Below are 144,179 nucleotides of genomic sequence, written 5' to 3' on the forward strand. Positions count from 1 at the left end.
TCTCTTCCCAGAATTTCCTCTCTGTTTCCTTTCCTCCCTTTTCTCCTGATATGCTCTGATCGGCTCCATCTCGTTGAATGTACTTAAATATCAGCTTGCGGGTTCGGTTTGTCCACTTAGTGTTTAGACTTTTCATATATAGCTACTTGTACACTTTCACTGCCCACCGTTTCTCCTCAATTTCAGCTAGTCTTTGTTCAAATTTAACTTTACTTATCGCCTCTCTACTCGAAAGATGCCCAACCCATGTCCCCCTCTACTCCCTCATTTGTAGTATTCCCATGTGCCCCCAATGCCAACCCACCCACACTCCTCTGCTGTATCTCTAAACCTGCCTGGATTTCTGACCTCGTACACAATACCGCATTCCCAAATCACAGTCCTGGCACCATGGCTCCCTTCCTTACACCCCTAACGACTTCATATCTATTATAGTTCCATAGTGCCCTGTGTTTCATGATAGCTTAATCTCGTTTCCCCTTATTTATTACAATATCTTCATGGTCTTTTAGACACTGTCTTCCTTCACTTAACCATATTCCCCGATATTTGTACTTTTCTACATGTTCTATCAATCTGTCCTCTATCTCGAGGGGTTCCCCCTTCACGTCTTTATAACCGACTGCGATCATACCCGACTTGTCCCTACTAAATTTTAGTCTTAAATTGTCCCCTTCTCTACTGCAAGTCCTGATGAGTTCCCGTATTGTGTCACGACTTTCTGATACTAGTACAATGTCGTCTGATACATTAACCGTGGCAATATTTGATTTACTTTATGTCCTTCCTCCATGTAAGTCAGATCAAAACCTAGGTTGCACTGTTCTAACTTTTTCCCATCTCACTGAGGTATATCATGAAGAGCAGGGAAGACAATGGGCAAACCTGTCTGAGACATCTTTTTATTGCTGCTGGTCTTGTAGTTTCGGCTTCCCATGTTATAACCACCCCTATTCTCCGTATAATCCCATTCTAGAAACTTAACCATGGTTCCCTCTAGCCCATATCCCTTCAATTGGTTCCAGAGTTTTTCCTGATTCACATTGTCATATGCCTTTTTGATGTTTAAAAATGCTACCCATAATGGCCTTTGACTTGTTATTGCTATCTCTATGCACTGAGTGATTATGAATAAATTTTCACCCAGTCGTCTACCTTTCCTGAAACCATTTTGAAGCTCCCCCAGAATCTATTTTCTCTCTGCCCATTCTTCCATTCTTTTTTTTTGCAATTTGCATAGCTAGTCTGTATATTTCTGAAGTTACTGTAATTGGTCGGTATGATTTGACACTGTCTTTTTCTTCCTTGCCCTTATATAATAATCTCGTCCCGCTCAATTTCCAGTCCACTGGGTACCTCCCTCCCATAAGTATCTGGTCAATCACCTGCCTCAGTTTCAATTCGTTTGTTTTACCTAGAACTTTTATCAATCTCATTTGTATGCCGTCTGGACCTGTTTCAGTGCCAGCCAGAACCTTTCCTTCTGCTTTTTTCCCATTCCTCTGTGGTCCTTTCCTCTTCCTCACTATGATCCTCCGCGTGTGTTGTGTAGACGCTACCATTCCCTACGACCTGATCTGATCCTAACTCCAAAAATACTGCTTCGATTGTATGTCTAATGTATTCTCCTGCCTCATCCCATTCTACCTTTGTCCCTTCCTGTGTTGTTAGTGCCTGCTGGTACGCCTCGGTCATTTTTCCCTGTGCACTGATGTGTTCCCAGAATCTTTTTGCCGCATTCCTATCCTTTTGGCTTATCTCTATCATCCACTGGACCCCTGCTCTCCCAATTTTGGCCTGTATTTCTTTCCTGAAAGTCCTCCCATTTTGTCGCTACTTCGGCTAGTGTGACCCCCTTTTTCTTTGCCCATCTGTGTTCTTTAGATGCCGCTTGGCGTCTCGATATTGCTGCCTTAACCTCTTTATCCCACCAGCTTTTGGGCTTGCGTTTTAGTTTTCTTCCTCCTTGTTTGATTCAATATTTCTCTAACTCTCTTTTGAAAACACTTAGTCTTCATATGTCCATTCTCTTTCCGGTTGCTTGGATACAATGTTCTCGTCTGCTTAGATGCCTCTTGTAACTGTTTAACATTTAAGTTATTCCTACCCTCTTGTTTTCGATTTGGCATTTCTGGTTTTACTGTGCCAAATCTGATCTTGATTCTCTTATGGTTGCTCCCCAGACCTAATACCAACATACCTCCTAATCTGTTGTATATTTTACGCGACATTAAACAGTAGTCAATAGTCGAGTGCGAGTTCTTTTTTTCCCATGCTATTTTTCCTTCACATTTCACCTGAGCGTTAACCCGTACCAGATCAAGACCTTTGCAGAACGCCTCTAACATCCTCCCTGTTACATCTGTATGTCCATCAAAGTCCTCCAAATGCGTATTCATGTCCCCTAAGATAATTATTTCCTTGCTAGTATTAATTTCCCTAACGTCTCCTGATATACATGTCAAGTGTTCTGCATTTTCCTCCCCTGCATCACTCCCTGTTTTAAGATACACAAAACCCAGGGTTGTGTCTAAACCCCCAATATTGCCTTTGACCCACATGTGTCCCCTGCAGCCCTCTCGTTCCCTTTCCCATTCCTGAACCTTAACTAACACCCCTAATCCCCCTCCCTTGTGTTCCCCATTGGCACGGTTGCATCCCATCCAATGATATCCCGGTATGTATGGTGGTTGTTCCATATGCCTGAGATGTGTCTCTGCTAATCCATACACTGCAAAGTTGTCGCTTTCTAATCGCTCCTCAATCTCCTCCCACTTTATTCTGTTCCTGCCCTCCTGCATGTTTATGAAAGCTGTTTCTTTTTCCTAGTCCTGCAACGCTTCCTCTCACCCTCCCAAACCCTCCCCGCTGTGTCTACATTTTGGCCCTCATTTACACCGGCGCCCTCAGGGCTCCGGGGCTCCGCAAAAAATGTATGATGTGACATCCAATCCTATCGCCTACTGTGCTCCCAGTGGTTCCTCTGTAGTGGATGCCCATTGTAAAAGGGTCGGAGCGAGCCTCGTACACCCCCCTGTTTACTTTCATTACTCCATACTCAAATCGTCGGCTCAACCCCCTTATCACCCGGTTAGCTTTCCCCACCCGCTTCTCTATCTGCAAAGACTGTCCCCAGACCTCTGGGACGGCGCATATTTGCACATGCGCAGTCTCAGAGACCTCCCTCAGCTTACGTAACCCCAACTCTATCTGCCTGGTGAGGTTCTGGCTCCGTTCCTTTAACACATCATTTAGTCCTGCGTGTACAAACACTAGGTTCTCTCCTTCCCTGTTTTTCCACACCTTCGCTTTGGCCATAGCGTCTACCATGCACTTTCCTGGCTGAGCCATACGATTACCCTCCCATCCCCTTTCACCCTATCCAGCAGCCCCTCCTTAACCCTTGTTATGTTTGAGTCTCCTACCACCAGCACCCTCTTACCCCCCGACTGCCTGTCTTCATCCCCTCCAGCTCTCTGTGCTTTCTCTGCCTCAAGTTCTGCTGCCTTTCTCAAGCCCTGCTGTACTGCAGTACTATACAGCTGTGCAGGCTCCTTTCCTACACAGTCAATCACCTCGTCACTATTTAACTTGCCCCCTTTGTCTGCCCCCCCCCCCCCCCCCGCCGTCTTCTCTGCCACCTCACCCTTTTTCTTATTAACTACTCCTTTTAGTTGCTGCACCATCACCTCATACTTTTTATGCTCTTCCAACTCCGCCTTCCACTCTTCCCCTAAGCTCCCCTACCTGTCGCTCTACCTCGGCTCTCTGTTCCCGTTATCGTCTCAGCTCTCCCGCCACGCTCCCTACCTTACTTTCCCATTCCCTGGTCATCTCCACCACATCCGCTTCGGCCCTTTTATTCAAATCTCCGACCTGCGCCTCGAGCTGAACCCGCTTCTCCAGCTCTACCCGTATCTCCCACTTCGACTCCTGAACTGTATCCGCCCATTCCCTTCCTATTCTCCCAAAACCAAGTTCTACCTTCTCGCAACTCCGACAGGTAAAGTTGCTCTCTTCGGCTTCTGCTTCAGTTTTGAGCTCCAACTCCATCATGCAGCACCAACGGCCACACTCCTCAGATTCTACATCGGGTCCCCCTTTTACTTCAGCCTGCGCATTTTTCTTCCGTCGCATATTCACCATTGCCTACGGGCACACAGTGCGACCCCCCGATAAATATCGCACCAACACCAAAAAAGCCTGGGTACGTCTCTGTCCACAGAACCAACTAGCCCGCCAAAAGTTTCAAACGTGCAGGTGGTTCGGTCTCGTGACCCTACCTAAAAAGCCTGCTGTAACCCAACTATCGTATCGCTACTTTAAAAACTGCTTTCTGCTACCTCATAAAACCACCAGAGTTAGAGCAAAAATGCTTTACAGCAGGGTGGTAAACCTGGAGGATCAACCCCAATGGGGTGTGCCCGTGCAACACCACCAATGAAGCAGATGCAACAAGCAAGCCTATCCTATCGCTACTTTAAAAAGTGCTTTCTAGTACCCATAAACACACTCGCAACTAAACTAAATACACCAAATATTGCTTAGCTTCGCAGGAGCTCTGGAAAACACGTCCTCTTTGTCAGCTGACAAGCAGCTGACTGGTGAGACATATTGATGCCTATTTCGGAACACATAAAGGGAAGGTAGTGAGCTATGGTAATAGCACACTCATTCGTGTTTTCTTTTTCATGTCTTGTCATGAAGTGGAGCCAACGGTCTTTTTTTTTTCACATTGCTCGGCTGACCGAGGTTACAAATATTTGTACGAAACATGGGAGTGCACAGCAGTATACTTCCTTCATACTTTGCGATCTCGAATTTAAAAATTGTCAAAATGGTTCATAAAGTCTACCTAAAATATCATGTATGTGAAAAGCCAAGCTTTCATGAAACCAATTTTTTATATCATTATTAGTATTTGATGTGTACAGCAATAATGGACCTCCTTTCTTAATGCATATTCCAAAGCTGAAATTACTTGTCTTAAAGGGGCGCTCGGGAGCTTTCTAAGACGGCCTATTTATGGCCGTAACACATCCGATGTGCTCTAAGCATCCCAAATATTTAAGTTTAAATCATGTGCAGCTCAGTTCACTAATAAAAATGTGATAAAAGCGAATCTTAAACATACAAATGGCGCCACTGAACCCAGCCGAATGTAGGTGAGGAACGAACGGGGCTCATCAGACAATCACAAGCGATAGCTTCACGTCCGGACAAGCAGCCAACCAGCCCTGCTCGTCTGCACGAGAGGCTTTCGCTTGCAATTGACTGACAATTGTCTTTCGCCGGTCCACCCTATTCGCCTTGATTTGGTTCAACCGCATTCGCTATCTTTGATCACATTTTTTAATAGTGAAATAGGCCACACATGATTGTAAGTTTTGGACTTATGGGATGCTTAGAGCACATAGGTTGAGTTAGGAACATAAATAGGCCATCCTGGAATGCTAGAGAGTGCCCCTTTAATTTATTTCATTTTTTTTTTATATATCTACAGTTCAGCATTTCAGTGAAACAAAGCAGGAACATGATTGCAGACGAAAGTGGAGAGTCCATTTGTGTTGCCTGTATTTCTCCAATTTATGTGCATTTTCTTGACTGTTACTCACTGCAGATTCATCTTAGACCTGGCATCAAAATGCGAGAGGCAGCATTTACACACGCCGTGGAAAAGGCTGCCACTCCTGGCCGCTCTCTCAGAATGGTCAGCGGATCACTATGGGAGCCTGCGGAGCTCTTCGACAAGGGTGTGTCAGGGCAAGCCTGCAGGCGTCTCCTCTAGGAGGGTGTGGTGGGAAAGCAGCCCCTACCACACCAGGTGGGTATTTCTGATCAACCTGGAAGGGCACAGCATCTGTTGTGGCTGCTGTGCTTAGCTCTGAACATAATGTTTGTATAGTGTGAGTTATGATTTACTATGAGTTGAGATTTTTATGAACCTATTGTTGATTTTGCCTTGTGCAGAACACATGTACAGTGAGAGGCACTAAGAGGTCAGACAAGGTGAATGTGGACAGAGCAGGAGAAATGCCACTTGGGGTGCAGCGCTTTCTTTGCTCACTGGCAGCGAGGCCACGATGTTCGACCTACAGTCAAACCTGATATTATCCAACCCGGTTAATTTAAACTATTTGTAAATGGACTGGTAGCTGCACTAGAAATGCATAACGAAAAATGCAATTACATCGAACGAAAATTGCAGCGTCTCCCCATGGACCGATCTGCCAAGAGCGCTGTTTAGCTCTGGAAGCTGGCTTTCCCACAGCATGAGAATCTTCCTTGGGGAGAGCCAGCTTGTAGAGAAAGCTGGCTTTTTTTCTTTTGAGCAGCCGCGTCGATCGCCCAGGAGTAAAGAAAATCTTGTGCGGGGAGAGGGTGAGCCGGTAAACGAAGAAGCGGCCACTAAATAACTGCAGTCGGCGTCCCTCATGATGTACAGATGGCCCTTCGAGCGTGAACAACTTTTCTAAATGTGGCGTGCTTGTTCGTTGTCAAATTCATTAAAACTTCTATAGAGAATTGCCCGCCATATCAAAGTGGTAGACGGTTCTTTGAGAGTTTGATATAGTCAGGTTTGACTGTATTATGTTGCCCACAGGTAGGCGAAATCAGATAGAACGTGAGAGGGCGGGCCGAGTGATAAATTGACTGATTATCAGGCTCGACATGACATAACCTCTTGTTTACTGTTGTAGTTGTGATTTTATTATTTTAAGGTTTTTTTGTGAATAACTGCTCGTGTATTTCTTTTTATGCACTGCAGGTTTTATCACGCAATACCGACTTGCCGAAGCCATCATCTTAGCCATCCAGATGTGCTGGCAAAAGTGGCATGGAAGAAAAGAGCCGTGGACAGCCCAGTCTGCATGAGAATGTTTGCGAGTGGTGCATGTTGGGAAAAAAATAAAATAGTAAGTTCCATTCTCTTTGTCTTTGTAGCTTTGTTTCATGGCAGAATGGACACCTAAACCTGCAAAAAATTAGCAGTCTTTTTGCACAATTTGCTTGCTGTTGTCATCAGCAGTCCTTTCTGCATTTAAATTATATTCTGCATGCATGACTAGGTCACCTCAGAAGACACTAGGTCGGCCGGGTCACATCAGAACACGCCAAGACACTAGAACACGTCAGGACACTAGAACACGTCAGGATACTAGAACACGTCAGAACAATAGAACACACCAGGACACCAGAACACGCCAAGACCCGTGTCTGAATTTCCGCTCTGATGTAAACGTCAGAAACACACCAGACCCGGGCTGGTGGATTTTTCAATAGGGTTCCACTTTAATATTGGCTCAGGATAAGGGACCGTGCCTAAAACGAGCGCACTCTAAATGGCAACTTCTGCCTTCAGGAATACCGACTTAGCGCCCGTTTCCTCCACGCCGCGCGTATATCGGTGCCTCGCAGCCTACACGAGAGCAACCGAGGTGAACGGCAGAGCTGACGTCACTCCACCACGAAGCAGCGACCAGCGACAGAAGACCATGCCAACCCGCCGCGAAGCGAGCCGGAGCCAAAGAGTGGAGATAAATTCATCGGCGCTCTTTCCTCCTTTCCCTTCACTCGTAGAGTACCAACCGTACTAAAGCAATAGACCCATTTTCAGTAAAGAGGGCCGTCTGCGGAGTTGTCTTCGAACTACAAATGAAGGGCAAGACAGCTTGCCTGCGCCCGTCGGAATACTTTGACATCGTGCGGTTGTATTGACCTTCGTTGCCTTTTATGACCCATATGACCCACTTGGCAGCAGCGACGGTACTGAGCAGCCACTCTCACGACTCATCATCGTTACAGATTGCCCGTTGCGTTGCAGGCCGACGGAAACTTCAAAGTGGTGCTGCTTCGATCTCTGTTGCACATCAAGCCCGTCGTCGTCGTCACTATCATCGTGACTGTGCTCTTCTTCCTGCCGTCCTGCCATTCGTCGGAACTACGGGACTCCAGCGCCCCTGCGCTACAAAAGAGCGACGCGTCTGCTCCTCCTGACACTTGGCAGCAGCGACGGTACTGAGCAGCCACGCTCACGACTCATCATCGTTTCAGGTTTGCTGGCATTTTCCTTTCTCGAATCAATTTTAAGTAACGATAACCGTCGCTGCTGCCACAGCTGTTATCAGTTGACCTGCAATTATATTGCTTGTTCAGTTTCGCGCTTTCGTTTCGTTTTGTTGTTGTCAAGTGACATTCCATGGTGAAGGACATTGCCAAATTATTTTGTGACTTTAAAGAAGAATTCCGACAAGAGTGGAAGTCTTTCAGAGTATCACTAGAGCGAGACATTCGAAGTGACATCCGTGAAATGAAGGCTGACATAAATAGCTTTAAAGACAGTGTGAACTTCATGAAGCTCGAGTTCGAAGACGTTAAGGCCAAGTTTGGCACAGTTTTAAAGGAGAATGCTGAGCTTAAGAAAGAAAACGGAAACCTTTCGGAAAAAATCAGCCAAATGGAAAAGCGTCTAATCGACTTCCAGGATCGGCTCACAGAAGCTGAGCAATATTCAAGAAACGCCAACCTAGAAATCAAGGGGGTTGTAAAGCACGATCACGAAGTACTTCCCGACCTGATCAATAGGCTAGGGGAATCAATTGGCGAGCCAATCTTTAGAAGTGACATTGCAATCTGTCATCGTGTGCCAACCCAGGACGCCCACCAAATCTAACATTATTCTCCAATTTATAAGCCGCAGCAAACGTGATGCCGTCCTTGATAAGGCAAAAAAGAAGCGCATTAAGAACTCGGATCTTGGCCTTGACACGGATGCCCCTGTCTTCGTCAACAAACACCTATGCCCATCTCTGAAGCGGGTTCTCGGAAAAGCGATTGCCAGAAAGCATCAATGTAATTGGAAGTATGTCTGGGTTCGAAATGGCAAGATTTTTGCTCGTCAAGCAGAGAGGACCCCACCTGTTCAGATTAACAATGAAGCTGACGTAGGGAAAATCTATTAGTTTAGCTACGCTGTCTTGTACAGTCTCTTCCATTTGTTCATTATATATATATATATATATATATATATATATATATATATATATATATATATATATATATATATATATAAAACTGAGAAGAAAAAAACCCTTAGTGAAAAACAGCAACAACGGACGATCTAATCTTCGACGTTTCGGCCGGAGTCCGGCCTTCGTCAGGAAGAACTTTTACAGATGAACGCGGGTGGTATTTATACAATGCTACGGTCGAGTCCAAATTTCGGAGGGGTGACGGTTGAAGCTTTCGAGAGAGGGAAGCGTAAGGCAGTTCTTATCCGGGTGAAGAAGCTTGACGGTCGGTGCCAAGTTTCAAGGACGGCGGGATGACGGTTGTAGCTTCTTGAGAGGGGGCGCAGGGTGACTTTGTGTCCGGGCCGGCAGCGGTGACCTATATAGACGATAGCGTACAATAGACGAAAGTTACACGCGCAAACTAAAGGGCTGTCTCAAAAAAAGAAAAAAGGGCGGCACGGTCACTTGTGTGCATGCAGGCATGCATGAATCAAACCTGGAAGGGAACAATGTTAAACCTAGAAGTAAAAAGAAATACAATGGATATCAGAACCTAAAAATAAAAGAAAAGTTGATGGTCCAGTTCCCGCCCCAAACACAGTACCACTGTTAACAACAAAATCTACAAAAAAAAATGTTTTTGGATTGCTGTTGCTATTCGTCTGTTAGCATTTTAATCGATGCCAGAGTACCGGGGCTTTCATTTATTCCTTGTTTAATAGTGTTAAATCGGTAAATTAGGTAGGATTCACGCTGTTCACGTTCGCGATTTGATTTAAATCCAGATTCTAGGAGCGTCAGTGACAATTTATCAAAAGAATGTTTTGGGAGAGCGAGATGTTTGGATAAAGGCAGTGCCGGAAGATTTATGGCGTGAGATTTGTGATTATTAAAGCGCAGTCTAAATGCCGTTTTAGTCTGCCCTATGTATTGCATTTTGCATACCGTACACTCGAATAAGTAAATGACATTCGACGAGGCACATGTTAAGTTCCCTTTAATTTTGATCGAGAACTGCGAGTGCGTGCTGCTGGCCGTGCTTGTGTGCTGCACCTGTTTACAGATTAGACATCCTGGGTGCCTGCAAGGCCTACATTGGTAAGGTGGTGGCGATGAATTTATCCGAGAGTTTACTAGCGCGTCTTTGAGGTTACGCGATCGCCTGTGGACTACGCCCGGGGCGGATGGAAACGCGCGTTTAAGGCGCTCGCTTTGTTCGAGAATGTTATAATGTGGTCTCAAGACATTATTTACATTAGGATGGTTTATGCTATAAGTTAGACATAGATTTGTGCGTTGTGTGGCGCTTTGCGTGGGGCGCGGGCTGATGAGGTCTGCGCGGTTCAGTTGTTTGGCTTTTCTGATTGCATCGTCGATTATACGGGGTGGATACTTTTGTTTCTCTAGCACTGACTTTAAATTTTGACTGCTCGCATCAAAATCTGTCTCTTTTGAACAAATTCGTTTGAAACGATGAGCTTGGCTATAGGGAATGCTGTTCTCGCAATGGTGTGGGTGGTCGCTTTGATAATGAAGGTATTGCTGCCGATCTGTGGGCTTACGGTACAGGCTCGTGGCGAGTTTACTTTCGTCTAACTTAACGTTGACGTCTAGGAAGTTTATATATATATATATATATATATATATTTTATGGCCTACGTCGAACTTGTGTTGCCGGAAGAACTGAGTCAGTTCTTATCCTCCCAAAATTCTACCCATATCTTTCACTTGAACACGGGTTCTGCAACAAATAAACATGACTATATTATATCATTTCTGGATCAGTGCCGTGTATCATTCGATATGATAATATTCACGGAAACCTGGTATCAGCAGGATGCTGATATGCTCGTTCTGCCGGATTACACACATTTCTTTTTAAACCGCAAGCATAAACGTGGCGGTGGTGTCTCAATTCAAGTGAAATCTTCAATTAAATGTGAGCTGTTAGGTATTTTTACTGAAATTACAAGTGATTACGAGATCCTAAGATTAAAATATGGGGCTATTATAAGAGCTGTCATGTACCGCCCACCTTCGGCGGATTTTGAAATGTTTATTTCTTTTCTTTAGCGCTTTCTAGATTATGTATCGGCTAATAACTACTCCTTAGTCCTAGGGGGTGACCTCAACGTTAACTTACTAAAGAACTCTTTCCAAACTAAGGCACTCAATAATACGCTGCACTCTAACGGGTTTCGTAATGTTATCACGTCTCCCATTAGAATCACTACATCCACATCAAGTCTAATTGACTTTTGTATTACCAATATTACAACCAACGTCAAAGTAACCGGAACCATAAGCTGCGACATAAGCGATCAAATTCCAATCTTTTTGACTTTACATAATCATGACCCATACAAAGGTGCCGCTAAATCTTCTGTAACCTACCAGGAAATGATTAATGATTGCCTACTTGCATTTAGGAATGCAGTATTCAACAGTGATTGGACATCGGTTTTTTCTAAACTAGATGTGAATGATGCATATAATGAATTCCTAAATATTTTTAAATCTCTTTATGCCCTACATTTTCCATTTAAAACTGTAACCACGACCAAAAAAATAAGAAAACCTTGGGTAACCTCAGCCCACATAAAATTGATGAGGAAGAAAACTCGCTTATATGAAACGTTTTAAGACGAGGGATCAAAATAAACTGTCATGTTTTAAAAAAAGCTTAGGAACGAATTGACATCTGAGCTTAGAAAAGCAAAATCATCATATTACGAGCAAAAGTTTCATGAGGCTACTAAACAACCACCTGACGTCGTGTGGAAAATTATTAATGAAGTTTTAAATCGTAGAAAGGTTTCCCACTCTATTGGCGAATTAACTATAGACGGTCATAATACGTCAGGTGCACGTTTGGCGGAACAGTTTAACGCTAACTATTCAAATGCACAACCTAATGCACAGGCAAACGGAAATAATGAAAATGTCCTTTCTTCTGTGAAACATACTGATGATACGTTTTTTCTCAATCCAACTGGCGAAGTAGAGGCATTTAACATCTTTCTAGGACTAAAAAACAGCAAAAGTATTAATATTGATAAATTACAAATAAAGCCAGTTAAATTTGTAATGGATATAATTGCCCCACACTTAGCATGCATATACAACTTATCATTATCATCTGGACAGTTTCCCGCAAACATGAAGTTGGCTAAAGTCACTGTAGTGCATAAAGGAGGCGATAAGCATGTAATGAATAACTATAGGCCAATATCTGTGTTACCTGTCTTCTCTAAGGTACTCGAAAAGATTATTCTTACGCGCCTCGATCACTTTTTTTGTAAACATTCTATCTTAACAGACTATCAGTTCGGTTTTCGCAAAGGCAAATCTACGGAAGCCGCCTTGTTATATCAAAAAGAAATTATATTACGAAATATAGAAAAAAGGCTGATTACTTTAGGTGTGTTCATTGATATTAGTAAAGCGTTTGATGTCCTAAATCATACAGTACTACTTATGAAACTTAGTCGATATGGCGTCCGCGGTGTACCACATGCCTTGCTTCACTCGTATCTAACGAATAGGAAACAGTGTGTAGCTATTGACGGTTTTTTCTCTTCTTTCCAAAGTGTTCTTTGTGGTGTACCGCAGGGAAGTATACTTGGACCTTTTTTATTTAACGTCTACAGCAATGACCTAGTAAACATCGATAACCAAGTGCAGTTTGTTATATATGCGGACGATACGAGTATGTTTTTCTCTGCGGCTGATGCTGATACGCTGTTATGCCAAGCCAATTCTACTCTTACCAAATTTGCATTGTGGTCTGATACTAACGGCATTAAGGTAAATACAATGAAATCTAAAGCAATCTTATCCAGATAAAAAAAATAAGCCCATTTCAATAAATTACACGATCTCACTAGGTACGTCGTCAATCGAAATAGTCAACCAGCATAAAACTTTAGGTGTATTTTTTTCAGAGGTTATGACGTGGGATTGTCATGTAAATTATTTAACAGCTAAACTTTCTCGGATCGTTGGTATTGTTTCTCGTTGTCGCCACTCAACATTAAACTTAAAATTTATTATGCATTATTTCAATCCCACTTGAGTTATTGTCCCCTTGTTTCGGCTACTACAACAAAAACAAAGCTTAAAAACAAACTATTACTGCAAAAGAAAATAATACGATATATTGCTGATGTTTCCTACACAGACCACACAGAACCTTTATTTTTAAAATATCAAATAATTCCGGTTGAACGCATGTATGAGTATCGTTTGCTTTGTTCCATTCGCTTCTCCTCCACACTATTCATCGATTTCCTATTCACTATTTCTGAGCCTGTAAGGCATAGCAGTGATGTCAACATACGCCGCAGAGAAGCATGGGCCCTCCCTTGTTCCCGCACGAACTACAACTTTCAAACTTTACATTACAACCTACCACTTGTTTTAAATAAATGCCTCACAAACAACATAAACATATACACGATTAGCAAACGAGACTTGCGCTCTTATATCTTCGTTGTTCCCTAACTTAGTGTTATAATGTTTACAAAGTTACGATTTTTTTCTTAAATGTTACGCTAGGAGAGTGTTGCGCACTACCAAGCTGCTGCCATTTAATAAGGGTCCCAGACCCAGTCAAGCTGTCTCAACAGCTTTTTGTCTGGGACTCCTTTCAATGTTTCTGGAAAATAAAGATTTGATTTGATTTGATACAAGCATATACTCAAATTAGAATCGTCAAAAAGACGAAATGGACGCAAAGATAGGTGCTGAATATGTTGGTCGATTGAAACTTTGCCCTGCAGAAATGGCGACATAGGGAAGCAAGGCCAGGAGATGGGGTTTTGCGCATCCGCAGAAGCTTACTGGAAAAAGGTCCATTGTATATGCAGCCGATACACTGACTTCAAGCGGTACGAGCCAACAGCGGCATTGCAAAACCAGAGTCTACTCAACTTTTCCGGAAATTTACGGAGAAGTCATATGGGCACCCTTCCTTGACGTCACCCTGCCGATTCTCATCAAACCCATTCCTCTCGGGAACTCATACATTGCCAAACTCATGAACCCATCAAAATCATAAACTCACGCCCCTCACCGAACTCATGAACTCACCCAACTTATAAAATCACCAAAACCATTCCCCTCATCAACCTCAAACTCACACGAGTTTTCGAGGCTTACAAACTCACTCACCCACACCTCACTCCGGGTCGGTGAAGGTGAGTGAGGTGAGTGCACTCACGAGTAAGTTTTGCCGTTTATTTTTATGGTGTTTACGTGGTCATGTGTAGGTGTATCGCATGCATAAGTAGTTTCGGTCTTCCGTGGTACTGGAAATGTCTTATTTAGCAGGCGTGCGCTCGACTGGCTCGACCGGCTTGACACTTCAACCTTTACGACTTCACACACCCAGCTGCGTTGATCTGAGCTCTCGCACGTCATTTGGGCGCGCGTCTGTCTCACTTAAAATTTTGACACTACAAGGAAGAGGAGCTGGATATCTCTCTATCTTGCCAGCACGTAACAAATGTAAGTGTGCGCGCCACTTAACGCTGAGAGTTTAGTAGGCCTTTCGTGTCTCCACGCCTCCACTACCTTGCGGGTGAGTCTTCGTATGGTTACGAAGTCTCCCCTTGCATTTGGCTCCCGCTTTCTTTTTGACGGGGTTTTGTGAGTGCGTTCTTTAGCTTAGATTTTCTTTTTGGTTCGTGTATGAGTGAATTACCTAAGAGACATTCGAGATGGGAAGTAAAAGGCTCGAGGTACACCTCAGCACTTCTCATGAGTTGTGAATGCGGAAGTACGCACGCAGCTCTTCGCTCCCTTCCTTAATCTGCGGCGTACAACGCGCTGGCCTTGGGCGTGAAACGGTGGAGCCGCTACCTCGCGGACACGCAGCGCCATCGGGTGAGCGATCGTTCAAACTGTCGTGTTCCTTGCGGTGAGAGGAAGGAACAGAGAGCAACGGAGTTCCCAGCAGAACGAACCCCTTGGTTTATTTCCTGCGCCGTATATATTGCCACGCGCCGTACAACCGATACGAAGCGAGCGTACGCGGTGATCACTGATAACGCAACAGTGTGATAGCAGTCTTGATGACACCACTCAAACTGACGCGCAGCAGCCAATGGGACCCTCTTCGACGCGTGCCAGCCAACGGGACGGAAGTGTAAAAGGCGCCGTTGGCTAGCTTTGGGCGTGGTTTTTGTTAAGGTTAGTTTTGCATGGTATGAAAGGTGATGACGTCGGCTCGCTCCATGAGACATTTAATACTTTCGCATTAAATATTGTAAAAGTGAACATTGCCCTCTTGATGTTTCTGAACGGCGTGAAACAACAACAAAGGTTCTGACGCGCTGAGAAAATAATTTCATATTGCACTCTGCGCCCCAGTTGTACGAGATAGGCATTTTCCTACTGCAAATGTCCTCAAATAAACTGAAAACTTTCTGACACGGGAGTCAGCTCCTTTGTCTATATAAAACACCTGAAGTCATTAAAAGCAAAGGTGCAGGATACTGTAATATTTGGCACACCCAAGCAAACGCTACGTTCGGCATGATAGATGAGATTCTAATTTGAGAATATCTCTTTTTGCATTCCACATCACCTGAAATGTTATCAAAAGTGCAGTCCACAGGAAGACATTTTTGTTTTGGAAGATCCTTGTTTAACCTCAACGCCGCCTGCAAGCAAAGCAAGATTTTTTTTTTGACTGCCATTTTTGAAGTCTGCACTCCGAAGCTTCGAAGTACTAAGTTTGAGCTGCCAAAATATTTAAGAAAATATATTTTTGCGGAGAACGTCAGAGTGATTTGGAAAATATGTTCTCCTCTTCAGGGGAGGCGCCATGTACGTGAAAATAATACTTGAGATAATATTTAACGTGGACGTCGAAGTAGTCCCTGCCCTTTAAGGTATTTGTGTTCGGCTTCAATGATATTCCTTGTCATTTAGGTACTATGCCTGCTTAGGATGGTGCAACTGTGTAGACTTGCCGCACACACGCTATATTATCAGTGAAGTGCTAGATATACAAAGTTTGCAGTGGCGAGGTTGTTGTACTCGCGGAGTCGATTGTTGAGACACCGTCCTTTCTGCCCGAAGCGTTTTACAGTGGAAAGAGGGAAGGAGTACTCACAAGTTCTACTGTGGACTTAAAAAAGTGTCTCAAAACGTTGAAGTTCTTTCTACCGCTCCAAACAAGCTCTCCGCATATGCAAACAATTGAGCACACCTTCGCATATATCTATGAACTGTACTAAAAACACCACACCAGCTTCGGTTAGTTCACAAAAGTAGGGGTGAGCAGGCATAGTTTAACTGGGGCGATCATTAAACGACTAGGGAGATCATTGAAGCAGAACATATCGTGTGGCTTCACGATGGTTTAAACGTGTGACATATGTGAGAAAAAGGCGCGTCGCATCGCACCGCCGTGACAGCAACGGTTGTCTTGGTTACGGCGCTCAGGGGCGCGAAGCGACGCGAGTTTTGCTCACATGCATGTGTTTCACGCTTTAGTGCTCTATTTCGCACCTTTTCAGAAAACAAAAATAGCTGGTTTGAATGGTCACAAAGAGATTATGGCGGTCAAAGTTCTGCATATGGTTTACTAGACATAGAAGAAATCAAAAAAAGAAATACGAAATAGAGTTGTGAGTTATGAGCCGAACAAAGAAAGCGTGGGAACCCAGAACGGGGTTTTCGTGTGAATGGTTCTTGAAATGCTGTGATTTTTTAGATGGGGTAGATAACGCGAAGGATTTAAAATGGAGGTTTTGAGACGGGGGTTTCGCGATTGGGTTATTTTATGCATCCCAGTATTTTAGAGTTGTACAGTCGGGGACAAAAGTCTCCAGGACACGCGAGCTGCGACTGAAACGGATTGCTCTGCCATCTGCCGGTGGGTCGCCTGGTTTCGAGATCACAGAAAAGCGCATGCGCGTCCTACTGTGCCTGCCAACATGTGCGCTTTCCCGCTCTTCTGCGGCGCGGCGCCTAACTCGGAATCGGGCGCGTGGTACCGCCTCGGAGATAGCGCTTACTGACATGGCACCTATCAAGCAAGAAGTCACGGCATCTCAACTGAGCGATAAGCTCAACTGGTTATAAAGCAAGGTGCGCTGACACGGCGAAATGCGGCGAAATGCCCCAGGCGGTATCTCGAGTTTCGGAATGTGTAGCAGACGCTCGTCAGTCATCAACGCTATCTGCGAGGCGGTACCACGCGCCCGATTCCGAGTTAGGCACTGTGCCGCAGAAGAGCGGGAAAGCGCACATGTTGGCAGGCAGAGTAGGACGCGCATGCGCTTTTGTGTGATCTCGAAACCAGGCCACCCGCCGGCAGATGGCAGAGCGATGCGTTTCAGCCGCAGCTCGCACGTCCTGGAGACTTTTGTCCCCGACTGTACATTTTAGAGTTGCTCTTGTTAAATACAAATTTAACATGAGCAAATTTGAGGAATATACTTCGAAGTCATGAGCTGTAATTTCCACGGAAAGTAGCAGAAAAGTACTCTAAGCAAAGCAGAAGTTTTCGAAACCTACTTAAATTAGTGATTTAAGTACGCTGTACTTAGAGTACTTCCCAATAGTGTCTGCAATGGAACGCGGTCAAGCGCAATTTTTTTCAACCCAAAAGTGTAAAATAAGATTTGCAAGTCTGTCCTGGAAGCAAAGGGTCTACAAACATTTACTAATACAATTTTTAAATAGACCAGTATTATTAAATTTGGTAAGGAGCACACGATCAAGGGAGACATTTTTATTTCGGCTGCATAACATTTCCAGTTGCCAGGTTAACACACCACCCGCTTACGCACACCTGTTGAAAAAATAATATTCAACATTTTAGTAGAAGTAGTTTACAACAGCAAAGAAAAGATCAAAGGAAGGATTGCAATTTCATAGAGAACATTTTACCCAGAATAAGAAACGAAAGGTTTTTTCTAGGTAAATCCCAGGAAAATAAACTTTTCTGTGTTTAAAATACTATAGCGTGTCGCGTAGGATTCCCGACGGTGAGAGGGAATTTCTCCTCCCGTTTTATCACGAGTGTTTAATTTATAGCATCTGCGTTTACCGCACGCAGATTCTTCGACGTCTGTTGGCTTTGTAAATTGCAAGCTCGCACTGTTGACGTTTGATATGCCAACTGCGTTTTTCTCGCTATGCTGGGTGTTTCCACGCCAGATCGTACAATAATATACCGGATCATGTTTATTATCTTACTCTATACACAGGTTCTCGGAAGGACCATTCAGCCATCTATGAACGTCGCAGCTATTTTTCGTCTCCGAACATTTGGAATTTCGAATATCTAGGCGTGAAGATCGGAAAGGTTCCAATATGATAATTTCCACAGCCTTTAATTTTAAAACAAAGCATCAAGAATAATTTTATTAGGTGTCCAGGAACGACCATGCGGTCTTGGTGCTGGCACACCGAAACTTACACACTACAAGAAAGTAGGAAAAAAACATAAAAAAACTCAAAACATTGAGTAAAAGATATGATACATATAACGCATGCTGACACGAAGATACGATATACACAACAAGGAAAGAACGGAACACAGGGTCCGAACGCAGAGTAGGAAAACTACCACAACAACGAATATACCTTCTTAAAATAATATATAATAACATCACAATCACCGACAGGTTCAGAGAGACCCATACAAGAATCTGAGAGATCTGACAAATTCAGTCACACAAAAAATATCAAGATCACTTCCAATGCCATTATATGCCCGACACATACGAAACATCGGGTCCAAGATATTTAACGTTCGAGGAGAGTAAAAAGACGTTGTCAAACGGGTCGCTGTCCGAGGAACTCGCAAAGATATCTGTGAGAGCAGTTCTGAACAGTCGGCCATACCATGAAGGACTTTGAAAAGGAAAACCAGATCTGCCTTTTCTCGACGGTGATATAAGCTGTTCATTTGTAGGACGTCCAATACATTGTTACCCTTTGATAGAGATGTTTCATCTCGCAGATATCGATATCGATAAATAGATACAAATTTGTTTTGCACTCGCTCCAGCCTTAGGAGGGTAGTTTTACAACTGCCATTCCATACCGGAGATGCATATTCGAGTTGAGACCTTGTCAAAGAGCGGTACAGGGTTACAAACGTTGTGGGGTTTTTAAATACTCTAGTCGTTCGACAAACGATACCGAGCGCGCGCAAGGCGCAGGTACTTATACGAGCCACATGGCTATCAAATCTCAAGGAGGAGTCAAAAAGCACTCCCAAGTCCCGCACTTCACTAGAACGGCACAATACGTCTGAGCGAATACTGTTAGGGAAACACGTCGTTTGCGTTTTGCGACTATAGGACATGACCTTGGTTTTCGAGCTGTTTAGTAGGAGACCGTTCAGTGAACACCATTTGCTAAATGAGTTTATGTCCTCTTGTAGACACTTGCAATCTGATATAGTTCTAATCTCCTTAAATATCTTAATATCATCAACATATTGCAAAAAAGACGAGTTTACAATCTACTTACACACATCGTTCACAAAAATAGAAAAAAGAAGCGGGCCCAGAACTGATCCCTGAGGTACCCCAGACGTGGCCGTGTACGTAAAAGAATACGCGCCGTTCGCACGAGCAACACATGTTCTATTAGACAAATAATTCTGAAACCAGTTGTGTAGCTTTCCACAGACACCAATACCACAAAGTTTTGATAAAAGAATGTCATGGTCAACCACATCAAACGCCTTACTCAGATCAACGTAGACCACGTCGAGCTGGCCTCTTTGGCACACAACTTTGGATGCAATGGACATAAATGAAATCAAATTTGTTGTTGTCGAGCGTCCTGCTACAAATCCGTGTTGGTTGGAACTTAATACAGTTTTTAAACGAAAGGAAAATGTTTTGTGGACCACCATTTCGAAAAGTTTCGAAAATGTACACAGCAGAGACACTGGCCTGTAGTTTGATGCAGTGGTACGACTTCCAGAGTTGTAGACTGGGACTACGACTGACTTCCTCCACATATCAGGGAACACTCCTGCTCTTAAGGAGTTGTTGAAAATATCATAAAGGATGGGCGTAAAAATATTGTGAAATGCTTTTACAAGTGTTGCTGGAATACCATCGTGACCTGTGGACATGGTAGGCCTCAGTTTTTTTATGCATTCCTGAATCATTCCCTCATCCACAGGCAGGGAGGAAATGGATTCGTTCACGCTAGGGGATGGCGGCTGTTGGTACCCACTCCTATTGTGTTTATATACAGAACTGAAATGACGCGCAAATATATCGCATACACTGGACGTGGTCACATTCTCCTCATTAAGTATAATATCAGGATGTATCAATTTTCCTCCTCGAGAACGAACATGTCGGTAGAGTTTTCTTGGGTTTCTCCTCAATTCGGACTCCACTGACTCCACATATATCTTATGATCAATCCTCTGATGTTGCTTACATAGGCGTCTATAATGAACGAATTCAGCCTCCCACCTGAGACTGCCAGTCTTTTTAAATTTGCGATGAGAGAAGCTTTTTTTCTTCAGCAACTTTTTTAAATACGGAGAAAACCACGAGGGAAATTTTGAATTGGTATGCTTCTTTAGAGGAATGTAATGATCCATTCCCTCCTGCACCGCCGTGGTGCAGGAGGGAATGCACATAGTAATGATTGTTTCCACTTATTTCCAGCATGGTTAACGACATTACACAAAATATAAAAAAGGATCAATAAAAATTTTGATAAAAAAAGCTGCAAAACACGTGAAGTAAACACGTTTTAGAGTCAACTTCATAAATTATTTACCAACAAAATATTTGAATGAAAAGGCGCAAAATGGATCAAAACAAGCATATTTCAAAGCAATTTACGAATACATAAAAAAGGATTAGCCCATATTATAATTGTGTCATTATTAAAGAAACACACACAAAAAAACACGTTATCTTTTAAACCTTTGCTGTATCCAACTAACTTGTGATGACAAAACATTGAGAAACATACGGTCGCATAACTAGGCAATCCGACAGCCGTGGCCCGTTGGTCTTTTGTCACCCCCTTTCGGGGGACGTCAGAGTTCGGAGAGGAGAGCGGTGGGAGGGGGAAGAGAAGGGTGCCAGAGGTGGCTCCCCCCTCCCTGCACGGCCCTCGGCTCTCTTTACTACGCCACTGGTAACATATGACGTTCAAAAGAGAAAATCCTATAATAAACCTTGCTCAAACTGAGTTAGCCTGTTTTTGTTATAGTGGCTGCGCTGCACGACGTCGACTCCAAAGAGACATTTTCTAGAACCGACAAAGGCCGTACAGCGGTGCTGCCGTATCGCAGAGTATGGAAGCTCGCGTTATTCCTTGATTAGGTTTATATTTGTTTTCTTGCGTCGCCCTGTAACTCGCCCCCCCCCCCCCCCCTCTTTTAAAACGCGTCCAAATTAAGTGTATTTCCTTCGGAGTTCCGTCAAATGCTGATGCACAGGCCTCATATCTTTAAAATGTTGATGGATTTAATAGATTTAGATGACCTCCACCATGTTTCTAATAGGGGTGATACGTCAAAATGTATTAAGTGCGAAGTTAGTTACTAAATGTACTTAGTATCCTCATTATATCAAACACAGCTCTCTTTTCCTAAATTTGCCGTTTGGCAGGGGTAAACACTGCATCAACCCTTTTTCTTTGCAATGCGTACTTTTCTCAGGAACGATTTGGTCCGTGTTTCTCGAAACGCCTTTTATACATATAGGCATACAGATGAGTGCTTCTCCCAAGGACATGTATTTCATATAGTTGATATTTTGCAGAAATATGCACACTATGACCCGCACTATAATTTTATGAAGTGACACGGAAACACCCAATGTCAAAACCCTTGTAGTTATGAACTTCTGTATAACGTTGCATGGTACGCATCAGTACATAAAAATGCTAAATTGGATTGTTTGTCGTCACACGATGTTGAACGCCAAGGTACCGACTTTTCAGATACTGCTTCCATAGCATATGTTTCGAGGGGCGGGCTTTGCATTTCACGTTTAGTGGATGTGCATACAGTTCTCAACTGTCAGCCGCCGAGAGAACTTCGTAAGCAACAGGCACGAAGATTAGAGGGCGGGGGGGGAGGGGGGGGGGGGGGGGGGCAAGCATATTAGCGAAACTTTGTGAATCCCCACGCCTTGATCTTTCAAATTTCGTAACTCGGGCAGAAAAGTAGCCACGGCGTTCATTTCTAGCTGAATGCCCCTCCCAACAAGATGGCTTTTACATATATGCCTTACATGAATATAAAAAACTATGATCCCGACCAACATTGTACGATATGACGTAAGCACACCCTGCATTGGAGATCCTACCTAAGATGCTAACAATTACTGTTAGGCGGCCACGCAGTGCAACACAAATATAAAGCCAAGCTATGGAAAGCACAATCTTCTAAACCTAGCAATAGAGCAGCACCGATGTACCTTTGTCGGTTCTAAAAAATGTCTCTTTGGAGCCGACGTCGTGCAGCAAATCTCTAAGCTAGTTCAATTTGTGCAAAGGTTTGGTGTCGTTTTCCTCTTCTGGAGAATAAATGCTATTGAGTTTTTAGCCACCAAAACTTAGTTCAAGACACTGCAAACAATTAAAAAAAAATGACTTTTTAAAAACTTATTGACGCGCAATTTCAGCTGTGTTCCTGTATTATTACTATTAATTATAATAATAATAATGCAGGACTATAGTTTGATGTTTCATTACGCCGCTGTCGAGTTTAGTTCCACAGGCCGCTATTGGCTTTTGACGGACCGGCATAAGCATGTATTGTTTTTCAATTTGCGGCCTTTGCCGATGCGCCATCGAAATGTATAAAATGCGCAATATACACAATTGCCAACGTAGACGCACAGATGGGATCGCAAGAGTTCTGGTTAACACTGAAAGGGTGTTTATATACAGCAGTTGCAAAATATTCGGAAATAAGCAAAAACGGTTGTGCGATGCAAGCAAACAGAAAATGTAAAAAAAAAAAAAAAAATACGGGAAAACTTATTTTGACTTTTATTTTGTAAACAGAACCTCCTGGACTTGTGTTTAGCAGTTTAAAAAAAAACTTAGAACTAGAAGAACTTCTGATATGTTGCTGAACGTACAAGAAATATAAAACCTTATCAGCCTTTTCCGTAGCGTGTGTATATTTTGGATAAATAATACCTTTCTGTCTTTATGAGGAGTTCTTTACACAGCGGCTGTTATTGTTTCATCCCAGTGAAATTTAAAGTCGTTAGAACAATGTATTTAAATATTGTATGCCATGGCAATATAATGAAAGTCTCAAGTATGCGCATCAGATTTAAATTTTGAAATTTTGTACCATATCAAATATTTTGACAATCCTAAATATTAGCTTGTTTACTGTTTGCAATCTATTATTTGATCACGAGCCGTAAACCAAAATATCATATATAAGCACAGTCTCTACTAGAGCACCATACATGTTTTATTTTACAGTCGCACATGCTGCAGTACCAGTACAGTATATATATATATATATTCTCAATTTTCTTTAATGTAATCAACATTATTTTCGTTTATCTAAATGCAACCCCATATATTTTGTACTTCCTTCATAACTCATTTCGGTATTACTGCTAACTCCGTCTTTAGTGACACGTAGATATAAAAAGAACGATCCAATACTTCTAACTTGTTCAGAATCTCAAAATGCGCAAGTTGTGGTTTTTTCAACTCGTCCATAGCTATATGAAAGCGCTTGGAACTCGTCCATAGCTATATTTATGATATTTTGAAATATTTTTACTGCAACCTGATATTTTTCACGTGGGAAAATTAAGGCCGTATCATCGGCATATTGAAATATTTTTCACTGTAGGTTGAGTTTACCCAAGTCACTGATAAAAATATTAAACTGTAAAAGGGCTAAAGATGATCCTCGGGGTAATCCACAGTTTATCCTAACTGTTTAACTCATATTCTATCAATTTTAACCCGTTGATTTCTATTATAAAAATTTCAATGAAAGAACTGATCGAATAGCCCTCTAAAAACTAACGGGTATATATTTCTGAAGCAATCTTGAATGTTCTAAACCTATTGTATCGAATGCCTTGGATAAATCTAAAAACAAGGGTAAACCAATACTACTTTTATCTAAAGTTTCTTTCATAACATCAGTGAAATCTTTCAGCTGCAATGTTACACTTTTTCCGTTTCTGAAACCGTATTGCGATTTAATTATATCAAATCTCTCACAGAAAAACATTCATTGCGGTTCCCATATGCCTTTCCATTATATGAGAGACTGCCGGCATACTTTATAAATTATTACGGTCTGTAATCGCCTGCATCTCTTTGTTCCCTCCCTTAAATAATGATCTTGCTATAGAACTTTTTAGCCCTGCTGGAATAACTCCTGTATTAAATATACCGTTTAAGACTGCTAGTACCACACCTTTTAATTTATCAAAACTGTGAACAATATCCCTCAAACGAATCTGATCAATTCTTGCCGGCTTTTTGTTATCTACATAGTGTTGATAATACAACGTGTATCTGCTTCAGCCATCATATGCATTTATGCCGGTTCCAGGTTTTGTGAAAGATTTGATAGCCGGCTTGCTATTGGAAGTTTATTGTAGCCCTAAGGTCTTCAACATCTGTCGCAAATTGATTGCTGAATAATTCACATAACGAGACGAAATCATTCGACTCACGGAATAGTCTTGCGATTGTATCATCGATATTTTTTTTGTTTCTCTTCCTGTTAGCTCACTCACTAGGTTCCAAGTTTCTTTAGGCTAATAAACACAACTACAAAAAGGGCTCAGCACATAATTTTTATATATTCGTAAAATGCCTTTAAAGATGGTGGACAGGGCCAACAAAACCACATGCAGGCGGCGAGAGAAATTACGCGCACAGGGTGCTGGCCCGACTACCTCAGCGGACGCAACAAGTCAGCCCAGCCAATCCAGTTCTGTGGAGGTAGCACATGACTGCGCCTTCGGAGTGTCGATGCGCCCCTCTGGGTCATGTGACACTCAGACCACGTTCAATCGGCTCCGATAAGGATCATAGCATCCGCTGCGTTCAGTCGTAAGGCGAAACGCAGTGTATCAACTTTCGGCTATTCGACCTTGCTATGTTTTATAACGCTGTGCTTAGCTTTGCGGCTGATAAAGGCACGTTCACACACTTGCAACCATTACGACCGACCGAGGCAAGACCGGGTTTTCAAGCCTCTTGTGACGGTGTACGATAGGCCGCGTTGCTGCGCAGGCGGTCGTCCGCCGTCACAAGAGGCTTGAAAATTAGCCTTGCCTCACACTCTTAGAAAAAAGGGTATGGATAGTCCTCCCTAAGGAGGAGGAACGGTCTTGTAACCCATGTTTTTTTAGAAAGGGAGAAACCTTCGTCCCTGAAGAAGGGGAGCAACTAGTTCCTCCATCGCCTGCATCTCATCATGGCGGCCCTGAATCGAACAAATCAAGCTCAATAAGGCTGAACGAGGACACTACATCTCTTGTACGGGACGAAAGGAGCAGCAAATAAAAACGAAACACGACGTTTCTGCGAACTGTGTTTATTTACGAAGCCAAGTTCCCCCCGCAGGTACAGAAACTTGTTTCGAAAGCAGTTACTCAGTCCTCTTGTCGTCAGCACTGCGATGTTAAACGGAGACAACCGATGCCCAGTTACTTCACGTCTTACCTATGCTGTTCCTCGAGTCACAAATCTTTCGCCAACCGCACATCACGGAGAAATGGAAAACCAATCCGCGAAACCAAAACCCGCTCTCAAAAGAACAAACTCGAAGCTGCTGTTTAAGGCCTAGCCAGTGTAGCGTGAAAGAAGGTTAAATCGCTTGCCACCATGGCACGGTCAAGCAGAGTAATTGCAAGTAGCTAGGCTTGGTGGCGCTAGATACCACCCAATTTATATTCTTCAAAAATATTTTTTTTTATTGTCTGAGGCTATCTTTGCGCTTCGGGATCCTCTACTATACACACATGTACACACATTACGTATACTACAAGCATTAGGTGAGCATACATTTAGGGCATACACAAACACGTCACATAGAAACTTCAATACAACGGCACACTGACCCGACCAGTATGCAGCCAAGCTCTGCGTTTCCGTCGTTTCCGTCTTCCGTCGTTTTGAACGTACGGAACATTTCGGTGACTCCCTAAGCAATAAAAAATATTCCCAGCATGTGTATTTTTTTCCCAGCAATGTCGTACCTCTGAGGGTATTTCGAATGGCTCAGGGGATGAACCTCTTATTAAAAAGTAAACGTTCGATCATGCCATAATTATTTCAAAGCCATAGCGCCTGTCCTGTTTACTTCTTGTCCTTATTTCTGTTGCGCTATTTTATATGTTTTACCAATAAATCAAGCCGCTCCAATGCGGTTCGAAGCCATGAGTTTGTTTCCTCGCACGGCACGTCGTAACGTAGCCTGTATTTCTATTGTAGTGTTTGCTTTTCTATTTGTGCTGTTCGCGCACGGCTTCCTGTTGCAGTCTTGAATTAATCTCTGTAGAGCGGATATTCACTCAGCTGGAAGTGATGCTTCACGAGCAGAGAAAACGCTTTTCGATCAACTTGAATGCAGTCAAAGCCGCGACTTGCGGCAGGTGTTGAGTGTGCGGAGCTACGCCGTGGCGAGCTCGAAAACTTGTAGCGCTCATCCCAGCGCGCCATTTGGAGGGCAGTTTCGCCAGGAACTCTAGTATATTTAAACAGCAAAATAAAAAGCAGCTTTTTCTTTCGATTTTACCTACTGTTGTTTTTTAATAATAAATTCCACACACTAAATATACGTACTTTCCGTCATGATTTCGTACTGTTCAGTCATTTCCTGAGAGCGCAATCGCTCTCGGGAAGGAGACAACCGACAGTCACATTGGCCACAGTACGATAGGAGCTTACTGTACAGACCAGCGTTCCACCATGACTATCCGCACGTCGACCGATTGCACCTAATCCCTCAAGTGGTCTTAAACTCTTTAATGTAAAGCGGAATGTCAACCTGCGACACCCCGCCCCCCCCCCCCCCCCCCCCCCCCCCGATCACGGCCCGAGCAGTGGCATCAATGCCCAACAGTTTACGTCATCTCATCTTGTTGTTACACCACTGATACCCGAACACACGGTCACATCGGCGATAACTGCAGTCTTCTCTTCACAACGCACAACACTGCCATCATGGTGTTGCTGCTATGTTGCTGACACGCACAAATACAGAGCCACGTTGATTGCCGGTTGGTTCTCGGCATCGGAAAACAAAACCGAACTCAGCAAGGAAGGCACCCAGGCTGCCGGCAGCAAAACCTGCCGGTCTTGGATGCAGTTCCTGCGATTTCCATAACGTCGAAAACGTCGACACTGTTCCGCGTGGTTCCACTACTGTAGTTCCGCGTGGGTTCGCAATCCGGAGACAGTCATCTTACCCAGTGTACGTAGCGCTGCTGGCACTGCTCCGGAACTTCGCTGTTTCTAGCGGCTTCGTTTACTCAGCAGAGTAGATTGTTGGCCTAGTTGGTTTTGGAATTTGGAATACATTTTAGCGCTCAAAAAACAGGGACAAAGAGGCGAGAAGCGCACTGTGCTGTCTGTTTCTCGCCTCTTTGTCCCTCTTTTTTGAGCGCTAAAATGTATTCCAAATTCGTTTACTCGTTTGATAAAATTAGTGATAAAAACATCAATGCAACCAAAATGTTCTGCACGTTTGGACTAGAAGACGGAAATACAGGCGGCCTTCGCTGCCGCTGAAGCTCAATCCACTCAACAACCTTTATTAAACAACGTGCTCGACGTGCTCGAAAAACGAAACCAAAAGAAGATGAGTCGGGACGACGAAAGCTTTCCCCCGTCTGCCTGGAGAAGGAGAAAAACGTTTCGTTCCTCCCTTTTTCTCGTGTCCGCTTGGGGGCGCGTCAGTAGAAGGAAGGAAGACGCGCCGTTGCTACCTTTTTCCTCCATTTTTTCTTAGAGTGCAGTCGGTCATCATCAAACGCGAGTCGCATGGTCCTAAGGAGTCCCGAATGTGTGAATGGGCCTTAACTGGGCTGTTGATAACCGCAATCGGGAACTTGTCTGCGCTCAGTAAGATTGGTTCCTCTTACCGCCGGCACGACGTGCGCGCGTGTCCGTGGCTTTGTTGGCTTCATCCACCAATGTGCCTCGAATTTAAGAGTAATAAGAGACTGAACCTGTACAAGGATAATAGAAAAAAGTAGCAAGTACTACATAAAATACTTTGGTCTTGGAAACGAAAGTAGAATATGCACACTTCATTATTTCCTTTCATTACGAATTATTTTCTGACTGGACATAGTACTGAAATGTTAGACATCCAGAGTTTAGTTGAACGACTGAATGTAATTTGGATATCAGAGCCACGTTATTACGCTTGTGGATGATGTAGTCTGTTATGTGATGGAAAAATGTACAGCGTTAAGTACACCAAAAGCTTTGGAATTTCACATATATCGGAACTAAACGAATATGCTGCTATACCAAAATGTTATAAAAATATATGTAATGTTTCTGCGTTATTTTTATTATTTAAGGTGTGTACTGGTAACACCACACATTTCCTACATATATCTTTGTATATTGAGATATTGAGGTCTTGATGTAAACCAGTGCATAGTTGCAACAATTAGTTGTGCAAGGTACTTTGCTCTAGCAACAACTTGTGTTCGAGTATAATGTCTATGTATTTTGAATGGCGCACATCTTCAGTATAACTTTGAGCTATATATATTTGTCAGAAACGTACGTTATAATATTCACTGAAAAAAGGTGATAACATTGAAAAAATATAAAGAGCTATAGCTTACTGAAGACACACCACAGGGCCTGCCATCTGGCCAATTTACCACAATCTGACATCCTCCTTCTTTGCAGCACGTGTGTTTACACGGAGGTGCCGGTACTTGCTACAATGAAATGAAAATGCAATACCTATGTCAGAGGGACTCATAATGAAGTCAAAATATTTGAGAATACTCATTCTCGAACAGAACGCTAACGATTCGTGGGCAAGTTTGTCCACTCCGTGATGCGGACCGTTCAATGTCCTGGCACAAATCTAACCACATATGTATCCCACTGCCATGACTTATTATTTGCTTTTTTGTCATCACTATGTACGTGCTCATGGTGCGTGTGCATACGAGTAGTTTTTTTCTCATAATTTAACCTGTTTATCTGAAAACCACATAGATCTTAAAATGAAATTCCTCTTCAGATCCGCCGCGACTAAATTTGTGATAGACCAAAAGGTTCATACATTCATTTCGAGCAACATTTTTTTTGTGATATTTACGACATTATTCTTCCTTCTTCCAACTGCAGAAACAGGCTGAAAAAAGGGATGATTTAAGGTCTAGCTACTTGATTAAGCTCAATCGCATCACACACAAAACCCTTAATGTGACAAATATAATATTTAAAAAGTGCATTCGGTATTTTTCTTATACATGAGAAAAACCCCAAAATGACATTGCAAACACAGATAAGTTGTAGAAATTACTGTTCGTATAAATTTTCAATGGTTCAATTGTGAGCATCAAGGCAAAGCAATTTATATATTATGAGGGCCTCGCACTCAGGAGATATTGAACGTCACCGGGTTTAACCTCTTACTCCTGCATTTTACATACAAGGTGTCTTTTTTAAGATTTACAGATTTGTTTAAAAAAAGCACGGAAAGCTACATTTAAGCGGTTTGTGCAGGTAAGTTATACGGCCAGGGAACCATAGCATACGGGCCTAATCGTAACGATCACTGGGCTAATTAATTGTTACTTATTAATTACCTTTTTAAGTAGTGAAGTATACGCATGGTTCCAATTAGAAACTTGCATCATCGAAAACCAGACAATCACCTCTTTTTAGGAAAATATAGGACAGGGAATTTAAGGCCGTTCTGAAAAAACGCTGGAGTTGGACGCGTTTCTAAGTTTTGTTTGCTTTTCGGAGCGTATCTTTGCGGCCGCGGTCTTGCTCTCAGGTGGTCGCGGCGCGAAGCCACCCGCCTGCCTTCCTCGCAGGATGGAGGGAAGATGGACGCACGTATGTTACGCGTCTCAGCCAGCAGGGAGCTCGACCGTGGGCGCATAAATGCGCTCCGATAAGAAGCCAAAACCTAAAAACGCGTCTAACTTGACCGTTTTTCTGGAACGCCGTAACATTCTGCCCCCGTGTTATATCCTTCTAAAAAGAGTTGATTTAGTTGTTTTAGAGCGCAGCTCTTAGGCGCCCGTTTCCGGCTTGAGCGGCGTCGGCGTCGCCGTCGCCGTCGCCGTCGGCGTAACCAAGGTCACCCCAAAGTCACGTGACCCCTCTCAAGGTCACCCCAAGGTCCCGTGACCCCCTAGGTCACGTGACCCCCAAGTCACGTGACCTCCCAGCTCACGTGATCCCTCCCGAAGTCACGTGACCCCCCGAGGTCGCGTCACCCCCCGAGATCACGTGGCCCCCAGGTCACGTGGCCCCCCAGGTCACGTGGCCCCCCTCCCCGAGGTCACGTGACCCCCCTCCCCCCGGAGGTCACGTGACCCCCCTCCCCCCGAGGTCAGGTGACCCCCCCGGAGCATATTAAAAAATGAGGGGAGGAGGAGGAGAAGGAGGAGGAGGGGTCTACCCTCCCCTCAGTACCCTTCCCTCCTCCTCCTCAAGAGCTGCGCTCCAATTCGGTGTTACAGGGAGTTGTAAACGGCTTTCACTTTTTTTCGATGAGGCTCAGCAGGTTTCTAATTGAAACCACGCGTTCATTTTCAGTAATTGAAAAGTTAATTAACACATTTATTTATTAGCCGACTGATCGCTGCGATTAGCTCCTTATACGCTGTCCCCTTTGCCGTATAAGTCACCTGCACAAACCGCATAAGTGTAGCTTTAACATTTTTTTCTTTTAAACAAATTTGTAAATTAAAAAAAACAAAAAAAAACCTTATGCTCTACGTACTGCGGATTTGGTGATATATTATGTGAACTTGATTTTCAGCGAAGCTCTATATGAATGGTAGGTTGGGCTCTTTCGTGTCCGTCGACATTAAATCATCACACTCGCCTTATCACCATTCGTGCACGCCTATCTCTTATCGTGTAGTTTTACCCCTGTTTCAATAAGAAAGCCACAAAACAAGTCCCAAAACCACGTGATAGATGATAAGCACGCAGCGCCCCCCACATGCGTTTGCCAGTAAAGATTGCTGTTGCGTAAGCTGCCGCGGCAACGGCAAAGTACGAGGTGTGGAGTGACGTCACTAGCCGCACTAACAATGCGAAGCGCCTAACGCTCCCGCCTGTGTTTCGCGGTAAAGATTGCGGTTGCCTAAGCTGCCGCGGCAAGGTACGAAGTCTTTCATGTATATATAAAAAAACCCTTGTTGTACAGTCAATTAGCTTTTCTTTCATGAACGATTTCGAATATACCCTTTTGCTGTTTACAAACAGGAACTGCCGCTTGCGTTCCAAGCGACTTCCGGTCGCACCGACTTTGCAAGCATGTTGAGCTTGCTTATGTAACCAGTGCTCGAAAGCATAAATGCTACACGCACAACGAAGTTACAGATTTAACGAGTGCCTTCGACTTTACAATATTACATATTGCAGTAGGCAAGTTGGTTTTCAAGAACACTCGAAACATATTAACAAATCTCGCACTCCTTCCTTCTTTTGGCGTTCATCTGGAGAATCTGTGGTTAAACGTTTCATCTTCATTTCAAGCAGCGTTGTTACGGTTACATTTGTTTATTCTTTTTAGTAAACCGGAAGTTCACTGGGGACGTCAAAGACTGAAGCACCACCTGGTTGCGTTTGCCATAAAAAGGGTCTATAATTCAGTGGGGAGAAAGCAAACAGCGCACAGTATACGGGGACTAACGGAAGTGCAAACAGGACAAGCGCTGACGCTCAACTAAACTGTAATCACATGAAAACAAAACAAAAAAAAACAGCAACCACGCCCACGTCATATGATACATTGACCAATTGCCCAAAAAACATTCTCTGCACTACTCAAGCCCTGTGACGTTTGGCTTACGGAGTTCGCGCCTGCTTTGATAATCGCCTGCGCCTCTAAAATTTCTCTATTCACTCTGTCCCTTCGATTGTCAATGATACCAGTCCTACAGAAGGTAGGTTTGCACCCACATTCATGACAATGCAATGGCAGGTGCCACCCTACAGCTCCCACCACTGATGCAACGACAGGTCATGCTCCCGCAGTCTGTGATTAACACATCTGCCCGTCTGACCGACGTACGCTTTTCCACAGGTTAGTGGAATCGGGTACACAACTCGCACCTTGCAAACAACATATTGATTCTCATGCTTCACCTAGCAAGCGAGGCCTTTGTTCTTCCTACTTTTAACTCTCGCGCACAGTTGCGCCTGCTTACACAGAGCGGAAAACACCAGTGGCACATCGTACCTCAAGGCAACTTTTTTCAAGTTGTGTGAAAATTTATGGAGATACGGTCTTTGCAAGTCTTTCAAAATAAACTGATTTATTTGCAAAGCAATTCTCACGAAGTTCAATATAAATGAAGAGGTGGCTTGCATTCGTCAATGTTATAAATATCAAAGAGGGCGTGGTTATGTTAATATGTTCATTAAATTAACTTGCCTGGCCGTCTATCCGAAGTCCTTGCTTTGGATCCTGAAATGAGAAGTGGATTACTAAGTTGAGGCTTGCATTTAATATTCCATTACTTGTCAGAGATAGCGCGTGCCACACACAAAAAACAGGGGAATTTACCAAATGAGCGGAAACATTATGAAGTAGGTTCAGAAAAAAGTTCAAGGGAAAAACATCAGCACAGTATTCATTGCAGGAAACAGCTTGCGATGGTAAAATATTAGTGTGTATTCATTAATGCTTCAGTCGCTTTCTTCGTCTCTTACACATATCACGCGTCTGTTTTCTTTTTTAAACTATGTAGTTTTATATTTGTCGGTACATATATATATATATATATATATATATATATATATATATATATATATATATATATATATGTTATGTCCGGCATAATATAAAAAAAAGAAGAAGACGCGCCTCGTCTTCTTCTGCGACAATCAGACAGTGTACGTGCCTGCGCATGCAGGGACATTCGGTCACGCCGCCATCACGATCGGCAGAGTAAAGCTACTCGTTGTGCTTTCCGTAAGCGACTCCTGATTACTTGCCACGTAACATTGGCGACGAAGGCGGACCAGAACCGCACAAGGGAAGACTTGCATCGTTTGAACGATGTCAGCGCTGCAAGGCAAGGTCGAAGAGTTCGACGGTACTGCGTGGTCGGCCTGGGTGGAGCGCTTGGACTTCTACTTCCAGGCGAACGATGTGCAAGACGCCGGAAAGAAGAGGGCGCTACTGCTGACTTTATGCGGCGCAGAGACCTACAACACAGTTCGAGCGCTAGTTGCACCCCACAAGCCAGGAGAAGTTTCCTTCAACGAAATTATGTCCTTGTTATGGGACCATTACGATCCAAGACCATCCGAACTCTTCTGTCGAAGCAAATTTCAGAGGCGTGATCAACATCCAGGGGAGTCAATTGCTTGCTACGTGGCAGCACTTAAGAAATTGGCAACTGACTGTAACTTTGGCGTGTTGACGACAGCTACATCGCCAACGACGACAGCGGGTTCGTCGAGTGCCGGCGGCACAGTGTCAGTGGGGTCGTCGAGCTCCGGAGGCATATTAGCTTCCAATCCAACGATGCTGCCGCTGGACGTGATGCTTCGTGAGCGCTTCGTCTGCGGAGTTCAAGATGAGCGTATTCAACAACGTATTTTTGCAGAACAAAAACTCACATTCAAGCAAGCTTACGATATTACCATCAGACTTGAGAGTGCCGTGCAACAACAACAGGAGCTGAAACTCCCCAAACCAGACCTCAACAAAATGTGTAGAACTACGAACCGGGCACCCACCACTTCCAGTGGTCATCCGGAGACGCCGTGTTACCGCTTCAATGAGCAACACAGCACAGAAACTTGTCGATTTCGCAAAACATCGTGCCGATTTTGCAGAAAGACGGGTCACATTGAAAAGGCTTGCCGAATGAAGGCTCGATCCGGAGCTGCACAACGCTCGACCAACCTGTGAGCGATGACCAAAACGAGACTGATCAGTCAGTAAGTGATTTTGACATGCAGGAACTTAATGCTGTTCGTCCCAGCGTCGTGGTTCCCAAGTACCTCATAACGCTTAAAGTAGAAGGAAGAGAACTAGAATTTGAAGTTGACTCTGGTGCTGCAGTCACGGTCATCAGTCAAGAGACCTACAGGCGAACATGGACAAACAAGCCACCTCCCTTACAGAAAGAGGAAATGACGCTGCAGACGTGGACCGGTGAAGGACTCCGAGTTCTCGGTTCAGCGCAGGTACACGTAAAGCATAAGTCTAAGGACTATATCCTGCCACTCGTAGTCACAACCGGAACAGGATGCAACCTGATGGGACGCAACTGGTTCTCAGCACTGAAGATTCGACTCAGTGGTATTCACCACATTGAGCAAGACCGTACTATCACAACGGTGCTCAGCGCGCACAGTGTCTGAGATCACAGGGTAAATCGGACCAACGGTACACTTGGAGATGAAAGAAACAGCAACACCCAAGTTCCTTAAAGCCCGACAAGTACCATTTGCACTATGGCCAGTAGTTGAATGCGAATTGCTAGCATTGCAGAAGCAAGGCATTATAGAGCCGGTTCAACACTCCGCGTGGGCAACGCCTGTCGTGGTTGTCAGGAAGAAAGATGGATCCGTGAGACTCTGCGGGGATTACCGCAGTACCGTGAACGACGCAGCAAAGCCGGCATCCTACCCGCTCCCGACACCGACGGAGGCTCTGTCAAACCTTCAAGGAGGAACTGTCTTTTCGACGCTTGATCTCGCGCAAGCGTATCAGCAGCTGCGAGTAACGGATACGACCGCCGAAATACTGACGATCAACACGATCAAGGGGCTCTACAGAGTGATGCGGCTACCTTTCGGAATCGGGGCCGCCCCGGCGATATTTCAACGAGTCATGGGAACCACACTCGCGGCCATTCCGGGAGTTAGCGTTTACCTTGACGATATAATCATCAGCGGAACAACTCCAAGTGAGCACGCGCGTCGGCTGGATGAGGTACTCTCACGACTAGAAAAGGCAGGACTGAAGCTCAAGCAAAGCAAGTGCTTCTTCGGCGTGAAGGAGGTCAAATTCTTAGGTCACCGCATAAACGCCGAGGGAATTCATCCAACCCAGGACATGATCCTAGCAGTAGTCAAAGCCCCAGAACCAGAGAACAAGACGCAGTTACAGTCCTTTTAGGCCTCCTGGCGTTTTACGACAGGTTCTTAAAGGATTGCGCGACAATCGCGAAGGAATTGTACGAACTACTTGAACAGAACAAAGAGTGGAAGTGGGAAGAAACACACCGAAGGGCTTTTAAAAAGCTCAAAGATCTAGTGGCGAACTAAACTGTGCTCGCACACTATGATGGAAAACGACCTCTAGTGTTGTCTTGCGACGCCTCACCATATGGAGTGCGAGCCGTACTTGCACACCAAGATGCTGATGGGCGGGAGGCTCCGATCGCTTTTGCATCCAGAACGGTAGGCAGTGCCGAGCGGAACTATTCGCAACTGGATCGTGAAGGCCTCGCTATCGTGTACGGAGTTCACCACTTCCATCAATACATAGCTGGGAGGTCCGTGACCATATTCACAGACCATCAGCCTCTGCTAGGTATCATCGGCTCCAACAAGCCTGTTCCACAAGTATTGTCACCAAGGATGACTAGATGGTGCGTGAAACTGGCAGCCTACCACTACGACCTGAAATACAGGCCAGGAAATCGTCACCAGAATGCAGACGCTCTCAGTCGGCTTCCGTTACCACACACAGAAGACGAACTGAGTCTACCTGGCGATATCTTGATGTTTGAAGGACTGTCACGGCCTCCTCTGTCAGCGCAACAGGTAGCAGAAGCGACAGCAAAGGACACTGTGCTGATTGAAGTGTTAGAAGCAATACAGAAGGGCACTCTTCATCGGCTCAAATCACCAGAGTTCGCACCTTACACAAAAAAGGCGGCAGAACTGTCGACACACCGAAATTGTGTTACCTGAGGGGCACGCATTGTGATCCCCACGCGGCTGAGGACGGACGCGTTGACGTTGATTCACGCGATGCACCGTGGAATTATCGCAATGAAGACATGCGCACGGAGCTACCTCTGGTGGCCCGGTATCGACGCAGACATAGAGTCATTCGTCGCAGAATGCACTGCCTGCCAGACCCACCGCAAGACACCACCGAAGGAGCCCATGCCAGTCTGGCACAGACCCTCCCACCCTTGGGATACTATTCACGTGGACTTTGCGGGTCCTGTTGAAGGCCAAGTTTTTCTGGTGGTCGTGGACGCATACACTAAATGGGTGGAAGTCCGAGTGATGCGAAACATGACGTCGGCTGCCGTCATTAGAGAATTGAGGGCTATCTTCGCAACTTTCGGCGTTCCCCGGAAGGTGGTTTCGGACAACGGCACAGCGTTTGTGTCCGACGACATCAAGACTTTCTACCGGAATAACGGTGTAATATCCATCACAAGCGCGCCATACCATCCAGCAACTAACGGCCAGGCTGAACGCATGGTTCAAGAGCTGAAAATGGCACTAGCTAAAAGAGGAAGAGAAGATCTGAATTGTGTGGTTGCCAGATTTTTATTCAAACAACATACAACAATCCATGTGGCAACAGGAAAGACAACTGCTTGGATGCTTTTTGGAAGAGAACTTCCGTCTGCTCTCGAGCGACTAAAGACGTTCAGCCCCGAGACACCTGAAAGCACCGCCACCTTTACAAACCCACGCAAGCTGAATGTAGGCCAAGCAGTGTGGGTTAAAACATTTCCAGACGGTAAAAAGTGGATACCGGGAGTGATCAAACGTCAGCTGGGACATCGCTCTTGGATGATTCGGGTAGAGCAAGGATCAATTCGCCGGCACACCAACCACATACGGCCGCGAAGAGTGGCATCGCATAATCAACCTACACAGACAGCTGTGGCACCCGCATGGGACATTAACAGCCGTGATGACCTGGCTCCGCAACCCGCGACAACCATCAGGGACAACAGCACAACTGCTATTCCCGAGGAATCGCTTCCTGTTGTGCCGCCGGCAGAGCCTGACACTTCAGGCACTCGAAGAAGTTCCCGAGACCGGCGACCACCTCAAAGATATGGACATGACGTCTAGTGGGGGGAGGTGTTATGTCCGGCATAATATAAAAAAAGAAGACGCGCCTCGTCTTCTTCTGCGACAATCAGACAGTGTACGTGCCTGCGCATACAGGGACATTCGGTCACGCCGCCATCACGATCGGCAGGGTAAAGCTACTCGTTGTGCTTTCCGTAAGCGACTCCTGACTACTCGCCACGTAACAATATATATATATATATATATATATATATATATATATATATATATATATATATATATATATATATATATAAAAATATATATATATATATATATATATATATATACCGACAAATATAAAACTACATAGTTTAAGCCCCATAAGCACGTCCTTCTGCGACACCGCTCGGCCATGGGAAGGGTTTACTGCTGCCCATGAAAACGATAACTAATATGTGGATTTCGAAGCACACTTGACTCACAGGCAACTGGTAGCCTGTTTGATTTCTTTGGGTGCGCCCGATAGCATACAGTGGGCGTCAGGTTGCGAGCCTCCGTTTCACCTTAGGGCGGACCACAGAGGACGGTACCACCGTAGAAACCAGTTTCTACGGGGTATCCACGGCATTTAAAGCCCTAACAAATTAACGGATCGGGGGTGGCAGTCGTCTACTCCGACTGGGATACTTGCTGGAGCCTTCATCGAAGTCAGTGGCCGCGCCACTGGACTGCTAGGTCGTTACCATTCGAATCCTTCCTAGAACAGCTGCAAGGTCACAACGGCTCACTGGCTGACTCGCCTCAACGGCCTCCAAACTTCCAAAGCTCGGGCAGCGGATTTTGGGACGATCAGAAGGCGTCGTTTTCATCTTGTGTATTAGCCAGATCACCACATAATCAGCATCACTAGACGTGGCACCGCGGGTCTTCATAGTATATAGGCTGTTGCATTTCTGCGCTGAAGCGGCTCTCTTTACGATATAAAGATTATTATTTTTATTATTATTTGTATTGTTATCATCATCATAATCATAATCATAATCATCATTATTACCACCACCATCATCATCGACATCAAGAAGATATCTACGCGTGCAGACATTCTTATTTTTCGCAGTTGGATATTTCCATCCGTTTAGTGGTTTCATTCAGTGGAGGTCTCTTGGCGTCGTCGCTCCTTCTGCTCAAGTCGAAGAGGTCATCAGAGGAGATCGCTCAGTCATATATCTCTCTTGACGTCCGAAGTGATCCCAGCAAGGCTGCTTCAGTGGTGAGCAACAGCGTCTCTTACCGAGGGAAGAAAGGTTTGGGCCATCCTCAAACCCGCACTTCATAATGTATCTCACGACCCTTCCTTTTCACAATTTGCGTTCAGCTCTACTACATCGATTTATTGCACCATCTTAGCGTTGGCGCTTCTGTCCACTTCAACAGACCCGAATTCTACCCATCACAACTAACGCGATATCCAGGTTACTTCGGAACACATCTGAAACGAGGAATCTTGGAGGCTGGTCATATGCTCAAAGCTAACTGTGATTTTACCTTCACGGGTGAGCCTGGATTTGTTTTATTGTTAGCTATTGTTCTCAAATTCTATTTGGTTATAATTTTTCATTTTTATCGTCAACTTCTTCGTTGTGGATTAGGTGCAATGGCAGCGCCGGAAATCTGTGCCGTTTCGTCCGATTCCACGCCAAATGTGTGTTGATTGCATGAAAGCGTACTATTTATGAAAGTAGTGCTCTGAAGTGGCTGAAAGCAGGTTTAAAGGGGTAAGAACATGAAAACATAAGAAATGGCGCTGCCTTACCTGTCGTGGAGGGACAACGAAGTTTAGCACTGAAGGCGAACATACGCCATCTAAAGCCGAGTCTAGCTCGTTCGTGTCGCAACTATCGGCTGGCAATAAAAAAACTCGACGTTCTACTTTCGGGGAAAGATACTGTTGGTGCTCTGCACCAACTACGTTCCAAGATTAATGCGTTGTTGTCAATGAAGAAGATAGTTGACACTATGCGAACAACCACGAATGAGATGTAGACTTCCGTGAATGTTATTCATCTCAATGTGATTAGCTACTCTTGTCAGCAAAGTCCGAAGACATAAATATCAAAGCTCTTTAAAGCAAAACAGGAACATTGCAATCTATCGCAGCAGAGTAGAGAAATAAAAAATCCGACAGCTCAAGTCAGACCGCCATAAATGAGATCAAGCAAACCGAACCTCTAACTATGATATACATAGAATACCAGTTTCGCCCAGGGTAAATGTCATGAATATAATTACAAACTTAGCTGGACAACTGGATCTGGAGGGCTTTGAACCCGCGCAGATTGTGGCGGCTTATAGACTGCAGGCAAAAACTATTGCAGTTCCTACCATCCTAATTCGATTTTTTCGGTGGACGCTTTGACTCCATGCGTCAGAACGAATCTCAGCCTAGGATATATTTTAATTACATAACAGAATAACAGCAGTTAACAGGAAGCTCTTTTGGAAGTGTTGAACAAGAGGAAGGCAAAAGGGTTACACGTTTGTATAGGTCCGCCATGGACAATGTTTCGCAAAACAAAACCAGAATTCTTCACTCTTTCGCATTATGAACACTGATGCACTGGAGCAAATTACTCAGCCATCTGTGAACACTTCGCTTTGGCTAAAATATATACTTGTAAAGACACTTTCATGCCAGCGACATGAATTGTTTACTTTATTTCATGTAAATATCCAAAGCATTCGAAATCACCGGGGTACATTTTAGCTAGGTATTGACTCTGTGCGTCCTAGCGCGGATGTGTTCGTTCTGAGTGAAATTCATATTCATGATGAGGGTCTAGGCCAATTTCCTTTGCCGGTGTTTAATAGCACTTTCTATGCGCGTGACAAAAAGAACGGTGGCGGTATTGCGGTACATTTAAAGGATGATCTGTTTTTTTTTGGGGGGGTTACGGAGTCGTTCCGCTCATCTGAGTCTGTATCTACGCGTATACTTACTTCAGTCTATGACTAGTATTTGCTATACTTCCTTTCAACTTAGCTCCGAGCAAGGCCAAAGCTTCGGGTGGTCTGGGCCAATGAAACGCCGGTGATAGGACGCGACGTCGTCTGCACTTCGTATATCACTCCGCGCGCAATCTGACCAGAGGTGCAGAGGAGTTGAAAGGAGACATTTCGTCTGCTACAGGAGTATCGACGGCATCGTCTGCTACCTAACTAAAGATGCCCATTTCGCGTCATGCAATAAAACTCCGGTTGAGTGCGGTGACTGCTGGGCTTCGTGAAGATCCGTCGCGCTGCCGGCAGAGGAAGGCCGGGGCTGGAACACGGAAGTTTGCAACGTTCCATGCCCAGACAGGTCTTTCTCTCTGCCGCGGTGCCATGTGGAGCCCAGGGAAAAAGCGGGTTGAGCGAGCTCTCTGAGTAGACTGTCTCCGATTTCGAACAAAGCCAGCACGCTTTCTCCGCAAACGCATAATAGTAACAAAAACATACCGCGTACCTCCCTCCGGTCGCTCTGTAGTATGCGTTTTCTCGGCACTCCACCGACACAGCACGGTTTTGCCTCTGACCGCCGCCTTGACAGCCGTTTTTGACTAATGTTTTAACGAAAGCGTTTCCCGCCGTCGGCGGATAAGCGTTTCGTCGATTGTCGATTTTGCAACGGCTGTTAGCACGAATGTTCGTTAAACAACTTCGCGGTACGACGCGGTTTGAGACTTTTGACAAAGTAGAGTACGCATTCATAACAATCTTGAACCTGACGCCCAAGCATGCCTTTTTTCATATCTTGCGTTGTCTGTGACAATTCATACAAGAAAAAAACAAAGAATGACTCGCAACTCGGTGAGGAAAGCGTTGAACTTGAAGCCCAAGATTTGGCCGTTGAAGACACAAAATGGCACGAAACAAATGGAAAACAAATGCGTAGTCGTCGCATCAGTGCTCCAGTTAAGAGAGCTTGTACTATCGTGTAGGTCATCGCTAGCAGGCAAAATGGCGCTACACCGTGATAGGTCAACACCTCCTAGAAGACAAGGCCGTAGCGCTCTACTCGTGACGTCGCGAGGGAAGGCCATCGGGAGCGCACGGCGAAGCGAAGGCAACGCGCGTGGATCGATCGTCGTAACGTGCTTTTAGTCACATACGCGTTTCTTATTAGCTAAATTGAAAGCTGCACATAGCAACGGGTCTCGAAAACATTTCATTACACGTGGAAAATATTACACCGCTAAGTGATCGGGATGAAATGGTACGAGGAAGGCGAATAAGAGAAAACATTGATTCACGCAATTATTGCTGCAGGAATGCATATTTTACACAGAAATACTTCGACAGAATGGCAAGGCACGCAGTGATTGGACACAGCAAAACAGGTCACATTGAAAAAGCAAGTAGACATAGTCAACGCGGACACGGCTAAAGGAAGGTCACTTACGATCATGTAAGCGATGTTATCGCATGCAGTCACTGAATTCTTGCATCATACCCCGGCCACATGGCAAAAAGTAATGTAATTTCAATCGAATGAAAATATGGGGCCAACAAATCAGCTTGCGACGCTCATATAATCACTCAAAACAGCGAGCTGATTAAATCCAGTAGTATTTAATAAAAAATATATTAACGTTTCCGTGTGACAGGGGTACTAAACTTACTATTTACAGTCAACTAATTTAATTCTCCCTATGGGCTCGAGGGGCCTAAGAACAAAATATAACCTATTCTGTATACAATAATACTATTACCTTAATACAGTTAAGATACTAGTATAAACGCGGTAAAGGCAACAAAATAACTTTAGTATAAATAAACACATAAGCACAAACAACGCACTTTCAATAATCACACAAACTTGTTATTTACCTTCCAGTAAAAACTAGAATATTACCACGCATAATTATAAATGTCGACGCAATAGCAAACGGATAATGACGAAGAACAAAGCTCCATTCTATCACGATATTTAAAAAAAATCGACTGCAGCACTTCACTTACGTCTCACATGACCAAGAAAGCCCGTAAATAAGTTGTTCCTCACCTGTCGATCGTATCCATACGTCCCACACGATCCATCACAAAAAAAATTTTAACACGAACATCAAGAAGTCTCTCTCTGTCGAGAGAGGTCAACGGCCAGTGTCATCGTTGACTAGTTGCCACACACGTCAGTCAAACCGTAGCAGGACTTGTTTCGCGAATCCACGTAAATGCCGTAGTATCAAGCGAACACACACAAAAAAAAAAATCTACCCGAGACTGCGGTGACGACAAAAAAAAAAAAAAAGATGGGTTGGACAAAACCACACACACACACGCGCGCGAGAGCAGCGCCAGCAGTGTGGGACGAGAGGCTTAACATTGTCGACCCATCTCTTCCTCGTGTGCGCTCCATCCCAGCGGCGATGAATAGATTTATTTTCGGTTCCTTTCCCTTCTAATATGTCTCAGCGTACCTTTGCATGCAATCAGCAGCTCACACGCAACGTTAATTTATCAAAATCAGAGCCCGTACGGGGGAAGATGTCACATCGGAAATTCGGAGCCGGTTCTTTTGAAAGTGTGGGGAGCTGCGGGACTGCGCTTAGTCCCGCGGTTACGGGGATAATCAAAATATAAATTTGGTACTTTCAACCTTGGTAACGCGTTGTATATTACGTTTATATTATATATATAATAAATTGTACAAAACTGCGCTTTTAAAACGTGTATTAATGTCGGATAAACGCGCACGAACATTAATGCGCCGATACGCGTCGACATCGGCATTTTCTCACGTAGTTGCGCCATGGCCCTCCTTCCTCCGCCATTGTGACGCGCCCGCTCGGAGCGCTATGGCCTTGTGTTCTAGGAGGTGTTGGATAGGTGCGGCTGCAAACCCGTTCTTGGTAAAACGAGTATTTTAGGACGACACAGTCAACAGATGACTAGAGAACTTTGAGAGGCTTTTTACATTTCAAAGCAAGAAGATAAGTTTTTGAGTTCGCCTTCTACCCCATTGTTTGAAAATAGTTGACATTCATGAGCCAGCTTGACACGTGCGGAAGAGCGGTGACTTGATGCTTATTGATGATTGTGACACTTGTTCATTTGTGTGTTTTTCTTCCAATAAAACAGTTCACAGTCACCGCTCTGTTTGTACACTTCGTCGTCTTGTCCTCCGTTTCTTTGGCGCTGTTTTGCGTTTTCTTCAAACATGTACCACCAACTCGGCAAGCTTTCTATCATACATTTTTAAATATTATTTTTTTCCTAACACTCCTCGTGATTGGAATGATTTCCCTCAAAGTGTGACAAGTCTTGCTTCATGTGATTGTTTTGTTAGAGCTTTAGACGATTCTGCAGATATGTAAACATCCACGACTTAATCGATATGTTTGTGTAATTTGAAATGAGAAATTCGGTATTGCGTATTTTGACAGTGTCTGCCCAGCAACTCTACAGGCAGCCATGTCTTGGCCTACAAATGTGGGCTGGCAGTATTCCTTAAATAAATAAATAAATTAAATAAATATCTAAATAGAAATTTGGCTGGAGAAGGAGCAGGTTCGGCGATACGTAGTTTATTGTTGCGGGTGAAAAAATCCGTGTAATTCTTTTTTGGGACAGCCTGTACATAAAAATATGTTATGGGTGACGTACTGTGAAGGTCAGGTACACATCCATCTTGTCAAGTAGATTACTGCATCCGCATCGCGAACAACTAAGCGACCTGCGCGAAAAAGTGAGTCATTTGCGCCACAACTAAACGGCGTTCATCGCTTCATCTCGTGGGAAGCCACTAAGCAACCGGCGACCAAGCCGGAGCCGGCCGCAGGGTGAGAGCAAGGCGAAGACGCCTACCTCTTGACTGATCCTCGGCGACGTCGATATAACGATGGACTACCAGCCGTCCACGGAGCCCGGAATATCCGCAACCGTGAGCGAGGAAGCTCTTACCCCGTCGAGAGTGAAAAAACCCCGCGCAAGCGCCTCCGAACAGAGGGATCTTCGAATGATCCTGAAATGGACACCACCGAGGAAAGCTCTTCGGCGTCGATGAAGGACACTTCAGCTGAAGACGAGGATAACACCGACCACAGTCTGAACCCGTGAATCGACGTGGGTAGAAAAGGGCCGCCTTCAGGGTGACGAACTGCGCCTCTTTTCCGCCTAAACGCTTCACGCTTCGACCGTGAACGAGACGTAATAACGACAGCATTCCAAGAAGAGTGATCGCTGCTCAACAGCCCAGATCTCCAGGCCCCGTTTTCAGAGCATCCCAGTACGGATACACGACATCTGTGGGAGCGAAACCGCTGCTGGTGTCCGTCTACGAGCCAAGACACCTTAAACGTTTCCTCGCTAGAACATCGTTCACACGGTTGAGGCACAAGCGCACCAAACACCCAAACGCGGCAGTAAGTGGGGTCAACTACAAATTCGATCCCGACGAATCGGCCGAAACGGTGACATAAAGCATTTACTCCGAAACTCACGAGGTGCTTCATGCAAGGCTCATGGCCAGAAGCGGTGCTTGCCTAATCACCTTCGAGGGGTGCGAAATTCCTCATCACGTGAAATATCACGGGGTCATATTGGGAGCCGCCACATACCGTCCAACAGCGGTTGTTTGTAACAAATGTCGCGGCCTGGACCACAAAGCCAACGCCTCTACACAACAGGAGCGATGCGAGCTCTGCGGAAACATTACATGCACCAAACACATTTGCCGCAACTGTCACTCCGATGAACACGTCGCCACAGGCTCCGATTGTCCGGTGAAAGCGGAGGTGGATCGCCGACTGCAGTCGCAAATCAAACCGAAGAAACAGCGCTGACGTCGTCTTCGGACTCGGGACAACCACCGCCCAAAGGATAGAAAAATGGTTGTCGAGCTCGACGCACACGAAGTCTTGAACCCCTTCGCATCACTGTGCTCACGATACCGTAGTCGTTCCAAGACGCGGAGTTACGAATAAGAGGTTGATGATGATGATGTTCGGTCACTTGCAACAAGGGGCCTGATGGCGAACACGTTGCGAAGTGAACTTCACTCAGGTGGTATTAAAATTTAACTTAGATAAATTTATTTACTATAGTGCGTTCACTGTGGTGGGCGCGACCAGACGTCCCCGCCCGGCACTTTCCGTCCTCAAAAACCCCAACAAGGAACCCAACCGTAGCCCAGCTCGATCCGTCTCAAAAAGCCTCGTCTCATCCCTGGCCCCTCCTTTTTAGTGTCAAAGTTAGGTTCTCTCTCCCAATCGTCGGAACCAATCGCCCAAATTGCCACGCTATTTTCTTTCTGGTAGAGGTTCGGTCCTTAAAGCACACAAGCAGAACAACATGCTGTCGTCTCAAACGGATAACCAAAATAAAACACACAAAGACCCCACGACGGTCATTACAAGAAGGCGCTGTGAAGATGGGCGCACCCGCGAACCCGGCCCGCTCACACATGAAAGCAAAGCCGACATGTTCGACACTGTTTACTACCCCAAAAGCCTCATCCGGCAGCCACCCGTGGGTGTGCGTTCTATTGTCCCGGCTCCCCAATTAGGCAGACGCCCGCTCGAGGCGCCCCTGAGGGCGACATCTTCCCCATTAACGCGGTCAGCCCGCCGTCTCCCCCGCCGCCTTGGCTATCTTTCCGACGACACAGCTGCGCTTCGACACAAACCTACAAAAAAAGAAAGAATAATATGTATGAACCTAACTCCCGGCATGAGTCGAGATCCCGGTCAAGAGCGCGGGCTCTCCGCGCGCAGGAGGTCCCGATCCGGCAGCGTCAAGCGTGAAGCGTCGCAAACCCGGTGGCGCCAATCGCCCGCCTTGAGACTACCTTCAGTACCGCTGCAGGAGATCCTGAAAAACCCAGGAAAGCCGCCCTACGCACAAGCCGTTAGTGAGGGCACGGTCACCACATCGACCCGTTCAATGAGAAGCCTGGGGGAAGAGCCCAAGCAACTCAGGGATAAGGATCAACGCCGAACGGCTGAAGCCCTCGCAAGCATGCAGAATGTCGCTGAACTCGAGAGGAGGCTGAAGGAGCACGAACCAGTATGGTTTAACCAGGTGCCTCGCTCCCGCGCGCCTCCCACTTATAAACCGGAATCAACTCCCGCACCAGTCACAGCTGCGAGTGCAATGCCGAGACCCAATTCCCAACCCCCGCCATGGTGCAGAAAGAAGCTGCGCCGACACTGCGATCGCTACCGATTCCACAGTCGCCACCTAGGATTGACGTGGCCACACTCGCAGAGGTGGCATGCTTAATGCAAGCTACTAAGGACATGCAAGCTCAACACGCCAGTCGCATGGCACAGTTTCCGCAACTAACTCAGGCTGAAACCGAAGTCTCAACTTGCCCGGCCGTAATGGCGATCCAACCTTAACATGCCGCTTGCTCGTAGGGCAAAACCGACGACCCTCGCTATCCTCCATGAAACTGTCAGCGGCTGCTGTCGTGCCGCGACGTGCTTCTTGTCCGACTCTGCGAGCGGCTCTTTGACGTGATCCTGCTGCAGGAAACCAGAGGGGGCCACTTTGAGCTGAGGGTGTACACTCAGTAGACCCAGGAAGGGAGAAAGTTCAATCGAGGCCCAAGTGGGGCGCCTATGTCCGGAAGTCGTTCCCGCACTTGTAGATAGATACAAGCAAGTGGTACGACGCCGAACAAGAGGTAGTGGTAGTTCGCATCGAGGCTGGCGGCAAGCGCCTTGTGGTAGCGTCGGCCTATTACTGACCCGAGTCGGGCCGACACACCTAGGGGGACTTTACGTTGATGGAGTCACGTAGCAAAGATTATCTTCGTGACATAGTGATCTGAGGTGGCGACTTTAAAGCCCAACACATGGCGTGGAGATTCCCTAACACCTCGACCAAACGTTCTCCGCTCTACGACGCGCAGGAGGCGGTCAACTCATCACTTGCCCGCGACCTAAACAAGAACACACGATACGGCATTCACCGCAGGCAGGCCGACACAGCACCCGATCTTACGCTCACGCGGACGTTGCTGTACCGGGCGGTTGAGTGATCGGTACTCGAAGATGCCTGGGGAAGCGATCATTACCCCATCGTAATCGAGCTACCGGTAGAGAATCGGAAACCACTAAAAAGGATCACCAAAAAGTTATTTGGAAAGATTTTAGGCGAGAGGTCCTCGAAAAAATATCGGATACGCTGACAGCGTTATCTCGACACTACTTCCAAAAGAGACGAATGACGAATTCGCTAGTCGTTTGGAAGCACACCCGGATCAGTAGACCGGATCTGAAATGTAGCACGCGATCCGAACGGAGTCGCTCCGCCTCCGGATCTCCAGTGGAACATGGCCACCCCTCCCGTATCGACGGATGCCTTCCCGTCACTCAGCTTCCCCAGAATTCCCTTCCCGTGGTCTCGAATCTCGAAGCACATGCTTTCGAAATCGCGGCGCCAAAACACATGTTCAATGCACGAGCGAAGTTAATCATTACGTGAAAGATGCGTGTCGATAAGCGATGGGCATCAGCGTAGCTGCGTAGACCATTTTCCCCTTCATCAAAATACTTGTGAACGGTGTCGAAGGACGTCTCGATTTTCGGCCTCTTCTGCGGAAGTCCGAAAAGGCAGTCGAATTCATGCGGGACATACAAGCAATCCTCGTTGTTGCTGCTGCTCGAGCCTCTGCTGCTGGGGTTGCTCTAGCAAACTGTCATCAAGCCGCAGCAGCAGTAAAGCTGGCGGCACTTCGCGAATGACCATTGCGAATTCTTCCGAGGCGAGAAGCCCGGCGAGAAAGGAAGTCACGTGTGCGCGCCGAGAGCTGACCAAGCTGGCTTCAAGACGAATCCGCCAAAATCGGCGGAGCGACTTTCCTTGTATCAGGATCGAGCTCTTGATTGGGAGCTGATTCAAACGGACGCGTGGAACAAGTTTGTCTCGATCCCCATCGCCCATGAAATAGGGTGCTCCATAAATGTCGATCCTGGTGCGCTCCAAAACGACCAGTGGACTTTGCCATACGAGAGCCAAGGATGAACGTCAAGTTAAGGCCGGGACGCGGACTCTAGACGCGAGAGTTTTCGCCCTCTGGGACGAGAGGACAGCCATGCTAGTGGAGTTCTGGAGGACCAGTAACCCCCCGGCCTCCCAGGTCGTCAACCGGCTGGCGGATGAGGCCCGTGCGTACGCCAAACCCATTAACCAGTCCAAGTGGCTCACATATTTCGAATCAGTCAACGAGAGAACCCATTTAGGAACGTTCTGGAGAACATTCAACGCAATATGCGCAGATGATCGAGCTTGGTATGTTTTGGCAGGCCGGCAATGGCCCGTCCAGCTTCGTTAAGCAACGAGTCCAGCTTGTCCCAGTGGCGTCTAGTGAGGCAATGAAATTGTAGTCCGTACTTTCGAGATCAGAACCAACTCTACTAGGAGCTTTGCCACTCGCGGGTCCCTACCGCCCATGCGCTGCGGAATGCGTCGGACGAGTTGAAGGCGCTTATTCAACAACTTGGTGCCGATTTGGAGCCATTGATTGGGGTTGTTGCTTCTCTGAAGGTGGGCGCCAAGCACCCCGAGCTTTTTGGCCCTATAGATTGATGATTCTTCGAAAGGAGTCGTAGGGCCTGAATTGGTTTCCTTTGCCAAAGATAATATACTTGGCTTTTTCAGGTGACGGGCGAAGCCCTACATCCCCGAGGTGGTTCTCGATGACTTTGAGGCCCTTCTGTGGGACGATCTGTTATTTTGAGAGGGTTTTTTTCTCCTGTCCACACAGTGGTGTCGTCGGAGTACCCAGTGAAGTGCAGGCCTTCTACTTTACGTAGTTTCCACAGAAGTGGCGCCATCGCCAGATTAAACACGACCGGCAACAGGACCGAGCCCAGTGTGACGCCAGCGCCATTAAGATGCCTAGAGCTGGTGTTACAGCTAACCTTGATGTCCTAGCACCTCTCCTTGAGAAACGACTTAACTAAGTCAAGCAGTCTGCCGCCAATTCCTTGGTTCCAGAAAGATTGGATCACGGCTTCGCGGAGAATGGAGTCAAACTTCGCATCTTGCGGCGTGTTTAGGAGCATGCTCGCGTTAATACCGTGAGGGCAGGGGGCACTTTTGACATTGCTCTGCTCCATATCGGCCTCGAGTTCCAGGGTTGTAAAGTACCTAGGTACAAGTAACTGGAAATCGGTATCTAGGTACTTTTGTTGTACCTGAGGAACAAACCTAGGAACTTTAATTTCTCGGTATCTGTATTTGTATCTTAGGTACATTTTCCAGTAACTTGTAACTAAGTGAAGCTACTTTTTACAGGTACTTCTCTATTCACTTCATCAAAATGGGAGAAACTGTAAATCTTGAAGTATTAACCCACTACCATGTGCCGTGATTAGCATTGAGTTGGGTACGGCATTGGAGGCACTGACTTGATCGAAAGACGTTTTGCAAACGAAGCCCCGCCTATGATGTTTCATCGAACGACACACTTTAGTGAATGTAGGTGTTTATTTGAGCGAACGGTGAATTAGCGATGCCGTTCTAGCGACACCAATTTATTTATGCGCTTCGGAACTCCGTTTAGGAAAAATAGCGACCTGCTTCCTTCATCTCAAACTAAAATCGACTTCATTGCAAGTTTGAAGTTCCTCTGACAGCTATACAAGGAAGGAGATAACTTAAACGATGTGCGCAGTTTCTGTTGCCCGTATCTTGTCCTGATGGTGGCACTGTTCTGCCATAAATACAGTATAAAATATAATTACAAATAAATTATAATTACAATTATAAAGCAATGTAACATTGCATATATAATACAGTTTCCACTCAATAAATTGGACTTAAATTTTGCAGCTATCAAAACGGAGAAAGTTCCGAAAGAAGAAAGAAAAAACAAAACAAAACCCCCCCCAAAAAAAACTCATTTTTCAACTGACTAACGAAAGAAAAATAAAACAAGGAAGCTTGAAGCCTTTCGCTCGTCGTCGCGAAAGTTAGGTGCATATGCACTCGACTCATGCGTTTCTTCATGCGGCCGACGTCTTCTGGGCCCGTTGGCGTCAGCACCGGCGCGAGGACAAGAACGTCAATAAGCGAGTTTCGGCGGTTTCGGTGTGACATGGTAAACAGTGGAAGCTGTGGCCTCGGTGAACCAATTGGAGCGTGGGGACAAGGCACGTGAGGACTCAACACTGATGTGGACATCGCATTGGCACCAATAAAGCACAGTTATCGAACTCGTTTTTTAGTGTATCCTTAGTATAAAAAGCTCTACTCCCAATATATTTTTACAAATTTGGGGAGGATAAATAAAGACAGTATCTTTAGAGTAACTGTACCTGTACCTAGGTACATCTTTAAGCAAGTACCTAGGTGCATACCTAAGTACCTTTTCATAGGAGTAACTGTAACTGTATCTTAGGTACATTTTTTAAGTAACTTTTACAACCCTGTCGAGTTCCCACGAGATAAACAGGGTGTCGCTCTTCGGTCTCCAACCGTTCGGGACCTTACATGCCTTGCCTTGGTGTCTCTTAATTATGTGGGAAGAACACGGGGCCCTTCGAAAAATTCCTCGATCACCTTGTCCAAGTCCATGGCAATGTGGGGAACGGTGTTCTTCGACCTTCCCGAACATATATGAGTTACATTTTCGGAATTTCGCGACAACATCGCCAAACAACTGGATATACACCAGGCGAGACTGGTACATACGCCACAGGGTAGGGCCCTTGTGAAACTCATGGTCCAAACTACGGAACACCTTCCCAATATCCCGAACCCGCAGCCGCCGTATGAACTGATTGATGTCGCGCAGTGGACTGCTATTCCCTATAAATGTAGGACCCAAGCACAAGGAACGGAGATGCAAATTCGCCAACAGGCACTCCAAGTGGATACTTTTCTCAAAGACCCGGAAGCCCCCATCGTCTACACTGACGCGTCGACAGAGCTCGTCGGTTCTGCCATCGCCTTCCACGATATAGGTGGCGAAACAGAAACGATCACGTCCAGAGCCCGCTCAAAAAAAAACAGGCCCGATGTCAAGCCGTTCGAGCGGCGCTGATGCACGTTCTGGAGATCGGCAACCTACGCATAAAGGTGTACTTCTTCACAGACCCGTAAGACACGATCCACTCTTCTCAGGAGAACCACACCACGTGTCCCGCCGACAGCGGAATCTTCGACGCGGCCCTTGAACTTCATCGCCGCCACGGCGCGCCAGTTAGCGTCCGCGGGATCCCGGGTCGCGCGGGGATCTGGGCCAACGAGACCGCCCACCTTGCTGCAGAGTAGCTCTCTCACTTCCTCCATTCGTGCAACAGGAACTATCCCGATCGCGCGCTCGCAGGCCTTAGTAACGACTAAAGCTTCGATGAAGACAGGAAAGAGCACCACCCCGAAGCCTCACCTCGACATATTTGAAAGACACGGGCCAAGCAGCTCGAGTCCTGCCTCAGAACAGGAACCCAACCCCTTTCCAAAAGGTTTCAAAAGATACCAGGCGGTTCTGCTAAGACACATGCTAGACGGCGGCGCGATGACAACTCATCTCTCGCAACTGTGGGAGACCGTAAAGAAAGCAAAACAGGATCCCCACTACGTACCCCCCGAACCAAGATGCCAATGCTGCGACGAGCCTGTCTTATATAAACTTAGTCACATCCTGTAAGCATTTAAGACTCACTATACTCCCTTGGACAAGTTGCGAAGACCTGGCCCCCGAAGACCGGCCCGGAGACCTAGAATCCTGAACCAAGCTGACGGGAGACTCCGATAGTACGGTAAAAGTGGGCACTGGGCACTGGGCTCAACTGGGCACATTAATTGGAGTGAATAGAAAGCGAATGATTCGTTCTCATTCACACAAGTAGAGTATCTAAAACTTACGTTGCATTTCCCTAACTTGTACAAACTGCATGGGGAGCTCATAGTTCCTAAATAGTCGTGTGGCAGTGGATATAACAGGGAATAAGGTACATCTCTCCAACATCCGAAGTTGCTTCCGGGCACTTCTCTGGAACATACAGAAGTTATTGCGGAACGTTACCACAAAGTTATGTAAACGAGTCACAACAAAACAAAATCATATTTGTGCGCTATTTTAGATGCGATCACATTTATGAGTGATTTGTATGGGGTCATTACTCCCTGCCAAAGGAGATGCGGCATTTCTCGCATGTCTGGGATACGTACGAAAATATTAATTATTATAAAGAAGCGTCGGAACTATATATATATATATATACCGGGTGCTTTTGCGAAGACTTTCAGAAATCCTAAAAATTAGGGCGTTTGAAAAAAGAAGAAACTGTCTTCGGGAACAAACTACCAGCCACGGCGGACGTCAGGGATTGCCAAAAACATACTAATTAGCCAGCTAATTAATTAAAATTTGTTAATCAACTTTTTAATTAGGGGAAATAGACATATGGTTCCAATTAGAAAGTTGCTGAGCGTTATTGAAAACCACTAAATCAGTCGTTTTCAGAAAGACTTTGAGCGCGTGAGAAGCGTAGTAGTGCACTAAAGTTACCGCTCTTTGAGCAGGTACAAAGCTAGTGGTTGCGATAAGGCGCCCGCGCGATTTTTCCGTCTCTTATCTAGCCCTAGCCTTGTACCTGCTCCACGAGTGGTAACTTTAGTACAATACTACGATTCACACGCGCCGAAAGTCTTTTTCAAAATGACTGATTTGGTGGTTTTCGATAACGCTCAGCAACTTTCTAATTAGAATCATATCTCTATTTCCACTAATTAAAAAGTTAATTAACAAATTTTAATTAATTAGTTGGCTAATTACTATGTTTTTGGCAATTCCTGACGTCCGCCGTGACTGGTAGTTTGTTCCCGAAGAAAGTTTTTTTCTTTTTTTGACGCTTTAATTTTTAGGATTTTTGAAAGTCTTCGCAGAAACACCCGGTATATATATAGAAGAAGAAAAGAACCTTTAGTGAAAACAGCAACAACGGACGATTTATTTTTCGACGTTTCGGCCGGAGTCCGGCCTTCGTCAGGAAGTCTTCCTGACGAACGCCGGACTCCGGCCGAAACGTCGAAGATTAAATTGTCCGTTGTTGCTGTTTTCACTAAGGGTTCTTTTCTTCTTCTGTACCCACGCCTTCGGCCCCAGCCACCATGCCCCGTTGTATATATATATATATATATATATAATGACATCTTGGGGCTAAGTAGGCTGTAGGCGTATTTTTTATAAAAGTAGAAGCCACCGAGGGTCAAACAAACTTGGAAGGTTTAATTCAACATGTATAAGTCATACGAAAACCGCGACGTTTTCGAAGGGGGACCTTTCTCCCCAAATTTCTGGATTTGCATAAACCTAATGCAGTTAAAAAAAAAAAAAAAAACATTGTAAAAAACGGTTGCTTACCACGTAAATTTAGGAGGGCGCCCAAATAAGAGTATGGGCTATCTTAGACTAAAATACAAAACACTGAAGGATATCATTATGAGACAGCCTTGTCTGGTTGTGTCTTAATTAAATGACGAAATCTTCAGTTTATGCAGAAATGGAGCAAGAAAAAAACAGCGTAGGCAATGGTGCCCGCAACTCTCGAAATAGCCAAAACTTTAATCCACCTGATATGTTCAACTTATAAAGATATTGAATATGTGCTTTTTTTGCTGCTGAGAAGTTAATTTTTTAGAAATGAGCCCCTCCGACCACGCCTCCAGGTGCTCGCCAAGCTGACGACACACGCCGGTGTTCGTGACCGAGGTGTCAACGGTGTGGGACGGCGCTGCAAGGTCTTTAACGTTCTCCCGAAAGCACTCTTTATTCAGTTAAAGTAGATGTTATCCTCACTTCCGTGCAACCGTATCCTCTTTACGTTACTTAAAGATGCTCGCGTCTTAATTTTACTCTACTCCTGCCCAGGTAACTGCCAACGATCGCAGGTCCGCATCGTCTGCTTCTCGACTCGTAAGACTAGATGGATGAATTCATACGTTTATCGCACTGAGGAAAGATCGACTATGATGCTATCTGGCAGGCTGTTCGACGCAGCGTTTCGTCAAAGACGAGATACACGGGCCTCTCTAGTATGTTTTCCACTTGTTTCAACTTTCTAACAATATACATATAATAAAGTAGAGCGGTGATTTCAGACAAGATTGACCAAAGGGTGGCTGGTCAACATTTTTAAATCAACTGACGTTCTTATATGCCATTTTCTAGGGCCTGGTATAAACGAATCTACACTTAGTTTTTACCGAAAAAAAAAAGGGGGAGAGGAGTCGTGCGGCGTGATGAGGTGAACAGTTCCATTAACGCGCACTTGAAAGTGAATAACTAAAACGATAAAATTAGGAGAATTTTAATACTGTTTAGGAACAAACTATGGGCACAGCTTCCTTGTAATATACAGCAATATTATTTATTTATTTCGTATATATTTTTTCAAAAAATTACCGATCCTGCCTGCTCGAACGACCATTGGCAACAATAGTGACAGATGGGCCAGTTGGTACATGACTTATTTTGACAAAATGCGACGCAATACAGGGACAGAGTGGGTAAGACAACACTGAAAAGCAAAATTTCGAGAGATATGTTCGAGTCATTTAACATTAGAATGCAGGGAGAGGACAGATGCATAAGTGCCCCGTCAGCGCATATAACAGACTAGTAATTCGAATTCTTACTCGAGAAGCCCGATCGGGTATATAGTGTGTTGTTTCAATAAACATTCAGTTGAAATAGCGCTTCGTGCTGTCTTATCTACCCTGTCCCTGTCTTGCGGCGCATTTTGTCAAAATAAGACAAATGGAAAAATGTGGAGGCATTTATCTCAGGAAATAATTTAATCACCATCATATACGCTTTAAATAGTATTCTACTTATATATCGCTATTATGTATTATGTATATTAGGTACCTGAGTTATACGATAGCCTTGATATATTTAGGCAAACATGGGGAAAAATAAATCAACGAAATATTTTTCAATAAAAATTAAAAAAAGAACTGTTTCGATTTTTTCTTTAATTTGGGTACCCTCTTATACTTTATTCCGGCATTCATTCCTATTAAAACATGTTGCATTATGTGATTGAGAAAGAAGACATAACTCCCCAAAGTACGGTCCTTTTTCAAAGCCTACACTTAGCAGTGCCCTATACGAGAAGTGACTCCAAGTTCCAGTTTCAGGAAACTAAATCACATATTTTATATATTTTTATTCATATGAGGTTATTGACAACTAGAGAAATGGGTCAAACAGTAAAAGTGAGGAGAAACTATTTACAGCATTTTACATGCAGCGTACAAAGAGGAATCAATTAGAGACTAGTGACTTGAGAAAAGATGATGCAGTGCGAAGCTTTACATTCTGGTATATTTTATATGTAGAATAAAATAAATAACTTTACTTCCACAGACATAAATAAAGATAGAATGATAAAATTGTTTAGGTTAGCTATGTATTTCCGGGGACAAACCATTCCAGGTGAGGTGTGCCACCGCGCCGGACTGTAGCAGCTTCGATACTCTCGGCGTACGAATGGATCGTGGCAAAACAATATATTTTATCCTGCGCGAGGATTACGTTTCCTGATTCTCGTATGGTGACGAGATAAAGAATATAAGCAATCACCAAGTAAAACAGTAGGTTAAATACCCTGCGAAGAAAAGTGTAATAAATTAGATGTCCCGGCATTCAAAATGGGCAGCCCTTGGGGAATCAAGTTCGGCACTTTACGCTAAGGCCTTCATCAATGTACCCATTTAATCAAGTTTCTTCTAACCAGATCCGACTGTCCGTGCTACATATATGTCACAGGTTCCTTCTGTTGATGACTTGCACAGTCGCTACGTGTGAGACTGAATGCCAGGTAATTGCGCACCGCCAGCCACTATTTTTTTTTTTACGATACCGAATAATTTTCTTTTTCTCCAGATACACAATATGCGCGACTTTCGGTTTCTCGGATAGAACGCTCACCATCGTCCTGACTTCTGAAGTGCGTTTATTGAACATTCTCTCAGGATGTTCAGCGTGGCTTGGTGCTTCACGAGTCCGCCCACTCCATCGCATGCATTTTCCCTTGTCCAGATGCAGAAAATAACCACTGGGCTTCTGGGCAATCGTTCTTTGTAAACTGGTGAAGCTGGTAGCAATTCTTAAAATGACTGGCAGCCCCGTCACTTACGTACGTCACGTGCGCGTATACCGCAACGTTGTCTTCAACCAACTCTCACTTTTCCTAGAGCCAAGCACGTGCGAGCGTCGTCGTCAAACATGTCCTCACTGATGATAGTGAGGCTGTCGGTTGCTTTTCTTGTCGTCACTACAGATGTAGATTTCGTAACTTTTTTTTCCCAGTGATATGCTTGAACTTTGTCAGGAAGCTCGATGGTCTAGTTTTTAGCAAAGTCAAAATGAAAGACAATGCTCCCGCTTTTCAGGCACTGCTTTTCATCGTAGATCGCTTTATCTTGCGTTTGTCGTATATGGTTGTGAAATATTAAACTTTCAACCGCTACTTGTTCCACTTTGAGGAAAGCCTCAGGATGTAATGTTTGTTTTTCACAAGGTCGTCGGATGTTGTAAGCACAATATCTTCATCCTCTGGGGTATGAAGCTCCTCTAGTGTAAGAGACTGGCGTTCTGGGCAGGGATCACAGTCTACCTAAAGACACAGACCTGTTAGTGGGTCGCACAGAAATGCTGAGTTCGTTTCACCGCTGTTCAATGTTGAGCCTGTAACGTTCTGTAGAGCGGCAATATAAATGTAATAATTGGAGCAGCGCACACAAACGCACACTTCCATTTCCTGGTGTGGAATACATTTGACCCATCTAGGGTGCGAGAAATACAATTTCGTTAGCCCAATGCCGGAATCAGGGCGCTTATATTTGTATACACGAAAGGCCACTCGAATTGAGCGTGTCGGGAAGCGCTTTGGCACGAACGGTTTCTCCCCGTCGAGCATGACAGAGATCACGCCCTTCTGGTTGGGACCTTGGCACGAACATTTTAGCTTGTATTTCATAAAGTACTCTAGGGCGGCAGACACGTCCTCAGGGCTCACCTTGCACCTCCTGTAAGGATCCGGCTCATACCACACGGCGTGCTTTTCCTTACCTAGAGCGTAAACACTGATGCCATGTTATCCTTTCCTAGGTTAACACGGCTACAGTGTTTATGCTCTATTGCAGTGGTTCTCAAATGGGGGTCCACGAACCCAGCATCATCACTCAAGCCTGGCAATAAAAGCTGTATTTTCTCAGATTGAGAGGAAATGTTCCAATTTTCTGATACGTTTTTTTCGTGTATATGTCAATAAAGCGAGTCTACTTCACACAAGCCCTTAGTTACATCCGTTTATTAAATCCCTTTCATAATTGCCCTACACATTTTTATTCCCCTTCCCCAGACTGGTGTCCTGCATCATCTCCGCCGATTCACGAGGGGTCAGCAAACTATCAAAGGTTGAGATCCACTGCTCTATTGTGTTGAGTTGGGGCTCGAGTATTTGGGGATTCTGCTGTCTGTCGGTGGGCCCCTTTGTGCCTGATATTATCGCCCGTGACGCCAATGAGTGGGGTGGCGACAGGCACGACTGCTCTGTAACCATGCATCGGCAGTCATATTCTGCTGTTTGAAGCGAACCCCCTTATCCTTGACAGCAAGCGGGGAGATGCGAAAAAAGATTTTAGTGGCCGTTTTGCCAGACCTAGCGACGAATGTCGTCTGCTACTTCCGTCAGCTATTGAGCCATAATCGTGATCTTCGCTAGGAAAAGATTGTTGCTAGCCACATAACAGTATCACGCAGAAAGGGAATGCTTGAATATATTTTTATTCTAGGTATAAGTAAGGGAGATATATAAGAAAGAGAGAGATAGAGGTAGAGGAGAAGAGAGAGGAGCATATGGTGTTGTAGGCTATCATAAAGAGCTATCGTAATATGATATCTCTTAGTACACTATAGTTTCTTCTCATTTTTGATGTATGAACAGTTATCAAGAGCCTCATCTGAATAAATATATATAAAAGATGTCTGTTAGTTTCATGAAAATGGAACTTAGTCACTTCTTGTATAGAGCACTTCTACGTTTAGGCTTTGAAAAAGAACCGTACTTTAGGGAGTTATGCCCTCTTTCTCAATAAAAAAATGTAACATGTTTTTTTAATAAATAGAATGCCGAAATAGAGTGGTGTTTTTTTTCCGCCTCTAACGTTTTGATTGTTTGCTTTTTCCCCATTTTTGCCTAAATATATCACAACTATGGTGTCACTCAGATACCTACTATGTATTTTAAATAATAGGCATTATAATGGAAATAATATTTGAAATAATATCATGGTGATTAAATAATTTCATGAGATACAGGCCTCCAAATTTTGACAATTGTCGTTCGAGCAGGCTAGTTTGGTAATTCTTAGAAAACAAATATAGTATAAATACATATAGTTACTATAGATTACAAGCAAGTAGTACCCACAGTTTGTTTCTAAAAAATATTATGATTATCATAAATTTATCGTTTTAGTTATTCACTTTCAAACGTGCCCACTCCGTCAGTGCGCGTTAATGCAACTGTCCACCTCTTCATCACTTACGATTTTTCCTGACCCCAAATATTTTTTGGTAAAAACTAAGTTTAGATTTGTTTATACCAGACACTAGACACTAGGCATATAAAAAATCAGTTGATTTAAAAATGTAGACCGCTACCCTTTGGTCGATCCTCTCTGAAATCACCCAGAAACATTTCAATTGCACTAAAGGCAAAGGTCTATGGATTGAATTATGCTACAAATAGCTGACGAAATTCACCCGCCGTCATGTTTGCTTTGCGCACGATGTAGGAACCACTGTGCTGATGCCACGCGCAGAGCAAAAGTTGACACACAAAGTTGGACTATATTTCGCAGCATATTCGCACCATGGAGTCCAGGCTTAACGCTGCAACAAAACTCGTTCGCAGGTAGTGGGAGGCCGATCCGCGTGTAGTAAACAGATAGATCATGAAATTATGTGAATTCATTTTAAATGTGATAATATATTCCATAGACGTCAAGGAAATATTTTTAACGATCTCACAACATCTTCTACGCAGTTCAATAAAGAAACGTTCACTGAGCACAAGAATGTGCGATATGCTTTGCAGTTGAACGAAAATCTGCGCAACGATCTTGACGACATTTGTTTAAATCAAAAGATACATTTTTTCTACAAAATGTGTTCTTCAAATATTTAAGAAGGCCTTTTATTGTTCACAAATATCGATCAACTGTGATTTCTCAAAAAAGATTACGGGACTTTATGTATTTAGATAATCTATCACCAATTGTTTTGATACTTTTCGAATGAAGAATTTTCAACAGACTTACGTTTTCTTTTCAAGTAGCGTTCTAATGGCCAATCTCCCTTTAAGATGGACGCCATATAGAAAGCCTACACCCGGGGGGCTCATAAGAGATTTATAATATCCAGAAGAAGTTTGTAGTGGGGCGTCCAGCCTGCAGGCAAGTGATAAAAAAGGTACCAAAATACACATGATGTTAGTAAACCACGGATGTTTGTAACAAGTATATTTATAACAATAAACTACTGAATAAAACCCAAGATTTTTATAAGGAAGATAATTGTATGCCAAACTGGAGAGACAACGTACTCATGATATGTTTTTTAGGATCATCGCCAAAAAGGCATTCGTCACCTAAAAACTAGTGTTCACATTGTCGGCCTGATTTACTTTAGAAAGGTACGCTCAATATATCAGGAATTTTCAATGCAAGAATTGTTAAGCAGAGCTACCACGGTAAAATAATAATAACATAGATTGGGGTAAGGAGGCGTAAAGCGGGGCTAATATAACGATAAGTTCAATACTATATGTTAAATATGAAATAAAAAAAACAAAAGCTGACTTATCGCCATTTGCTTCATTCATTCACATACAGCGATGATTTTGGATGCAGGTCCCAGGCAGCAGAAAGTTCTGGACCAAACTTTGGCTTTTGTCTGGGAGTTTAGGGCCTTGAAAAGCCCGAAGTAGTCAAAGAAGAGCCAAACCTGACCTTCCTTTTCAAAAGTGGGTATTTTGGCCCTAATTCGCCAAACAAGTGCCAAACTTAGGCTTCACTGCCTGATACTTCGGCTATCTGGCATTTTTGGACCTAAATCGCCTAACAAATGACAAAGTTAGGCTTCACTTTTTATTAGGGGTCGGCGAATATTCGAAATTCCTAATACGATTCGAATATTAGATGTTTAATATTCGTATTTGATTTGTAAACTAAGTCTTTCGAATTTTTCGAAAATTCGTCGTAACACGAATATTCGATTAGAACGTGTTCGCAAGCGTAAGTTTTGCTTTTGGCTTCGGTTTCGGTAGTCCGGGCCCATTGACAGCGACATAGCTGCATGGAGGCTTCAACATAAGCTGGTGGCGCCGGTGACGGTAGCGGTCATCTGCAATTTTTTGTTCCCTTGAGACTCCTCACTTTTTAAACTGCTCACATTTGCGTTCGCCCACCCGTGTTCTGGCAGATGGAGGTGTTTGCGGGGAACCGTACGCGAAGCGGAGAAACAAAAGGGAAACGGCGCCAAAAAGAAGAGAGAGAGAGAGTGCTTTTTGGAAATATATAATATAAATCTGAAAGTTCATCCTGCGTTGTTGAAAGAGTATCGTGGGATGACCGCTGGTACGCCAGGAAAAGATCAACCGACGCTGACGGACTTAGTGCGCCGCTCGGAGCCCCTGCCAGAAAAGAGTGTGCGAGCGCTAAATAACAAGGTGGCCGCCATGGTGGCCCTTGATTTATAGCCTTAGAGCCTTGTGGAAGACCGCGGCTTCAAAGAACTTCTGACAGAAGCCATTTCCAACTATCGTTGACCGTCCCACTCTACACTCTCGCGCGTGCTTGTGCCACGCATGTATGACGACACCCGAAAGAAGGTTTAAGCAGAGCTCAACAGTGCTTTTGAAGGCCGCAATACCGCTGTTGCCTTCACAAGCGGCATGCGGACATCGCGCGCTAACGAAAGTTACGTGAGCTTCCCCTGCCATCTTCTTACTCCAAAATTCATGAGGAAGTGGTTCGCGTTGAACACTCAACACATGGTTGCCAATCACAGCGCTGTGAACATTGCAACCGTGCTGGACGAACTGTACCGTGACTGGGTGATACCCAATGAACGTGCGAAGTTCTTCGTAACGGATAACGGGCGCAACATCAGTGCTGCGGTGAGGAGACTTCCGTAGACTGAAAGAGCGTGCTCCGCGCATACGCTTCTGGCGATTAATGGAGCGAGATCCCGTTCGCCGGCCATTGATCGCCTGTGCAAGAAAGCGAGGCATGTTGTAGGATTACAAGCACAGTTCATCAGCTCAGAAAAGGCTTGAGGAGTGCCAAAAGAAGACGGAAAAGGATACACTACGTCTGTAGCAAAACGTGGAGACGAGATGGAATAGCCAGTATCTAATGTTGTCTCGCCTTCTGGAACTCAAAGAAGCAGTCACCCTGGAGCATGCTACCTCGGACATTGACATCGATGAATTTGGTTCATCAGAGTGGAAACATGCTTCTGAATATGTACAAGCATTGGCCACTGTTTGATGCCACTGTTTTTGCCACTGCTGAGAAGTATCCGTCTTCGTCCTGCCAAGTTCTTGTGATTTTTGGTATGCTCCACTGTCTAGGTAACTGTTCTGGGGCATCAGAATTTCCCACAAAACTGATACGATTCACCGAGGCAAAGTTCGCTCTGTACAAGGAGGACGAGGAAGCATGTCTTGCTATGTTCTTGGACCCACGCTTCAAGTCCACTACTTTTAAAGCTGAAAATAAAAACAATAAATAAAAATATTATGGCTAAAAGTTCTGGTGCTGCAAGAGCTAGCCTCATGTGATGCTATGCGGAGGGCAAGTTCGTCTGCTTCTTGCGCAGGGGGTAGCGGTGACGTCAGAACGCCGAGCCCTGATCGGCTGATCGCGGCCCCCTCTCTGAGCGTCGTCTGCTCCTTTGCAACGTCGTCTGCTCGCAACGTCGTCTGCGTCTGTCTTACCTTTCCTGCGACTTGTCTTATAAGACAATTTCGTTGCGTGAATACGAATTTGTTCTTAAGTTTTGTCTTGCGCACATTTTTGGCGTATACGCCAAAAATGTGCGCAAGACAAAACTTAAGAACAAATTCGTATTCACGCAACGAAATTTTCGTAAGTTTTGCGCAGGTTACGACCAAATTCTACGACAGCTCCGAAGCTGTCTTACGCACTTCTTACGATCAAATCAGCATGGCCGACAGCGTCGCGGTCGCGACGACCCACGGACGTTTATTTTTCTACGTGCGCTTCTCACGCGTCCCGACTTCAAGCAGCAAGAAAAAAGTAAAACGTACTTGAAACAGACCACGACGAACAAGAACGATGGATCCACAAACACCCGGTAAAAGCTCCGACGGCCACGATTCCACCGAACGCGACCAAGCGAGCACGGCAGTTAGGCCTAGCAGGCACTCCGCGACTCGGCGACCGTCTGCCCACGACCGGCTGGCGTGCTGAATGGAATATGCCCGCGCGAGCCTTGTGAACCCTTCCCGTATTATACTTTGATCGCCGACCTCAATTTTAGATTAAGAGGTCAATATCTTCCTCTTGTTATCTCCTTGTTTCCCGAGGTTGCGGTGACTCTCGTCGGTGAAAAAGCGGTGAATCTCCGACAGACGCAGGAAAGCTAAAGCAGCCATCGCTTTGACTAGCAGACGTAAAGCAGACGGCGTTATAACTGCGCCAACCCGCCGACGCCGTTAAAGAATCAGGGGTCTCGCCGCACACGAAAGGAAGGAAAATGTATTTGAGAGGGAACTTGCGGACACTAACACGCTCACCTCTCGGTTCTTAGCAAACAAACCTTGGCGGCTCGGGACACCTCGCGAGTGAGTCCTTTGACTTCCCTCCTTGATGCGCGTCTGCTAGTTGTTAAACAAAAACAACAAACCACTCGAGTTATTTCGTCTGCCCTCTCTGAAAGACGAAGTCGAGCTCGCTCGTAAAGACCTGCACTTCCGAAAGTCGCATGAAAGGTAAGACAGACGCAGATGACGTTGCGAGCAGACGACGTTGCAAAGGAGCAGACGACGCTGAGATAGGGGGTCGCGATCAGCCAATCAGGGCTCGGCGTTCTGACGTCACCGCTACTTCCTTTCTCATGCGCAGAAGACGAAAATGAGCCCACTTGCGAGGCGTATACTGATGAAACCCAGCCGGAAGCTGGAACAGAGTTACAAGAGCAAGGCTCAACGCCGTCAGTAATGTTTGGCAAGCATTTGACCACTTAGCCAAAAGGGCAATTGAAAGCAAAGTGGTTTAGCTTTAGAATGGGAAGTTGTAGCGTATGAGGAGGAGGCACTGCTAAATAGAGAGTGATCCGTGTGAGTGGTGGCGAACTGTCGGGTGTTAAAGATATCCGAGTCTGGTGAAACTTTGCATCAAAATACCTGGCAATACCGGCTACTTCAGTACCGAGTGAGAGAGTTTTTTCTGTGGCCAGAGGTGTAGTTTCCGCTCGAAGGGAGTGCCTCCTACCTAACCATGTGCAGCAGTTGATTTTTCCGCATGACAACTTGTGACCTTCCCTACAACTGGAACTTTCGTTTTCGTGTTTTTATTTTCGTTAACACTAGTGCCTCACTTGTGTTACGAGAATAATTACACAAAAACAAAATTTTAGTTCTAAGGAAGATCACAAGTTGTCATACAGAACAAAAAAAAATCATCTACAGTTCTGCAGTTCGAAAATAAAAAAAAAATGAAAAGAAAAATTAAATGCAGTTCCGACATGTGAAAATAAAAATGCAGTGAAGAAACGCACCTGGCTTCGCCTATTCGATATTCGATTCGATATTTGAAGCTAACTATTTCTATTCGATTTGTATTCGAAATTATTATTATTCGCACACCCCTACTTTTTATAGTTCGGCTGTCATCTGGCACCTTCGGTCCAAAATCGCCACAGATATGCCAGAGTTAAGCTTACAGCCTTGTAGTTCGACTGACATCAATTATCTTTGGGCCCAAGTCGCCAAACAAGTGCCAAAGTTAGGCTTCGCTTCCTGATAGTTCGGCTGCCATCTGGCAGATGCGGTCCAAAATCCCTAGACAGGTGTCAGAACTAGGCTTACTGTCTTGCAGTTCGGCTGATGAGGTAATAGATGTACGCGGGTGGTCTGCAAGTTAATTAAATAGAAATCAAGTTTTATTCTGCTCGCATCTTTTGATTTTATTTAGTGTGTTTCTTGATTTCTCCATGACAAAGGTGGGCTGAATGTTTTGCCGCGGCTGAAGCAGGCTTTGCAAACGCAGATTTCGCCAAATTGTTGTGTTCGCGCGTAGGTACGCATTCCAATATCGGGGCGTGCAGTGAGAATAGTACGACGTTGCAGAAACTGCTGCCGTCGAGCAATTGCTGCGCGAGACTGATATTCGGATGTCTCTTCGGCAGATACCTATATTAGGCAGCGCATTGCAAAAGCGAGCGTAGCTCTGTGCGTCTGTTGCCTTGCGATTGAGCACAGCTAAATCCTAGCGATAAGAAAAAGCGAGAGCGGCAGCGCCTCTGTGGTATTGCGCCCGCTTCCCACTGGGGGAACTAAGATATAATCCTGGCGGGGTCGATTTTTTTTAAAAGCTAATTTGAAGCATTTGACAGCGTCAACCCAGACACTCCTTTCTCTCACTGTCTTTCACATCCCTCCCCCCCCCCCCCCCACCTCCTCACCTTACTAAAGGTGACATTCCAAGCCCCGGGTACAAGGCATGGAATGTCTTCACTTTCAGTCAAAAATCCAGAGGGAGCTCGGCAACATTCTTCGTGCCCCTTCGGCCTCGCCTTTTCTTAAGCCTCCACACCTGCTTTTGTGTCTTCGTGTGGCTGTCAGCGAGCGCGACGGCCGCGTTAAGCGAATGACAAGGGTGTAGCGAAACGCGTGACCTCACTTCGTGGGATGCGTAGTACAAAAACGCTTGGACGAAAATTTGTCACGTAACACTCTCGGCCGCGCTGAAGGGACCCCTGGGGATGTTGTTTGCGCCGTTTGCCAAGTTATAGAAATAGGCGGGCTACGTAGATTCGGTTTTCGAAATGCACTCTTCAGTGTTCTGTTTCTTTCGCGCGTTGCAGACGCGGCCGTGCTTTTTGGTTGTAGACGGTCGGAATACGTCCATGTCAATATTTCCGTAATGTCCATTTTTTTCGCGGAGTCCTTGGACTTCTCTTGCTGTGTTTGTTGGACGCGCTTCGACAAAAATTGCTCCTCGCCGACGATAAGACCTCAGTTGAATTTGCGCAACCTTCTTTCTCATCCTTCTTTTTGGGCTGCCCGAGTCGGATTACGCATCTATCAAGGATTACATGTTTTCGATTTTATTAGTGAGTACAATACAAGCATGCTTCTGATAGTAGTTCTGATTTCCTCTCAAACTACGTGATGTTTTGTGTTTTAATTTATGAGGTTTGCTTGGCACGAAATTAGTGTTGATTATATTTTACAATTTGGTTTTCATTTCCAGAGAAATATGATTTTTGTAAATTTGTCGAGTATTAGCTGTGTGTAATGATGGTGATTGAATAAACTTCTGGGGGTGTTCAAAACACTTCGTTCGTCCGTGTTTGCTATTGAAATGCCAGAAATAATATGCAGCGTCCTGTACAACACAGGCTTGCTAGACGTCCGTCCAATACGGACCACAGGCATCGTGAGTATTCGCACGATATCGCGCGAACACTAGGCCGGGGCGAAACGACTGTACGGGAATACTTGCCGAACATCAAAGGGTGGTGCAAAACTAGATATTTGAGCGATATTGGAATTGACTTTCAGCCGGTACTGGCACTACACTGCCAAGTATCGCCGTGCTGCTTGGGAACGCAGATAGTGAGGTCTGACCATCGTGTTTCCAACGCTTATTTAATTAAAATTTTCTTCTGGAGTGCGTGAAAGAGAACTTTTGTGTCACACCAGAGAAATTCCAGACTTCGGCAGATCTTTGGGCTTTCTTTGGCACTTTTGGCACTTCTTTGGCACTTCAGTGGCTAGCCAGAGAAGAGCCAAACTTCGGCATGCCCCGAATTCCAAAATTAGGAATTACTTCGGCAGTTATGGCTCAAGTCTGGAACTTAATTTGGCACAACTGTGGCGGACCAGAGAAAAGCCAAACTTTGGCTTATCCCAAAAATGCCCAAATTTGGCGTTGCCTTGGCAGGTGTGGCTCCAGTATGGCACTTACTTCGGCACTCTTGTGGTAGACTAGAAAAAGGCCGAACTTTGGCGTGTCCGAAATACCCAAATTAGGCGTTGCTTTGGCAGTTATAGCTCCAGTATGGCACTTAATTCGGCACTCCTGTGGCCGACCAGAGAAAGGCCAAATTTTGGCATGTCCGAAATACCCAAATTAGGCGTTGCCCCGGCCGTTATGGCTCAAGTATGGCACTACTCCGGTACTCCTGTGGCGGACCAGAGAACAGTCGAAGTTTAGCATGTCCGAAATACCGAAATTAGGTGGTGCTCTGGCAGTTATGGCTCAAGTATGGCACTACTCCTGCACTCCTGTAGCGGACTAGAGAAGAGTCAATCTTTGGCATGCCCTAGTATCGCCCAACTTGGGCTATAGTCAGGCAGCGTACATTGGCAGTGATCAACTCCATGGTGCAAAACCTAACTGGGCCAAAGTTCGGCCCTTACATTTGCCAGACCTCTGCCCAAGTTGTGCATTTCGCTGACGTGCTACCTGGGATAAAGAAAAACAAAAAGTAAGCACACACGGTTAGGGTGTTGAGCCGTCTGCACGCCAAGTTGTTTAGCGAAGAATTACCACGCATCATTAAACGTGCTTCACAGAAAAGTCACTACGGGGATGAGCTGAGCTAGTTGTTTATTATACATTGCGGGTGGAACCAGCAGACCAAGGAAGGATGGAGGATCAGAAAAGACAACCAAGTACACGTGAATATGTAGCCAACCTGAAAAACCTCGTGGGACCAGGACACCTTGCTTTTCATTGTCGAACTTGCAATTGCAAAGCAAAGTTCGCATGATAAGGCACCATAACATCCAGCTGGCAAGGAAAATGCTGGAGGCATTGGCAATAGAAGAAAAAGAAAACTGTGTGAGCACCGCCTCAATAACCCTGCAACCCCAAGAAAAGCTCTTTCTACAAAGCGCCCTTCCCCCTGAGTAGATATAGAAGGAAGGGTGTCGGTAACATGATTCAGTGTAAAGAAAGAAAGAAAAAAGCCGAAGCAAAAGGATACGCCAAGAACCTGTAGACGAGGGGGACGATTTATAAAAATAGTTGGTACTGCAGCGGTCGATTGTCTTTTCTCGTTCTCCTCCCTTCCTTGTGCAGCTGGTTCCACCCGTGATTTAGAGAAGTGGTACATGAAATCACAATGTGCTGAGAGCACATTTGCTATTAGAAGTACTTTCTGACTTATTTTTGTGCTTTCGTACTGGGACGTACAAAATTCGTACATCCCAGTATGGGTTTCGTAAAAATGAGACCACTAAACCTTTGCTGCAGGATTTTACAGGTTATGTCAGCTGCAGTCTAGACAATAATGTTTTTTTCCGTTAGCATTTTTTTCTGGATTTGCCAAAAGCTTCTGAAACAATTATTCATAAAAAGCCCAAGTCGTGTGGGTTTTAGGGGGTCTTTCAATACATTTCTGCAGGACTACATTGCAGACAAATATCAGTTCGTTAAAATAGGAGGCTGTAGAAGTAACGTAATACTTATTAAATCGGAAGTACTACAGGGATCAACAATACGACCATTACTGTTTAATATTTACGTAAATCAAATTGGAGCACTGCCTTTTGAATCTCGAGTATATCAATATGAAGGTGATACAGCCCTAGTACTGGAAAGTAGTGACGAAACGAGCGCACATTAAAATATAGCACTCAGTCTGAAATACATCCGAAATGATGAATTCAAGTTTTAATATTGCTTACAAAAAAGCGAGTTGCTGAGCGAAGTTATGGACGCCACTGAAGGTTTTTCCGTTGTCGTGAATAAACGCCACGCTTTCATGTTCGCAAAATCTGCCTTTCAGGGGCAGACCTATAAGGTAAACGAAAGTTTAAAATGCTGCGAGTAGTTGAATACGCTATTTCACATAGCTTCTCGTCATGAAAGTAAAATCATGAGCAGCACAATTATAAGCTCTTATTAAATCCTGACTTCCTATACCGGGTGTTTCAGCGAAGTCTTTTAAACATCACTTAAAATACGGTGGTTGTGAAAAAAATAAACTTTTTATGGGAACGAATTGCCAGCCACGGGACGGCGGGCGTTAGAAATTAAAAAAACGTAGTAAATTAAATCTTACTTTTTTATAGTAAATGGTTCTAACGTAATTGGAACCACAATATAGTACCATTTAAAAACCTGCTGAACATCGTCCAACACCTATAAGTCCAACACAATTTAAATATATCTGTAAAACAAACCCACCAATTTGCGCCATCAAAAAAACAAACAAAAAAACACGCTCAATTTGAACGCGTGTTTAGGTTTAGGTTTCCTTTCGGAGCACAGTTTAGCCCAGCGGTCCCCCCTGTGCTTAAAAAGCTTTTATATATCGGATATTTGACAATACAGCGGTAAAGTGCTACAGACCCGGAGAATATAAACTGAATCACATGGTCTGGACGTTTGCTATGCCCGCAGTTTCCACAACCTCCATTATCTCTGAATTTGAGAAAAAGTTTAAAGATTCATCTTGAGAATTGGAAACAGCGCAAAAGAGGAGGAGTAAAAGAAGTGCACGGACACAGGGCTGACTATCAACTGAAACTTTAATTTTCAAGCGAACCAGAAAATAAACACCGAAAGCAGAGAGGAAAGGACGAAACAAGACACAAAAATGCAACCCGATAGACGAGACGTCGACTACGTCATATCGCTTTCACATATGCCTGCCACTGTTCTTGATAACAACTACTTCGTCATCACCGAAGTGCGCCGGCGGTGCGCTAACACATTCCCCTCCCCCTTTCGATGAAATGAAGAAAAGGCCTCTTGAGTTTCTCTGGCGGTATTGTTTTTGTTACGCGCCTTGATCGTCAAGTCATTGGATAAACGCACGCAGCCGCAGCCACTGCCATGTATCGCTGTGTGGCCAGCGGGGGAGGAACGGGGAGCAAGGAAATGCTCCCTTACCCTTCCGTTCACGCACGTCCCTGTTTGTCCAATGTGTACCCTACCACATGTGAAGGGGATCCGGTACACAACCCGGGACAAAAGGAGTGCGCTGGTTAACATCAGAATGGGAATCACCGCTACTCCCTCGGGCAACAGCAGAGCACAGCCGTGACAACTTCTAGGGTGCTGAAAGCACCACTGGCACGTTGTACTTGTAAGCCACTCGCTTAGCCTGATGGGAGGAGCGTGGACATAAGTCACTGCCACCGGTCTGGCTTTCGTTCTTTTTTAATTTAAGGACTCGTCTCGACCCTTAAGACTTGGCGTGCTTTAAGGAGTGCTCCCCCGGGTTATCCTTTAAGTTCGAGACACCCACAGTTTTTGGACGTGAGGCTTACTATTCAGCCGTCACAACATACTAGTTGGTACTATGAGCCACGTTCATTGAAGGGGGTTCTGCTATACGGTTCAGCGCATTCTAAGCTGGTGAAGTGGGCGATTACTACGTCATGTACGCGATCTTCTCTGTTGAATTAAGTCATGCCACCATAGGTGTGAGGACAGTCTATATTGTTTCAGGTGTCTAGGCTGACATGGCGGGATGCCCTATGACGTTGATAGTGGGTGTAACAGAGTCCCTCGTAAAGGTGCTTAGGGGTCGACCTAGTCACAGGGTTAGACAAAAACCGAAAACCAGACCGTTGGTGGAGCCTTATGCCCACGCCCTCTCCCAGCAGGTTAAGCTAATGGCTTGTAAGAATGACGTGCCAGTGGTGTTTTTGAGCACCCCGGAATTTGTCGCGACTGTGCTCTGCTGTTAACTGAGGGGGTACCATTGATTTCCATTATGATGTTAACAACCGCACTCCTTTTTCCCCACGCGCACCGGGGGTTGTGTATCAGATCCCCTTTACATGCGGTAGGGTATACATCGGACAAACGGGGAGGTGCGTGAACGTGAGAGCAGGCTGCATTCTCTTGCTCTCCATTCGTCCCCCACTGGCCACTTAGCGGAACATCGCAGTAGGCTCGGCTTCGTGCCTTTATTCAATGACTTGGCAATCTTGGCGTGTAACAAAATAAAGACCGGCAGAGAGAATGTAGAGGCCTTTTTATTTTATCAAAAGGGAGGGGGAATGTGTTAGCGCAGTGTCGGTGCCCTTAGAGGATGACGATGTCCTTTTTACCGAGAACAGTGGCAGGCACGTGTGAAAGAGATATGACGTAGTCGAAGTCTTCTATATCGGGTTTTAATTTTGTGTCTTTATTGGTTCTTTCCTCTCTGCTTTTGGTGTTTATTTTTTGGTTCCCTTGAAAATAAAACTTTCAGTTGACAGCCAGCGCTGTGTCCGTGCACTTCTTTTACTCTTCCTTTTTGTGTATTTTGCGATGTTTCAATCTTTGAAGATGTTCAACCAACTGGCTCAACTTACCGCCTATTCAAAGATTCAGTCCTAAGCTCCGCGTTCATAGTCAAGTTTGAAGAAAATCTTCTTTAAAAGCTGACAGCAGAGCCAAAGAAGCATGGAGCGCTGTTTCAGGTCATATTGCGGGCTGTAGTACTTCATTATATCTTTCTAAAATTACTTGATTAGGTGGTTTTCTAGGATGGTCTAGGAGATTTCAATTAAGACCATTTGTTAAGTTTCACTAATGAGAAATTATTGAGTAAATTTTAATTAACTGTTTATACAAGTAGTAAATTTTTGCAATCCTTGATGTCGGCTGTGGCTGGCAATTCCTTCCCAGAAAGAGTGTTTTTTTTTTTTTTTTTTTTTATGCGAAAGCATGAGTTGACTCACGTAGTGAACTGGCGTTATCCGCTTTTGAAATCGCGCCAAACGGCACCAAAACTTCCTTGTCCCTATGGAGCAAAGCCTGTCGTTTCTAGCAGTGATTTGATTAATAGGTTCCCATTGACTGGCGCGCGTCCTAGTCTCAAGGAACGATTCTCCCATGGGCTCTCGCATGGCGTAGTTCCAAGGAACGCCACCAGTGAAGCCAGGGCGGCGCAGCGGCCCGGCCTTTAATAAGAGGGAGTGGCTGGTCGCAGATCCAGCGGAGTGCAGACTCCGGAGAGGCTGCACGACCAAGCTTAGCCCGGCGCGGCCACCTCATGAGGGCGCTCACTCGGCCGTCGGCCGCAACCTCGGCAGTACCGAAACGTGACCGTCCACGCCAGCACGCCGCAGACCAACTAAGGGAGAGGATGAACGTCATTCATGCATTCGCATTTAAAACTCATCAGTGCTTAGGTGTCCTCGGAATTTGTTTCTTGTAATACACCAAATTTTTAGCGATTCTTGAAAGTCTTCGCTCGAACACGCGGTATATAGTGTCTGCGGCACGATCTTGTATATTGTGAACTATGTTAGCATCGTGAACAGTACAGCTCACAAAAAGACAACGACAAGGAAAATGAACCCGCAGGACACTCGGCGCTCGGCTGTTGTGCATGCTCTTTTTCTTTGTTCTTGTCTTTTTGTGTGTTGAACTGTTCACCATGTCATCATACCAACTCGTCCAGCTTACCACGCTTCTGCATATTAGCGCTCTCGACAGCAATTTTCAGTAGCTATATATCTTTTGCTATCCGTAGGACGTATATTGTGCCACATATAGGACAACCGGACATCGAGAGTAATTCTCAATCTAAATATAGCTAGTTGTGGAATTTCCTAAATCAATAATACGTCATCATTGATTATAAACTATTCCATTGTACCTTTAATTTGGTAAAGAGACAGATTTTTCACGTTCTTGTAAATGCATCTTACAATTTAATAGGTTGAAGTATTTTAGCTTGCATGTTTTTTCGTTGGCTTACACGCTTTTACTATAGGTTTGGATAAATAACTTCACATGGCGAAATTTCCTTCATATTTTCGTGCGGAGTTCAAATTGCTTTGTGTCGTTCGCCAATTATGCGGTTCATTCATTCAGAACTTTGTACTATTTGCGACTTCAAGAATATCACAAAGGCATTGATAATAAATGAACGTGTACTTGCCGTGCCATGTCCCATCGTGATTTATGAGGTGGGTGTCTACAGAATTCCTGATAGAAAGACCAACGTTTTGTGTATATTATTAAGAAAAAGTTCAAGAGCAGTCCTGCGTTATTCTACAATACAGTCAACGTGATAGCTGTGACACGCCACGGCGAAGTCGTCGGGCATCGGCGCCGCGTTCACGCACCGTAAGGCAACCGTGGGGCGTGTGGTCATCTGACCAGTTTATTTTGAAATCTTTTTCTTTCTTTTTGTTCAGGAGCATGTGAAAGCGCGTCTTCTGGCACGAGCTCTTGGCATTGGCAGTGCTATGAGGGCTATAACAGTGTTACGGCGGCATTTTGTTAACGGCTGTTTCTTTGTATTTCTTCAAAAAATTGCGTTTAGTGGGCATCGGGTACTACAAAAACCCTATATATACAATGGGCGTTTAACACTGTAGCGTAGCTCTACAATAAATATAAGAAAGAGCTGTGCCGTAGCTCTTTGGTCGCGCCTCCGCTTCGTACGCAGCGGACCCAGTTTCGAATTCCGCGGTAGGAGGGCGGTCTTTTTTCAAGGAATTGTCCGCATCGACGACGGACACGCTACCCGACCTACTACGAAGACAACATCAACAATTACAACGGACTTCATTTCCAGTGGTGGTGAACCCATATATCGCGGTAAGATGAATAACAGCACTTTAGCGCACATGCACAAAGTTGCAACCAGTAATTACAAATAAACGTTGATAAGGCACCGTTTCTAGGCAAATATATAAAGTAAATAAACTGTTCCTTTATCGTGCGATTCCTGGAGTTAAAGAGAGTCGGTTGCATTCATATAGTAGATCAGCTTGACTAAGTTTAAAATCAATTTCCTTTTTCTTTTTTTTTGAAAAAAAAAAAAAAAAAAAAGCTGAAATTTTTTTTAGAATTGGAGTGCGACGCGAACGCCATCGCGTTAAACTCCGACACTGCCTTAACGGCATGAGCACAGTCCACCGAAAACGAATATGAAAATCCCCCGCGTTATCTAGAGTTACTGAGCTTTCTGCTGTGGCCTTTTGGAGCACTGCTTACATCTTCTATTTTAATATGTGTCCTGCAGTTTCAACCCATCTTTTGGGTTATATCAGTTCAGAACAAAAATTGGCTGCACAAAGGGGTAGGGGGGGGGGGGCAGAGCCTTTCCCCCCCTACCCCGGGTCATAATCCTTACCAAGACGCGTTTACGTGCCATGTAACGAGCTTCTGGTAGTGGCATGTAAACAGAATAACGCCCACGTTGCCTTTATTGACAAAATACATGAGAAATGGAATCCCAAGGTGCTTTCGTTAGCTTCAATCTACAGTTCTGGCGAGGAGGTAACGCGGCATCGATCACTTTTACGTTTCCTTGGTCTGCTTCCACAGCAACCTGGCATTTTCCGATGTCCCACCAGAAAAAAAAAAAGAAGATATATAAAGTAATCGGAAGTTCATATAGAGGGCGCCATACTGCGTCCAGAACTGTTCCAAAAGTCCGTTTAGTAACGACTCCGACGCAGTTACCCGAACCGGAGTCGTGGAGTCACAACTTAACGCCCCCAATGAAGCGATGGATGATGCAGTCGTCCGCGAAGAGCCGCATGCGTGAGAAAAGCGTAGCCGGGTGACACGACTACGCTTGCGCGGGGATTGCCATTGACACACAACGGCGGACACATGGCTATATACAAACGCTGTAAAATGTTCCCCCTAAAATAAACTGCTCATAATTGCCGGTGTAAAAAAAATTGCGCGCAAAGCACCCCCCCCCCCCCCCCCCGGAAGACTTCTCAGCCTGCCCCCCCCCGCCTCCCCGCCCCCCGGCCCCCTGGGAAAATGGAAAGTCTACGCCGCTGGTGACGATAGATTTTTATTGCTCCTGCCTTTCCCACAAAGAGCACGGAACTTTCTTCTGTATATGAAAGTGTTTGTTTTAAGCTTGTTAACTCTACCGGGCAATGTCGAGGAAAACCCTAGCCCTGACACTTATATGGCTATCATTCTACAGCAACTACAGAATGGCCAAATTGCTAGGTTGAGTAAGCTAGATGACATGGAAAAAGACAAACGAGGTTGGACAGCATGATTAGTGACTTTGTAACTAGAATAACATCATTAGAATCTAGAATGCAAACTTGTGAGCATGCAGATCATGACATGGCACGAGTATCTAACAAGGTCCAGATCTTGTCAGAAACTACAGATGATATGGTTAAGAAACTAAATGACTTGGAAAAGCGTGGTAGGTGAAACCTTGTGTTTTATGGAATTGAAGATCGGGAACAACGCGAGTGTTGGAGAATCGTCTGAGAACCTGATTAGGAGCCTCTGCCAGGAAAGATTGCAGATAACTGTCAGTGAAATTCAGAGGGCCCACAAGATCGCGAAGTATCGACCTAACCACACCCGTCCGATGATAGAAAATTTTGCGTCTTACAAGGACACTGAAAAAAATCTTAGTGATGGTAGGAAACTGAAAGGCAGTAATTACGGAGTCTCCAGATATTTTTCACCTCGTGTCAGGAAAATACGACGTCGGCCATAGACGGTTGGCAAAGAACGAAAACAAAACGGCCAGGACAGTGTATCGCTGGTACATGATAGGCTATTCATAAATGGGGACGCCTATGGACGGGATGACATCACACAATCTGTAAAAAAAACTGAATAAGCAATGACGACCTGTGTCCGCTTTGAAAACCGTGACAGAATGCAGCGTCCTCCTGATCAACTGTCAAAGCATAAAAAATAAAATTGATGACTTCAATGGGCTGCTGCAGATTTTTAATCCCGATCTCGTGTTTACAACAGAGTCATGGTTGGTCTCTTCAATTCAAAATACCAAAATATTTCTGTGTGATTATCGCGTCTACGGAAACGATCGAAATTCGCGTGGGGGAGGGGTATTTATTATGGTCAAAGAATCGTTGCATAGTACAGAAATCGATATTCAATGCAACGACGCAGAATCTGTACAGTGTCCACTAAGTACTCCAAAAATGGGTACCATGGCAATATGTTCTTTTTATCGTCGTCCTGGAGCCAGTGTTGGGGCTGTCAGTTCATTAGTGTCTATATTGTCCACTCTTCTTGACGATTGAGTTATTTTATCTGTCGATTTTAATTTGTTGTATTGAAGATGGGACGGAAGTAGACAATCTAGTGGTGTTTCGTCAGCATTCCTAGATGTAACCAGTACGTTTGGCCTTAAGCAGTACGTTTTGTCCGCCACTAGAGGATCCAATATTTTCGATTTAATGCTATGTAATGACACAAATGTGGTTCAATTTGTGAGTGTTCTACCGGGAATGAGCGATCATAAGATAGTTACCGCCAGGTTCATCCTGGCCCAATTAATCCCTGGCAACCACGGTATTAAAAAAGCGTACGTGTACAGTAAGGTCAATTACAATGAAAGTATAAATAGACTAGAGGTCGAACTGTACAATTTTATGGCTAAGTCATCGACTTATGATGCCGACTCACTGTGGACTGATTTTGGAATTATGCTCTCAAAGCTTGTTGATAAACACATGTCTTGTAAACTTCTGAAGGACAAGACAAAACCCGATAAGCCCTGGATGAATTATAAAGTAAAAACAAAATAGCTAAACAACGCTAACGTTTGCATACCAAGTTAAAAAAAATCCTTCTGAAAACCTTGAGAGGCGTCTTAAAGAGCTAGATTTAGTTTATAAGAGTACCATAACTACGGTAAAGGAAGAGTATTTTTCTGGTTTGGCAAAGGTTATCAGCACCAACTCCAAAGCATTCTGGAGTTACCTTAAGAAAACACGGAAAGAAAAAACACGAGTCCCGAGCATTACAAAATAGTGGTACAGTGATAACCGACAATGCTATTAAAGCTAACTGTTTTAATTACTATTTTCAGTCGGTATTTCTTAAAAACTGTAGCTATCAAAATTCGCCGATTCTTACAGATACGGTAGAAAATGCCATGACTCCCGTCATAACCCCACCAGAGGGAATAAGAAATTGTTTAAACTCCTTAAAAGAAGACACGGCAATCGGTCCAGACGGGATGTGATTAAGGTAATAAGCGCTGCTCGCGTATAGTGTCTAAATACTTTTATGTAATTGTATACCATGTAAAATGTTTGAACATATTGTATATAGCAGCGTAATTAGGCACTTAGAAGATAATTTTTTTTTTTGTCCTAACCAATACGGCTTTTGTAGAGGAGTCTCTGCAACACCCAATGAATTGAACTTTTTCATGATTTGGTCAGCAACGCCGAAAATAGGCAGCAAACTGCTGAAATTTTTATAGACTTTTGTAAAACATTTGATTCTGTTTCACACCAATTGTTGCAAAAAATGAGTGCTCTAAACAAGGACAGTAATGTGTTTTTTTTATTGACAAGGACAGCAATGTACTTCGGTGGGTGGAAAACTATCTGAGCGAAAGGAAGCAGTGCGTTGTACTGGGGGGTAAGAAATCCAAATTTGTAGACGTAACTTCTGAGGTACCTCACATCAGTGATTTAGCGTCTTTCATATCTTCTAACATCAGATTATTCGCGGACGATTGCGTAACTTACAGTGCAAAAATAATGTTAATGACCTGTCGTTTTTGCAGGAGGATTTGAAACGGGTTAGTTCGAGGTTCAAAACCTTTTGAATTGGGATTAAACACAAGTAAACGCTTTCACATCACATTTTGTAAAAAGAAACAGAATATTGATTCCGCATACGCTATTGGAAGAGACTCGTAGCGAGAAGTATCCGAAATAAAATATCTCGGTGTCATTCTTTGAGAAGACCTGTCATTCAATCAACACATAGATATGATATTGAAAAAAGCTGGAACGGTCCTTAGCCTAGTCATCTGCAACTTTCGTAATGCTCCTCAAATCCTAAAAGAACCTGCGTATCGTTCACTAGTTAGACCACACCTCGAATATACAAGTGCAGTATAGGATCCGCATCAAAAATATCTCATAAATAATTTAGAGGGCACTCAAAATCATGATCTTAGATTTATTGTAAATAACTCTTCTCGAGCAGAAAGTGAGACAGTGATGAAAGCTTGTATGGGTATTCAACCTCTTGCAAAAGGCCTAAGAAAAATAGACTTAAACTTATCTACGCTAATGATAATGATTTAAATGGAATCACCTAATCAAATTACCTTCAAATGTCACATTATATATCGAGCAGGACGGACAATGAAGAGAAAATACGTGAAATAAAATGTCCAGCCAACTAAATGATTTTTTTTTTCCGAGAACCATATCGGAATGAAAAGAGCTGCCTCCGGATACCGTACTAGCTTAGAGTAAATCTTTTATTAACATGATCAATGCAATGTGGATTTCTTTGTAAGTGTTTTTGGCGTCAGTGATTTTTAAGTTTGATTATTGCGTTTTGTTTTGAATTATGTTTTTTTTTAAATATATATTGTTGTTTCCTGGCTTGTGCAGTAAGTGTGAATATTCAATGTATAAATGTGATCTGTACTCACACCTCTCTGCTGTAATGCTTCGGCACTACAGACTGAAAAAAAATATATATATACATATATATATATATATATATATATATATATATATATATATATATATATATATATAGGAAGACGTAGAGGATAACGTCCTGGAGAACAACGTGAAAGACAACGTCGAGGACGACGTCCGCATGCGCCTGTGTCTTCTCACGTGCCCTACCGACCTTCTCAATTCGACAAGCTGTACTCTACAAAAAGAACTTTGGGGACAACTCGCCGTGGCTGCTGGTAATCCCGACCGACCTTCGAGAGAAGATCTTTCAAGAATCTCACGACGAACCGACGTCCAGGCACCTTAGCTACAGCCGGACACTGGCCTGTACTCGTGAAAAGTATTACAAGTCCAAGCTCCCCGAAACCGTCCACCTCTAAACCCGACCCTGCCACGAGTGCCAGCGACGCAAGAAACCGCCGACGAAGCCGGCAGGTCTCCTGCAGCATTTTCTGCACCAACTGCACTTTTCCAGCAGATCGGAATGGATCTACTCGGTCCTTTTCCGCCGTCGGCCTTGTGAAACCTTTAGATAATCGTCGCCACAGATTATCTCACGTTGTACGCAGAAGTGAAAGCCCTTCCTTCAGAGACTGCTGTTGAAGTCGCCTAGTTTTTCATTGAGTCCATCGTCCTCTCGCACGGCGCTCCCGAAGTTCTGATTACAGATCGCGGATCATCGTCCATAGCAGAGCTGACCCAAGAAATCCTCCGGCTAAATCACACCAGCCATCGTCGTACCACTGCGTACCACCCGCAGACCAAGGGGTTGACGGGCCGACTCAACGAGACAATCGCCGACATAATCTCTATGTACATCGACGCAGAGCACAAGACGTGGGACGAGGTGCTGACCTACGTCACGTTCGCCTGCAATGCGGCGGTTCAAGAGACCACTGGATTCACACCTTTCCAGCTGGTACATGATCAGAAGGTAACGACCATGCTGTACGCGATGCTGCCCCATGAGCCCGCTGACAATGAGAGCGACGGAACCCAGGTGGTTCCTCAACGGGCCGAAGAAGTCCGCCAGCTCGCCCGACTCCTGATTTCAGACCAGCAACGCGTCGAAGCGGGCCGCTACAACCTTCGTCGCAGGGACGTCCACTTCCAGCACGGAGACACGTTGTGGGTGTGGACGCCCATGCGTCGCCGCGGCCTCAGTGAGAAACTGCTTAAACGGTACTTTGGACCATACAAGGTACTTCGTCGCCTCGGGGAGCTGAACTACGCGGTGATGCCCGATGAAACAAGAACATCATCATGCCGCCCACCACTACCTGATGTCGTCCACGCCGTGCGCCTGAAGCTGAACTATGCTTAATAGGATTGTGGACCCTATGTGTTTCAAATGACGCCTTAGCTGGCCGTTCTTTTTATTTCCTTTGTTTTGTTTTGTGTTGCATCGTGGCGATGCACTTTTTATAGGGGGGAATAACGCCGCGCGCGCAACTGGTCAAGTAGGCAGCGCGGCCCTGGCCTGACGGTTATCGTGCTTGCCTCCCACGCGAAGCGCAAGGGTTCGATTCCCGTGTGTTACGCATTCTTTATTTATTCTTGCAGTTTAATGTTCTGGTAAATTCGAGAACTCTGTTGCTTGTTCGAGGTACGAATGTTCTAGTCGCCGAACCTTCTAGGTCGATTGTTCCAGAAGGAGACGCTTGTACATAAGGGGCTCCGCGTGGCGATCTGCAGTCAGTCTCGCCCCATCGTTCGATCCTGCTGTTACGCCGCCATCGACGCCCGCGATGCTCTATTGTTATGTTATGTTGTCTATTTGTTTTGGGCACAAGTTCGCCCCATTAAACGTGTATTTCTTCCTGTTTTTTTATTGTTGTTTTGGTCACTGCGGCCGCAAAAGCGGCGGCAGCCATGGTCCCTGGGAGCTGCCATTTTTTTTTAACTCTTTAGCCGACTTCTCATACAAATCAACCTTGGAGGAGCGCAAAGACTCCTTGCGTACGCACGCAATTTCCGAAAAATAGCCTACACTAAAATAGCGCGCGCAAAGCGCAAAACGTGGCTAGCGTTCGGCGCGTGCAAAGTGGCGACGACACTATTCTTTGCGTGCGCAAAGCTTTAGCGTGCGCTATTCTAAAGTTTCCTATTGACAGACGACGACAAGGATGACAGACGACTGCAACGCCCTTATGTTCTGCTGAAAACAGGGTATATCTGACTGTGGCGAAAGCACGCTGGCCTAGAGACTAAAAAAGTATTCTTTTTGCGCGCACGTGTTTGTGTGTGTTCTTGCTGCTAAGCGATATTCATGAAGGAAGAAAAAAACGAAAATAAACGTGAAGATGAAACAAAAAGTTCACGGCTATCGGCGCAATTCTTCGGTGGTGGAGAATTCTGTCGGCGCGAAGATGCGGAGCGTCCACGAGCGCGACACTGCTTCGCCGGTCACCGGGACGCCAGGCACCCAGAGCCCTGGACGCTGCTCGAAGTATTTTTTTTGTGTGTGTGTGTCTGTGTTTTCGCGCGCGCGTGTGTGCGTGTGCGTGTGCATGCGCGTGCGTGCGTGCGTGCGTGCGTGCGTGCGTGCGTGCGTGCGTGTGCGCGTGCGTGCGTGCGCGCGTGCGCGCGCGCGTTTCCTAGGAACAGCAAGTCGCCCGTTGTATTCTTTGTACTGTTTCTAAATTATTTTTCCGATAAACTTTCACTGTATTTCTCCTCTTCAACATCGATCGTTTGAACAAGTCGTTCGGACGTGCGGTGTTGGTGGTTTGCCGTTTCGATCTGGATGAGCATCGTACCGGCGTGCGATCGTGTACCACTGCTGCGTAATGCACCTTAAACACCCCAGGCACGCGGTTGTACTGCACTGCGTAAATTTCTCACCTATAGTGGGTAACAACGTCACCAAACTATTGCAGACGAAACTCCTGCTGTCTAAACCACTAAGGAATAATTTTTTTTTGCTAGTTTGGGACTACGGTACGTACTACCGTAACGCTATCACTGCGCGTGCTCGCTGATTGACTTAACGTGCGAGTACTGTGGTTTGTTACTGTTTACAAGCGCCTGTGTAACCACGTATTTTTCATTGAACGGTGTTCGCGTTAAATATTCAAGATAAGAAAACGAAAATAAGCACGTATTTGTTTTGCTGTCCTTGTTTACGCAGCACTGCTTCGAATGGCCTAATTTGCTTTAAACGCAGATAAGATTACGTAACTCTTAGTTTTAATAACTGTCAATTTCGTTTTTTAAACTGGTTTAAACTGGTTGGCGCTTGATGAAACCGGTAACCGAACCGCTATTTTAAACAGATCACTGAACCAGAACCGAACCGGAACAAAACTCAAAACTACTGAACCGGAACCGAACCGGATAAACGACCAGTTCGGCTCCCTGCTTTTAACCCTTTACGGTCACGTTTTAAGGCAGGTCTCCGTAATATGCTGTTTCACTCCCTTGTGCTGGCGCCGTATACCGATTGCATCCGAGGCGGAGAGTAAGGTGGCTTCCTGCGCCACGCACGAAATAGAAATTTTTTAAGGTCTTATCAATCACAACATGCCAACCGTGTATCTGTTGTTGCGAACAAAATGGTGGTTTGAATTGTTGGCCTCTGGCGTGACGCGTAATCCTTTTACGCTTGATAGCGCAATCGATGTCTGCAGTGAAACCTAGTCACACGAAGCGCTTAGGGCAACCACCCTTTGGTTTAGTAAAATGAATGTTTTCAGGAAGCTTTTGCATACTTTTTCAATCTCCTCCGCGTGTGATACCGTCAGCAGCTTTATGCTTTTTTTCTCCAGCAACACTGTGTTGCACTTAAATGTCATTTTTGTTTACGCTTAGTAATTAAAGAAGTGGAATGGTGGAGTTCAACCATTCCAGCAGTGGGAATGGGCCCAATGTTTTCATTTCGAGGAGTTTAAAGGAATGAAAATGTTGGAAGCTTTTATTCCCCGGATTGAAAATGGAAATTAAACCAAAGCCCTAAATTAAAAAAAAAAAAAAATGGCTAAAAGTACGACAGTTTTTTTTGGTCGTCTTCGTCCTCTTCTGGGCACCGGCTGGCAGGGTAGCCGCTACAGTACTCCCCATCTAGTCGGCGAGACGGTTCAGGGCAAAAAAATTGACGTTTCGAGGTGCAGGTTTGTCCACTTAAGTTATCGGTGAGTTGGGATCAGGTGATTCGAGGTGCGCTTGCTATTCTCTCAGGCGTGCCGTTCCAAAGCATCAAGAATATTTTGGTGTTCTTTTGAGAACTGGGAACGGACCGTCATATGGCGCTTGCAAGCAGAGGCGCACAACGCTCATCCGCACAGAAACATGGGGGTTACGGAATGTGAAAGATCGCTGCTGACAAAAACAATGCATGTTGATGAGTGTCTTGTAGTTGTGGGTCGTAATGGAGACATAGCATCTTTGAGACGGTGAACGTGGTTGGGTAGGTCGGGGGTGATCACTGTCGCAGGGGGGGGGGGGGGGGGGGGGAATTAAATATTCCTGCGGTATGCGAAGTGTCTTTCCATCAACCATTTCGGCGGCTGAGCATAAAAGTGTAGCTCTGAAGACTGTTAGAAGACCCAAAAGCACAAGAGGCAACAATCTTGTCCTGTAGGATGGAGCCTGTCGGGCGATGAGTGCGGTCTTGAGAAGATAATAAAACATTTCAACTAATTCATTTGCTTCTGGGTGATAACATGCGGTTTTCATTCTGCTGATACCGAGGAGGGGTGCGAATCGATTGAAGAGTGCAGTTTCAATTAACGGGCCTCTATCCGTGGTGACAGCTGCTGGCACTCCGAATCGCGAAATTTACATGTGTAGAAATGCTTGTGCCACTGTCTAAACCGTGATGTCTGGAATGGGAAGAGCATCGGGTCATCGCATGTAACGATAAATAGCCGTGAGTATATATTTGTGGCATTACGATTCCAGCAAAGGCCCTACGATATCCAGATGTACCTTTTCAAAACAAGATTCGGGAAGTTCAAAATTGCCTGCCGGCCTGTAGGTGTGGTACTGAACTTTTACTCGTTAGAATCCAAGGCGATTTTTTGTCAGCTTCTGACATCAATATTCATGTTTCGTTAAACTTATCCAGACGTTAGGAGTTTTTAGCCGCGTTTACATGAGTGCGACTTCACCGCGTCGACATCAATTGTCCTTCAAATAAAGCCGTCGCGACGTCGCTTACATGAATGCCCACCAACCCCTACGCTAAGGTGGCGCCACACCTTGTCAAAGCTCAAAGTTATAGCTGTCTTTTTGGCACCGGTCGCACCACGTGACCACAATTTCTGGTGCATCGCACGTGAAGGCCTTTCGACACTTTCGGCGAGCGTAAAGATTGTGCCCGCTGTCTTCGATACTGTGCAAGAAGTTACTAGGCCAAAGAAACATTAAAACCTAAGCGTTTTGTGCTCGGGGTCGGGCCGCTGGGCAACTGTGGATTGGAGGCAACGTGCGTGCGCACGGTCTGGCGAGCGAGATAGTGTCCAACCGCTCTGAGGACGCCACCGCGCTTCACTTCGGCAAGCCTTGCCAACCGCGACCGGATCCCGAGGCCGAAAGGCTCCGGCGCGCCCAGGAACGGCACCGAGATAGGAGCTGCTCGTTGTGCGCTGTACCACGCAGCGCTCGGAGCTCTCGTCGTCGTTCGTGTTTGCGCCGAAGCCTTTAGGGACTCCTTCGGACGCGCGAGTCGTACTTCGCAGGGTTTGGACGGGACCGTCATCACCGAGCAGCTCAGCTATATTCCGGTCGCTTATGATGGCAATCAAAACTCGCGTCCCTTCTTGGGAGAAAAGTGGAAGCGACCACACGGGACCGCCCTCCACCGCCGCCATGTTTTCAGCTGTTCACTCGCTACCGCGGCGATCGCCTTCCCATGATCCTCCCCGTTCAAAAATGCAATGCGACCTCCGTTTACATGGGTTGAATGAATGCCCGTTCGCCGTTTTGATCAACCTCTGTCTTGCGAATTGAATGCGATGCGCTTCCCTAGCGCTTTATGCCGTTCAAATGACCGCATTAAATTCGAAAACTACATTCGATGCGACTAAGTCGCATTCATGCAAACGCGGCTTTTGAGATTATCTTATGCCTGTATGCGATAACTCATCTAAAAAGTCATAGAGTTGCCGTCTGAACGAGAACGGAGTAAATGGGCGGGGAGAACCGGCAGAGATATTGCAAATCAATGGTTTATCCAGCCCAGGGATATTTATATCGTTGAGGCACAATCTGTGAAGTTCTGAGTCGACATGCTGTGCCTCCGCGAGTGCGGTTGGACTCAAGAGGTTGGGCATTGCCACCAGTGATCTCGGCTACGTTCGGTCGAGATAGCGTATCCTCAACTACATATTCAGTGCCCTTTACATGTCCTACGTCAGTACTGACTTCTGAGATAACGAGCATCTGGCGTAGTTCTCGTGGAGAGTAATGTCCGCTTTCAGGTCTGAGTGACCAGATCGCGCCCACCGAGGGTTTGTGGTCAGTGCGAATGTGGAATGGCCGTGCTCCAAAAAACATCAGAGATGACGGATTGCTGAATTGACAGCGAGAAGATCTCGGCCAAAGGTGCTATAGCGACACACAGTGTCAGTGAGCTTGCGCGAGAAGAATGCTATCGGCTGCCATTCGCCGTTGTCGAACTGCTGGAGGGCAGCGCTCACTGCGACATCTGAAGCATCAGTAGGCGGGTCTGTCAGAGCTTCAGTTTTTGATTGACGAAGTGAAGTTGCACGTGATATGTGTGTTTTGATTCTGGCGAATGCTTCTTTAGCAGCATCAGTCTATTTAGAGACGCCTTTTTTTGAAGATGGTAGAATATCTTAAAGAAGCTGCAGCAACATAGCGTAGTGGGGTACAAAACGTCGGTAGAAATTAAGAAATTTGGGAAAAGCTCGATTTGCGCGCGCGTATTGGGATTCCGGATACTCTAGTATTGCCATGACTTTGCTAGGCAGTGGTCTGAGACCGTGGAAGTCAATTTGATGACCCAGAAATGAGACGCTCGTATTTCCGAAATGAGACTTGGAAATGGTAATCATTAGACCATTTTCCTCGAGTCGTTGGAAGAGGCGGCAAAGGTGATGATTGTGTTCGTCTTTAAACTAGTTCGCTACAAGAATGCCGTCTAGGTGGTAGTGATGCAAAACTATCGATAAATTGACTATCGATACTATCGATAGTTTTTCCAAAACTATCGATAGTGTCCTAGAACTATCGATAGTCGACTATCGATAGTACTATCGATAGTTTTTCGATAGTCGACTATCGATAGTTTTTCGATAGTCGACTATCGATAGTACTATCGATTGTTTTTCGATAGTCGACTATCGATAGTTTTTCGATAGTTTTTCGATAGTCGACTATCGATAGTACTATCGATAGTTTTTCGATAGTCGACTATCGATGGTTTTTTACTATACTGGCGACTAACGATACTATCGCTAGTGCTGTCGATAGTTTTGCACCAGTATAGTCCGTTACAACTCAAGAAGGCAGGTCGAGAGTAAGATGGGCCGGGGAGGAGGAAGCAGACGGAACGCTAAAGAGAGAAGGAGGTTTCCCCCTCTCTTCTCCAGCGGTTCGTCTGCTTCCTCCTCCCCGGCCCGTCTTGCCCTCGCCCTACCGTTCGCCTCCCCCTTCTTCTTTTTTCGCCCTAACCCCCATCTTCGTCATCACTGAAAGCTGAACCAAAGTTGGGATGGTAAGTGCCTGGGCTAGTTGGTGCCCCGTTTGAAAAAAAAATTAAAGCGATAAATAGACAAGAGGGAGCGACGCAAACTACTAGTGTCGCAAAACTATCCATAGTAAACTGTCGACAGTACTATTGATAGCCATGTTGAATATACCTGAGACTGGGGTAGAAAAACATAAAAGTCGAAGAAACAGAGCGGGACAGGACGACGTCGTCCTGTCCCGTTCTGTTTCTTCGACTTTTATGTTTTTCTACCCCAGTCTCAGGTATATTCAACATGGTTAACATCCACCAGCTCGCCTGCACCCTTACTATTGTAACTATTGATAGGTTTACGATAGTCGACTATCGATAGTTTTCCGATAGTCGATTAACGATAGTTTTCTGATAGTCGACTATCGATAGTTTTTCGATAGTCGACTATCAGTACTATCGATTGTTTTTCGATAGTCGACTTTCGATTGTTTTTCGATAGTCGACTATCGATAGTACTATCGATTGTTTTTCGATAGTCGACTATCGATAGTACTATCGATAGTTTTTCGATAGTCGACTATCGATAGTACTATCGATAGTTTTTTTCACTATCGATAGTCAGATTTCTGGCGACTATCGATACTATCGATAGTACTATCGATAGTTTTGCACCACTACTAGGTAGGCATACACGAAAGGCAATCGTAACTAGAAGTCGCTGAAAAGACTGCGCAGAGTTCCGTATTTCCAAAAGCATTCGAAGGAATTCATCAAATCGGAATGGTGTGGTTCTTTTCGTTTTGGGTATATCTTCAGGAGTGACAGCGATGGTTGCTTGACTAAGGACGCGGTAGTCCCCGCACGGTCGCTAGTCGCCAGGTGTTGATTTTTGTACCATATCTAGTGTTGAAGCCCATGAACTGGAAGAGGGACGTATAATTCCTAGTTCGAGCATATGATCCAGCGTTTCTTTGGCGGTCCGGTATTTTTAGGGTGGAAGCCTACGAAGTCGTGCATAAACGAGATGTCCTGTCGCCTCGATGCGATGCTTGACGTTATGCCTCACTTGAAAGGTGAATGTACAGGATTGTACTAGAGACGGAAACTCTTGCATGATGTCAATGTAGTGCGACTTTTTCTAGAGAACAAAGTTACTTCTGGTTGTGGGCACGAACGTGTTGGCACGAAGGTCTTTGCATGGTCTCCTCACAATACTGACATTTCGGCACCGCTGTCAACGAGGAAACGCATCTATGTGTCCTTATCTGGGAGCAAAAACAGGCAACGACGACGATGCGACCGGCCAGGCGTACTCGTCGTTGCTAGTTGATGGCGTTGGTGTTACCTGGCGTGGAAAAACTGCATTTCCTGGCGCGGGAACCGAATGTACGATGATACCAACGCTGTTTGTTAGGAGGATTGTGAAATCTGCTACTTCTGAAACCTGGCAAGTTGTTTCTACTGCTTGATTGTGGTCGCGAAGGACGAAGGGCAACCACTATTTCTGTCAACTGATCAGTGCGGCGCTGCATGGCGGCTCAAAACTCAGAGTGATGTTGAGAAACTGGGGTTGCTTGGATACACCCCTGGACCGCGCGTCGTTGAAGCGTCAACGATGCGATCTGCTAGCTATTTTCGCTAGGTCCTCTACTGTGGCGCTGTCTGCTGACGCGACAACTATAGGGACATCGTTGGGTAGACGCTGCAGGAAAAGCTGCCGGAGGAGTGTCTTCAATGGTGAAGTTTCCTAACAAATGCCTCATCCGGCCAAGTAGCTGAGACGGTGTTTGTCTCCAAGCTCTTCTGTAATTGGCGGCTGTTGTAACCGTCTCTCATTGGATAAGCGCGTGCGTTAAACAAGTTGTGCCGTCAGAATATCGGCTGGATATAAGGGGATGAAAACATCTATAGTGTATTTTTTTTTTAAATCGAGCATTCAGCTAAAAACTATAATATAACAAAATAATGGTGACCCAGAAAATCCATCATGCAAAAGTTAAAGAGGCGATGCAACGATTTTTTCTACTGTGCACAAATACCGCTTAGAACGAATCCCTGACGTTAATGACCTGTGAAATACCCGTTCGTTTTTCACCACACCGAATCGAAGTCGCAGAAAAAAATAAAGAAAAACGAGCAGAATTCACCCCCTCAACTCGCAGCCAGAACAAACGACCACGTGATCTGGAGCCGATTATATGCCGCCAGTGTTGATCATAGTCATGCGCTGGGGTTGGCAAGGCACAGGACCCGCGCTGCGTTCCAGACATTGTTATGGTTCGGCTGTTGTCGTCATTGCAGCGATTGGACACAGGACACTACCCGAATGCTTCTCGAGCTATAGATTATCACGAGCCCAAATCGAGTGTCCACGCCATGCTCGGGTCCAATCTATGAGCCGCATTCAAATATCGTCGCTGGGCGGTACTGCTACCGCCGAGCTACGTCATCAGGTTTTGCGAAGGAGAGATTGAATAAAAACGCTCGGTTTTGTCCTCGAAATTACAGCGCAACAAAGGAGTTTCTTGGTCAATGACTTTGCGCGCGAGTAACCTTGAGTCCCACTAGAGCCAGGAAGCTCGTGTAAAGCGAAAAACATTCCAATTGAATATTGTTGCACCGCCCCTTTAAAGAGCATAGGAACATTGACATGTTTCAACAGAGAAAAAACTAAAAGAAATAATATAACTAATGCTAACAATGTGACATATTATTAATTTAAAAAAAAACATAGCGACGACGTGGAAAAAGAATTAACCGAGAGGACACAGCGCTGTGTCCTGTCCGTTACCTTCTACTTTGTCCTCGTGCATGCACCGTTTTGTTTTTATTATGTCTGTATACCAACTAGCCCAAACTTCAACGTTAATCAGCTGACAATATGCATAAGATATGACACATGACGCAAAGCGCGTTATACGTACACTGGAACGCGCAGGAATTTTAGCATGCGAAGTTACACAAATATAAAACAGGGACTAAGAATTGTGATGCTGCTGAGGATTCAGTAATGTGACGAGGTGACACGCCTTACGATAAGCGGTTTTTTCTCGTCTTTCGTTTTTTTCTGGTATCTTAGTTTGTGCGCTTGGTGCGTGTTGCAGTGCCGTTGATTTACGCGCGCTTATTTTTGCGCCGCTAGCGGCAGACCTGCTGCAAGCAGGTCGCGGTTCGCGGGCCGGGTTTTTTGGAAGGACCGCGGTCTGCCGCAGCCAGGTCGGAAGACTTCTGCGGGCCAGATCTGACCCGCGGTCCGGGATTTAGAAACCCATGCTATAGACAAATGAGGCTCTCTAGAGCAGGGGTCCTCAGCTCTACAGATTCGAGCTCTAGACAATTCAGGTTTTTTTTAGAGTAAGGGCATACAATAGCATAAAATATGTTCTGGACTGTGAATTATTATATTATTTTGAATCGATTAGAGGTATTTCCCTTGTAGAAAAGTTTAGTGCGTAAAAAGTAGAAAAAGAGCTCTATAGATCATTCGAAATGTCTCCAGGAAATTGTTGTCGGGATGTTTAGACCGCGGCAAGTTCGCCGGCACCAGAGCGTCTGCATTATGTTTCTGTTGTAGACGAAACGTTATCGAAAAGCGCTATGACTACTAGCCTGGGGACTATAGCATGCATCTCGCGGTAGTGACACGCGAGGGCATGCCGGTGTCTTGTTCATGCAAATCGGAACGGGCAAAAATGGGGATCCAGGACAGGATTCCTGGCATGCTGCGTGTTCCGGAACAATCATGCATATTTTTCTAAAAGTTATCCTGGAAGTGATATATATATATTCTTAAAGCATTTCTCAATGCGAGATCGGGTATTCCGTTTGGATTTAGACTGCTCAGGTATATTATCTGGCTTGGAATTTGGTGCAATATCTGTTGGCTACATTAGAAACCACATAGTAGTGTAGTGCGTTATGTAGTGCGTTAATCTGTGTTGAAAAAACGTTTTCTTGATAGACATCTAGATTACTGGTTCAGTTTTCGAATTCCTCGAACACGAGGGTTGCAGCAGTAAAATTCTAGTTATCACAAAAAAACAAAAAAACTTACCCCGTTATAAAGAGAAGAATATCACAATCTTGGTAATAATTTGGTCTTTCCGCTCTCACCTTAGTCAGTGCAAGAATCGTCTCGTCAGAGTCAACATATGAATTACCAGATGACGTTGTTTCAATCACAGGTAGTTTCTCGTTTCCCTAAACAAGAATATTGCAACAATATTGCGATTAGATGTTTCATCGAAATGCATTGATTTGAATTTAATATTGAGAGGGCCGTTATTTTTCAGCGAATATTAACGCAAAAGCGTTTAGGATGGGAAAATTATATTGACCTCGCTCGTGTCTCGAATGGTTTTAATTTATAAAGTAATTCATTTGCCTTGAAGAAAAAAAATTGAGAATTCTTTCCGGGTGGGGTGTGAACCCACGACCCATCGGCTACGAGCTTTACACGCTACTTACTCAATCATGCAGACGTTTTTTTCTTGTTTTTTTTTTATTGTTGTTTTTGCTATGGAGAAACAAAAGCACAGTAGGGCGTTTTCAGATAAGGCCGAACAACCATGTCCGGTCACCATTGTTAATTTCGATGAAAAAAGTATATTTTGCTGGCTTTATTCCCAGAAGAATAAAACCAATCATTGTTTTTGCGAAAAAAAAAAAATGTTGTCTTTTGCGGAAAACATTTGTAGGCACCCTCTCACTCACGTGCGCGTTTTGCGTATCGCGCGGTGTTGAGATCTCGGGCGGCTTTCCCCAAAAAACTGTTCTGGCTGCGGGTCTAGAATTATTCACTAACAAATTAGGCATAGGCAGGATTGATAAAACGTAGTAATCACCGAGGATTAGGGTAATATTTTTGAGAAACAAAAATGCAAACACGGCACAGTGCGCAATAACGCTCTAGATTAAAGAATATTTGTTTTCGTATCTATAAAAGCTAAGGTCTTCAAACGTTACCTGTGTGTTGCCCTGTACATACTTAGCCTTTGTGCGAAATATTGTTGACCTGTTTAGCGGGAGAAATTTACAAGAATTGCGCACACATTTAACTAAAAATGCATTATTTTGAAAATCATTTAAAAAAGGCCATCTTTGATATTCCTTAAACTCTCTTAAATTAATGTTTATATTATGTACTAACAGAGTCTGCAAAAACAGGATGCAATATTTGTGTGGCTTTTAAATTATAAAGGAGAAACATGGCCAAATTGACGCTAACGCGATTGCCGTAAATGGGGCGTGCACATTCCCCGTTCTTCACAATTTCATTATTATTAATGAGTGCAAGAATGCTACTGGGTGGTCCGAGAAGAAAAATTGACAGTACAGGGGTAGACGGTAGATTTGAAGAGAAAATTCTTAATACATTTCCGTAGAGCCGACCCAAAAATGCTCATGGGCCGGAGCGATCACTGTACGCCACCCTGTAACATGCTTCGCGGTGCCTGTTTCAACGGCCGGAGTATCGCGTCTCCGTCTACGCGACGTAAAGGAGGCAACCGGGGCGACTTTGCAAGCAGATCAGCCTACAACCTTAATGGTAACATGATATAGGAGGTAGCGAGTGGCCGAACCAGAACCTGCGACGGCTGTGACCGCCAGTAGATCCGCCGCCGTGGAGTGCCGCGCAACGCGTAGAAAATAAGATACTTCAAACAAAAATACGATTGTCTTAGGTTATTTGTATTCGGCATTTTTAGATAGGATCGAACGACCCTGTCCGGTTGACATTTTTTTATTTTACCAAAAGATATATTTTTTACTTGTGCAAGCGCAAATACATATTCAAACTTTTTTGCGGAAAATGCAATTTCCCTCGAGGAAACAAAAAAACACAAAGTCGCTGTCGGTATACGGGCACGTTTTTGCGACTTGCGTGAAACCGTCCTTTTGGATATTTATTAAAAAGAAACTGTTGTCGCCTTAGGTTTAATATTTTTCGTGCAGAGACTCTACATAACATAAATTGAGGTTGCAATCGAAATTGCATTATCAATTACGAAGCAATTCAGAGCTTTATGGATCCGGATCTTAGGAGACTGGAAATTCAATTTTTTCTTAAATGATTTGCGTGCGTCTGTCCTTATATTCGCATAAACTGTCATTAAAATTGAAAAAGATAACCTTTTAAAAAAAATATACACTGAAATGTAAACCGGTTACCTATTTTGCAATAATCGGAAAATCAGTTTAGAATGAAGACCACCGCAATTTTTTTCTACTTTTCACAGATCAACGCTCATAATCTGTCCTATCAGGCCCATTAAAAATGCTTTGCAATGTTGTTGTTTTCTTCCGGGGCTTTAAATATACAGAATTGCCGTGACGGGAGTAGAGAAAGATAGGACGTTGCCGATTTCAAACAGGGGCAAGCAAGGGGTCGAAAAACGTAGGAAGTCTGTGAGGAGAAAGCACTGTGACAGGAGTTCGTGAAAAATAGGAATGCATACAGAAGATTACAGGTTAGTTTGAAGCAAAAGTGAACAATTTAAAAACAGATTTCTCGGATCAGTGAATTTCGGAGCCTACCCTTCGGGGGGAGGCTGGGCTGCTGACGACCAGGTTTAAAGAGTGATAAGTAAGAACGCATCTTTAAAGTGGTACAATTGAAACAAGTTTAATTATTCAAGATCCAGTGCGCACATTCGGAGCATGTCGCGTGAAATCTTTCTGCCGGACGCTGACCTGAGTCGGTCACGGCGCTCTACTGGCACATTGAGGAGAAATATTTTTTTCTCGTTTTGCCTGTTGCGATCACTTTTCGTTTCTTCTGAGTGGCACCGCAAGCTCACGACCTCGATCTGCTTTTCACTGCCATAGGAGGTTTTACTTTTAAAGATTTATATTTTCTGCGGCTACTGTTCTTGCTAAAACAGGTATGGTTGCGGAGTGTCGGACCGCGTACACTGCCACAGGTGGCTGGACTGAATTCCACGCACAACGGAAACAGAGTCCCAGTCCTTTGCTTTCATGTCCCTGAACGCTTTTACGTCAGCTTTCAGGAGGTGGATTAGTTTCACGTTCGGCAGTTTAGTGTTCAGTGGGGCAACCATCTCTGACACCGACTTGATCACCGACTTGGCGGGCCATCGGAGGCTGTACAACGTTGTCTGGTGCTTGAAACGTCCCTCGATTCAATCACAGGCACTCTTGCCATGTCAAGTTGCGAAACAAATACACGTCGCTGACGTGTATTTGTGGCTCTGCAGCTCGTGTATTTGGTACTTGTTCTTAAAGTGGCTTGCTGCACCATCACTTACGTAGGTTACATGAGCATACTCATATTGGATTACATGATTGTCCAAACCGTTGTCTTATAAATTAAGCTATAGACAATCTCATTCAATCGCAATTCTGTTTCCTTTTTTTATATATCTTTATTTTCTACGCGTTGTGCGGCCCGCCACGGCAGCGGATCTATTGGCGCTCCAGGCGGCGCAAGTTCAGGGTCTGCCGCACCCCACTTCCTATATCATGTTACCGCCAAGGTTGTAGGCTGATCTGTTTGAAAAGTCGTTCCGGTTGCTTCCCTCACGTCGCGTAGACGGAGACGCTACACGCCGGCTGTTGAAACAGGCACCACGAAGCATGTTACAGGGTGGCGTCAGTGTTGTACACGTTCCTTGAGAAAAGGAACGAAATATCGTTCCTCGTTCCTTCTGATTTTCGGAACACGTTCCCGTTACAAGTTCCACCTGTGAGAAAGGAACTCGTTTCCGTTACAGTTTTAAGAATGGAACGTATCGTTACATATACGTTACACTTGTTTTTTGCTGCTAACCATATTTGGTTAGATCATAGGGAAAGTTTTCTTTGTTTTTATCTATCCCATCAGATGGGTGATAACGAATTTAAATGACGTGATGGAAGGGTATCAGGAGAAGAAAACAAGCGGAAGCAAGGTCCCATTTATTGATATATTCACCTTTAAAACTCTCAGCGTTTCACCATATTCACCTTTGTAGATTGCAATTCCGACGAACTAAATGTACTGTTATTCCATATTGCACGTGCGTTTTACATCCACCTCACACTTTTCAATCCAACAAAGCCCCCTGTTCGGACATCACAATAGTTGCTTCTCGATGATGCTGTCCGCGCGCAAGACGAGTAAGTCAAGAAGAGGATTTTCGAAGGTCAGTCATTTGAAAACTACATTGTTGCGAAGGTTGGATTTGTTGTTCAGCTTGAAGGTGGCGGACAAGGCGAGAAGGAATTAAAGTTCATTTTTCTGTACCTTTTAAATGACCAAAGTTCGGGATACGAGGGTATGCGTTCGTGTATGGTAACCTGTTCTCCTGTTTTAACTGTAAGTCTATTTTCGAAAGTTCAGAAATCGCTGTAGTCAGCCTTAGATTTCTGAGTGCGAGGATTCGTGGATGCAAAAAAAGTAGCCGAGCTTAAAACTTCCCTCTTTTTGTGCCTTTTCCTTCGACTAAGCGTATTGGTTTTCGTACCGCAGTCTCGTGCACTGAAAAAAGAATCAGTGTCCACTAGCTCTCCTCCGCCCGACTCTTACCAAGCAAGGACCACACAAGATAAACCCTAAGATAAGTAACCAGAAAGTTAACGATATTCTGCTATTCGTAAAGATATTGTATTTGTACTTTTACACTTTCCCTCTTTAAAATAAAATAAAAATTACCCCACTGGACGAGAAAAAAGGAATGCCGTTTCTTTTTCCGTTCCAGTAAAAATGTAACGCGTTCCCGCTCCAGTTCCACCGATGCAAACTGGAACGGTGGCGTTCCTTCGTTCCTCCTAAAAGGAACGCGTTCCAGGAACGCCGTTTTTTGGAGCGCCGTTCCGTACAACACTGGGTGGCGTACATTGATCGCTCTGACGCATGGGCATTTTTGGTCGGTTTTACGAAAATGTATCAGGAATTTTCCCTTCAAAACTCCCGTCCACCTCTGTGCTGTCAATTTGTCTTCTCCTGACCACTCAGAAGCATTTTTACGCTTTTTATTAATAATGAAATTGTGAAGAACGGGTTGTGCACCAGGGTGTCGAACCGAAATGTTTTTCGTTCCGGTTTTCTTTCTGGTTCACGGAAAACGGTTCAGCTCCGATTCAACTCCGGAGTGAAAAAATAAAGGGTCAAACCGGTTCGAACCGGTTCGTACTCATATGCTACACAAACAATTGACGACAGCAAAAGATAAACTATACATATTTTTAAAAGGCTTACATAGAAATAGAAAATGCTCACATTACTGTGTGGAACGAACGAGCAGGTGCTGGGGCACCTCGGGACGTGGGTGAAAGCGCAGTTCAATGCCAGGCAGCTGACCGAAGAAGCAGGACGTCCTCAAGCATATCCGAAGGAAGGCGGCACCTCTGAGACGATAAAATGAACTTCAGTGCAGAACAGGCTCGCTCCATGCTGACCTGGGTCGCAATCACTCCCAGGGCTACTTGCGCCAATTCCCGTCTCTCCCAAAACTGCTTCACGTTAGCGTCCCTTGAAAGCCGGGGCACCTTGTCTAGCATTTCCAGCAAGCATGCTATAACAAGTGGGCTGCTAGAATCTCGAACGTACACGCGAGCCTCCACCTCTCTTTCCTTGAGGAGCGCTTCCATGGCGTCTTCCGGATCTTCTGAAGCCGCCGACGTTTCAGAAGAAAGGGTAGAATCTTGCTCGCATTGCAGAGCTCTTATCCGCCTCCAGGTCTTTGTCAAATGCAGCGTGGCCCGGTACTTTTGCTCGGGGGTAAGAAGAAGGCGGTAGCGGAAATTCATGTACACTGTTGCACAAAGACATCTGTGTCAAAAAGTTGTCTTTTCCTTTTTTTATTGACTGGACCAAGGCCTTTGCTAACGGTTATGATGTCTTGAAAGTGTCCATGGAAAATTCCAGCCATGCTCCGTAAAAATCTCCTCCAGTGAGTTGTTCTTTCTGCAATGTCTTTGTCACCACTTCTGCCGGGCGGAGCGATACTGCGAGCATTTCGACTTTCGCCCATACGTCTTCAGTCCACCTGGAGCTTTCTTCTTTTGAGAGGAACCATCCAGTGAAGCCTCTTAGTTCAAGTAGCCTGGTGAGCGTATGCAGCTTGGAGATCCACCGCGTTGGACAATCGAGCACTGGTTCTTCAACCCTAGCTTTCCGTTCGAGGACTTAACCGATTGGACACGTAGTCTTTTAACAAGCGCACGGCTCTCTTCAACAATGTGCCAGCAGGCGTCACTAACTGCCAGATGCAGCGTATGAGCGGCGCACCTGATCCCTTATAGCAAGCCAGAATCATCAGAGACTGCGCTCTTAGGATTCTTCAGTAGAGGTTGCAGAGCGTGCGACTCAACTTCAGGGTCACTATAGCCGACCTCTTTCTCAGAGTCAGAACATTCCTTGTTCATTTCACCGAGGAGACGCACAGCTTTCACCATGTTGGCACCGTTGTCTGTCGGGACGCTGCATACCTGTCTGACGTTGAGATTGAAGCGAGAGAGTGCATCTATCACCTTTGACCTCATATGTTGCCCTGTGTGCCTTTCAAAGAGTTCTCTCATAGTCAATGGCTCAACCTTTTTTATTCAGCATACTGCACGTTCATCCCAAGGAGGGAGTGGCCCAGTCGCAATGCTCACTCGAGCTTTAACGAAAACACGCGGTTTTTCAACGACATACCTGACCGTTATGGGGAAACCTGATAATGAAACTTTACAAAGCTTTCCGCTTCCTATTCTGCTCGCTTTTTGAATTCCCAAATGAACGAAACACCGCAAAAAAATAATTAATCAGTTTTGCCCACGAAAAAAAAAAAAAATAGTTGTTTAAGTCTCGTTCACCTTCGGTTTGCGCGAAACAAATTTTCTTCTTTTGCGTTTTTTTGTTTACTTTTTAGGTTACTGTGTGTTTCGCCACGCTCTTTTCACGCGACCTGACTTCGCGTATGAACCGAAAACCGCATGGAAAACATATCGGCTTCATTCCGGAGTGAAAAAATAAATTCCGTTCCGGTTCAACTCCGGTTCGCGCGAAAATAACGTTTTTTTCCGGTTTTCGGTTCACGGTTCGGGTTTGGTTCAATACCCTGATGTGCACGCCCCATTTATGGCAACCGCTTCGGCGTCAACTTAGGCATGTTTGGGAAAAGGCAAGCGCCGAAAGACTAGGACAAGGTAAGAAGACGACGACACAAGGCGCCCACCCGAAATGTCGACATCGCGCGATACGCAAACCGCGCACGCGACTGATCGGGCAAATACCGACAGGTGCTTACAAATGTTTTTCGCAAAAACAAAATTTTTTTCGGAAAACAAGGATTGGTTTTATTCTTCCGGGCATAAAGCCAGCAAAATATATTTTTAATCAAGATTAAAAATGGTCGCCGGACATGGTTGTTCGATCTTTTCTGAAAACGCCCAGTAGCATTAAAGAATTGTCAATTGCATACCGACTGACGTGGCGCGTTTAAAAATGTTGTATATCTATCGGTTTCGCAATTATGGGTATCCACTCCCGGACATTTGTAAAAATCTTCTCAACTTCAACAGCATAGCGAAGAGACTCAAAAAAGCCTTCCCCCGCAGGCCTTGTAACAACGTCAGTGGACGCATGACGAACCGCCATGGGACTTTGCTATATGCTGTGAAGGCCGGGCAACATGACAAGGTCAAAAGGCGCACTATTCTCGTTTACCATGGCTAGAAATTGGATGCCATGGGGGTTCAGCGGAAACTCCTATTTTAGAGTACTCTGTAACACATCTCAGAAAAATATACTGTCCCAACAGCCTAAGAAAACATGTTCTACGATATTTTGTTTTCTACACAAAAAACAGTGATCACCTCGCTCTACAGACATAGCCCTCTCCACCAAACATGTTTTAACGGGCAGGGTACCGGTCTGCTGTTTAAAAAAAACGTCTTGACGCACGCTTAGACGGACATTCCTTTGACACGCTTCAGGACACCTTTCACCGAGCCCGTGGAATACAGAGCTTTATGCAGTGGAATCAGCAGGGTAACATCAACAAGATTGTAGTACAGTTTTTTTGCTAACTCAGGTATTTCAAAGAAGAACGTGCCTTCGAAAACCTGTACACTCCCAACACTTCGGGCGTAAATTCAAAGCTGCATGCAGCATATGCAAACTCTGACGACACTGAGAACTCAGGCAACACATTACATAATCGCTCTTGACAAAATGTGCTCAAAAACTGGTCCTTGACATTTCGCAAGAAAAATAGCCTGTTTACCAGCTGTTTCAAATAATAATGGAATAACACCAAGCATCCCTCACACACGCAGTAAAAAAGACTGGTCCGTCTTGTACACTTATGGGAGAAGCCCCAAAGAAAGAGCGCAAACACCCGATGCAGCTTTTGGACATTCCCTCTAGAACACTGTAAAATCTGAAGCACATATTACAATTTAATTATTAGGAAAGCATTGCAAATATTGGATCGGGCAAATACCGACAAGTTTTTTCCTCTCCGCTTCGCGACGTTTGCTCGCAGTTCGACCGCCTGTGTCTACCAAAGCGGTTCGCTGTCCCTAAAGCTTGCCAAAGAAAATCCCAAGTATTTCACCAGCGACGAGACCCATGATATGTTTTCAAACATACTTGGTTTCGCATCCCAAAAAAATTCGGCTAGTAATCGAAGGGTAGAGCCGTACACGAATTCTGCGGCGCTGCATTTCAGTTTTTCACGCAGGGAGGTGTGGATGCCTAAGAGCACTGGTGGTAGGACTTCGGTCCAGGAGCTTGATGAGCCATGCGCTCGAATGGCGGCTTTCATTTGTCGGTGGAATGGCTCCACGAGACCATTGGATGAAGGGTGGTATGCCGTCGTTTTGATGTGGTGTATACCGAGGAAGCCTGATAACTTGCGAAATAGGTGACTTTCAAATTGTTTCCCTCGATCTGTTGTCACGGTGGTTGGTACACCGACACGGCTGATCTACATGGAGATGAATGCCTGTGCGGCTGTTTCTGCAGTCATATCCTTCATGGGCATTGCCTCTGGCCAGCGGGTGAAGCGGTATACGCATGTGAGGATGTAACGGTAGTCTTGAGATGGAGGTAATGGTCCGACGATGTCGAGATGAACGTTCCTGAATCGAGCGTCGGGTAACTGAAAGGTACCTAGGGTGTGACAGTGTGGCGGTAGATCTTGGCTCGCTGACAGTGTTGACAAGTTCGTGTTAAGTATGCAATATTGGTTTTCGATCTCGGCCAGGCGTAGCGAGCAGAGACTAGTCGTTGTGACGCTCGTGTACCAGGGTGGGAGAGCGAGTGGAAGGCATCAAAAACGGCTCGTCGGAACTATGCCGGCACGGATGGTCGAGGACGGCAGATAGAAGTGTCGCAAACAAGTGTTTTGTCACATTCAGGAATTTCTGTCTTGCAGGACCAGCGCTGTAGAGGAGAAGCGAAAATGTAGAAGTTCCTGGTCAAGTCGTAGCGCAGTGGCCAGTTCCTGAAAGATGATGATCGGCTGAGAGTTGTTGACGTGTTTGAGACCGATCCGAAATAGAGCGTCAGCTACGGTATTTTCTTTGCCTTTTATGAAACAGATATTGCTGGTGTATTCCGCAATGTAGGCCATTGGCAGCATTTCCCTTGGTGTGTATGAGGAGTTGTTTATGAAATTGACGTCCTTCTAGAAAATGGCGAAAGTGTTTCACGCCAAGGTAAACGGCTAGAAGCTCTCGCCCGAACATACTGTAACGTGATTCGGTTGGCGTCGTTTGTTTTGAAAAGAATGAAAGGGGTTGCCAATCGGATTCGGCAAACTGCTGGAGTACTGCTCCCACTGCTTCATCGGAGGCATCAATTACAAGGGAGAGGGGTGCGTCAGGTTTCTGATGGGTCAACGTCGTAGCATCAGGAAGCTTGTGCTTGATTGTTTGGAACGATTCAACTGCAGCTTCGTTCCACTCGAGTGGTATGAATTTATTGGGATTTCCAGTGAGGAATCACTTGAGTGGCTGGAGGATGGCTGCACAGTTTGGAATGAATCTCCCGTAGAAGTTGACCAGTCCTTGAAATTCGCGAAGTTTATCTGTTGTTTGGGGCTGCGGAAATTCTCGGATAACGTTCATTTTGTCCTGTAGAGGACGAATGCCGTGTTGGTCTACGCGATGACCCAAGAAATCCAACTCGGTAACGCCAAATTCGCACTTAGCGGCGTTCAGGACGACAACGTATTTCTTGAGGCGGAAGAACAGTTGGCGAAGGTGGAGTTCATGTCCCTCGTGGTTCTTACAGAAAACTAAGATATCCTCGATATAGGTGAAACAGAAGGTCAAGCCAAGTGTGACTTGGTCCATGAAACGCTGAAACGTTAGAGCTGCGTTTCGCAGGCCAAATGGTATGCGCACGTACTCACACATGCCGAAAGGTGCGGTTATGGCAGTTTTATGAATGTCAGATGGGTCGACTGGGATCTGATGAAAAGCCTTCACAAGGTCTATCTTTATGAAGATTTTCGGTGCGCGCAGCATTCCAGCGAAATCTTGAATGTGGGAATTGGGTAACGATCGGGTACAGTAACTATATTGAGGGCTCTGTAACCCCCGCACGGTCTCCAGTCGCCAGACTTCTTAGATGCCATGTGCAGTGCACTGGACCACACGCTGGATGATGGACGGACAAATCCGAGTTCCAGCATGTGCTCGAATGCGTCCTTGGCAATCTTGATCTTGTCCGGTGCGACGCGTTGCGGCTTGGCAAAAACTGGAGATCCGTGGGTGTCAATGCGGTGAGTAGTGGTGTGCTTAACTGGAACCTTGGTGTTGCATGGCTGCGTTAACGTTGGGAATTCCTTCAGGTTTCGCCATGAAGCAGCAGTCTGCAGAGGTTGCAAGTTAGTGCTGAGTGATGGTGTCTTAAAGAGCACTCCTTGGATGCTGAAGTGCGTTGTTGAGTCGAGTAGAAGTCGACTCTAGACATCCACCTCAAGGTCGAACTTACGGAGAAGATCTGCCCCAATGATCGCAAAGCGTACGTCGGCCACCAGAAAAACCCAGCAGAACACGTGCCGGAGGCCAAGATCGAGGGTTAGTGATCCTTGTCCATAGGTTTTGATCGCCGACCTATTGACCGCTTTAGCGGCAGAGTTTGTTGTCGGTGCTGACGATCCTCCAGCGTAGGAGGAATGATACTGACCTCGGCGCCGGTGTCCATAAGGTATTGGATTTTTGTTTGGCAATCAGTGACGTGGAACAAACGGCTGATTGCGGTTCCCGCTGCACTGGCCGTCTTCAATGAGTGGGCAAAGTGTTTTCCGGAAACGCACATGGTGGGGTGCATTTTCTGTCGTCTTGTCCAAATGATCGGTGGTACCAGCACCAGTTCTTTGCACCGCGGGATGTGCTACGCCGGCGTGCTCGAGATGTATGCGGGGAATATGACCTTGAAGGGCACGAATGTAGGTCTCGCAAATTCCTCGCCAATAGGTGGACTTGCTCCGAAAGCCTCCTGTTCGATTCAAGGAGCTGAGAAAACTTCTCCTCCAGAGAGGGAGATGCTTGCGACTGGGCAGCTGCTGGTGCGTTTTTGTGAAGCGCAAAAATTACGAGACTGGACAAGTCCATGATTTTATCTGCCGCCTGGGCGAGGGTTTCCAATGGCTCCGCTAATGTTGACCGGATCATACGGACTTGTTGGGGAAGTTATTGAAGGGGTGATTCCTTGAAGATGGACGCGTCGAGTGTTTCGGCGCGGTCTCCCAAAAGCTGATGCATTCTGGGGAGGAGCTCACAAGATTTCCTGTCGCCGAGCTCCTCTGCGGTCAGGAGCTGCTGAATGCGCCGTCGCTCAGACTCTTTTGTCCTACGAGTTAACTCGGTTTTTAATTTGTCATATGGATTGTCAGCTGGAGACGCTCGAAGCACGTCCCGTATGATGCTAGCGGTGGACTGCGGGAGGGCCGCAACGGCGTAGTCGTATTTTGAGATATGCGTTGTTATGCTTTTTTTTTTTTTTTGAAAAATAGATTCAATGGGGATGAACCATTGTTCCGCGTTGGTGGTCCAGAAGTCAGGTAGTTCGACCGCGGCAACGACCGGAGTAGGGGACCGGGTGCCGGTGGATGTGAATTCGGTAGCTGGCAGGGACATTACCTTTGTTGCTGAAGTCCGGGTGACCACTTGAAAAGGTTATGATCCTTCAACTAATTTTTTTTACAATATTTACATAATTATAAATCTGAGGCGTTTGTAACTGCGCCGGCGGGTGCTGGAGTCCGTCGAACCAGCAGCTGAAACCACGAGCCGCCTTTCACGCTCCTCTTTGTCCTTTTCTTTGGCGCCTTGTTGCCAGTCGCTACACGCTAATTAAAAACAATATCGAGATGCAAGACACCAAATAAGTCTCCCGAACGTCAAAGGTACATGTTTGACATTTTTGTACAAGTAACAGAACTGTGTATGCAAATTTAACACACAATTTGATTTTTACAACCTAATATTTTTTCGCAAAACGAAAAAAAAAATTTAAATCGGGTTTGTTTTACCTAGACAAGGACCGATTATATATAATATATATATATATATATATATATATATATATATATATAATTGAGAAAAATTGATATGCCCACCCCGACCAGTGTGTTCGATGTGAAATGAAACGACCCTAGCACGTTAACGACATCAGTCAGCTACACCTGCGCCGGCTCGCTTGCAGAGAGGCCGCAGTTAAGCGATGCGGTATTTCGACAAGCCATCCTATTGTTTTGTTCATATGCTACCATAGCGCCTCTGTGCTTTTTTCGTAGTGGAGCCTTTACTACGAATATGACTGTCGCACAGGCTTGGGATACGACGTACGAGCGATACATACAGCTTTCTCTGTTCCTCCTCGTTCGGAAACTGGTGCACCAGCCCACCGGTGTCTCATGAAAGTCGGTACACAACGCTACCAGGGTTGAAGGCGTTACCGAAACAATGTAACAAAATATGTTACTAGTTACTTGCAAAATAAAGAAACACGTTACCGGCCTATTTTATCTTAAAATAAAGAAAACGCGGTACCGGCCTACTTTATCTCAATATAAAATGAAACGCTTTACCGCAAAAAAAAAAAAAAAAACTAACACGGTTTAACGGTAACCGCGTTTTTTGTGTTTTTTTGGTGATAGCGGCTTTTGACACTGGGTTCAAGAGCGTGGGCGTTGGTTTTTTCTGAAGTGGGACTTCTTGCATGGGAGAAAAAAAAAATTTTTGAAGGTATGCGGAACGAATGCAATAATTAATGACTTGGTTGGTGCCTACACTTCGTTTCAGCTAAAGTTTAGGCGTAGCCGAAGCTAGGAGCTGATGGGACCAACCGAGCAGCGTTAAAAGCTTAAGTCATTGGACTTTTTTTGTTAATGATTGCTTCAGCGATGATGAACACGTACACAAACATGACAAAAACACCATGATTGTGTCTTTTCCATGCTGTCTGATTGGTCCCATCAGCTCGTAGCGTCGGCAGCGTGTGGACGCAAGCTAAAGCGAAGTATAAAAACACAAAAAAATTAAAGTGTACTTGACATTTTTTTTAACGAGTTCAGCGGATATGAATTTTGGGGACATGCCGTGAGACTGTAGCTCGTGATCTTTTGGAGGCGTTCTTTATCAAAAAAGTGGGACGGCATTTGTCAGTGACACTTCTTGTGCAGTTCATGGGAAAGAATTTCAGTTGTTGCACGGTTGAATACTTACTTGAGAGCTTTTATGTGTGGCAGCTTCGCCTGTGGTGTGTATATATGCTTTGTTTTTTCTGAGTAAAACTAGTTGGAAGGTAGCGCTTGTCCTGTTTAATTCTTTTCCCTGTCTTTTCTTGCGCTGTTTTAGATGTTTAACTAAGATGAACCAACCAGCCTAACAACGCACCCAACTAGTACTTTTATGGTTTTGGGACGATCTAACGAGTAACATAACTACGTTACCCGTAACTTAAAATAAGTAACGTAATTACGTTACCCATTACTAATTTGGAAAGGCAACGAGTACGTTAATACGTTAACGAAAAAGGTAAAGCGTTACCGCCAACACTGGCTCTGCCACACAATAGCGAATTTTAGAATAGGGGGCACCACACCTTTGGGTGCCCAAAACAACTTGGGACATCGCCATGGGCATGCTCAGAAGTTCTGCGCATGCGCACTGGGACGCCCCAAGCTGTTTGGGGGGAACCCGAAGGTGTGGGGCCCCCTATTCTAAAACTCGCTAATTGCACGGCGTCTCGGTGTAGACGTTCAGATAGACCGCGAGTATTTGATACGTCAAACAAAGAAAGCAATATTTTCGAAAGACATTTCAAACATTGGCAGCTTATCCCAGCCTCTAGCTTATTATCCTGGCAGAGTTTGGGGTGCATGAGCGCACTAAGTGAAGCTTCCTGCTACGCTTTTAGAAAAGCAAACTTTCATTTCAGAGGGAGCACCCGTGTGCTGTACTTCACTTTCTTGTGTCCCTGTTTTTTGTGCGTTTTGTATTTTTTTTAATTATTATTATGAAAAAGTACCACCTCGCCCAGCTTCCAACACTTCTGGAATTTCAGGATTTCGCCTGTACCTACTTAAATTTATCCAAAAACGCAATTCCCGTATTTTATTTTTTTTGCACAGTACAGTAGAAATTTTTGTTTTTATTGTTTGAAGCTTATTTGCTGCTGCTTACCGTGTGTTTTTCAATTCGCCTAAGTGCCAGAATGACTCTGGTATTTTCTAGATCTTGAAAACGCAGCTCGGTCTGAAAATACAAGAATGAGATATTTTTGTTCAGTTGAGGTACTGCCAAGATACACTTGTTCATAATATAGAAGAAAAAAATTGACATTTCAAAGGTGTTTGTTTTTAACTTACAGCTTTTACGAACACTTTAAAATATTCCAGAAAAGATTCATCGTCCAAAGAATAGGGATTTATTGTGGTGTATATTTCATCGTAGGTTATGCATACACTGATCCAAGCCGTCATTTCTGTAATTGAAATAAAATACTGCTGTGTACTTTGGATACGATAATAAGAAGAAAAAAAAAACAGTCAACTGTCATCCCTTTCATGGGACGCTCGTAAACTGTATTATGAAGCTCTAAGTTACACGCGGGACCATGCGAGGCAAAGGTGCCGGGTCATCGCCTCCTGCTGCGATTTGCCGGCGATTTCCCGGTCCCGTTCTTGGCCCCGTCGTGTAGCTTAGGGCCCCTGATGTGCCCTAAGCTCTCTTCTGTCCCGTGCGAAGCGGCGCCGTGTTGTTTGAAGACCGGTGGCGCAGCTGCGTTTCCATAGGAGCTAAGCCTTTTTCTTTCTTTACTTTTTTCTCAGGCAAGATCGCTCTTTGCAAATATTACAAAAAAAAAATGGACCATCTGTGGGCAACGCTGCACAAAGCCGTAGCGCGATAGGTTAAGAAACCGAATTTTCCGGTCGATTTAAAGAGCCTGCCGTCTCCTTTGTATCACCCTGTACTTTACATTGTTATTGTTTTTAAATGACCAAATCATTTACATACCTCGAATAATTAGAGCAATCTTCTTTTCAGCTTTAAATATTTTGAAGTTCATGCTGCAGATTATAAAGTTCTCTGGGTGTTCACAGAAAACTGAGCTGCCAAAGGTATTCATACCATATTCCCATTCCAGATCAAATTGTAAGCAGTGGCACGACTTGGTGCGAAATAGTTATGCGCGTCAAACGGACCAGCGAGCTTGGACACGTGAACTGGCCCGGCTCTCGATGCTCTGCAACGGGGCGCGTAAAACGGCGCAGCGGTAAAGCACCTCGATGTGCTTGCGTTTGTCTTGCAAGTAGCGACAAATACGCCAGTTGACAAGGTTCGAGCCTCGAGCGGCAATTGGAAGACAATGGCGGCGCAGTACTGAAATGAGCGGCCCTTGGAAGCGAATGGCGGTGGTGCAACCCCTCGTGGAACGTGTCTTGCGCGTTTTCACAACAATGATTGGCGGTATCTTGTAGAAAACGCCTTTATCAAAGGGCTTTACCCAGCACATTTAAAACGGACGCCGTTGAAATCGACCGACCCTCCAGTGTATTTGGTGTACCTCCTGCCTCTGCTCCTACCAGCGGCCACTGGAAACCAGGAATACAGTCCCTCACAACTTGGTGAATGAGCTGTAAGATCTCGCCTCTTTTGCTCCTTCAAGGAAGTATACAGCTCCGCAACGGCACCCACGACCACCACGTAAGCCAACGGTGCGCCACCAACAAAGGTCTCGGCACACCGTGAGCAAGCAACCAACCAGCCACCAGCCGATGGTTATATGGCTCCAGGCAGTTCAACAAATGAGCCTCTCTGGCATCCGTCATTCCGTCAAAGCGATCCACACCAATTCACAGGACTTGGCGAAGAGGTAATTGACGAATGGATGAATATCGAGGAACAAACACGAAAGGCACGTGAAAGAACAAAGGTTTTGTAAAGATTGTTTGATATATTTATTCTGTCGGGAGACTGCACGAGATTTGAACCAATTACCAGAAAGCATTGCGGGTGCATGTAGCAGGGGGAGCTCCCATTTCTTATTTTAACATTTGACATGTTCACGGATTGAGTTTGTTGTATTCTATTGTGGATATTGCACATAGTTATATGTATGCATTGTGTTTGTTCCGGTGAGGGGTGGGGTAGCGCGAACTGGGTTTGTATATGTTTGACGACTGATTGTTGGGCTGCAATTATTCTATTGTGTTAAATTTACTCATGCATCTTACTCCTAACCTGGTCTTCTAAGGACTTCACAACCGGTGGGACAATTCAATGCTATTAGCCAACATTATTTTTTTTTTATCTTACGAAAGTGTTGCAGGGACATGGTTCTTGAATCACGAACGGGAATGGCAGTCATGTGACACATCCACTGTCAGTGGAAGAGAAGTATTTTGGAGACTGGAAAATCGTCGTGCCGTTTCTGAGCGTGGACTGAATAGTCGCGTTCAGCCGCCTGGTGAAACATACACGTCGTACAAAGGAGACGTCCTGACTCTTTGCCGAAGAGAAAACGAACAGATGACTGACCGCGAAAGGGTTCGTCACCTGCTTAAAGGAATTTCCAAAGACGCTTTCGGGCTGTCCTTGGCACAACCCGCTAGCGATGTCAATTCGGCTGTAGACAGCTGCAAACGCCTTCAAGGAGCTCGCCAGTAGCGCGTCCTCTAAGACCGTTTTCCTCCAGGACCTGTAAATATTGTACCTAAAAGGTACAATATTTACAGGAACGATCGGCAAGATAGGTGCGGGGGAGGGGGGGGGGGGCGTTTTAGTTGCCATTGCAAGTCATATTGATTCCTTTTGTTTAAACATAGCTAGCGATTTAGAAATAGTTTGGGTATGTTTTGGCACTAATCACATAAAGTGGATCATGGGAGTTTGCTATAGGCCGCCCTCGTGCTCATTATCTTTCATTAAAGCTTTGCAGGACTCCATAAATCTGGTCGTCATTCACTTTCCCAGTTCGCCAAACTTTCTGTTGGGAGATTTTAATTATCTTGATATTGTGTGGACAGGTAATAACCCACCAACAGGCACACCCTCATCTGCCTCATCTGAATGCAATGATTTTGTTGGCCTCTGTTTAGATTTTTGTTTCACGCAGTTGGTTACTCAACCAACCAGAGTGACCCCATTGACGGCGAACATATTGGACCTTGTTCTCGCTACTCATCCTGAACTTGTTTCACCCATTTCCTATCTTCCAGGGCTCAGTAATCATTCCATATTGCATTTTAATGTAAAAGCAGCAGTACCAAAACCATCAACTAATGTAAAGCAAATTCGAGATTACGCCAAAGCTAACTTTTATAAAATTAATCTTGACCTTGCAACTTTCCTCGATGAATATTTATCACTCTTCTCAAGTCGCTCAGTTGAAGGAAACTGGAACTTTTTCAAAACCGAAGTTAATAAACTAACAAATCAATACATTCCCTTAAGGAGAGTTATCGAAAACACTCAGTCACACTGGTTCACCAGAGCCTTAAAACGCTTATCAAACAAAAAAAGCGTCTATTTCGCGCCGCGAAATTATCCACGAGCGAGCACCGTTGGTTGCGTTATCGTACTGCTGCTGAAGTGTACAAAAAAGCAATTGAAAACGCCAAACTAGAATTCATGACTCATAGCCTACCCGCAATGTTGATCAACAATCCTAGACAATTCTGGAATACAAGAAACAAAAAGACGCAGTCATCTATCACACTAAAAACCGCAAATGGTGTTTGTATAGCCAGCGATGAGTGTTTAAATTTATTAAATAGTACTTTTGCAGATTGATTCTCTACTGATAACATGCACGATTTCCCTTCGCGCGAGAGTGCCGATTACTTGCCCATGGATCCTCTTTTTCTTGATTACGTTGGTGTCGGTCATATCATAGATAAACTCAAACTGTCACCTTCAGCAGGAGTGGACGGTAATTCCAAGTTTTTACAAAACACTAAACAATACTCCTCAATTATTTTAACAAAATTATTTGAACAGTCTATACAAGACGCTATTCTCCCATCAGACTGGAAGTTAGGGAACGTGGTACCCATTCACAAGGCTGGAGATAAACATTCCCCCCTTAATTATCGTCCGATCTCAATAACCAGCATTCCCTGCAAACTTCTAGAACATATAATTTTTTCTCACCTCGTCAACTTCTTAGAATCTAACAACTTCTTCAACAATGCCCAACACGGTTTTCGAACATCATTTTCATCTGAAACCCAACTACTATCTTTCACGAATGACCTACATCACATTCTGGACCGAAGATCCCAGGCGGACTGCATTTTCCTGGATTTCGCCAAAGCATTTGACAAAGTTTCTCACAATCTTCTGCTTCTAAAACTTTCCAAACTTAACATAGACAATAACGTTCTCGCATGGATACAGTCTTTTTAACTCAACGGTCTCAATTTGTCACTGTGAATAACAATAACTCCTCTTTTGTCAAAGTTGCGTCAGGGGTTCCGCAAGGGACAGTCTTAGGGCCGTTGCTATTCTTAATTTATATTAACGACCTACCCACTAGTGTCTCTTCGTCCGTGTCTCTGTTCGCTGACGACTGTGTACTTTACCGTGAAATTCTCAATCATAATGACACCTGTATACTCCAATCAGACATTAATGCTATTTACCGTTGGTCTGACTCGTGGTCTATGAAGCTTAACACTAACAAATTCAAGGTCATGCGTGTGTCTGGCCAGTCTCAGGACTCTCCTAACTATTTCCTTAATAATGCTAATCTAGAACCGGTATCTTCGTACAAATATTTAGGCGTACATATAGCTTCTAACCTTTCATGGAAAACACATATTCAGCATATTTCAGCTAACGCTAACCGCATGTTAGGTTACATCAAACGAAATTTTTCATTAGCACCTGTCTCACTGAAATTAACTCTTTACAAAATTTTAATTCGTCCCAAGTTAGAATATGCAGCTTCTGTCTGGGATCCCGGACTAGTCACTCTCATATCTTCATTGGAAGCCGTTCAGAACAGATCCCCTCGTTTCATCCTCACAAACTATCACCGCACCGCTAACGTCACCTCTATCAAAACAACTCTCTCATTACCACCTTTATCTCTACGTCGTAAAATTTCTCGTCTTTCCCTATTCCATAAAATATATCACCATAATTCTTTCCTGCACGACAAAATAATTGCTCGGCCCGTCTATGTTTTCTCCCGTCTTGATGATCAACATAAGGTGGGCATTCCTAACTCTATCACAACCACGTTTTATTCATCTTTCGTTCCCCGTACATCCCAGGAGTGGAACCACCTTCCCCGGTCGATCGCCATTATACGGACTCTGAGCACTTTAAAAGTACAATAACTAATTACTTTATTACTGAGTGTGTCTAAATATGTATTATGTTATTTGCATTAACCTTCTTGTTGCTCTCCCCCTCTGTAATGCCTTCGGGCCCTGAGGGTATAATAAATGAAATGAAATGAAGTGTTTTAAGGGACAGCGCCTTATGTCTCCACTTAATAAAATATGCGTTCGCTCTTCCGCGAAATAGTTAGAGATGAACTTAGGCGATACCTCCTTTCATCGTCCTCCTCCGTCAGTAGACAAGCACACCTCCAGAACATTCTTCGTGAATGGCTACGGCAGGTGATTTGATAAGTATGCCACTTGATGCCCGGAGCAGTTATGTCTTGGTCTTGGTAGAGCATGGTCGTAGATAGGTATGTCACTTAATGTCCAGGGTGAATGAGATGCATCTTTGTTGATCACGTAGCATGAGTGATGACACAAACATTTTTGGTGCTTGCGGTTTAGAGAGTCATTGATTTTGTAGCGGCAGCTATCGGCAGCGATCCAGCGCTTGAACGGCGCCAAGCTCACGGGACAGGCACGAGCTAAGGACACGAGGTGCCTGGACCACGAGCTGCGCGGAATCTGGAATTCGGCGAAGGGCCGCTCGATGAGCTAGTCGAAAAGAACCGTGTAAATATTGTAAATAAATATGTAGAGTGTGATTTACCGAGCCTCCACTCCTACATACTTGTGACATCGGACCGAGCCACCCCCGACCACGCCCAACTACGCTGCCCTGGAGCCTTGGTTCTTTGGGTGAGTCCAGCTTTGTGCCCCTGTCATGAGCCTCGGAGACGATGGCGCCTCTCCCGGAGGCCCGACGGCACTGGGGGCGACGACTCTCTACATCAAGTTCCCAGAGTTCTGGTCGTCCGATTCCGAGCTGTGGTTCCTGACCGTGGAATCAATTTTCCGGAAGAGCAGGATAACCTCATCTTCGACCAAATTTAACTACGTCGTCGCGGCCCTCCCGCAGTCAACCGCATCCGTGGTTCGCGACATTCTGCGTTCTCCACCCGCAGATCAGCCCTATGAGACTCTATGGAAAGATCAGATTCGTCGCACCACAGAGTCTGAGCAACGGCGTCTCCAGCAGCTGTTGACTGCGGAGGAGCTGGGAAACCGCAAACCTATAGAATTATTGCGACGCATGGAGCACCTCCTTGGAGACAAAGCCACGATGGTGGACACATTCATATTTAAAGAACTTTTTCTCCAACGCCTACCAAGCCAAGTCCGGATGATTTTGAGTACATCTGCCTCCGACTCAATCTCCACGCTTGCTCGTATGGCCGACCAAATCATGGACGTAGGCTCCCCTGCCATCTCAGGGGTGCATCAAGAGACCTCCTCAACGCCGTACACTACCCAGGCAGCACACGATATTGGGCCAACATTGGAATTGATGGGACAAAGAATGGCCCAACAATGGCCCAACTGAGCCATGTGTTTACCACTATTGGAATTACCTGGGCCAATAATGGACTATCATAGCCAATGTTTTTCCAATATTGGTGATGCACTGGAATAAGCTGTCCAATATTGGACTGTGAAAGCCAATGGCTTGCCAATATTGGATAAATGCTGGCATAACCTGTCCAATATTGGACTGTCAAAGCCAATGGTTTTCCAATATTGGATATATGCTGGCATAAGTTATCCAATATTGGACTGCCAAAGCCAATGGCTTTCCAATAATGGATATATACTGGCATAACCTGTCCAATATTGGACTGTCAAAGTCAATGGTTTTCCAATATTGGATATATGCCGGCATAAGTTATCCAATATTGGACTGTCAAAGTCGATAGGTTTCCGATATTGGATATATGCTGGCATAAACTGTACAATATTGGACTGTCAGAGTCAATGGCTTTCCAATATTGGATACATGCCAGCATTAGCTGTCCAATATTGGACTGTTAGAGCCAATGGCTTTCCAATATCAGATGCATGCTGGCGTAAGCTGGTCAATATTCAACCGTCAAAGCCAACAGCTTTCCAAGATCAACTCGTGCTGGCATAAGCTGGTCCAATAGTGGACTGTAAAAGCCAATTTGGAATTCCAATTTTGGAAGTATGCTGACTTGTGCTGTTCATATTGCACTGCCAAGGCCAAGGGCTTTCTAATATTGAATGTATGCTGTCATATGCTGTTCAATATTAGTGTTAAAGCCACAATTTCCAGTATTGGAAATACAGGGATGAAACTGGGCAAAGTAGCTTTGGAGAAATTTTGGGAGCAGAAAAAAACTATTTTCATGCAGGCTAGCAGCAAAAACGAGGTCTTGGAGCAAGTTGGGACCAGCATTCGTCAGTTTTAAGAATTAAAATAGAGGTTAAATGTCACCTGGTTTTCAAAACTCAATGAAATATGGCATATAGATAACTTAATCAATGGGAACTCAACAGTGGTTTAATTAACCTTTTATTTGAAACATTTTTTACAAACTTACATGAAAATTAGACAAATCATATAAAGCAAAACTGCACGACAGTGCGACACGTGATGGAACCAACTTGCAAAGTGGTAAAAGTAAGCAAACAGATACATATATACTGCGCCTCGATCTGGCCGGCCGCGCTCGCTCTGCGGAAATGTGAGCGTGGGACTCTCGAGCCCCGTTAGCTTACTGATGCTGCAAGACGCTACTTTGTTGTCGCGAATCATTTGCCCTTCGAACGGTCGCGAAGCCGTTGCGCCCGGCGTACCCTACGCAGCATATTGCAGAAACCGTTCGCGCAGCATCGCAACCTTCTTACTGCGAGCGTCGGTGATTCATCGCGTGTTGAAAGTCGGACGATGTGCTGTTCGAGGTGTCTTTTATGTGCAACTCTTTCGTAAAAAAATTTGAATTTTAAAAACGCGAACCTAACAGTGTACAAACAGTTTTAAATTTATTGATAAAAAATATATTTATATATTTATAGATATATTTGTGTACATCGTGCGCAAAAAATAGTCGCGCTTAGTTCTTCATTCTAAATTATAATGTAAGTTATACGACGCAAAACATACTGTCGTCACACTTGCCCCGTTTAGAACCACTTTTGGACTGGACAGTTTCTTTAGAAGTTCGAAAGCTGACCTTCAAAGAGCTGTCCTGTTAAATCGGTAATGACAGCAAGGTAGACGCTATGCGTGTTTAAGGCCAATCCTGTCTCCGGTTAGGGTCACGTGACTACTGTCTCAAAGCTGGCGATAAGGCAGAGCACGGAACCTGCCTAAAGCACAAGGTCACGCATAACTTCTACTGCACTATCAACCTTGGGTAGAAGTGACAAATTCTCTCGCTCCGTTCTTGTTGAGATGCCCCTGAAGATAAGCCTTTGTAAGCGCACCCCACCCCCGTTCTGGCCTTCTTGCTTTGTACTCCTTCTCTCTTTTTTCTCTCTCTCCCTAAGCTGAAGGCGCGGTTGCTGTGCGTACTCGCCGGACTTGAATCCGCTCTCTGTGCGCGGGTAACGGCAGAAGTGTGATCATGTGGTTTGACGGATGACACATTACCCGTTGACAAACTCGGAATGCCTGCGTCGCAAGGACCGGACCTAGTTTCGCGCGTGATGCGGCCTGCGGGGTGCAGGCCCGCTGTGGATTTCGCTTCTGTGGTAAATGGTATCTCGTTCGAAAAGTCCTACCCGTGTCGATTTCTTCAAAGAGGCCCAAGACATTCTTGTGAACAGTTTAGTGTCCGGTTCGGCAAATGGCAGCGTGTGCTACATTGTGTTGAATCTTCACGGATCACTTCCTTGTAGTTTTTGTGTTTGAGTGGTTGTTCTGCAGTGCCCGTGTTGACATATAAGTCGGATTACATCTTTCAAGTCCAGTATTTTTAACGTAAGTGTGCTGCAACCTACTTGATGATCATTGTCCGTTCTTGTATGGGCAATCTTCCGGATAACCTCTGGAATTGGGCATTGCCTATCTCCTGGCAGCTGGGAGAATAATTTTCCCGCAATCTTACCGACAGTCGCCTGCCATTATCTGTCTGAAATAATGTCACAACCGCAGGTAGAATACTGACTTTTTTATTCTACCTGCGTTTCGCAAAAACACGTTTCGTTGCCACCTTTCTGGTCGACATTTACGTTTCATCGACATTCGTTACGCGAATTGCGCGCTGTAGGGGCATTTCGTCGCGCGTGTATTCCTGAGGCGCGTGCTCACCGAACCAGCCCACCCTTTTACGCCGCTTCATGCTAATCTGAAGCGGTTCATTGCAACAAAAAAAAAAGAAAAAAAGAAAACATATTTTGAGTTTTTTTATGAAACATCGCGTGTTGATGAAACAATCTGTCTATGAAATGTAGTTCGATGAACTGATTGCACCGCCAATGAGGGGCGACTAGTGGTAGGATTTTGGCGAAACAATTCTGTCAGCTGCCGGGAGACTGGTCACTACCCAAGAATTACCCCGGTTGTTGCTTGCTTTGCAGTCTTTTTAATTGTATCACAGCTGAGTAGTACCTCTTCACATATTACGAATTGCTGAGATTGTGCTTGTCTACAGAATAAGCTGTGTGTAATAAACTGTTAGGAGATTTCAAAACAATCCCTTGTGTCTGTTTACCTTCCTTTTTGCAAACAACTTGGCGAGGGCACTTGCAAAGAGCTGGGCGAGTGCAACGATGGCCAAAAATCAGCATGACGGCCAACATTGGATCGGGTCGCGCTTCCAGTGTTGTCCAATATTACGCCGGTCTTCGCCAATGTGGGAGCACCTTGGCTGGAACCATGGTTTAGCGATGGCCCAACATTGGCACCAATGATGGGGCCGACATCGGCTGGAACGATGGCTGAACATTGGCCCAACATCGGCACCGATCACTGGGCCAATATTGGAAAGGGTAGTGCTTCCAATATTGTCCAATATTGAGGCCGGTCTTTGCCAATGTTAGGCCAATGTCGGACCGACATTGGTGTGCTGCCTGGGTACTGTCACCGACATCGGATCCCAGCCCGCTCCACTCCTCAGCTTCAACGATCACATAGAGGCCAGCGTGAGCGAGCTCAGTCGTGAGATTCGTAACCTCCAATCACGACCTTCCCGATCCTTGACCGTCAATCCACGAGCTAACGCTGCCCGGCGCCGCAGTGAATCAAGAGCTGGGTCCCCCCTTCCAAGAGTATGCTGGTACCACCAGAGACGGATCCCAAGCCAGAGCATGCCGCCCACCGTGTAACAACTCGGGAAACGACATGGGCACCCGCTGAAGGGCGCCAGCGTCGAAAGCCCAACTTCAGGCCGGCTTTTCTACGTCACGGAACGCAACACAAATGTCCGCTACCTGGTAGATATTGTGGCTGAGGTAAGCGTGGTACCTCCTACGCTGGAGGACCGCCGGTGCCACCAAGAGTTCCCACCGCTCCAGGTTGTTAACGGATCCCCGATAAAAGTGTACGGCGAAAGGTCCCTGACGTTGGACATCGGACTCCGCCGACATTCCGTTGGATTTTTATCATTGCGGATGTTCGACAGGCGATCATAGGACCAGATTTTCTGCGGCGATTCGCACTGACCGTGGACCTGAGGAGAAATCAACTCCTTGACACCGAGACGCAAATTGAGCGTCCAAGTTACCGTGTCGAAGTCCCCTCCTCTTAAACTTGCTCTTCCACGAACAGAAACGAGTTCTCCTTGGCAAATCATCGCCGACAAATTTCCTGCCGTGTTTCGCCCACCTGCTCCCGGTCAAGCCATCCGACACACCGTGACTCATCACATCGTGACGAAAGGGTCCCCGGTTTTCGCCAGACCACGTCGACTCGCTCCCGACCGCCTCAAGATAGCCAAGAACGAATTCCAACACATGGGTGAACTTGGTTTTATCAGACCATCTTCGAGTCCCTGGTCTTCGGCACTGCACATGGCCCCGAAGAAAACCGGGGACTGGCGCCCCTGTGGGGACTACCTACCATTAAACCAGTGTACTCTGCCCGACCGTTACCCCATCCCTCATATTCAGGACTTCGGTGGCATCCTGCAGGGCGCGAAGTTTTTCAGCAAGGTGGACCTTGTGAAGGCCTTCTACCAGATCCCCATAGAGCCGACAGACATCCCCAAGACGTCTGTCATCACACCGTTTGGTTTGTACGAGTTCTTGCGAATGCCCTTTGGATTGCGTAACGCTGCAAAAACCTTTCAACGATTTGTCGACACAGTCCTCCGAGGTTTGTCATTCACCTTCGCGTATATCGACGATATCCTTGTATTCAGCAACACTCCGGAAGGGCACGCCGAACATCTACCACAACTCTTCTGGCGCTTCCAAGAATATGGACTTGTCGTCAATCCGACCAAGTGTGAGTTCGGCGTCAACGAACTTGAATTTTTCGGCCACCACGTTGAGAGCCGTGGAATTCAGCCATTACCCGAGAAAGTCGCAGTCATCCGAAGCTTTTCACAGCCTCCGGCGGCGAAGAAGAATAAGTATGTAGGAGTGGAGGCTAGGTAAATCACACTCTACATATTTATTTACAATATTTACACGGTCCTTTTATACTAGCTCATCGAGGGGCCCTTCGCCGAATTCCAGATTCCGTGCAGCTCATTGTGCAGGCACCTCGTGTCCTTAGCTCGTGCCTGTCCCGTGAGCTTGGCGCCGTTCAAGCGCTGGGTCGCTGCCGACAGCTGCCGCTACAATTTCATCTCGTGAGCTTCCCTTTTAAAAAGGTACCCCGTAGAAACCAAGGAGGTTGGTGGGTCTGTAGAATGACGTGTTTTATTGGCGTATCGCCTTCACACTTTTTCGTCGGTCAAACAAAAGAAAAAAAGGCCAAAAAGTGTTTCAGACAGATTCACCTGCTGTTGTATCAGACTCGTAAAAAGAGAAATGCTAAAAAAAAGCTCTGATAATAATTATAGCCTCTCTGGACGAAAATCTCCAGCTCCCGCTCGCCGCCCCCCCCCCCCCCCCCCCCCTCTGCCCTTGGGGGTTTCAGGCCGGCTTATAATATAGACCTTTGCAAAAATCGCCTTTTGCGCCCTACCATCATTGCCTGCTGGGCTGTAAAACGCCTTCTGAGCATGCGCTGTTGATCTGCTGTGCGGTACATCTGACGCTTCGCCTGCGTCCACAGCTGAGCGACTCAGCATTTTTCGCCCGAGTTATAAGCGATGGAAAGGCCTACGTTGACGAGGACGTCAAACTCCAGGGGGCGCAGTTTCATTATCATCATCATAATGCCTCGCCTTGTTTCCGGGAAGCCGCTGCCACCATTACGGTCCCCACGACCTGCATGTGCTAGGCCTAGATAAGGAGACAGGGAAGACGTGGGTCCAACAGTCCTCCCAAAAACATAAGAAAAGAAAAGAAAAAGAATCCATCTGGTACCGACCGCAACACGATTGAGTTAACAAATAAATGTCTTCGGTAATACACATAGCGTTGAAGGCCGTAGCTCCCACTGGTGCAGGGACAGGACAGTGTTCCAGCCGAAGTGTAGGAAAGGTGACGATGGAGCGTCTCTTGACGACGCGCCCCCTCGTTGGTGTCGGCACGACAGGCCACCCGCAAGGCTGCATGTACTCCATGCAGGTGGGTTGCATTGGGTGTCCAGCCATCGGGACGAAAATCAACAGGCTGGGGGAGCAGCATCGTCGCGGAAACGGCGAAGTGTGTCAGGGAATGGCAGTCGAAGTCCTTGTAGAATGGCATCAAGTCCACAGCGTCAGGTTCCCAGTGTTGAAGACTGCACCAGGTAGCGGTAGGGCAGCTGACGCCACCCTGGTCAACAGCGGAACTGGCTAGCTCTTTGGGCCGGCAGGGGGACAGGCAGCCCAGACCATGATCACCTTGCCCTCGGCATTGCTGTCCTCCTCGTGGGACGCCATTACTCACAAACCGCCGGGCACGGGAATGCAGTCTGCACACTGCCCCCTCTCCCGGGAATGCAGTCTGCCCACTGCCCCCTCTCCCGTTTCTTTCCCCCAAGTGGAACCTTCGAAAATTCCGAGATAGGTCGAGCCGTCCAATAGAAAACACTCGACCTATCTCGGGTGCACGAAGCCTGAGAGATAGGAAAAGGCAGATACAAAGGTGTCTTTTCAGCTATGAGTCACGTGCATCGCACTGGCTCAGTTTGCGGAGTTATTCTGAAAACAGTTCCACGACACCGCCTAATGTGAACACGGATCTCCAGATACCAAGTCGACTCGCATCAGCTCGGACAATGGATTCGACGCTGAGCGTTCGATGAGGCAAAGTTCTTTGTAAATACTTTTGATAACAATGTGTCATCGCTTCGAGTTGCGGGCTCAGTGAAATTTCAAATGCGCAACCCGGTCCTCTTTTTTGATATTGAAACAATGGAGGGCTGCTATTGGGCAGGCTCACCAACATTGTGATTTTTCAAACGCGTTAGTTTTTACCTTAGGCTAAAACACGAAAAGCAGCGACCTCACTTCAAAACGTCTTAGATCTGCGTGCTGCCCTGGCCAACGCGAACCAAGGAGAGCAGCAAACGCAGCTCCCAATCGCGCAGGACATTTCTTTGAACTGCAGTCTTCGTAGAGGCCAAGCGTCGTAGTACGAAGAGAAACCGACCCCAAAGAAAAACCCCACGCCCGCCGGCAACAACACGAGCTGCTGGACACGGCGGGTACGCTGCCAGGCTGCCAAAGCCCGTCTGCAACAATGCAAGATGCTTCGCGACGTTAGTGGCAGGCGACGCGCCCTGCGAAACGCACCGCCTGACCCGGCAGAACCCGAGAAGTTATTTAGAATTATTCAGATATTTACAGCCCGGATCGTTCTGTTGAGCCCCAAAACGCCTTGGTGGTACTGTCTATTCCTAACGAACACTTCGAGTGCCGTGGTTCACGATCTAGTTCAGTGACCGCATGACGGGCACCTCAAAGGAAAAGCAATTAAGGTCCGGTTTCTAGCGTATTCTCGGGACGCAGTTGAACATCTCAAGCTCGTCCGCTAGCGCTGGTTAAACGTCTCTTAGACAACGCGGAGTTTTAGACGTCGTCATTTTTTTTTTTTTCGTGGTCACAGATTTTAAGAGCACACAAAGGTTGGTTCCTAATAATGTTACGTGCGACGCGTCGGTTTTCTTCTGAATCAATCATGGGTGATCGGGAAACCTTCAAAGTTAGTTCACCAAAAACCGTTCCGAGGCTTATCCTGTTCCCTCGATGGGGACGGAAAAGCTTGAGAGAAGAATGAAAGGGCTCACTCAGTAGTTCTCCATGCACTCTTAGTCCGGTAACGGCTATTTTGGCGTGAAAAAGTGCCTCTTTTTTAACGGCTACTCGCGGCGTTACATATAACGCCGATATTGGCGTAACAAAAGTCACGGCAATATTGACGTGACTTTTGTGGCGCCGTGTAGGCGTTGTAATTTTAGTTCGGTAACGGCTATTTTGGCGTTAAAAGGTGCCACTTTTTAACGGCTACTCGTGGCATTACATGTCACGCAGGTATCTGCATTACAAAAGTCACGCCAATATGGACGTGACTTTTCTGACGCCGTTTAGGCGTTAACAGCGGCTGACACTTTTAGGCTTAACTTGACGTACAAAATGTGACCCCTCGCAACGGCTAATAGCCAATTGGTTGCAATGAAAATTGGTGTTACAATCAAAATTCCGTTGTGCGTATATACCACTTCCAAAAAGTAAGACGGTGGCACTCTGTGTCTAATCTGTTCAAAAATGCTAATGTTGTAAACGCTTTCGAACCCGAAATGCGAACTGCAAATGGACAAATGACTAATAGTTATCCCCGTGTGCTTTGCGCTTCTTGAGCAAACAGACATCACAGTCTTTTGTAATTGCTTGTTTTTTTCATATGGCGGTCGGAGCACACGTAAGAGACTACATGCAAATACCGTATCAACTCGAAAGAAACTAACAAGAATCGAAAACGAGAAGAACTGAGTTTCAACAGTTTATTGCCAACTTAAAAAAAAAAAAAAAAAATTTAATATTTTGATTAGTGGTGACAGTGGGGTACATCACGGAAATTTCGTTCTTTATATTTATGACATGCGTAAGCCTTTTTTCTTTAAGGGTGAACAGAATGCAAACATGAAACGGCGTTCTATTTCTGAGGAATGTGGAGTTTCTGAAGGATGTTGCGGAGCCTGAAATTAATCCAGCGAGGCTCAAAGTTTTCGGCTGGTTTAAGCACAAATTGCAATTTTTTAAAACAGCCAAACGCTCACCTAAAAACTCATGACACCCATGGCTTGCAGGCGTGTGACCACAGTATTAGCACCAGCCGAACGGAGATGCAGCGTCCCCACTTCCACTGGGGCCACCTGTCTCTCCTATTAACTCCTGACAGTAGCAACCTTCATGGCGACAGTGGCCGCGCACTACGCCACGAATGTCTGCGGACGTGAACATCGCAGCGCAACCCTTCCTTCCGGTCCGTAAGTTCGGAGACAAAGACAATGGCGAGGCACCGAATCCGAATCCGACACTCCGTTGCGCGCATTCTCGTGGCGAAAGAAGAAGCCGTGGGTTAGTCCAAAAATCGCCGAGTCGCCGACCCCCCGTCCCCTCCTTCTCCCTGGAAACGTATAATGGAGAGGTCCCTTTTAACACGTTCCGTCATGTTAGCCGTCGTTAAACCGAGTGCTCTCGCGCCAGACCTTCAAGGTCAACCGTGCTCGGGCCCCGAGACCGGCGCTTTGTCGGTTTGTTTTGCTCGTAGCACTGCCAACGCACGCTGCCTCCGGCGAGACCCGAACTTTGAAATTGTACGTTTATTATTTTTGTGCTCTGAATTTAGACGTTACTCGTTCTGTCGGCGTTACATTATCAACGTGACAAACAGCTTGTAACGCCAATGATGTGAGGAGCTCTTAATGCCACGGCTATAAATGATGTTGTAACGCCTAAGTGGTATAGGATGACGTGGAAACGCTGGAGTGTCATGGCTACTTTCAGGGTCACTCTCTTGTCATGCCGAAATCCACCGTATGTCACGCCTAAATAGGCTGTAGCCGTTTCATTAGCCGTTACCGGACTAAGAGTGTGGATGGCCGATCTCCGTTCTGTATTCAGGATGGTCCCACCGTCAGCGTGTTGACTGCTGCTCTGTTGTTGCAGCATGGAAGGGCGCTCATAAACTCTGGGGCAGTTTCTGCTTGTGGATCGCAAGATCTACAATGTCGTGCCTATTTCGACTCGAAGCAAACGTTGTTCGTTACTTCTCGCTTTGGCTGTCTTGTGTGGGTACCTCGGTGCATTCCGTGCATTGTGAGTTACCTTCGTTGAGAAAGCTGGACTCGAAAGACACTGGCTCATTGTGTCCGTTCATGGTTGACGTGGCCAAAAAGCTGTTTACTGGCGTCCGGTTTAGGGCAGTAGCCTCTCGCTCCATCCACGACATCCAAGGCCGGAAATTAGCTTCGTTTGCTGTCATTGCGAAAGGGATGAATGTTGCTTTGTTGGCAGTCGCTTATCAGGCCCCATGTTTGGCGCCAGACGTGGGTTTCTCCTTTGAGGGTGTACCACGTAGAACCACAGGAGGTCTGTGGGCCCGTAGAGTGACGAGTTTTATTGGCGTATCGCAATCACGCTATGCCAGTCAGTCAAACAAAGGAAAGAATAGACTAAAAAGGTCGGCGCTGTCGTATCAGACAGGTTCTCTGGAGGGGCCCACCTTACCGAACTAGGCAGATTCGGAGAAGAGGGAAGTTGCGAAAAGAAAGAAGCTCCAATGACCAGAGCCTCCCCCAAGGAACGTGTCCGGCTCCCCCCCCCCCCCCCCCCCTTCTCAGTGGTTACGGAGCCGGCTCATAGACCCTGCGAAAAATGGACGCGCCCGGGTAGGTTGAGTGGCTTAGCCCGCAGGTGGGTTGCGTCCACAATCACTCCCAAGGATGTGCCACTAGCAGGTCCACCCGAAAGGGCGGGGGAGGCACCATCCTCTTCGAGGAATTCTACCTCACCTCGTATCCGGCAAGCCGTGGCCATCGCGGTCCCGACGACCTGCATCTGCTAGGCCCAGGTAGGAAGACGGGAAACACGTCGCTCACACAATATCAAGCCATTCTTGTAAGGCACTGTCAGATATATTTGTCAGCATTAACGCTTTACAGAGGTTGCGTCGACGGCTAATTGCCCTGGCAATCGCCATGGTGAAATTATTGCTCAACGTCGCCGCCAGCTTCATCTGGCCAGAACTTTGCTGCAAGCTATCACAGGGAGCTTGATACTATGTTTCAATCTATCCTGTTCCTGTCCAGTCGTTAAAATCTTGGGTGCAGATGCAAATAAGTCTATACAATGCCGCAGCGTTTATAAGACGTCGTTTGAATGCTCGAAAAGCCTACACAAAAAAAAAATGCCAACGGCTTAATGGGATGACAGTATGAGCAGCTAAGCTCTAAGCAATGAAATTTCCCACTGCGATGGGAACACGGCAGAGACCATACTCATCGATTAAATGATTGGTCTTTTTCGATATTTGGACAGTGTTATGTCACTCATCTCAAAATGAGATATTTAACCGGTGCGTTACGACTGGGGTTTTTAACGCGAACCAAGGAGTAATGCTTCACGAGTGTATATAGACTGCATTGCAAATGATGTCGCAAATGATTTAAAGCGGCTATTAACGGCGCCACACACTTACCTGAAAGACCTGTGAACAACGTGAACGGCGCGGTATGAGTACAGGTGTTGAACAGTGTACTATTGAAGGCTCCAAAATGGCAGCACGGATATGGATAAATTTAAGCGCCACGGCGCGTAGCTTCGGAGTTTTCGTACTCTGGAAACATATTCAGTGGCTCAAGTCATGACGCTTCCTGCAATATAGACACCATCGTTCCTCCGGAACGTCTCGACGACTCGGGTACCTACATTACCAAACATATCACTCACATCGATGTCTGCCTTCGCCTGGCTCGCCTCGGCATAGCAGAACACCAAGCATGCCAAGGAACGTTATGACGCCCATCAAGACGACGTCCAGTACTCTCCAGGTGATTATGTCCTCGTCGCCTTTCCCATCCGCAAAGTCGCAAAGTGCTCTTAGTTTTTACCGCGCTTCCGTGGACCCTACCGCATCGTGACAAAGACCTCGCCCGTAAACTGTGCGAACATCTTCCATGTCTTCCGACTAGAGCTCTACACTCCGCGTTCCACCAGCCACGAAGGCTTTCGGGGAGATCGGTGGCCGATTGGGCTAGGGCACACCAGCTCGGAGGAGCACGTGGAGCGAAAGCTCGCGCTGCAGAACCCAGGGATCTTGGGTCATGGTGTAAGATACACTCTTTAAAGGTGTCATGAAAAGATTTTCCTACTTCTTCCTCCTTAGTTTTAATCCTAAACTCAAATGCGAATTGTGAAATCACGTGGTCGTGGCATTCCTTCGGCACCGGTGCGATGACTCTTATACTTCGTTTCAGCTTCGGTCCAGACGCAGCCGATGCTACAAGCGCGAGCATGTGGCCCAGAACAGTGCTTGCACTGCGCGAGAGCCCGTGCTTGGCAAGGATACTGAAAGCCCGGAGCTCGCGCTTGTAGCTTTGGCAGCGTCTGGACCGAAGCTGAAACGAAGTATAGCTTCCACCGTGCTTTTTATGCTCACCATAGAACTTGTCATTCCCCAGTGACAACAAGGTCCGTCAGGGCACTTATTGGCCACGAACGCGAATCCAAATATTCATCGACGGGCTGATTGTTCACGAGGCATACGTCCGAGTGACGCAGTTATCGTGTCCAATGCGTGAGCTGGGATCGGCTGACGTCAGTTTGGCGCCGGTGACGCGCTTTTCGAACCGCGGATGTATCGTAGAGAAAAGGCGGAGAGCTTTCGAAGGCAAGAAGGTATAAAATAGTCCGCTATATTTTCAAATACTCGTACCGAAAAGCTGGCTTTTGACTTTCTAGCCTCTTTCTTTTGGCCAACTAAACGATATGCGATTAGTAAAGTTCCAATTTAAAATCATTCATCCCAACCCGAAATTCGTTTCATGGCCCCTTTATGAAATATTCACACGAGGGAGAAATCCCGGGGATTTCTCCCCGGCACGCGCATCCCACGACGAAACGTCGGGCTTTGCGATGTGCAAAAGCCTCGCGTTTTCATCCCGTGATGCGCGCGTGCCGGGGAGATATCCCCAGGATTTCTCCCTCGTGTGAATACCCCTTTAGGTGAGCACACGGCCGGGCTGAACGCGCGGCGCGAGGAATCAGATAGTGTTCGTTAGAGGGGCATCCGAAAGGCTGCATCATTCCGCTGCCACCGTGCCCGCGGCTGACAGTGTCGCCGGCGGCCAAACGGCGAAACTGTGTGAGTGCAAAAACAACTACCTTGTTGCCATCACACCCCGGTACACTGTGGTCTTTCTGCACGTCCGATAACCTCGGTGGAGCTCTGCGCGTGTGGTACATGAGGCGGCACGAGCCGTCTTGTACGTGCCTACGGGTCGACGAGTCACCTGCCGGCGCCGCTTGAAACCATAGTGAGAAAGAGTGAAGAACAAACTTTATCGGGCACGTCGCGAGGAGCGCGCTCTCCTCAACTGAAGAGTATTATCTTACACCGTTTCTTGGGTTCAGTTCACACCCCTGCCCGTTTCGATCGAGATGAGCATCGTACCGGCGTGCGGTCGTGTATCATTTCCGCGTGGTGCACGTTTAAGACACCAGGCTAGCGTGTGTACTGCACTGGCTAAATTTCTCCTTACAGCTGAAAGACTCGTCACCCGTTAAGGCAGACCAAGTTATAGGCTGTATAGACATACACGCCACCCATTAATTAATTTGAAGGCCTTCCTCCAAGGTCGCTAAACTCGGGGGCACAAAGATTCTTTGCGTTATGACGCAGCGGGGGGAGTGACAGAAAGACCGCCGCAAAGTTGTCTCTTCTCACAAACCCGCAGATCTGTTTATCTTCGTTACGTTATTCAATTGATGGGGCGAAAACTTCCTAGCACTCCCAAGGAACCGAACAAGAGCGGCACGAGAGAGCGCGCGGAGACCCTAGTGAAAAATACACCAGGGTCGCTAAACTCGTCAAGCACAACTTTGTGTCTGAAAGTTGCGGAACGCGCTAATTGGACTCTCGCGCCGCTGAAGTCGCGCCGAGCGAGGTGTCAATCATTCGAAGCAAAGTTCATTGAGGCGCGCGTGCGGCGCGTGAGGGGCGCGAGGAGCCCGCTGATTGAACGGCTTCGCCGATGACGTAGCGCCCATTTGTCCCTACATCCCTACGCCAAGCTAAAATTAATGCTTTGCAAATTGTCCCTAGGCGACCTGCTGACGCTCAAAATCCCTCCAAAGTTTGTGTTAACAAGAAACCTCGTTTGTCGAAGTTGTCGCTGACGTCAAAGTGACGTTTCCGAACTTTGCGAGAGCCGCGGTTTGAGCTCGAGATCTTCGCTTCGGATCGAGGCGAAGTTAAACTTTGTCAACATGGCGGTGCCGTACGCTGCGGCCGAGCTTATCTTCCGCCACCGTCGGCGTCGCTACTGAGACCACTGGGGACGCCTTTCAACTCCCCGACGACGACTTTCGGCGACAGTACCGGCTATCCAAAGCCGTTGTGCGTTTACTCTGCGACGAGCTTCGTTCGCCGCCTCGGACCGTGGAACAACAAGTTCTCTGCGCGCTCCGGTTCTTCGGAACCGGTAGCTTTCAAGGCATGGTGGCGACTGACGAGCACCTGTCAGTCTCCCACATGACTGTGAACCGGGCTGTCAGAGTTTTTGCGGCTGCCATCGCTTTTTTTATTTTATTTTTTTCTGTAATATCCGAAGAGGTACTAATAAGCTGGTATACAATTCAGAATGTTGGAAAACAAACAAGAACCGGGGTAATTCTTGGGTAAGGTCGAGTCTCCCAGCAGCCGGTAGAATTATTTCCCCCAAATCCTACTGGTAGTCGTCACTCATTGGCGGTCAAATCAGTTCATCGAACAACGTGTCATCGACAGATCGTTTCATCGGCACGCGATGTAATCACATGAAAGAGATTGTCTTCCGTTAGAGGTATATACGCATTAAGCATTTTCCCACCTTTAAACATGTAAGTGGGGTGTCCCATAACTAACACCCTAATAAGTGTAGCGATGGACCTTATAAAAAAAATGTAAACTTCACACCTTTAAAAATGTGTGATTTTTTAAACACGTTTCTTAAAACGTATGATAATGCCTACACCTTTTTATAAAGATGTAAAACTACAATACCCCTTTTCGCCAGGCACGCAGCCAAGGGGAGGGGGGGGGGGGGGGCATAAGGCCTGGCCTTCCCGCCCCCCCCCCCCCCCCCCGAAATTTTCCATTTTGCTGGGGCCTCCTCTCCTCCCTCCCCCTCATAGAGCACTTCGTCATCGGCGCCCCCCCCCCCCCCCCTTTAACCGAAAATCTGGCTACGTGACTGCTTCTCCTCAAGGTGTAATTACCACAGTACATTTCTTTTTTGGGGTGTACACAGTGGCCCGGGACCCATTAATATGACTGAACAAATAAATTACACAAACGAGTCGCCGAAACAGCACGTTGCTTCTTGGCGAGTGTCGAGGCAATATCGTCCGAAAACCTGCTTCAATATTGGCCGGATGTACGGTTTTGCGCCTCGTCCCTACATCCGGCAGGTATGGGAGTACCGATGCAAATAAACGATTTATGTCTAATAGCACTGGCACCACTGATTTCTTATGAGGCTAGATCGTGGATAGAGGCCTGAATTGCTGGGGTCGAGCGGCACCATCGGCAGTCATCGCTTGACACAACTCAATTTTATTACGTTAGTAAATTGTTCTCTACCATGAAACTTCTATCATGTTTTCGCAAATAACAGTTAATATTGTGGGCAAGAATATTAAACGCGTTAGAATACCAATCTTGTTTAACTAAATGTTGTGTGGTTGAGGGTCCAGGACTACTTTGTTGGGCGTTAACTGTTATGTGTTTAATGAGACAAGGGCTACCGAGAGTTATTGTGGAGTCATCCGTGATTTCGGAGTCATCAAAGCTCAGCAAACGATAAGTTAGAATGCCTTTACTGGGGATTTTCGCATCGTTTTGACCGCTTGTACATAGTGCTTCATGGTAAGAGCTTTTTCTTTGAACTCCTGTGAGGGCTTCCGTGACAAACTGAAACTCGGAGCGTGCCGTTCAGTCGCTCGACGTGCCATTTATTTAGCAACCGAAGCAAGCGACGTCGGTAAAGTCAATCGTGCTCCGGCCAATTTTTTTTTAATCGATGTTCAAACGCTTGACGAATGTCTATTTGATCTCTAAGAACCCGACATAATCATCGCAGCACGTCATAAAATGCTCGCCCTCGAGCACCGCGTACAAGCTTCCAATTTTCACGTGTTTCTCCCTTAGACTTGCATGTATTGCCTCATGATGTAAAAGGCCAAAGCAACAAGGACGAACACGAAGGGAGAACTAGACAGGACGCGGCATATTGCCTGTTGTCAAGCAATGGCCGCCGGTGAGGCCAGTGACGGGCTCCCAATTCGCGATACAGATTTGCACTGTGAGAGTTCTAATGCATTACACCCGCCGAGTGCTGCACGGAGAACAGGCCCCGAACGAACTTGCCGAATGCACCCAGTGCAGACTGATGCTGTCGCCATAGATGTTGTAGAAAAGTACCGACCTCAAACCGAAACTAGCGCCTTTTTGTTCGACGTGATGGGTGGGAATGCGAGAGTGCAGTCGCTGCCATCGTTTAAACGTTGGTTGCTGCAACGTGGGACTTACATTTGCGATGACTTCCACTTAAGCAACTCGACAGTCAGAGATATCTACAGACGGCGTAAGTTTCCGAAACCAGTTGACTACAAAACAGCATACGCTTGAGGAAATTGATGGCACTGTACGCGCAAGAGCTTGCTTCGTTTTAAGCATAGTATCATGAGTGAATAACTGAAAGGACACGGCTTAAATCTAGTTCTTTGGAACAGCTAGCAATACGTTTCGTAAGACTTTTTATTTACCTGGCATTGAGAACGAGAGCTTTCTCCAAACAAAATATGACGGGGCGAGATAGCGGCCGTTCAAATATGACTTTGCTTGAGTCTCGGGCAACGTGTCCATGTTTAGCCTTCCCGGACGCTGAGTGAATGCGTCGCAGGTTTTTGCTGTGGGAGCTTTGTCGAAAAATGTTGCACTTTTCACCCATACACAAATGATGCTAGATCTCGCGGCCCCTGTGGTTGTCCTGGGCCTTTCATTACACACTGGTAGGTTTCAGCGTCTGTACGGCTACAAAACGACTCAAATTTCGCAAATAAAAGACGGGCCGTCGATTCCTTTCTTCGTGAAATATTAGAGGCTTACAATTCAAGCTCGCGTTTGAGTTTCTGGCCCGCGGGACGCGATTTCGAGCAGAAAACCACCTTTTTCTTTCAGTTCCGCTGTGCGAATGCCTCATCGTAGCAGACGAACTCTCGTCGTCTGCTCTCGCTTCTCGCCTGGGCGAGGCATGACGGGATTGTCGGCGCTAGAGAGCTCGAAGACGACGTACAGCGAGCGGCGTGAACGCTCGCCTCCCCGCGCTGTCTCGTGCTCTCGTGCACCGCCTAGGGATCGCGGGGGATTTTTCGTCAAAAGTTGCGAAGTTGAGCGCGCGCAGGAAGGAGGAAACTTTGCGGCGTTCTTTTGGTCACTCCCCCCGCTACGTCAAAAAGCGAAGAATGTTTTGCTCCACGAGTTTAGCTACCCAGGCCGAGGGCTGGTATGATTTGATATTACACAAGACTTCTTCACAGATGTGATTTGGGACATTTTCACACTAGCAATCTGGTGTTCTGGGTAGCTAAACTCGTGGAGTAAAACATTCTTCGCTTTTTAACGTAGCGGGGGGAGTGACCAAAAGAACGCCGCGAAATTTCCTCCTCCCTGCGCGCGCTCAACTTCGCAACTTTTGACGAAAAATCCCCCGCGATCCCTAGGCGGTGCACGAGAGCACCAGACAGCGCGGGGAGGCGAGCGTTCACGCCGCCCGCTGTACGTTGCCTTTGAGCTCTCTAGGGCCGACAATCCCGTCATGCCTCGCCCAGGCAAGGAGCGAGAGCAGACGACGAGAGTTCGTCTGCTACGATGCGGCATTCACACAGCAGAACTGAAAGAAAAAGTTGGTTTTCTGCTCGAAATCGCGTCCCTCGGGCCATAAACTCAAACGCGAGCTTGAATTGTAAGCGTCTGATATTTCACGAAGGGAGGAATCGACGGCCCGTGTTTTATTTGCAGAATTTGAGTCGTTGTGTAGCCGTACAGACGCTGAAACCTACTAGTGTGTAATGAAAGGCCCAGGACAACCACAGAAGCCGCGAGATCTAGCATCGCTTGTGTGTGGGTGAAAAGTGGAACATTTTTCGACAAAGCTCCCACAGCAAAAACCTGGGAAGCATTCGCTCAGCGTCCGGGAAGGCTAAACATGGAGACGTTGCCCGAGACTCAAGCAAAGTCATATTTGAACCGCAGCTATCTTGCCCCGTCATATTTTGCTTTGAGAAGGCTCTCGTTCTCAACGCCCTCACCAGGGAAATAAAAAGTCTTACGAAACGTATTGCTAGATGTTCCAAAGAACAAGATTTACGCCGTATCCTTTCAGTGGTTCACTCATAATACTATGCTTAAAACGAAGCAAGCTCTTGTGCGTACAGTGCCATCAATTTTCTCAAGTGTATGCTGTTTTGTAGTCAGCTGGTTTCGGAAACTTACGCCGTCTGTAGATATCTCTGACAGCCGAGTTGCTTAATTCGAAGTCATCGCAAATGTAAGTTCCATGTAGGAGCAACCAATGTTTATAGATAAACGATGGCAGCGACTTTCACTCTCGCATTCCCACCCATCACGTCGAACAAAAAGGCGCTGGTTTCGGTTTGAGGTCGGTACTTTTCTACAACATCTATGGCGACAGCATCAGTCTGCACTCGGTGCATCCAGCAAGTTCGTTCGGGGCCTGTTCTCCGTGCAGTACTCCGCGGGTGTAATGCATTAGAACTCTCACAGTGCAAGTCTGGATCGCGAATCGGGAGCCCATCACTGGCCTCACCGGCGGCCATTGCTTGACGACAGGCAATACGCCGCGTCCTGTCTAGTTCTCCCTTCATTTTCGTCCTTGTTGTTCTCGCCTATTGCACCATGAGGCAATACACGCAAGTCTAAGGGAGAAACACGGAAAAATTGGAAGCTTGTACGCGGTGCTCGAGGGCGAGCATTTTATGACTTGCTGCAATGATTATGTCGGGTTCTTCGAGATCAAATAGACATTCGTCAAGCGTTTGAACATCGATTAAAAAAAAAAGAAATCGGCCGGAGCACCATTGACTTTACCGACGTCGCTTGCTTCGGATGCTAAATAAATGGCACGTTCAGCGACTGAACGGCAGGCTCCGAGTTTCAGTTTGTCACGGAAGCCTTCACGGCAGTTCAAAGGAAAAAGCTTTCACCATGAAGTACTATGTACTACAAGCGGTTAAAACGATACAAATGTCCCCAGTAAAGGCCTTTTAACTTATCGTTTGCTGAGCTTCGATGACTCCGAAATCACAAATGACTCCTCAATAACTCTCGGTAGCCCTTGTCTCATTAAACACATCACAGTTAACGCCCAACAAAGTCGCCCTCGACCCTCAACCACACAACTTTTAGTTAAAAAAGATTGGTATTCTAACGCGTTTAATATTCTTGCCCACAATAGTAACTGTTATTTTCGGAAACACGATAGAAGTTTCGAGGTAGAGAACAACCTACTAACGTAATAAAATTGAGTTTTCCCGTTTCTCATATAGCATGCATAAGATCGTATCAAGCAATGACTGCCGGTGGTGCCGCTCGACCTCAGCAATACAGGCCTCTATCCGCGATCCAGCCTCCTAAGAAATCAGTGGTGCCAGTGCTATTAGACATAAATCGTTTATTTGCATCGGTACACCCATCCCTGCCGGATGTCAGGATGAGGCGCAAAACCGTGCATCCGGCCAATATTGAAGCCGGTTTTCGGCCGAAATTGCCTCGACACTCGCCAAGAGGCAACGTGCTGTTTCGGCGACACGTTTGTGTAATTTATTTGTTCAGTCATATTATTGGGTCCCGGGCCACTGTGTACACCCCAAAAAAGAAATGCACTGTGGTAATTACACCTTCACAAGAAGCAGGCACGTAAGCAGGCACGTAGCCAGAATTTTGTTTAAAGCGGGGAGGGCGCCCATGACAAAGCGCTCTATTAGGGGGGGGGGGGGGAGGGGGAGAGGAGGCCCCAGCAAAATGGAAGATTTCGGTGGAGGGGGGGGGGGGCGGGCCTTATGCCCCCCCCCCCCTGGCTACGTGCTTGACGAGAAGGGGTATTGTAGTTTTACATCCTTATAAAAAGGTGTAGTGCATTATCCCACGTTTTAAGAAACGTATTTAAAAAATCACACATTTTTAAAGATGTGAGGTTTACATTTTTTTATAAGGTCTATTGCTACACTTATTAGGGTGTTAGTTATGGGACACCCGACTTAAATGTATAGCCTGACGAGAAGGGGTATTGTAGTTTTACATCTTTATAAAAAGGTGTAGTGCATTATCACACGTTTTCAGAAACGTGTTTAAAAAATCACACATTTTTAAAGGTGTGAAGTTTACATTTCTTTTATAAGGTCCAACGCTACACTTCTTAGGCTGTTAGTTATGGGACACCCCACTTACATGTATAAAGGTGTGAAAATGTTTAAAGTGTATATACCTCTAACGGAAGAAAATCTCTTTCATGTGATTACATCGCGTGCCAATGAAACGATCTGTCGTTGACGCGTCGTTCGATGAACTGATTTGACCACCAATGAGTGACGCTTGCCAGTAGAATTTCGGGGAAACAGTTCTGCCGGCTGTCGGGAGACTCGACCCTACCCAAGAATTACCCCGGTTCTTGTTTGTTTCTCAACATTTTGAATTGTATACCAGCTTATTAGTACCTCTTCAAATATTACAAAAAAACAAAAACAAAAAAAAAAAAAAAAAAAAAACGATGGCAGCCGAAAAAACTTTGACAGCCCGGCTCACAGTGATGGGAGAGACTGACAGGTGCTGGTCAGTCGCCACCATGCCTTGAAAGCTACCGGGTGCGAAGAACCGGAGCGCGCAGAGAACTTGTTGTTCCACAGTCATGGTAGACGCGATTGTCCGCCACTTCGAAGTCCGGGCGCCGAACGAAGCTCGTCGCAGGGTCAACGCACAACGGCTTTCGATAGCCGGTACTGTCGCCGAAAGTCGTCGTCGGGGAGTTGAAAGGCGTCCCCGGTGGTCTCAGTAGCGACGCCGACGGTGGCGGAAGATAGGCTCGGCCGCAGCGTACGGCACCGCCATGTTGACAAAGTTTAACTTCGCCTCGATCCGAAGCGAAGATCTCGAGCTCAACCACCGCTCTCGCAAAGTTTGGAAACGTCACTTTGACGTCAGCGACAACTTCGACAAACGAGGTTTCTTTTTTACACAAACTTCGGAGGGATTTTGAGCGTCAGCAGGTCCCCTAGGGACAATCTGCAACGCATTAATTTTAGCTTGGCGTAGGGATGTAGGGACAAATGGGCGCTACGTCATCGGCGAAGCCCTTCAATCAGCGGGCTCCTCGCGCCCCTCACGCGCCGCACGCGCGCCTCGATGAACTTTGCAACATTCTGCCTCTCTCAAAGAAATGAGCGTTCGAATGATTGACACCTCGCTCGGCGCGACGTCAGCGTCGCGAAAGTCCAATTAGCGCGTTCCGCAAACTTCGGGCACAAAGTTGTGCTTGACGAGTTTAGCGACCCTGGTATGACATCAGAAATCCAGTGTGCTGGTGTGACACTAGCAATCTGGTGTTCTGGTGTGACATCAGGTTTTGTTGTAGTGCGATACCAGAGCACCTGTTGACTGAGTTTTCCACTACTCTCAAAGAAGGGTACAATGACGCGTTTGACAATAATGCTGATGTCATAATTACTTTAATCAAAAAAGCATAAAAGGACAACAGTAAACTGTCGGAAGCTTTACTGTTGTAGGGAGTAGGCCCTGATCAACTGCAGCTTGTCCGGAGCCAGTGCCCTGCGTCGAAGAACCGGAAAGCCCTGTCGTTCCGCAATTCTTGGCCTTTCAGCCTGCGGTTGACTCGTGTCTTAGTTACGCTGGCCCGTTCCACGTACCCCTCCGTGTCAGTTACCTCCTCTTCTATAGCATCATATTCCACAGATTGCTCAATTTCTGGTCCAGCTCTTTCAGGGAAGCCTTATTAAATAGAACAATATCAAATCTTTCTTCGAGCTCACCGATGTCGGTTGAATCCGTGGCCAGCAGCACGCCAATCTCGTTGATGATCTTTGGTGTGGTTCCTCGCAGGGTATTCCTCTTTCGTTTCAGGCGGTGGACGCCCTCCCGGCTCGTAGTAGGCATGATCTGGCCGTTAATTCCCGGGTTTCGGCACCAAATACTGTAATGATTTCTCGCTTGCTTTGTTGTTTTGCTACGAGACCACGTCTAACTATCTTTAGCTCGTCGGAAGTCAGGAAAGCGCACCAACACTCATCTTTTAAGCTTCGACTCACAAAGAAGACTCCATTATTTTCTCAAACTTCAACAAGAATATTGGCGGAGAGGGAAAGAGAAACCCCCGAAGAGGCGAGCGCCCCAAGCTGCTCAACGGCGCCCGGGAAAGTGCTGGGGATGAGGGGGACACTTCCTGAACACAAAGGAGCCCGCCGCGGGGTCTCCGGCGACCACCAAGACGGGAGGAAACGAGGCGCCACGTTGGGGGAAGGCGCGTCACAAAAACTAATCAAAAACACGCTCGCGGACGGGAGAAAAGTCAGCAAAAATACAACACTGGTGTCACATCAAACTGCGTGGTGTGCGCGCCAGGATTCCTGGTGGGCACATGAGCCCGTGTGGTGTGACACCAGCCTCTCTGGTGTGCCCATCAGGCTGGTGTGTAGGTACACCAGCATTTCTGGTGGGCACACCAGGCTAGTGTGGTAGGTACATGATCATTGCTGCTGTGCCCACCAGGCTGGTGTGCTCGATACACCGTTGCTGGTGTGCACACCAGATCTTCTGGTGTAACACCAGGATTCTGTGATATCACAGCAGGATTGCCTGGTGTATTCTTCATTAGGGGACGACCGTGGTTCATACGTGTGACGTCATAACAAAGACCACCAGCTGCGTCCAACATGTTTGATGGGCTCCAAAAGGCACGGCGCAGGCTTGGGTATAATTGCACTCTAAAATCCGCAGCGTCAAAATTGACAGTCCGATATCGTTCGCATTTCCACCGATAAAGCAGAATTTCCGCCGATAAAGGAGAAGCAAAAGGCTACAAGAACGTCGGTGTGTTTGGCTTTCCAAGGTTAGTCAAACTGGGATTAATTTTGCTTTCATCAACAGAAACAAGAGCAATGGTTCAAGCAGAAAGAATAAAAATCTGAAATGGACAGACATACACTCACAATATTTTTACGGGTCTTTGGGGCAGTTTGATTAATCTTGAGCCTGACGTCAAGGGTGGGAAGTGTAAAAGGACGTCACTGCGCGCGCCCGCACACTCCCAGCTTTGGCACGCCCCGGAAAGTGCTGGGGATGAGGGGGACACTTCCTGAAAACAAAGGAGGCCGCTTTATTTTCAGGAAGTGTCCCAAAACAAAGGAGGCCTTTGGCCTGGCATGGCCGCTCGGGAGTGCATGGAACGCGAACCGTATCAATTACAGAACCTCTAAACCCACTATTTCGAAAACTGCACGCTACTCTGTTCCTCGTCATCTCTCAGTTGGAACACCTCCAGGCAGGTGCTTTGAACAAGGGGGCAGGAAGCCGGTGATTTAGCCCCCCCCCCCACCCCTACCTCAAGTTGCGTGGAAAAAGGGGGGCAAGGGGCAAAAAAAGATAAAGGGGGGAGGGGGGTGTAGGCGATCGCCTCAGCGACAATAGACTACTTCCACAAATCCCTGCATGCAACACGGCGCGCGTTGCACTCTGGGAACTAGTTGGCCAGGGAGGAGAGTGGCATGGTTTCGGTTTCGATCGACACGTCGACAGTGGACTATAAGCGGCCATTATCTCATGTTTTCTGGTCCCGAGAGCGTCATTTGTTGTCTCTAAACTAACTTAAATGGCAAGACCTCGAAGCTTTAACACAAGCCCAAACGTATAACTTGTCTTAACGCATGCTTGTTGTATTTTTGTATTCGAGCCTTTCTGTTAGTGTTTCGAGGTATGGTGGACGAGCCAGTGCTGGGAATCTTGACGCTGCGAAGTTCGCGGATCTTGCTTGTGCACGAGAATCAACAAGCTGTAGCAAGCAATAAGTATGCATACATCGAGCTCGCGCCTTTACATTAGTGTTGTTGATCAGGAAGTTTGTTTGTTTCGTGCGTCCATACACGAAATATAACTTTTTGCAATTACTGTTTTTTTTTTATACGCCTGAGTACGCGAGGTAAAACTCGGAGTCGCCATTGAAAAGCTGCATTTGAGCACACTTTTCATCTCTCCTCTGTACTGCCCCGCATCACTGCACGAAGTGAAGTCCCCACCCGCTTGCATTCCAGTAATATTCGACATCGCGCATGCGCATAAACTTATCCTGCAATCAAGTAGGGACATTCGCACATACAAACCATTTTAAGAAAGCAAAAGTCGAGCACTTGTGTGAAGAATGTCGCACCGTTCGCCGGAAATGCACCGGACGGGCGTGAACCCCTATGCGGTGCGCCAAACGAACGAAATTATTCAAAACGCATTTGACGGCTGCAAATGGCCATAATATTTGTAATCCATTTGCTTTCTTCTTGACTGAGTATGCCGAGATAATTTCAGATACACCGTTTCGGGCACAGACCTTGGCCGTCAATAAAAGCTCGTCGAAAAAGGCTTAGCGAGGAGTAGGGGACGCTTGTTAGGGCCTCCGTCGCAGCTAGCCGATCTCAGCGTTTGCGACAACTTAATCTTCTATCAACATAAAATTTGAGTGTGAGATATGTGATGGCACGAGGAAGACATCATAGTGACTTTTGAGGAGTAGTGAGGTCTAATTTATTGCGTTTCTTTAGTTCATGCGGGAACGCTAGGCTACACTTTGATACTCCTGTGAGGTTGCGGCTTGCTTTTCGCCCAATGAAGTAACAAGACACGGACGTTTGGCAAACAAAATACGCGTAGGGCTCAATGTGACCAAATTTCAGTTGTAGTTCACTGGTACTGGACGGGATTACTAACATTGAGCTCAAAGATGCACTCGTGGGGTGAGGTGACTAAGCCAAGTCTTACTACGTTTGCATACGCACGCACAATATCCGGTGTTTCGGGAACCATGGAAAGTGTCCCGATCTTCGTTTTGTATCGCTCGAGAATAAGTGTATTGTACATTCGTAAAACGTCAGATAATCGAAAACACAAGCAGCGCGTTCGGTCGCGGCGTGATAGCATACGATGAAGCTGCTCAATCGAAACTGAAACTGAGTGGAAAACTAGTTCCCAGAGCACACTGCGTGGTATTTTGCCGCGATGGGGCGCGACGAGAAATTTGGCAGAAGGGATGTACCCCTTTATTACAACCCCGTCCCCCTGTCTCTCTCTCTCCCGAACATTTTCTACGGCACGTCCTGACCCCGAATTTCGTGTGTGTGTGCGTGTGTGTTGGACGTACCCCTTTCTTATTTTCCATTTTTCTGCCCCCGGTTCTTTTCTCGGCCACCCCCGTCGCCCCCTCATCTCTAATACACTACCGACGTCACTACCCACACCGCCTCTTTGTGGCCCCGGTAACGTGGCTGACAGTGGAGGAAGATGAGCTTTAAAGCCGCGTAGACCGCGCGCGGCTCCACAATATCACAAAGTTCAATCTTCGCCTCGATTCCGAAGCAAAGATTTCGGCCTCAAATAACTCCGTCTTAAAGTTGTCAAACGTCACTTTGTCGTCACCGATAAGTTCCACGAACGACGATCTTGCGACGACAAAGTTCAGAATATTCGCAGTCCGCCTAAGGACAATCTAGACAGCATTAACTCAAACGCGGCTTAGGGATGTAGGGACACGCGGGAGCTACGTCATCAGCGCAGTCGTTCAATCGACTGGCTCCACGGTGTTGCTCGCGCGCGCTCTGATGAAGCTCGCTGCGAGTTTGCGTTCCTCTATCTCGCTTGAATTTGAGCACCGAGAGAGTTTGGATGATTGACAGTTCGTCCCGCGTGACGCCATCGACGCGAAAGTCTAATCAGCACGCTCCGCGAACTTCGGCCTCAACTTTGTGTTTCAGGAGTTTAGCGACCCAGGGTGGAAGTAGATGTGAGCAGTGGCACGACTTGACGCGAAATAGAAATGCGTACCAACGGACCACCGAGCATGGACACGTGAGCCGGCCCGGCTCGTGAGGCTCAGCAACGGGGCGCGAGAAACGGCGCAGCACATTTGAAAAGGACACCGTTGAAATCGGCCTACCTTCCGGTGTCCTCGCTGCACTTACCTCCTGCCTCTGCTCCTGCCAACGGCCATCGGATTCGAGGAATACACTCCCTCGCAATATAAAGGCTTTCTCACCGCCATAAATTGACTTTTACCGCTCATTCACACTGGAAGCAGATCCGCGTTCGCAAAATGGTTGCGAACGCGGTTGTATAAAGATCCAGTGCTATTGCACGCGCACTCGATGACATCAAGTGCGCGTGCAATTGTACTGGATCTTTATAAAGCCGCGTTCGCAACCGCTTCGCCAACGCGGATCCGCTTCCAGTGTGAATGAGCGGTTAGAGCGCAGCTCTTAGGCGCCCGTTTCCGCCTTGAGCGCCGTCGGCGTAACCGTGAGGTCACGTGACCCCCCCCCCCCCCAGGTCACGTGATCTCCTTCTCCTTGAGGAGGAGGGGATGGAGGAGAAGGAGTGGGAGGACGAGTAGCAGGCAGGATTACGAGGTGAAGAGGGGGAGGAGGGGTATACCCTCCCCTTAGTACCCTTCCCTCCTTTTCCTCGAGAGCTGCGCTCGAATTCAGTGTTACAGGGAGTTGTAAACGGCTTTCATTTTTTTATCCGCATGTTTAAATACCTGTAAAAAGCTGAGCGATCCGCCAACACTCCTAACTGCACTATAATCACTTGCGCTGATCAGGCGGCATCCTCAACAAATATTGCACTCTTACTACAATTAAACCCTTTCTGGGACGCCATGCATGGAGTCCCAGAAAGTGTTCTTTTACAGCAAAATGAACGACGCATTGCCACACGCCCATCCTTCGCCCAAATGTAGCTCTAGCGGTCTGAACAAGATGGTAAAATTTGAGACCTTACCATTACCTCGTTCAAAAGGTATAAGGGATTTTCTTAAATGTTCAATGGGAAAATGGCGGTCACCGGAGCCCGGGCTTAAATACATAGAGCTGAATGGTGCTAGTTACAAATAACGGCCCTCATTTTCCCATTGAACAGTTTAGTACAAATCACATAAATTTTGAATAAGGTAACCCCCAGTTCTGAAACTCTGGCATGTGGTTTGGACCACGAGCGCTACTTCTAGGCGAAGAATAAGTGTTCGGCGATGCGTCGTTTTTCTTTGCGGTAAAAAAACCCTCTAAATAATTTTAGAACACGGTGTGCTTGAGCACACTTCAAAGGAATGTTATAATTAAATGCGTAACATGTATAGGGACAGCTTCGGGGGTTTTGTGCCCGTGACACGTAAATCAAATGACGTCACACTACATTTGGACGTCCTTTCAAAGGCATTGTAAATGCATATTGAACAAATCAACGCACAAAATGACAAGGACAGAGAGAAGTAGCATGCACAAAACACAAGCGCTGACTCGCAACTAAATCCACAATTTGTAAAAAAAGCTGCTGCGCGTGCGCAAGCAGAGCGTGTTGCTAGCGCCCCCTGTTTGGTTGGAAAACAAATAGGCGTGCCGGCTATTCCTAGGCTGCGAAAGAGGCGCGGAAATGAAGACACCGTGGGCGATGAGGAAGAAAACTCGCGAATCGCTTTTACTTTTGTCGCCATGCCGGCGCACTGTATTTCGTATGGTTGCGCGAATTACTTTTATGGTTAAGAGAACGCAATTTTCTTTTTTTTTTAGATTTCCGTCTGCAGCAGGCTGTATCCTGCTAAGATGGGCTTGGATAGCTGTCGGGAGGAGAAGAAACATGGACGGCTCACCACGGCAGCCGAACGAGCACTGACGGATCTGCAGCTCACATTTTGTCACGGGTACGTCGTTTTTGTACGCTCCTGGGGGAATTTTCCACACGATTCAATCTGTGTCTTGAGGCAACGCTTGGCACAGACTGCGCGCACAAACTTTACGCCCCACATGTGTCAAGCAAAACCATGCATCGCGAAGCCTAGTTGTATTCCAACCACTTTCCAGCCTCGCACCCAAAATATCGAAGTTTCCGGCGTTGCGCGATAGGCGGCGTGCAGTATTTTGCAAATTGTGGATTGGTACACAAAAGGAAATTGAAGAGGACGTGCTGAAAGTCACACGGGGCACGCAGTGCGGAAACAAAATTGGGTTGTGTGTATGTTTATACAGCCTAAAACTTAGTCTACCTCAACGAGCAACGAGTCTCCCAGCTGTAAATGAGGAATTTAGCCAGAGCAGAACAACCGATAGCCCGGGGTCTTTAACCTGCATCACGCAGTAGTGATACACGACCGCACACCGGTGCGATGCTCATCCAGATCGAAACGGGCTGGGGTGGCATTGAACCACGGTGCATTGAACCCAGGATTCTGGGTTCTGCAGCCCGAGCTTTCGCTCCTGACGCTCCGAGCTGGTGTGCGCTAGTCCACTCGGCCACCAGGGCCCGTTTCCTCGAAGCCGGTTAACTCTAACCGTGGTTAAAGGCTCGTTCACACTGCCCCGCTTTCTTACGTTACGTTCCAAAAAGCCAGCGGGAAATCTGTGCATCGTATTAAACGTGCCTACCAATTCAAGGAGATAGCCCGGCACACGAAATTCGAGACACGACTGCTTCGGTGACCGCGAGCCAGGACGATGAGTTGCCGTGGCAACCAAGGAGAACTCTAAGCCCTGTCCCACTTAATAAGAGGGACATTTCTTCGATTTTTTCCCACTTAACTTTAAGGGGGGCGACAGACCTCTTAATATTAAATGGAGATTCTCCCTCTTAATTAAGGGAGACACCAGCCCTCTTAAAGTAGGCGATACGGCGTCTCCCTTAAATTTGAGGTCAGAGTCCCTTGGTAAGAGGGACATTTTTTAGATATTTTCTTCCTTAAATTTGAAGGGACGGTGGCCCGCTTAAAATGCAGGGGTATAGTCCCCCTTAAGTCGGGGTCACACAGCTTATACATCATACAAAATACATTCTGCAGACATGTTCCGGAACGAGTCGCCGCGACATCCGTGCCTCGTACGCCACGAGGCAACCAAATCAAGAGGTTGCTTTGTCACGTGGCATACAAAGCACGGATGTCGCGGTGACTCGTGTTAGAACATGTTTGCAGAATGTATTTTGTATGATGTATAAGCAGCGTGACCCAGACTTTAGGTTATCTCTTTTATTGTATCGTAGAATTTCTGCTCCTTCGTGTTTGGACTGTCGCGTGACATGCTGCACTGCAGTGATATAGTTCTCGCACTTTCGCTGATATTGTTTAACCAAAGTTATTCTGTGCTGCGTAACAGAATTGAAATTTGATCTGTATATTATGTTTGATAAACGGAATCAATGTGTTAAATAAAACAGTGACAATCTTTAAGAGTAAACACGTGTTTTATTTGCCATGACACAAGAAAATATTTTGAAATGTCTTTATCAAAATAGTAATTTTATACCGATGTTCTGGTAGCTTTTACGGATAAAAAAAGACGTTAGAACAACGCCAGAAATCGGAGTTTCTTGGAAATTATCACACAAAAAATTCCGTGCTGCAAAGTGACTCCTTTTTGCCTATCATAAACAACAACATAACAATCGTGCTGAATTTTTTTTTTTTTTTTTAGCGGGTAACATAAAAAATAAGTATACATTTCTTCCCGCACAACACTTGGAAAGAAAATCAGCATAACTCTCGGAGGCAGCTCAGCGAATGTAGATGCCGAAACATATGATATTATACCAAAAAAAAAATGAATTGCGACACTAAGCACAACAAGCGTGACGTTTTGCATTGCTTAATGTCAGAACTCGGACTGGTTTTTTGGTCTAATCTTATGTTTCGGCATCGTGATTCGCTGAGCTGCTTCCGTGAGTTAAGGTGATTGACTTTCCAAGTGCTGTTCCGGAAAGTAGATTCCTGTGCTTTTTTTAGAGCGTAGTTACCTACTTCATAGCATTAAAAACGAATTATTCGGCGTCTCTTGCCATCAGCAGAAGCTCAGAATTTTTGTTGTTTTTGAACGGCCATGAGCAATTGTCTGAGCTTCTCTGACATAAACTGAATCGAAACACATTATTTTCAACGAACAGACCCCAGAGGAGTCCAGGGGTTTGTCCATATGCCGCAGGGTAGGACAGTCACCTTATGTAATAGACGCATAAGCACATGACTAGTGCCTCCTCCATAGTCGTGCTAGCGAAGAGTTTCACTGACCGGTTCCCAGAAACGATCCGTTTCTCCGAAGCGAAGAAAGTCTTGGGTTCTGGAACTTTTTCGTCAGGAGTAAAATCGTCCTGCAAACAGCAATTGTTTAAAAAAAAAGGCGTCAGCCTCAAACTTACATTTCTATTTTTGCATTCGCTTTTTCACATACCATAGGTGATGAGAGAACTTCTGGCCAATCGAGACCGGAGAATGGTCTTAACGTTCAAGAATGTTGTCGGGTTGTCTCCGCAAAAGGCCCGTTTTACCTCCTCCAGTTTTCCCAGCATGGTGACGATCGTGTTATGGAACCGAAGCTGTGCATCCACCTTTAGCTGAATGAAAGATCATATTGTTTTCCTTTAGATACAGAGAGTGGGAATTAGAATGAAGGTAATGAAGCGCTTTCACCTGTTTTCAAGCAGTCGGTAAGAAACAAATGCGAAAATAAAGTGCAAACAGCTCAAAGATTCGGAACCCAATCTGTATACGATGATATTGCCGCGCGCGCTCGCCAAGTAGGCAGCGCGCGCGTGGCCTAATGGTTATCGCGCCTGCCTCCCACGCGAAAAGCTAGGGTTCGAATCCTGGAGCGACATGTCTTTTGTTTATTCCCCTAATTTAGTGTTCTGGAGAATTCGAGAATCATGTTGCTTGTTCCAGGCCCGAATGTTCCACGCGTCGAAGTTTCTTCGCCGATTATTCCAGAAGACCACGCATGTACATAAGGGGCTCCGCGTGGCGAGCCGCAGTCAGTTTCGCCCCAGCGTTCGACTGTGCTGCTACGCCGACTTCGACGCCCGCGACGCTCTGTTATTATCTTTGTACCCTTTTAGTTTTTGGCACAAGTTCGCCACATTAAACGTTTCCCAAAAACTAAAAGGGTACAAAGATAATAACAGAGCGTCGCGGGCGTCGAAGTCGGCGTAGCAGCACAGTCGAACGCTGGGGCGAAACTGACTGCGGCTCGCCACGCGGAGCCCCTTATGTACATGCGTGGTCTTCTGGAATAATCGGCGAAGAAACTTCGACGCGTGGAACATTCGGGCCTGGAACAAGCAACATGATTCTCGAATTCTCCAGAACACTAAATTAGGGGAATAAACAAAAGACATGTCGCTCCAGGATTCGAACCCTAGCTTTTCGCGTGGGAGGCAGGCGCGATAACCATTAGGCCACGCGCGCGCTGCCTACTTGGCGAGCGCGCGCGGCATTACTCCCCCCTTTAAAAAGCGCATCGCCCCGATGCAGCACAAAACAAAAAGCAAACAAAAGAACGGTAAACTAAAGAGTCATTTGGAATACGTAAGGTCCACTGTCCTATCGGGCGTAGTACGGCTTCATGCGCACGACGTGGACGACTTCTGGTCGTGGAGGGCGGCGTGATGAAGTCCGTGTTCCATCGGGCATCACCTCGTAGTTCAGATCACCGAGTCGACGAAGTACTTTGTAGGGTCCGAAGTAGCGCTTTAGGAGTTTCTCACTGAGACCACGGCGGCGGATCGGTGTCCACACCCACACCCTGTCTCCGGGCTGGAAGTGGACGTCCCGACGACGAAGGTTGTAGCGGCCAGCATCGACACGTTGTTGGGCTTGAATACGGTGTCTGGCGAGCTGGCGGACTTCTTCTGCCCGTTGGGCAACCACCTGGGCGTCGTCGCTTCCGTCGAGAGCCGGTTCGTGGGGTAACATCGCGTCCAGCAAAAAAAAAAGAAAGAAACGTTTAATGTGGCGAACTTGTGCCAAAAACTAAAAGGGTACAAAGATAATAACAGAGCGTCGCGGGCGTCGAAGTCGGCGTAGCAGCACAGTCGAACGCTGGGGCGAAACTGACTGCGGCTCGCCACGCGGAGCCCCTTATGTACATGCGTGGTCTTCTGGAATAATCGGCGAAGAAACTTCGACGCGTGGAACATTCGGGCCTGGAACAAGCAACATGATTCTCGAATTCTCCAGAACACTAAATTAGGGGAATAAACAAAAGACATGTCGCTCCAGGATTCGAACCCTAGCTTTTCGCGTGGGAGGCAGGCGCGATAACCATTAGGCCACGCGCGCGCTGCCTACTTGGCGATCGCGCGCGGCAATATAGCGAGTGACATTAGCTTATGACGTAACTTCTGCTACTTATTTGGTACGAGAATAAACTGCTGTTTTAAGTAATTTACGAGAATCGTTTTTGTATTAGCAAGACAAAACGAAATCGCATTTAGTTGTAGATAAACATTAGAAGCCCCGTGTGCTTTGGAAAGCATGAATAGCATTTGCGGCTCGAAGCTGCAGAAGAGATGTAATGCATGTTTTAGAAAGCAACATAATCAAACAAAAAATTATACTTTTGTAGACATTTCGGCGCAAGCCATTCATTTATTCTTTTTCTCAGAAGCAACGCATATGCCAACAGAACGTGAATAGAGCCTACCTATATACCAGAATACAAAAAGTTCATAATTACCGAGTTCGTTGTGGGCCGTGTGCGGGCGGCCGCAGTAAGCTCACCACTCAGGATGGTGCGTTCCAGCGTGCAGAGGGTCCCGGTAGAGCTCTTAACACGAGCAATCCGAGCAGAAACCCCGTCTGATTCCCTTCATGTCAACGTTCGTTGCCATTGCCTCACTCTGAAAACAAGATCTTTAACGGTCAGTCATTTAACGCCCATAGTCAACCTAGCCCTAAAGCGCCTAAGAAAAAAAAATAGAAAAAAAAGTTATGTTTATATATTTTTCGCAGATGTAGCACACAGAACAAAAAAATATTCAAACCAGCTACAGAAAACAAAGAGCATAATAGACATCATGAATAAAACCTCCAAAAACAAAAGCATGGTCAACGCCGAAAAAAAAAAAAAACGGTAGCTTTGCCGGCGCGACCGTCAAATTATAACGAACAAAAGACTACGCCAAGGAAATATTAAAAAAAAAAAAAAATGTACTCCCGGGCCACCGCTTTACCCTTCCTTTCTTTCCGCAGACGCCGCGACGCCGACGCAACGCGAACGCGCTAAGGAAAAAACCGTTTTTCTTTTTTTTTTTTTTCTTTTTTTTTTTTGTGGGGTTTGAATTAGAAGCTCGTCCACCTCCCCCCCCCCCCCCCCCCCCTTTTCACATACATACACACACATTATCGGTTTTTGTTCGCCTCCCACTTGATAAAAAAGTTCATAATCACTGCAACGCTAACGATGTCTACAACATAACGTTGCAGTGTAAATTGCTGTAATGAATCCTGAAGGCAAAGAAACGCGAAATCGCCAACATTGTTTCCGTCAATCAACGCTCTCGGGCGGTCAACCTCAAGCATTTAGAGTGCACACCGAGAAACAAATTGGCGAGCCAAGCTTACAATCACTGACAGCCCCAACTAGGGTGC

At 45.9% G+C, this 144,179-nt stretch overlaps 1 protein-coding gene across 1 annotated transcript; it reads right to left on the reverse strand.

Moving 5' to 3' along the window:
• Positions 1-17,760: 17,760 nt before the first annotated feature.
• LOC120850275 lies at positions 17,761-104,470 on the reverse strand. The gene is made up of 10 exons (XM_040222731.1): positions 104,357-104,470; positions 104,172-104,243; positions 89,596-89,741; positions 72,367-72,413; positions 68,165-68,273; positions 59,538-59,666; positions 52,068-52,194; positions 32,635-32,667; positions 28,838-28,936; positions 17,761-17,820 (listed from the first exon to the last, which is right to left on the reverse strand). Exons 1-10 carry the CDS (start codon positions 104,468-104,470, stop codon positions 17,761-17,763), a joined length of 936 nt encoding a protein of 311 aa, XP_040078665.1.
• Positions 104,471-144,179: the final 39,709 nt, after the last annotated feature.

The sequence above is a fragment of the Ixodes scapularis genome, unplaced genomic scaffold (genome assembly GCF_016920785.2).
Source record: "Ixodes scapularis isolate PalLabHiFi unplaced genomic scaffold, ASM1692078v2 PGA_scaffold2__306_contigs__length_199485367, whole genome shotgun sequence".
NCBI classification, from domain to species: domain Eukaryota; kingdom Metazoa; phylum Arthropoda; class Arachnida; order Ixodida; family Ixodidae; genus Ixodes; species Ixodes scapularis.

What these genes read in the sequence shown, in the direction of transcription:
- LOC120850275 (XM_040222731.1), bottom strand. Translation starts at nt 104,470, where the DNA reads ATGACGGCTTGGATCAGTGTATGCATAACCTACGATGAAATATACACC. An exon ending in GGCGAATTGAAAAACACACG is followed by an intron (nt 89,742 to 104,171) that starts GTAAGCAGCAGC and finishes ATTCTTGTTTAG; the next exon opens with GGAAACGAGAAACTACCTGT. An exon ending in GACTTCGGATAGACGGCCAG is followed by an intron (nt 28,937 to 32,634) that starts GCAAGTTAATTT and finishes ATTTCATTGTAG; the next exon opens with CAAGTACCGGCACCTCCGTG.